Source organism: Cyprinodon tularosa, unplaced genomic scaffold, assembly GCF_016077235.1.
Source record: "Cyprinodon tularosa strain WSP-4 unplaced genomic scaffold, ASM1607723v1 ctg21, whole genome shotgun sequence".
Lineage (NCBI taxonomy): Eukaryota > Metazoa > Chordata > Actinopteri > Cyprinodontiformes > Cyprinodontidae > Cyprinodon > Cyprinodon tularosa.
In genome coordinates this window covers 2,099,193-2,243,371 of record NW_024038778.1, presented here as the reverse complement: position 1 = coordinate 2,243,371, position 144,179 = coordinate 2,099,193, and the positions used below count along the sequence as shown (strand labels likewise).

General features: G+C 37.5%; 4 protein-coding genes across 8 annotated transcripts; 2 read left to right on the top strand and 2 right to left on the bottom strand.

Moving 5' to 3' along the window:
• The first annotated feature begins 23,268 nt into the window (after window positions 1–23,268).
• On the top strand, window positions 23,269–30,762 carry LOC119783677 (microfibril-associated glycoprotein 4-like). Its single transcript, XM_038285304.1, has 5 exons — window positions 23,269–23,398; window positions 24,160–24,357; window positions 28,116–28,212; window positions 28,357–28,524; window positions 29,744–30,762. Exons 1-5 carry the CDS (start codon window positions 23,390–23,392, stop codon window positions 30,013–30,015), a joined length of 744 nt encoding a protein of 247 aa, XP_038141232.1. The 5' UTR covers window positions 23,269–23,389; the 3' UTR covers window positions 30,016–30,762.
• Window positions 30,763–35,257: 4,495 nt separating this feature from the next.
• LOC119783676 (proteoglycan 4-like) lies at window positions 35,258–39,652 on the bottom strand. Its single transcript, XM_038285303.1, has 11 exons — window positions 39,515–39,652; window positions 39,206–39,374; window positions 37,613–38,861; window positions 37,289–37,407; window positions 37,076–37,198; window positions 36,735–36,800; window positions 36,564–36,652; window positions 36,255–36,360; window positions 36,049–36,154; window positions 35,563–35,624; window positions 35,258–35,423 (listed from the first exon to the last, which is right to left on the bottom strand). The coding sequence occupies exons 1-11, from the start codon at window positions 39,532–39,534 to the stop codon at window positions 35,328–35,330; spliced, it is 2,205 nt and encodes a 734-aa protein (XP_038141231.1). The 5' UTR covers window positions 39,535–39,652; the 3' UTR covers window positions 35,258–35,327.
• A 33,095-nt stretch (window positions 39,653–72,747) lies between these two features.
• trip10b (thyroid hormone receptor interactor 10b) lies at window positions 72,748–102,009 on the top strand. Of its 2 annotated transcripts, XM_038285307.1 has the most exons (15): window positions 72,748–72,999; window positions 81,091–81,206; window positions 82,204–82,257; window positions 86,621–86,768; window positions 86,871–86,933; window positions 88,859–88,963; window positions 89,114–89,242; window positions 89,359–89,505; window positions 90,705–90,860; window positions 91,667–91,690; window positions 98,063–98,172; window positions 98,489–98,621; window positions 98,702–98,769; window positions 101,410–101,519; window positions 101,602–102,009. In XM_038285307.1, exons 1-15 carry the CDS (start codon window positions 72,976–72,978, stop codon window positions 101,745–101,747), a joined length of 1,533 nt encoding a protein of 510 aa, XP_038141235.1. In that variant the 5' UTR covers window positions 72,748–72,975; the 3' UTR covers window positions 101,748–102,009. The 2 variants fall into 2 exon arrangements, with proteins under 2 accessions (XP_038141235.1, XP_038141236.1); XM_038285308.1 differs by lacking the exon at window positions 91,667–91,690 and having other exon boundaries at window positions 72,976–72,999; window positions 101,602–101,747.
• A 4,016-nt stretch (window positions 102,010–106,025) lies between these two features.
• On the bottom strand, window positions 106,026–143,384 carry sh2d3a (SH2 domain containing 3A). 4 transcript variants are annotated; one of them, XM_038285337.1, is made up of 20 exons: window positions 143,184–143,384; window positions 142,875–142,966; window positions 142,629–142,746; window positions 136,803–136,832; window positions 136,663–136,721; window positions 135,070–135,203; window positions 123,338–123,377; window positions 123,118–123,234; window positions 120,024–120,161; window positions 117,282–117,568; window positions 116,494–116,579; window positions 113,010–113,129; window positions 112,777–112,934; window positions 112,502–112,702; window positions 110,612–110,773; window positions 109,977–110,092; window positions 109,504–109,675; window positions 109,305–109,416; window positions 107,217–107,402; window positions 106,026–106,359 (listed from the first exon to the last, which is right to left on the bottom strand). In XM_038285337.1, exons 2-20 carry the CDS (start codon window positions 142,962–142,964, stop codon window positions 106,181–106,183), a joined length of 2,505 nt encoding a protein of 834 aa, XP_038141265.1. In that variant the 5' UTR covers window positions 142,965–142,966; window positions 143,184–143,384; the 3' UTR covers window positions 106,026–106,180. The 4 variants fall into 4 exon arrangements, with proteins under 4 accessions (XP_038141265.1, XP_038141264.1, XP_038141267.1 ...); XM_038285336.1 differs by having other exon boundaries at window positions 106,026–106,362; window positions 143,184–143,381; XM_038285339.1 differs by lacking the exons at window positions 135,070–135,203; window positions 136,663–136,721; window positions 136,803–136,832; ... (1 more) ...; window positions 142,875–142,966; window positions 143,184–143,384 and adding exons at window positions 127,536–127,585; window positions 127,667–127,839 and having other exon boundaries at window positions 106,181–106,362.
• Window positions 143,385–144,179: the final 795 nt, after the last annotated feature.

The window sequence follows — 144,179 nt, the reverse complement described above, 5'->3', positions numbered from 1 at the left end:
CGGCTTAGGCTCTTTTGATTTTTTTTATAAGAAACTATCAGTGCCACCAACATGGCTGTATGTTGAAGCAGGTCCCAGTAAATCAGTGTTTTCAGTGAAATGAAAGGAAGCTAAATCTCCTTTCCATCTCTCTCACAGCTGTATCTGCTTCTTTCTTTTCCTAGTTAGTGTTTTCCCCAACCCCCTCTTCATTTCCCTCACCCAGAGGCAATGAGCGACTTGAAGGGCAGAGGGTGAAAACACACATTAGCCACAGAGAGCAACAGAGTGACAACTAAAGAGAGGAAAATGGGAAGATATGCCATGTAAAAGTGATGGGAGCAAAAGATTGTATTTGATATTGATCTGGTAATCCTGGCTGTGGTCTCTGGCAATTCTAATCTTCCTCCAGCATAAGATGAGGAGGCACAAGGAAAGAGCCAGAGATAGAGAGGCACTGCACAGAGGGAGGGAGAGCTTAAGGCAAGAGAGAGATTTGCTTGAGGAGGAGCAGTGCCATCCAGTGGTGCAAAGAAATGTAGCAACATTATGGGCTCACTCAATACTGAACATTTTCTATTTATATTTAAGAAACATTTTAGATGTTGGTCTGAAATAGCATTAAAAAAACATACAATTGTTGCAGATTTGTGTGTTATACAAAAGTGATGCATATTTTTTGTTCCACCATATTCCAAATATGTCAAAAAGGAATTAAATATGGTGGCTGTGGTGGCTGAAGAAGTACAGTAAAATCACTATGCATCTAAAACTTAAGCTTTGTAACACAGCAAATTATTCTGTAGGAGTTTACCTTCATAAAATAGGAACAATGTACTCATGGACGTGACTGAGGTGTACTAACTTCCACCAAGCACACAATCCCATTACTTTTTCACCCCCTTTTTCTTAACAAATCCATGATGTTTATGATAAATTCTGACCTTTTTAGTCAAAGCTGAAATGAAATCACACTGGCCAGATGGCATTTTTTTTTTTTTATCAGTTATTTTCTAGTTATGGGGAACTGATAGAAATAGTGGCGTTTGTTAGTGCTATTTTTAGCAGAGAGACCATTGTCTGTCAAATCTCCAGTTGCATTAGTCACTTTTTTGTTCAAGCAAATGCTATTCCCTGGATATTTTCTTTTTCACTCCGTTCATTTTAAATATCTGTGTTAGATCATCAGTTTCTAAAATGCTGTTAGATACATGTTTGGCAACAAAAAAAAATACAACAATAACTTAAATCTCTTTTCCTTACCAGTCTGAGTATTTTAAACTGTAAGTCAATCCAACCACAGTCATGTGATTAACAAAGTTTCTGTTTGGGTCACATGCAATCAAACTGTGCCTAATAAAGGGATCTGAAAGTCTAGATGTGATATTTATCATTAGTGTTTCTGCTTTGGAAACACAGTCAGCCCATTCAGAAAACCCTAATACGTCATTTGAGACATTTAGACTTTAGACTTTATTTTTCCCCAAGAGGAGATTCTTTTTCACATACACAGAGCTCGTTTACACAAAGACATAAGAAAGACACCACAGTCAACACCAGCAAAAGTAAAAGACATGGTACGAGACATGATACACTCAACGGGGCCTGTTGTTTTAAAAGGTGATGGCTGAAGGGATCAGGCTCCTACCAAAACGGGCCCTTCTACACCTGAGTGCCCTTTACCTCCGTCCAGAGGGCAGGGGAATGAGGTAGTCCTGTAGTGGGTGAGTGGGGTCCTATTCTATGGAGAGTGAAAAGCATCCAATGTCACCAGACTCTGGAAAAAAAAAGAAAGATAACAGTTCTAAATTGTAAACATAAATAGTTTCAGAGACAGATGACTACGCTATAAGATATAAGAACATGAATAAGTCTTAAATTGAAGATATTGTCAAGTTAATCTACAAAATACAAATATAGAAACAATCCCAGATCTTTCATACAAATACATGTGTCTGCGGCAAAATAATCAAACAACTTTTTATACAAATTTTTGTACACAAATTAAAGAATTACCAAAGAATAAAGCATAATAGGCAATGAAGTAATTGTTATCTCTTTCTCATGATCACCAGTAGTTTGTGTAATACATTATGCAGCAACTCAACTTTTTGTGCTTAAAGCTTGTGTGTTAGTAAAGATTTAAAAGTGACCAAGCTGTTGTGGGTAGCCGACTCAGTCAGTCAAAACTGCAGCTTTTGGGTTTTTTTTGTCTGCAGGGGTCACTATCTATCAGTCCAGGTAAAGGCCAACTAAGGTTTCTGATTAAACTGTGGAGCAAAGCAACTAAACAAGTGGCTGTAGCTCAGCTTGCTTACTATTAACAGTGATATAGAATATGTCAGAGTACACAGAGCATCACAGAAAAGTCTGGAAGAAAGCTTTGAAAGACTTTCATAAACACCTGAACAAAATCACAACTACTAAGTGAGAGAAGAGCTGTAAATTAACTTGATTTAAAAGAAGGTGGGAAGATAAACTGAGAATATACTCAAATAAGTGAAGCATTACTTTGTACAGTACTAAAGAAAAAGTAAAAAGTAGTCATTAAGTAAAAATTTTTTTTTTTTGTAAATATTTCTCATGCTACTAAATATGTGTTTGGGGATTAAATCAGACAATTTAATTTTATTTTTTCAGAAGAAAAACAGGTCAAAACAATTTTGTCAATAAAAATTATAATTTTAGGAAGAAAAAAAACGATGGCTTTGATATTTATAGATCACTTCTCATCCAGTCTAGTCTTTAAGCAATCCAAATGTTAGGGTAGAACAATATGTCAGTAAAGTGCAAAATGCTTTAACTAAAAATGTATACCATTAACTGAATATTTTTTTCATTTGACTTACAAAGGAAAGAATGTTTAGCAGATACTGTTTTACATCAATTCAAATCAGTTTATTTATATAGCACAACACATCATCTCAAGGCAGAGACAGTTTAACCAGATCATACAGTCAGATTGGTTCAAAGTTTTCTATCTAAGGAAAACCTGTTGATTGCATCGACTCAATGACTCAAAGGCAATCCCTCACACCAAGCATGCATGTAGCAACAGTGGAGAGGAAAACTCTCTTTTAACAGGAAGAAACCTCCAGTAGAACCAGGCTCAGTGTGAGCGGCCATCTGCCGAGGCAGACTGGGGTTCGAGGAGACAGAAGCAGACTTAGAAAAAGAAGCAAAGATATAACAGTTATTTTTCAACCAGCTCAACATGTGGTCCTGTCCAGGAAACACACAGCCAGGCAGACAAGCTCCGAGCCCGCTCCCATGTCAGAGGATAAAGAGAGCACATCCAGCCAGTCAGAGTCAGAAAAACAGGACTTGACTGAAAAACAGGCCATGCTACAACATCTTTAATCTTAGATCAGTATAGTAAAACTACTCTGCAAAGTAGACTTTTTCAAAGGTACTAGCAACGTTTCAATTTAAGCATTTTTAGGACTTCATTATATACAATGTAAAAAAAAAATACTTTGAAGAACCTTGGCCTTTCTAAAAAGGGAAGAGAGTAACTTTAGTGTCTTGCAGTGGTTAAATGGTATTTATTCTCACCAACAAGCACCAAAGTATAAGATTTTTCACTTCCTTTAACTAGAAAAGATACTGGAAATTGTGAAAGAGGAACCAACAATCCCACATTCAGAGGCTACAGTTAGGACTCCTGCAGTCAGTTTCCACAACATTCAAAACAACAGAAGAATGTTTGCTGTTTACATTTTGTCCTTCTATCACTCAGAAACATAAAACATTTTAGCGAAACATTTATATATATATATATATATATATATATATATATATATATATATATATATATATATATATATATATATATATATATATATATATATATATATATATATATAAAACATTTCTCATACTCGTACTTGTACCCGTCGTCTCCCCCTTTATCCAGAACCGGGTCGCGGGGGCAGCAGACTAAGCAGAGACTCCCAGACTTCCCTCTCCACTGACACCTCCTCCAGCTCTGTTGGGGAAAGCCCTAGGCGCTCCCAGGCCATTCGAGAGACATAGTCTCTCCAGCGTGTCCTGGGTTGTCCCCTGGGCCTCCTCCTGGTGGGACGTGCCTGGAACACCTCCCAAGGGAGGCGTCCAGGGGGCATCCGAAGAAGATGTCCTAGCCACCTCAACTGACTCCTCTCGATGTGGAGGAGAACCGGCTCTACACTGAGCCTATCCCGATGACCGAGCTCCTCACCCTATCTCTAAGGGAGAGCCCAGCCACCCTGCGGAGAAAGCTCATTGTATCCGGGATCTCGTTCTTTCGGTCATGATCCAGATTTCGTGACCATAGGTGAGGGTAGGAACGTAGACCGAATCTGGATCATGACCGAAATAACATTTCTCATACTTACTTCAAACACAGCTTGATTTTTATTAATTGCACAATATTTTATATTTCAAAGCAACGCAAAAAAGTGCATAGTGGTGTAATGCAAGAATGTAGATGCCTTTCCGAAGTGTGACATCATGACGATTCTACCTAAGACCACCATATTGAGTACTGAATGCTTAGCTTATTTTTGTAGGGCTCCCCATCTGACCTGAATGGATCATCCTCGTTTAATCCCTGTGAGCTTAAACAATACTCATTGAAAACCAGTGTTATTGGATTTGGATTTTCATAACATCTTTTTTTCAAATGACTATCATGAGTCAGAACAGAGGATCCAGTATTCAAGGCAGACAGACAGTGGGATAACTCAAAAAGCATTGATTTAAAACAGGTGGATCTGAGTAGCAGCGGCTAGGGAGTCTGAGGCTGGAAACTCTGCAGGAGAGAAACACAGGTTAGTGACCAAATCTAATGGAGAAAGATTATAAACGTGTGTCACTAACCTGTTTTACAAGTTCAGTCTGTGCCCGGAGAACAAAGTTGGATCTAGCCGGTGTGCTACCAACAAGATGTTGCTGGCGCCGCCCAGAGTGTCCCAGATGCTGCAGCCCCGGAGAACATGCAGGAGACCGAAGCCAGGTCAGGCAAACAGATCAGAACAGGAACATGCAGGCTCAGTGGTTGAGAGGCACAACAGGTCAGGATGAGGAAGTCAGAAACACCAAGGCACTTTCACCACTGGCAAGAGAGAGCAAGAATAAACTGGCCCTAATGACTAGATACAAGCATCTTAAATAGAGTGTGAAGTCAAATGAGAAAAGAGAAAAAAAAAAAAAAAGTGCACTGTTTCACACGGACCTATAAGAGGGACGGACAATGGAGGAAGGAGCAGAGGAGAAAGCCAGACAAAGAGGACAGAAGTTTGGGACTCTTATGATTAGAGATCCTGTTGGACTTGTGCAGATCTGGATGAACTTGTAGACGGGTGGAGAGGCAGCCGGTAAGAAAAGCTGTAATTTATGAGATTGGACTGCAAAGTTACCTATGTTCCTCCAGCCTGGCCTTCAGTTTGCCATTAACACCAATTAACAACTACACCTGAACTGAAGAGGTGGATTGTGGTGCTAAAGTTGTTTGATTTTATGCTTGAACTTATTGTAATTTTGTTAAATAGTAAATTTTGGTATTAAGTTTATCTATAAATTAACTATCAGATTAAGAAGAATAACAATATGAAACTATTTATAAAATAAAGTAGTATTTGTATATTTAAATAAATGTAATTGTACATATTTATTTGAAATGTATTTGAAAGTTAAGGAACTTAAGTTTAGTTACTTGTTCATTTAACTTTAATGACTTTGTGGGTTTGATTCACAGCGGTTTGTTTAGTGTTGTACAGTTTATCATTTTCTTTTGTAGTTTAAATGGAACTAATTTATGTAAGCTAACATACAAATCAGTATTTATTTTTCTTCTTTTGGGTTTGTTTAAAGGTTTTTACCTGCTTCTGGACCAATTGTAAATATATCCTGACACTCACAAATAAATGGAGGATAAAAGGAAGAAAACTGTGTGGTCCTTTGAGTAAAACCCTGTTCAACAAAGTCTGCATCAATTTATCCATCCCTTTTCAAGTGGGGAAGCTGCATAAGATTAGAAATAACTTGACAGTAAAAACCGGCGAACAGTAAAAACCGGCAAACAGTAAAAAACCGGCAAAAAACTGCTGAAGGAAAAAAGAAATAAGGTAATTGAAGGATCTTGTTAAAGAAGAGACAGTTGCTGACATCAATTGTTTCCCTCATATCTGTGAACAACTGAGACTGATTTTAAAGATGACAGAACTAGCTGATGGAAAGTCTGTTGAACAACGTAAGATGGAGAGAACGACAGCAAAGAGATTGTTAACTCGACTGATCAATAGCATAACTCGGATGCATGAGGACATGACTGAAGAAGAATTGAAAGACAGTTTCCACAGGCTCAACATAGAGGCTGGAAAGGTAATGGCAGCAAATGATGATCTTGAAGCAAGTCTCATTGCAGAAGTGGAATCCAAACTGAGTGAGGATGACGAAGCCACAGTAACTGAACAGCAAAGAGCTGACCTGGAAAAAACTGCAAAGGAATGCGAAGCAAAAGTAAGAGAAGTCAAATGCTTAATCCAGGAGACCCTGTGGAGAACCTTTGGAAGGACAGAACTGTTAATTGCACTTCAAGCAGCAGAATCAGAATGTGAACATGCTGCCACTATCAAACCAGGAGTGGAAAAGGAGGCATATGAATTCACTCTCAAGCACCTGAAGGAACTCTTAAAGGCTGCCAAAGAAGCTCATTGTCACTGGAAAAGATGGATCCCTCATGAAAAACGAGATGAAATCCAAGATCGGCTGGGAAGATTGGAACTTAGGGTCCCCAAGCTGGTTTCCAGGACAGCAGATTTCATTCATGCAAAATTAAAAGAGGTTGAAGGAAAAGAGGAGCTAAGTGTAACTTACCGAAATTATTCTTTACCAACCATCAAGCTGAAACCAACATCTCTCCCAAAGTATCTTGGAAACAAATGTGAGTTTTACAGATGGAGAAGAGACTGGGAAGCACTTCAAAAACAAGGAGAACCAACCGGGTCAAAGGAGGTGAAAAAAGCACAGCTGTTGGACAGTCTAGATGAGAAAATCATAAGAGACCTCCGCTTAATCTCCTACAGCACTCCAGAAGATATTTTTCAAGTCCTTGAGAATCGCTATGGAAATCAGACAGCTATTGCAATCGAAATTGTGGAGGAGCTACAGAGGATTCCTGCAGTAAGAGGTCACCATCCAAGAAGAATTGTTGAATTAATTCAATCTGTTGAAAAAGCTCTGAAGGATTTAAGTGACTCTTAACTTTCTGCTTCTGAATGCAGACAAAACAGAAGTTATAGTCTTTGGACCAGAGTCTCTGAAAAAGAAACTGATTAGCCAGTCACTTCATTTGGATGGGATTAAACTGATTTCAGATAATAAAGTAAAAAATCTTGGTGTTATTTTTGATCAGGACCTGTCATTTAAATCCCATATCAAAGAGGTTTCTAGAATTTCCTTCTTTCATCTGAGGAACATTGCAAAAATTAGAAATATCCTGTCCAGGGGTGATGCTGAGAAACTAGTCCATGCATTTGTTACTTCAAGGCTGGACTATTGTAATTCTTTACTATCAGGAAGTCCACAAACTGTAGTTAAAAGCCTTCAGCTGATCCAAAATGCTGCAGCCAGAGTTCTAATGAAAATGAAAAAGAGAGATCATATCTCGCCTATCCTGGCTTCTCTTCATTGGCTTCCTGTTAAATCAAGAATAGAATTTAAAATCCTCCTTCTCACATATAAAGCCTTAAATGGCCAAGCTCCATCTTATATCAGAGATCTGATTGTTCCTTATGTTCCTAACAGAGCACTTCGCTCTCAATCTGCAGGTTTACTAGTGGTTCCTAGAATTTCTAAAAGTAGAATGGGAGGCAGATCTTTTAGTTATCAGGCTCCTCTCCTGTGGAACCAACTACCAGTTTTAGTCCGTGAGGCAGACACCCTGTCTACTTTTAAGGCTAGGCTTAAAACTTTCATTTTTGATAAAGCTTATAGTTAGGGTGGCTCAGGTTATCCTGAGCTATCTCTATAGTTATGCTGCTATAGGCTTAGACTTTTGGAGGACATAGGGACCCCCATTTCATCATTCTGCTTCATTCTCTCTCTGTTCTCCTATTCTGCAGAATCTGTTAGTTCAATCTCTAACCTTCTGCTCTCTCTGCTTTTCCTCAGAGTAGCTTTGCCTCGTCTGTTCCTGTTTGGCTGTGACGTCATCCTGGAAAAAAACATCAGCTGTGCTGCTTCTATCAACACCCTTGTTAATAGATGTTGGAGATCGGCCTGTTTTCCAGTGTGGTCCTGTTTCTCTGACCGTGACTGAGTGGATGTGCTCTCTTCGTCCTCTGGCATGGGAGCTGCCTTGGAGCTCGTCTGCCTGGCTGTGTGTTTCCTGGACGGGGCCGCCTTTTACAGCTGCTTTTTGTATCTCTGCTTCTGTCTCCTTGAACCCCAGTCGGCCTCGGCAGATGGCCGCTCACACTGAGCCTGGTTCTGCTGGAGGTTTCTTCCTGTTAAAAGGGAGTTTTCCCTCTCCACTGTCGCTACAAGCATGCTTAGTGTGGGGGATTGTATTTGAGTCAATGAGTCAATGCAATCAACTGGTTTTCCTTAGATAGAAAACTTTGTATCAATTTGACTGTATGATCTGGTTGAACTGTAAAGTGCCTTGAGATGACATGTGTTGTGAATTTGGCGCTATATAAATAAACTGAATTGAATTGAATTGAATTGAATTGAAGTGACCTTGGAAATACTGGCGCCATTAAAAATCCTCTGGAGACAAAGTCCATTGAAACTAAGCTTCCTGAAGCTTTGAAGAAGGAGTGGCTCGTTTATGCAACTGATAAAAGGAATGCTGTTGTACCAGAGAATCGGTTTGATCATCTCCTTGAATTTCTGAAAGACCAAGAAAATATTTATGAGCAATTGGAGCAACTGAGAGAGGAAGAGCCAAGTAGACGAGAGACCCGAATGGAGCAAAAACACGCCAGAACCAGGTCTGTCAAAGCAGTTGATGACTTTGTGAGATGTGTTGTTTGCGACGATGGAAAACACAGAAAAAGACTCTACTTTTGCAAACAGTTCAGAACATTAACATTAACTGAGAAAAGAGCTGCTGTCAAGAAGGTAGGGGCATGCAGTAAGTGTTTGGAAATACATGATGATGAATCATACTGCAAACCAGGGTTTTTGTGCAAGAATCAAAGCTGCAGGAGTGGGGATGATCCACATCACTATTATCTATGCCCAAGTGCTGAAGCTAAGAAAAGCATCACACCCCAGAGGAGGAACCGAATGCGCCCAGAAGAAGACAAAAGTAGCAAAAAGTATACAGAAGATCAAGAAGAATTTCTTAAGAAATTATCACCTGATTTGGCCAAACATTGCAGAGATGTATTTTCAAATACTGCCTCTAGAATTTTTAAGACCACTCAGAATCAGTTAAATCTCCTGATGGATAGTGGCATGCAGGAACTGCCAGTTTTAATGATGCTTCTTGAAGTAACTGCAAATGCTGGACAAAAGATCGGCACATTAATTGATCTGGCGTCAGATACAAATTACATAACACACAAGGCTGCAAGCAGATTAAATCTCAAAAGTGAAGAGATCACGCTCATTGTCCATGGAGTTGGAGGGATGAAAGTTTGTGTGGAGACAAAACGTTACCTCTTGAAGATTCGTGTGAAAACCTCCAAAGGCACCCTTAAACCTTACCAGCTTGTTTGTTATGGACTCGACAGCATTGCAGACATTCATAAACATGTGAAGGCAAAGCAGCTACAGAGATTTTTTCCAGACGTACCACTGGATGAACTTGAAAGACCCAGAGAAATAAGCTTACTTATAAGCCACAGGGAAGGTCAGTTGACACCACAAAGAATTAGAGTTGTGGGGAACCTTGTATTGTGGGATGGGCCCTTAGGAAAAATGGTTGGAGGAACTCATCCAGAACTGTTTGAGGAACTGTCCATGAAGGCTCATAATACAAAAACACATTTTGGAAGGTCAATGAGGACAGCTGCTGTGAGATATGAAGAATTACTTCATGAGATCCCACAGCACCCGCCATTAAATCATCAGGTCTCCATCCAACTTAACACATCAAAGACTGCAACTACAACCCGAGATTTCTTGCAGTGGTGGAAATGGGACAGTATCGGCACGGCTTGTGAACCCAAGTGGGGAGGTTGTCGTTGTGGAAACTGTCAGCCAGGAGGAAAGGAGATGACGCTCGCTGAAGAAAGAGAGCTTGAGGTGGTGAAGGAAGGCCTCACTTACAATGAAGGAGACAGCCACACAGCCGAACCTCACTGGCATGCTAGGTACCCATGGTTAGAAGATCCAGCATCCCTGCCAGACAACAGAAATGCAGTCAAAGCTACATTCCTTAGAACAGAGAAGAAACTGGCTAAAGAGCCTGACTGGAAAGCTGCTTACACTGAACAAGTGCATGACATGCTTCAGCGTGGAGCTGCAATTAAACTGTCTGAGGAGGAAATCAACAAATGGAACGGCCCAGTGTGGTACATAAGCCACCTAATTGCTCCAAATCCACACTCTGTGACAACTCCTGTGAGACTTGTGTGGAATAGCAGTCAGAAATTTAAAGGGATAAGTATGAATGACCTACTGATGAAAGGCCCAGATGTCCTAAACCCGATCCGTGCTGTCCTATTAAGATTCCGAGAAGGAGCTTATGCTGCATTAGGAGATATAAAGAAAATGTATAACTCCGTTTGGCTGGAAGAAAGAGAAGTTCACCTGCACAGATTTATTTGGCGTGATTCTGAGGATGAGGAACTTGGAGATTATGCAATTACAAGAGTGAACATTGGAGATAAACCTGCAGGATGCATTGCACAGTTGGCGATGCGAGAAACTGCAAATTTGCCCCCATTTATTCATCTTGCAGAGGAGCGACAAGTTCTTCAGAATAACAGCTATGTTGATGACATTCTAACATCCCACAATGACCCAGTCAGGTTAAAGGAAATCACAGAAAATGTGGAGCGCATTCTCAAAGCTGGAAGTTTCAAACTAAAACCGTGGGTATTTTCTGGGCAAAGTGGGAGGAGCAACAAGCAGGATGAAGTGAAAGTAAAGACCATGGTTCTACCGAACCAAATGCGGGATGAGGACAACAAAGCACTTGGTCTGGGGTACATGGTGGAGGAGGATAAACTCCATGTCATGTTCAGCATAAATTTCTCAAAGAGAAAAAAGAAAATGCGACTTGGACAAGACCTCGAGTTGGACCAAATCAGAAGTCAAACACCAAACCCTTTGACAAGGCGAGAGCTCCTCAGTCAGGTGTCTGGTCTGTATGACCCAGTTGGCTTGGTAACATCTGCAAAACAGAAGGGTGCAATCCTGGTGCGGAAAGCTTTCCAAGAGGCCAAGAATGTGAGTAAAGAAGTAAAAGACACCTGGGATTTGGCACTTTCAAGTGACCTTAGAGAAGATGCAATCAAGCTCTTTGAAGAGTACACTCAGCTTAGTAAGATCCAGTTTGCTAGAGCATTAACTCCCTTTCATAACAGCGGTAACCCTTTAGCAATTACATTCTCAGATGGAAGTGAATGTTCTTATGGAGCAGTGTTGTATCTGAGATGGGGATCAGCTCCAGACCCATCCATTAGGCTGGTGGAATCCAAGGCTAAGCTTACCCCATTAGAACAAAAAGGTGAGGCTGTTAAAGCAGAGATGTGTGGAGCAGTATTCGCATCACGATTAAAGAAGTACTTTGAGATGCATAGCCAAATCAAAGTTCAGAGGTGGTATCACTTTGTTGATAGTCAAACCATTCTTGGAACAATTCAAAGAGAAAGCTACGGTTTCCAATCATTCTTTGCAAATAGGATTGGAGAGATTCAGAGCAACACAACAATCCAAGATTGGTGGTGGATTCCTGGGAATCAAAACTTTGCTGACATCATTACCCGAGGAGCCAGCCCTCAAGATCTTGGCATTGACTCTGAGTGGCAACAAGGCCCAGCATTTCTAAAGTCCCCAGTTGAAATGTGGCCAATTAAATCATCTAAACAACTTGCCATCGATGCAAAAGGAAGCATCACCAAGTTGCAAAAGAAAGCATTCATTGCTGTGACCACAAGAACTGGGATAAAGGAATCAGAGCTCAAACAAGAATTACATCAAAATCAAATGGAGGTCTTGGCAAAGAAGCAGCGGCCACCTATATCCATACAGAACCTGGTAGATGTTTGCCGCTTTAGCAGTTTAACACGACTGGTCAAAACAATTGTCTGGGTTTGGAGAGCAGCGAAAAGATTCATGAGGAAGAATCAAGCTCTAAATAAACCAAAGTGGGAGGCAGTCTCCTCAACAGGGGTAATCTCTGTGAGAGAACGAGAAGATGCTCTCAGGGACATTTTTCTTGCTGCTCAGATGGGTGCCAATTTTCCTGACACAACCATAAATAGGTTGGTGGTGTATCAAGAAAAAGAGTCTGGATTATTACTCTGTGGCGGCAGAGTACAGATCTTTAGAGAAGACAGAGCTGCAGTTCCCATCATACCCTATGATGCCTGGGTATCAACGTTGTTGGGCCGAGAAGCTCACAATGCTGCACATGATGGAATTGCAGGAACCCTACTGAGGATGAGGCAAAAAGCCTGGGTTGTAAAAGGACGGAGGATAGCCCAAAAGATTGTTGACAACTGTATGGTCTGCAGGAAAACTCGAGCTCTTAAGTGTCAGCAGTTGATGGGTGATTTGCCACCTGAGAGGGCTGAGCCTGCTCCTCCCTTTAAGTTCACTTCAGTCGACCTCTGCGGGCCCTATCATGTAAGAGATGACGTCAAGAAAAGGGTAACGATTAAGGTCTGGGGAGTCGTCTTTTGTTGCATGGCCAGTAGAGCTATTCACACTGAATTGGCAAGCTCGCTTTCGACTGAGAGCTTTCTGATGGCTTATCAGAGATTTACTGCAATCCGAGGTCATCCACAGAAGATCTGGTCTGATGCAGGCACCAACTTTGTTGGAGCAAACCAGTTTTGGAGGAGCTGTATAAGTATCTGGGCACCCAAAATATATCAGGTTTGGAAGAAACTGCAGCAAAGAACGGGACTGAGTGGGTGTGGAAAATCCTCCCCTCACAGAAATGGAGCTGCTGAAGCTGCTGTTGCCATTGTGAAAAGAGCTTTCCAGAGTCTTGGTCAAGAATTTGCACTAACATTCAGTGAATTTCACACAACTCTCTATAATGCTGCAAATCTTGCAAATGAGCGCTCAATTGATGCCAGAATACAGAGTCGAGAGGGTTATATTCAGTACATCACACCTAACAGTCTTTTGCTCGGACGGGCATCTCAGAGTGGCGATGTCAGACTGTTTGATTTTTCCAACTATTCATTTAAGCGACTTGGAGCTATGCAAAACGAGGTTACTAAGTTCTGGAAAAGTTGGAGGCAGCTGGCTGGTCCCAACCTTTTTGTGAGGAGCAAGTGGCACACTTCCCACAGGAATGTTGCTGTTGGGGACATTGTCTGGTTGTGTGACCAAAATGCCCTTAGAGGACAGTTTGTACTGGGCAAAGTTGTAAGTGCTAATCCCGACAAGAAAGGTGTTGTGAGGGATGTAAATGTCCGGGTTGTCCCAAGTTATTGCACTCCCATAACAAAACATGTCAAGCAAAAATCAGTTCATCCACCAAAGAAAGATAAAATGAGGACCACCATTCTTCACAGGGATGTTAGGAGGCTCATCGTCTTAATACCTGTAGAGGAACAAACGGAAAGTCAAGCTATAGAGGAATAAAACTCAGAGATACCAAATACGACAGTGGAAATGCGACCTTCGCATTGGTTCATGGAAAGATCGAGTGGGAGGTGTGAAGTCAAATGAGAAAAGAGAAAAAAAAAAAAAAAAAAGTGCACTGTTTCACACGGACCTATAAGAGGGACGGACAATGGAGGAAGGAGCAGAGGAGAAAGCCAGACAAAGAGGACAGAAGTTTGGGACTCTTATGATTAGAGATCCTGTTGGACTTGTGCAGATCTGGATGAACTTGTAGACGGGTGGAGAGGCAGCCGGTAAGAAAAGCTGTAATTTATGAGATTGGACTGCAAAGTTACCTATGTTCCTCCAGCCTGGCCTTCAGTTTGCCATTAACACCAATTAACAACTACACCTGAACTGAAGAGGTGGATTGTGGTGCTAAAGTTGTTTGATTTTATGCTTGAACTTATTGTAATTTTGTTAAATAGTAAATTTTGGTATTAAGTTTATCTATAAATTAACTATCAGATTAAGAAGAATAACAATATGAAACTATTTATAAAATAAAGTAGTATTTGTATATTTAAATAAATGTAATTGTACATATTTATTTGAAATGTATTTGAAAGTTAAGGAACTTAAGTTTAGTTACTTGTTCATTTAACTTTAATGACTTTGTGGGTTTGATTCACAGCGGTTTGTTTAGTGTTGTACAGTTTATCATTTTCTTTTGTAGTTTAAATGGAACTAATTTATGTAAGCTAACATACAAATCAGTATTTATTTTTCTTCTTTTGGGTTTGTTTAAAGGTTTTTACCTGCTTCTGGACCAATTGTAAATATATCCTGACACTCACAAATAAATGGAGGATAAAAGGAAGAAAACTGTGTGGTCCTTTGAGTAAAACCCTGTTCAACAAAGTCTGCATCAATTTATCCATCCCTTTTCAAGTGGGGAAGCTGCATAAGATTAGAAATAACTTGACATAGAGACAGGAGCAGGTGGATCAAATGAGCAGTGTTGAGAAACCATGCAGAGTCAGACAGGTGAATGGAACGAGTAATTAAGCCAGTCATCAGCACCAAGATCATGACACTGACAGACTTCCAGATTTTTTATTTCACGACTGATACATATTTGTTATACACAACTCGTATAGCATATACACGGGAGAAAGTCTAAAAGCTTTTAAAAGCAAACATGCTTATCGGCTTATCGTCATTTAATTTTCTAAAGTTTGCCTAAGTCCTATGTATTGCACTAAACAGGTTAGCAAAATATCTTTTTTTTTACACCTTAGCTTACATGGAAACAGAATATTTTTCTATCTTTGTTCCTCATTTATTCTTTCTGATTACCTCCAGAGATATTTATTCACAGAGATTTTATTTCATACAAACCTATTATAAAAATAAACAGTGAAAGCCTTTATTTTTTCATGTCTGATATGCACTTTATGTACCAATTCAGATAGAAGCTGGCAGGAAGGCTTGTCTAATGAAAACACAAGAAGAGAGATTCATCCTAAGTAGACAAGGAATTGCTTTTTAATTGACCTTTTCATCGTTTATTATTTAGGGGACCTGGAGTTTGATTTTCCGTCCCTGCTGTACATATGACATCAATAAATGTGCCAGTAATGTCAAGCCACTGCTGGCTTTTCTCCTCTGACAGGGAGATCAGAAAAGGTAGGAGAACAAGAGAGGCTAAGCAACTGTTCAGTAACACAGCTCTTCACACGTCTAATCCTATTGGTAGGTGCAGAACATCAATTTAATTGCTCACAGCATCGCACTGATTCTGTCTTGAGCTGCCCCTGCAGAGCCATCATTGACCTAATGACAAAGCATGCACTCAGACATATGCATGTCAGGAAACATAATAGGATCCTGGACTATTCAAATTACAAAATCAAACTGATCTTAACAGTAAATCTAACAAAATTTAACATTACTGTGTCTTCTGGGGTATGTGTACAGGTATTCATAAATGCAGATGTGTTTACAAAATAAATTTTAACCAATCTTTTAAAAAACAACAAAAAACAGTGATTGCATGAACCAAATAAAAAAGTGAGCTCAGTTTGGGTTGAAACATAAGAACAGGAAAAAGTTGCAACCACCTGATTACTTAATAATTCACCCCATTAAACCATTGTGTTAATCATTTTTTGAATTATTTATTTGATTAATTTATTTTTCACTTAGATTTTTTCCCAGTGTGGACTATTTTAGTTTTCAGCTATTCCATATAAGATGCCTCTCTACAACAGCCCAGAAGAGGCAGTTCTCATGAAAAACGCTCTTATGGAAAGACTTCAACACGAAGTGGATATGGGGAAGAACCACCCGATTCAAAGGATGCCTACCTTCAGCACAGAGGACTTTGACAAGCATCTACAGAAAATAGCTGTCATGGAGCTGCAGATCTGCCAAGTTGAAGTGAACTATGATGTAAACGCCACGTATGGAAGTGAAACAACGCTCCCTGTGATCCCGAACGGAAACCACCAACTCAGCAAACAAACAGTTCCTAGAGGAAAATGAGAATCCCTGGACCACTCTGGGTGCAGGACCAAAGGATCAAAGAACCCCCCACCTAGACAAAGAAAACTGGCTGAGACCACAGAGAGGTGTCCCAAGAAAAGTGAAACAAAAACTGGATGTTCTTACAACAAATGATAGGAGTTAACCTGCTGGAAATGTTGGAATTCGGTTACAAAACAGATTTGCTCCACTCCAAGATGAGACCCAGAAGGATCACGACAACAATCTTCACTCTAAGCTACCAGAGAGAAAACAGGCCACAGGGCCAAGGATCCTGATATTATGCAATGGATCTACAAGTGGGATTAAACATTTCTGTAACAAAAAAAACAACACAGAGGTGTTGATTTATAACTCTTTGAACTGTGGCCTGGTGTCTAATGTATCAGACATCCTTCCAAAGATCATGAAAAAATGCCCGACCTTGGAAAAACTCATCATACGAGCTGAAGCTTTGGGAGAAGCAGCCCTGAGAAAATCAGAAATATTGAAAGAGGATTACATTCGTCTGCTGAATTTAGTTGATGGTCTTAATGTCAAGGTGTTTCTCAGCGGCCCTCACATGCCCATTAATTGTGGCGATGAAATGTTTTCCAGATGGCTGGATACAACATACAAATAACATACAAATAAACAGCTGTAAAGTTCATAGACAACTTCAACATATTTGGGGAGAGGAGATATCTGTTCAACAGACCATGAACTCCTTTTATTGGTCCAATATGTCATTACAAAAAAACTCACAAGTAAGTTATATATATACAGTCATCCTAACAGCCCGAAATCCAAACAAAAAAAACCCCTCAAAAACTGAGAGTAAGCAATTCATTAATTACAGGACATAAAATACAAAAATACTGTATCTCTACTTCCCCAAATACAGATGAACTCTTTCAAGTCTGACACCATCTTATAAAAAGCAAACTCTGTCCTAATACGTGCAGCTACCAGCCCTCTGAACATCAGGTCAACATCTACAGAACCTTTCTCCTTCATTTTATTTCTCCTGCTGAGCCAAATGCTCATCTTTGCCTGACCAAACAAAAAATTAACCAGACAAATATTACGCCGTTGTGCTACTGAGTATCTGGGACCAAAAATAAACAGTTAATTATTAAAACTGAATCCTAATCCGCCCACCCACTGCTTTAGCAGTGAGAAGAGAGGAACCAGTCTGGAACATCCCAGCCAGAGATGCTGTAGCGTTTCCTCAGCCTGACAAAAGGCACACTGACTCCCTGATCTGTGATCAATACGCGCCACATGTCTGTTCGTGGCCACGGTCCCGTGTACTACCCTCCACTGCAGATCCGCACTGCGTTTCTCTATGGGAGCTTTGTACAGGGACCTCCAGCTACCCCTGGGAGATGAACCTGGCGCCAACACATCAGCCCACCTCGACTCTCTGACCCCGGACAACATCGCTCTGTTCAGGACCTTCACAGACACAGCATACAAACTCTTTTTTGATGCCTCAGAGAAGTTCCCCAACTCAGGTGTTTTGAAGGACAACAGAAATCCATGCGCTTCCTCCTGCTCCACCACTGCAGCACAGATGGACAGCTCAGGAAATCCTTCAGTATGGTGTTCTGCCTCTAATGCTCTCCTGAAAGAACCAGGAAGTCCATTCATCACCTCCTCCACCAGTTTGTCCATGAGGCGCAAAGACTTACTTCCAACATCTTGACACAGTCTGGCAGCACTTTTCCACTGACCCGCTGACCTCAGTCCTCCCAACTTCGTCAGCCCAGCAGCTGTAAGTATCCTCCGAACGCTGTCAGAGCCCAGAATCTTGCTCTGAATGGCCAGGTTATAAAACAAAGGTTCCTCCTCCACCGACCCATATAACTGAGAGAAATCTCTCTTACTTTTTAAAACTGTTCTCCAGTCATGTAGAACCGACTGGTAAAAACTAGTGTTGCGCCGATGCCATTTTTTGGCCCCGATTCCGATACCCGATACCTGGCTGTGCAGTATCGGCCGATACCGATACCATAATAATTTAAAATAATTGCCATCATGGCTTTGTCAAGCTGCTGCCTACCTTTGTGAAGCAAAGGTAACTTTTTTTTAATAAAAAGTTCTACTGGATAACAAAAATAAAAAAATTTTCTTGCCTACCAGGAGTGGGTGACAATAGTTGAATAAACTTATGGCTCTCAAAATGGTATCTGTGCCCTATTTGTTGGTACTTGCCGATACCGATACCACCATTTTAGGGCAGTATCGGGGCCCCGTCCGATACTGGTATCGGTATCGGTGCAACACTAGTAAAAACTGGAAGTCTGTGCTACCTCCATACCGTCCAGCTCCAAGAGAAAAAAATGCTTATCATAAGCCAGGTTCTTCACTCTACGCATCAACAAGGAAGCCGTTTCAGTCCAGAGCTGCTGTGTCCTGTAAAGAAACGCTGTGCCGTCTGAAGCCGAAACGCAGTTATGCGACTCCTCAGGTCAATCAGTCCCTGACCTCCTTCAGACACAGGTAAAAAAAATACTGCAGATTTAATCCAATGATATCCATTACAAAAAAAATCCACCAGTTTCTTCTGTATTTCTTTAATGACTTTGTCTGGAGGAACTACGACCATGGCACGGTGCCAGAGCATAGATGCAGCCAGACAGTTGGCGACCAAAGTCCTCCCCCTGTAGGACAACTGGGGCAGGACCCATTTCCATCTAGACATTCGGGCGCTTATTTTCTCAACTAGACCCTCCCAGTTTTTGGACTGAAAATGTTCATTTCCCAGAAACACACCTAAGACTTTCATTCCCTCTGTGCCCCACTGCAGCCCTGCTGGTAAGGTTGGCTGCTCTTTATTGCTCCACTCTCCCAGTAGAAGTCCCTCACACTTTGACCAATTGACCTTAGCAGAAGAAGCTTGTTCAGTCCACCTTGGAAGTGTGTTCAACAGAGATGGTTTCTCTCTAAATAGGTCAGGCACAAAACGGCTGATATCAAACATTTTCTATTCTGTGAACCATGCACCATCAGCTTTGTCCCAAAACAAAGCTCAACCAGTGCTTAAAACAAACGATAAGCCCAGTACAACCCGAACCAGCCAAGATAAAGATGGCCAGAAAGATGACACAGAAAGAGCCTATGTCAGAACTACAGGAGGATTCATCTCAGATCTCAGCAGGACAAAAAGAGGACTCCCCTTTAAATTCCAAAAAGAACCATAAACCTCCATCCCCTTGGACACCTGTCTGACTGCACCCACCCCCCCCCCTTCTCCACAAAGCCCAGATGTTCCTTTTCTGGAATTTTCTTATAACATTAACAAAGTTTTTAAGATTGGCCTACAGTTAACATCCTCTCCATATAGCCATTCTAAAAACCGCAGCTATTTGACAAAGCCAGCATCTTCTAAAAGCCGCAGAGCCCCAGATCCTCCTCTAAGTATGGAACATGCCTGTCCTCAGGACCTTCAGATAACTTTTCCGTGATATACACCGGGCCCTGGCAACAAGCTTATCAGACATAGTTTCCAGCATCAGCTTGGGCCTTTTACCGGAGATTATGGAATATCTGTGATGATACATTGCAGAAATAAGAAAAACAAAATGGGAACAAACAGGAACAGACACTTACGAGTCCTAAACTGTCAGATGCAGCCTGCCACAGAGACAACATCAACCACTAATTCATATAAACTGGCTTTATTAAACATTAGATCTCTGTCAGGAAAATCCCTTTTAATTAATGACTTCATTATTGACAATAATGTTGATGTTATGTTTTTTAACAGAAACATGGTTACATGGACTTAATGAAGCACATATTCTGTTGGAGTCGTCTCCTCCAAACCACAATTTTCTTTGTCAGAGCAGACAGCAGGGTGCAGGAGTGGCCACATTGTTTAATGATTCACTGAAGTGTAAAAAGGTGTTTTTGGGAAAATTTGACTCTTTTGAACATTTGGCTCTCCAGGTAAAGAGCCCGGTATGAACTATGTTTCTAAATGTTTACAGGCCTCCTAAGTCCACATCAAATTTTTTTAATGATTTTAGTGACCTCCTGTCTGTGATATGCCTTGATTATGACTGCTTAATTATTGTGGGAGACTTTAACTTTCACGTTGAAAACCCTGAAGACAGAACAGCAAAAGAGCTGTGTAACACGCTTAGAAATTTTGGTATAACTCAACATGTAAAACAACCAACGCACAAAAGGGACATATTTTAGACTTGATCATCACAAGGTCTGAGGATTTCTAAAGTCAGTGTTACTGATGTTGCCCTATCTGATCACTTTTCTGTTACCTTTTCAGTATTTTATGTTCTTGGACTTTGCTTCAGTTGCCTTTAGTAACCTGATTATATCTACAAAACTCACCTTGGCATTTTGGGTCCTCAAAAACCTCCACTCAACCATGACAGATGAAACCAGCCAACATGGATCCAGCAGAGCCACCAATTGGTAAGGCAAGTGATTTTTTTAAGGCTCTTAAGAGGCAAACTAGATAACTGTCCTACAATCAGTCCACCTTGGAAGTGTGTGAGTGCTGCTGAAGAAGTAATGAAGATACTACTGATGTATCCAGAACTCTTCTTTCTTCAGACAGGCTACATTGCTTTAGCTGAGTGGAACATACAGGACGCCTTCTCTTAGCTCCTGAAAAAATCTCCGCCACCCAAACCATCACTCATCTGTTTACCTGTTCCCCCTGCTGCTCTTCCCCCACTATCTCCTATGTGAAGGCACTGTCGCCTGCAGAAAAATCCTACGGCTTCTCCATCGGGTCAGTGTGACGGTGCCACTTCCTCTTCAGCGGGTGGGTCTGACAATGCCACTCATTCTCAAGCAGGTTGGTTTGACGCTCCCACTTCTATGGGTCAGCCTGCTGCCAACCTTTCATTGCCACCAAGCCAGGTATGTTTTCTTTGTGGTCTAAGCCGCCACATGACTCCCATGCTGTCTCTACCTCTTAGGACTTAAACACGTTCAATTGGCCCTAGACTGTCTCAAGTTTTAAGATCAGATCCCCCACAACTTAAAAATCAGAACTTTTTTTTTATTGGGAGAATGAGGATTTTTTTCCACCTCCATTAGCTCCAAACTTTCTGAGCCAGAGACCCTTAGTGGGCCAGTTTTCTTGCCAGAGCCACTTAGTGGGCCAGTTCCGGTACCAGAGCCACTTAGCGGGCCAGTCCCTGAGCTAAAGCCCTTTAGCGGGCCAGTCTCTCCAAGCTAGAGCTCCTTAGTGAGCCAGTCCTCCCTTTTCCTCAGTCAGCTCCTCTCAGTGTCATAGCCACTCAGTCAGCTCAACCCACTGTCCTAGCACCACAGTCAGTCCCTCTCAGTTCACCCTTTCAACAGTCAAACCCTGTTGACCCTGCTGGTGTGCCCCCTCCAGAGTCAGAAGCTGTTCGTGTTCTCACTCAGTCAGATTCTCTTAGCACTTCTCCTCACTCAGACCCTATTGGCATTTTGCCAGAGTCAGATCCTCTTTTTGAGCACGCTCTATGCCATCCAGAGCCCCCTGACCATGCTTTGTGCTGTTCAGAGACCCCTGAACCCAAAGGTGGATCGTGTTGTGAAACAGAGCACTGTGAGAGCTCCTAGGGGTGGGGGGTTGGGGTGGGCGGGGTCGGGGGTTGGGGTGGGTGGGGTCGGGGGTTCTGGCTGCAGGGGCACTGCTAGGAATTTGGGGCCCTGTGGAAAAGATTGGTATTCGGACCCCCCTAAATTAAAAAGAAATTATGCAAGCTTTAAAACTGGTTTAAAGATTTACCGAAGAGTATTATTTACATTTTCAAGGTAGTTTGTACAGTAAAATTTCTACAAAGAAAAATTATCCTAACACTAAAAAGTTTAATGTACTTTCATTTTAAACTTTACATTACAAATGATCCTCTCAAAATAATAAGCTTATTTAAAACAAAACACATAGATGTCTAGTTAAATATCTAACTGAACTATTTTAAGCTTTCTGGCTCAATTGTTTGGCCTCTGTGTTAGTTACAGACACACAATAGACTCAATAAATTCTGGGAAAATCCTGGATTAATTGTTACTGAAAAATGAAAACAAAACAAAATAATAATAAAAACTTGCAAATATTTTCCATTTAAGACGCACAGTACTTGGATCAGCATCATTAATGATGTGATTCCCCTCCGACCCTGAGGAAGAGTTGTATCCAGCAGATAGCTTGCTCATTTTACTCAACAGATCTATAATTTGAACTATTCAGGAAACAAAGCTTTCTTGAAAAATTGGGTCATGGTATTGAACGCCTTTCTGCTTTCTTTCTGTTCTTTTTTTAAAACCAGACTTTTGATTTTTTTGGGGTGCTGCATTTTTCAGCCGTGGATGGTTTTTCAACACTGCTGCTTATTTACTCATTTTATTGTTCATTAGTTTTATTTTATGTCTCTGTGTCAAATGATGTGCGTGTGGTACTAAAGCCTCTGTACCAGAAGACTGCTGCTGATAGACGGGGAGATCTGATGCGCCACGCAGGACCTGAAGACCAAACCTTTTATCATATTGTTTTATATCTGAAATGTATAGCGCTGCATATATTTTCTGCCTGACAACCATATCCCGCCCCATCGTAAAAGGCGCCCCTGCCTGGCTGAGTACTTTAATATAAATGCATATATTAAAATCTTATTAGAAGTTGTAGGTAATTATTAAGAATAGCTTACTAAAATATTTGACTTTTTAATGACTGTTCTAACTGCTCTAACTCTAGACACCCTCATTACCAATCTGGTCGATAAGTAATCTAGTGTTGCAACATACTTTGGTAAACATGTTTGTCAGGGTAAAGATCAGAAGATTGTTTGATTTCAGGATTCTTTAAAGTCTGTTTTGCCAATGATTTACTATATTTTAATGTAGTTTGTTTAGAGTGTTTATGTTGTAAAGAGAATCCTAAATAATCTGTTTTAAGAGATTAATAAACAAAGGCATATCAAGCGAACTCTGTTCCAGGAACAGTATGACCCAATTTAGTGAGTAAAGTTTCCCAGAAAAGCTGGGAGTGTAAAGTTTCCCAGTTTACTGATAAAGTTTCTCAGATTGCTCACTTCAGTAGACACACCCCCATACCTCTTTAAAAGCCCCATATTTCCCAGTACTATCCATTTCATTAGACAGACCTGGAGGTATACCTATCCACTCCATCAATATGATCTGGGTAAGTCCTTTGATAAAACAAGGTTCACATAAAATATTTTGTACATAACATTTATATGACAGACAAAAACCTAAGTAATCAGTATAAAATATATGCAATTATTGCGAAATATTAATATTTTAAGTAATAATACACTCTTGTTGGATGTCTTAATTAAAAAATGTTGCATCTCTTATGCCTTTAAATTCTTAATTCAAAATTCAATAATTTCCAGATTTTCACCATTAACTTTTTAAATTAGAAATAGGTGTAATGTTAAATTTACGATTTAAGTCATAGAATGCTTAACCTGAATATTCTAGCTTGTAATCATTTAGTTAGTTATCATGTATCATAAGCAATCAGACTGTGTTTTTTATTGTATCGCTGGTTGTTCTTTCTTACTTATTAACAGGAACTTAAGTGAACCACTTGATTTCAGACTGAAGGTCTTTGTAAACAAACAGCTGAGAGAGCAGATCAGCTATTAGTTTTGATATTTTATGCGTTTAGAATCAGAGCATTTCATTAAACAACTTTGTGTAATTGTTAGACTCCATAGATTGTTGTTGTAAAACAGCTTTTCCTCCAGGGAGACCTTAGGAGTTTTAATAACTGAGTGCCCCAAAGAATAGAATCACAGAGAATGTTTGTAATTTTACCATTTTTCTTTAGTTTGTGCATAGTTTTACTAAGTACTCAGGAAGAATTAGAAAATAAGTTGGGTTTGTGGACGAGTAGCAAAGGTTTATAAAAATAATATAAATACTTATCTTCTCCAGGTGGCATTACTTTTAGGTCAGCTGCTTCTTGCAGTCGCAGTTCAGTCAAACTCCAAGGCTTACCTGCCATTGGATTGTGATGACATTTATCGATGTGACAACAAGAGCAACAGTGGGGTGTACACAATCTACCCAGGAGGACCAACCACACCATTGCATGTCTACTGCGACATGAAAACTGATGGGGGGAGATGGACTGTAAGTATCATATACAGCTTAGAAATAAAAAAAAAAAAGCTACACAATTTTATACAATAACTTTAAAGCAAATAGATTTTGTAAAATTAAATGCTTGTGTAACTTTGTTAATTAATCATATAACTTTCACACTATTATTGTGTGAACACACACCCAACTGCCTGGGTGTAAGAAGAACAAATGAAAGTGGGATTTAAGCGCAATCAGGGTCAAACTGTTAACTTTACACAAATATGGAACAAATTCACAACAGCTAACTTTCACAATATGAGTTTATGAACAAAAATCCTATAACTCAAAGTCCAACATATTTATGTTAAAAATTCTTGACTCAACTTGTGTAACTCAACTAAACTAAGCTGCTATTTACACATGGCAAAGAAATTAAAATGGCTGAAAACCATTAATTATTCCACCCCAGTGCCTGGGCCCCGGAGGGGAAGACTACTACTTCTGCTGGGGCCTGAGTGCCAGCGAACTTATTCCTTTTATGTCATTATCTTCTTCCATGTCCTTGATCCCCAGTTAGCCTTGGCAGATGTTATCAATCCTAATTTATTACTGTGATTGGTAATCATTAATCATCTACCAAAACACAAAAAACCCTCTATATAATAAAGCAGTTAACTCAAAAGAGTAAGTTATCACTGGTCATATAGACAGCAGTTTACTTCAATAAAAGAACCACAGACAAATATTCTTTATCTATGCTGAAATTGATTCAACAAATTAGTTTCTATTATAAACAATTATTCTGTTCAGTATTATTATAAAAACTTATTACACTGGTGAAAGAAGAAACAAAAACAAAGGGAAGTAGGAAAAATGGTAAAACAGCCTGTGTTTGTCCACTGTAACACTTTCTTTCCTAGTCAGGAGAATTGACCAAAGTGCTTTACACTACATTCTGTCATCCAAACACACATCTGATGATGACAAGCTACATTGTAGCTACAGCAGCCCTGGGGCTCACTGAGAGAAACGGGGCCCTCTGACCACCATCGGTAGGCAACGTGCATAAGATGTCTTGCCCAAGGACACAACGACATTGAAAGACAGAGCTGAGGTTTAAACCACCAATACTTCAGTTGCAGAGCAAACACCTGCATCTGACACCACTGTCACCCATAGAATTCCTGCCAGCCACATTATAAATTTGTTTAGTTTTTAGACAGATAAACAATTGATTATGTTTTGGGTTAATTTCAACTTTAAATAATCAAACCAGCTGTCACACAATAAACACAATAAATATTCAACACAAAGTTCAACCAAACTTCTTCTGGAGTGCAGTACACTGCCTGGCCAAAAAATAGTCATGACCAAATAAAAAAAACAATGATTTTTAATTCTTCAGCTTGCATTTGATTTGGCATTTTTTCCATTAGCTTCTGCAATGTCACAAGATTTATTTCCACCCAATGTTGCATTAATGTTTCACCAAGATCTTGCACTATTAATAACTGAATTTCATTGATTTCACATTTGATAAATTTACCTCTGCATTTAACTCCCCTTTGGGCACAATGAGCTTCCAATGTGTGGCACCTGGGAGCAGTGTTGGATTAAGGGTCTTGCTAAGGGTTCCAGAGCACCGGCTGTGGGAACCAAGCTGGGTATTGGCAACCTTCTCAGAGCATAAACGCACTGCTCTAACCACTAGACCAACACTCCCCAAGGTCTTTACTGATGATACATTAGAATCTGATTTCTAAACAAAGTCTTCCAGCACATACCAAAAATTCTTAATGTCCTTAAGGTCTGGACACTGTGGTGGCTAATGCTCCCTGAACCACTCTTTCAAAATTCTGATGAGTCTTGGCAGTGTCATCTTGGAATATGTGCATGCAGTAAGGGGAAAAAGTTTGTCATTCAGTATATCCAGGTAGTAGGCTGAATCATTCTTTAAACTCAAACTATTGCTGAACCAATACCTGATCAACTGCAGGCTCTAGGCATGATGGGTGCATAATTTCACCTGCCTCTCTTCAAGACCATATAACCTACATTAGGCCAGAGTAGAATTTTTATGCTCCCAAACAAATGTAACTGTCATAAAAACGGAAGTAATGGACCTAGTATTCAAGGTGAGACAGTCAGTAGGAAAGTTCAAAACATTTAATATAAACAAATAAACTGAAACTAAAGTGGAGCTGCTAGGATCTGCGGCTTATGGATGCTGCAGGAGGGGGGCACCGTCTAACCTCTGACACTCTGTGGGAGAAACACAGGTAAGTGACCACGATAATCTGACAGAAGATGTTGATCTCAGTGAGTCACTTACCTGGTTCAACAGTCCAGTCCATCTTCCTCGAAAGGGGCGCAATCCAGTCGCTGGACTGAAGGCAGACGATGCGTCATTCTGAGTGTCCCTGGTGCAGCAGTCCAAGAGGACTTGCAGGAAGCCGATCCTGTACAGGGATTCAGAACAGGCAGGAACAGACAGGATCCAGACTTCCAGGCATTATGCGCTCCCAGGCAGGTTCAAAGTCCAGAAGCGTGACCAGGCGAACACCCGCACAGGAGCAGACAGGATCAGATGCAGACGGGCAGGCTCAGTGGAAGAAGGTAGCTCAGACAGGATGTGGAACCAGAACTTGAGCAGGACCTTTAAACTCGTCTCCACCTTGCAGCCATGCTTAGTGGAATAAAAACTGTACCTCCCCGCATAAAAAGCCAAAACCCCCTGAGGACTCAGCAGTGAAGGAACAGTGGATGAGCAGGAGAAAAGATAGACACAAAAACCCTCCTTCCACTGGCTGCCAGGATCCAGGACATGAACCTTGGTACAAACAGAATTCAACAGAAAACATCTAATGATCTGGCCAGGATAGCAGGAACTGAGCCCAATATAAAGGAAACTGGCAGGTGGAATAGATGAATGATAATTAGGAGCTGGAAAGAGTGAAGCAGGTGAAAGGCATGAGTAATGAAGGCCAGCTACGTACCACAGCAGATCATGACGGTAACTATTTTTTATCTAATTTGGTTCCCCACTATTCTTCTTTTCTTTACCAATGCTTTGGACAGTCCTTAACCCAATTTTGGGTCTCTGCTATCTCCTTAGATGTTTTCTCTGTTGGATGCATGGCAATGATTTGACACTTCTGAAACAGACTGACATCTTTTCCATAACAGCAGGATTTGTCATTTGATATGGTTGTTTGAAAAAGTAACCTTCACTGCACTAGTTTGATAACCTTTTGCTTTCTAAAATGTAATTGCATATGCAGTAATCATCCAATGGAAGGCTGATACCTATTTGCATAGGAAAAAGCAGGTGGCACATTTTGTTTGGTCAGTCAGTGTATAAACCTTCTTATTAGCTACATTGCCAGGCATAGTTAAAGCAGCAAAGAAAAAGAAAAGGAAGTTATCTTCAAGGTTAACCACGTGTTTCCAAACACATGGGGCTTAGCTGTGGTAGAAATATGTCCCTTTGGTGTAGCAGTGAGCTGCCCCACTTTGTATAGTATGGTGTGACATCGGAGCTGCAAACCATGCTCGAAGGTGTAGTTAAAGATTATTTGGTGTTATCACCAAACATTGTTCAAATCACACATGTACATCACATCAGCATTTAGCTCCATAACTTTAGCAATAGTTTTTTTCCTCTTAAATCTTTGGCTTAAGACATAACATAACATAAAACATTTGGTTAATTCCCCACTAATTCTATGAAGAGTTGTACTGATTTAGTAAAAACCCAAAAAAAAATGATGTTTGCATTCCAATAAACTTTGAACTCAATTCTTTAGGTGTTTCTCAGGAGGGTTGATGGGACAGAAAGCTTCTTTAGACCCTGGAAGCATTATAAGGCTGGCTTTGGGAATATAGCTGGAGAGTACTGGCTGGGTAAGAAGAAGAAAAATGTTACTTAATTATGGTGTGAAAATCCATGCTCTTTTAATTTAAGATTAATAGCACTTCAAATTCAAACTTACATGTTTTTAAAAATAGTTAATCAGATAAGATAATATTTTTTTGTTTTCTTTTTAGGCTTGGAAAACATATTGCTTTTGACAATGAGGAAGGAGAATGAGCTTCGTGTTGATATGGAGGACTGGGAGGGAGCAGATGCTTCTGCTCAGTATTCCACTTTTTCCATCGACTCTGAGAATAATGGATATCAACTTCACCTGGGCAGCTTCACTGGAGGAACAGCAGGTGATTGTCTTTGTGTGGGTCTTAATTTGTTGGAAGGATGAATGTCTCAGCCCTGATAAAGTTAGATTTACAGTTGAAGAATTCCGCCCATAGACTTACATTATAAAATTGAAAACCTGAAAAAATGTGAGTAAAGTTTGAATCCCAATTTTATAAAAACTCTAAAAGATATCACAAAGTTGAGCTATATCAGAATAGCTGAATCTTTAATGGACATTTTAAAAGTTGAATAATGTTTTTAGCTGAAAGTATGCTGAAGTAGTTAAAGTTCAAAGATGGTGAAGTTTTAGATGAATTTTGCTGAAATCTAAGAATTCTACATGCATTTCAATTGACAAAAAAAAATGCTGAAAAAGCTGAATATAGCCAAAAGACATAACAGAATTCTCCTGAACAAGCTGAACAAGCTGATCGGTTGAAAACTGCATGACTAGTTACAGTCCAAAAATTAAAAAGAGCAAAACAATAAAAAAAAATCTAAGACTTATAGACATGGCCAGATTTTAACAGCTATGCGGAGACATGGGATTAAGATAGACAACTGATAGCAGATTAATAAACCATCATAATCAACGACTTTAATTACAAAGCATTTTAACTCCAGCTACAGCTAATACAAAATATTGATCATCAAAAGCAATAAAACAAAATGGTATAAAATAGTACAAACTAAGCACACAATATTAAATTAATAACCTTACTACAAAAGATAATGAAAATGCAAAGAACAGATGAAAACAAAGCTTGTATTAATAAAGAAAAATTTTATTTCAATTATGATTAAGGTCAGTGAGTTAAAGTAAGTTAAAAAGTTAACATAGTAAAACAGCTAGATAAACAGAATAAGAAGTCACGAAGTTACTTGTAATGACTAGGCCACATTTAGAGTAGAAAATAAACAATATGTCTGATCAGGAAAACACCACATCAGTTTTGATGCCTTGCAACAATTTTCAGCCTGCTCAACTCTAGTGTTTAAAGGGAACTTATACTTGGTGCTTTAAGCTTCTTAAATAGAAAACGTTTTCAGGAATGTAAGAATTACTAGTCTCTGACAATTGGAAATAAATGAAATTGAATCATACAGCAGCGTAATTGTTTCCCTTCAAAGCTGTAAATGAACTGCAAATTTAACAAAGACAATTAGCAATTTTGAATAATCTGTCACTAAAATCTGCCTTTTGTCACCTCTGCCATTTGTTCTGCTTTCTTCTTTTAGGGGACAGTCTATCCCAGCACAAATCTATGAAGTTCACTACTTTTGACAAAGACCAAGACGCGTGGGACAAAAACTGCGGCCAGCACTTTCTGGGAGGATTCTGGTACAATGCCTGCCACCATACTAATCCTACTGGGATGTATGCACCTCATGGTGCCATCGGGCATGATAATGTTCAAGTGGTTTGGAATGCTTGGAAGGGCTGGAATTACTCCCTTAAAACTATTGCAATGAAGATCAGACCAGTAGTCAAATGTTCATGCACACTTTAGCTTGTTTAGTTTTAGATACACAAAATAATTTGAAAATTACCTGGGAGTTTGGATGTAGATATAGAATTTCCTGGATGCATTTTGTAAAAAATCCAAAATACAAGCAGCGCAGATAGCTTGATGGGAGGGAAGGACGGACAGAAACAGCTGACCGCAGTGGTTAAGCAAGCAATCCATTTACAGAGGCTTTGTTCTTTGATGTGGCCATCACAGATTGAAGTCTTGGCCTGGTGATCTCCATTGCATGTCCTCCCCCTTCTCCCAAGTTTCATTTCCTGTCTGCCTACCATCAAAAAATAAAGGTCATGATTACCTTTTAAAAAAATGTTTGGATCTCTCATGCTTTTGGTTCTGTTTAAGTTTTCTCTTTTAGTTTTCATTGGTTTTATTTCCATTTTATGTTATTCTAGGTATTTGTGATTTTATTTGAGTTATTACGTATTTCTTGTTTGCCCCTTTGTTGCCCTCCTGTGTTAGTCTCCTTAACCCTAGCCCCCTACTAGATCCCTCTGACCACACCTGCTCCCAATCTGCTGATTAGCCTGGTCTTTGTTTCTGTCTCCTATTTATACCCCCCTAGCTCAGTCGCTGTGCTGTTTCAGTCTTGTTCCTGATCATTGTTTATTTTGCCTTGTGTGTGTTTTCCCTGAAGTCATCGACCTCTTGTTTTTCTGAATTTGTTATTTTTGGATTTTTGCCTCAGTTGCCACTCTTTTTGGATAAATAAATCAGCAAGAAACCACTTAAGCTTCACTCTCTGCATTTGGGTTCTCTTCAACCCTCCACCCACCATGACAGACTGTACAGAGTAGGCTTGAACTACTCTAGAAGACCTGAGAGGTCTTGGAGGTTGATACATTGACAATAAATCCTTTATGTATTGAGGTACGGATCCATCCAGTCTATTCTCTGAGCTACAGGGAGCCAATTGAAGGACTTCAGAACCGGGACAATGTCCTCTACTTACTTAGTTCTGGTGAGAATAGGGGTAGCACATTTTCTTTAAATCATTAAGCCAACCAAGACCAGTGATGGGACTAACGGCGTTGAAACTAACGGCGTTACTAACGCCGTTACCTTGTTTTAGTAACGAGTAATCTAACTAATTACTTTGACTGTAACTATAACGCAGTTACCATTGCAGACACCCCGTTACTGCGCGTTACTCAGGTCGCACAATGAACCTTTTTTCATGATAGGACTCGTGCGCAGCTGCGTGAAGCTGACACCCCACCCACGTCAAAAAAACTCTGCAAATAGACTGAATGGTTAGTGCAACGTTAGTGCAGATTTGTGCAGAAAAAAATATTGTTTGTGCTACTTTTGTTTAAGAGATATTAAAGATTTATTTTAGGTCATCCAGAGGTGCGCGCCTTGTCATGAGAGAGGGGAGGATGAGAATCCGTCTGTCAGTTGAATAGGTTGGTGTTTCTGCTGGTGGGTGTTAACGTACAGCACACACAGAGAGATGGAGAGTGAGGATGACTCCAGCAGCAAAACAGCGTTTTCCACATGGAAATACCGGTGTTACGTAGAGCTGCGTTTCCCCATCACATAACGGTTTCCTCTGCATCTCCACACAGCGCAGGCGGTGTCGTGCCAAACGAGTTATCCCCGACAGAATTTGTATCCCCTGCGTCGGGAGCGCGCATTCAGCTCCGCCTCATTACCAACACATTAGGCGTGGAAATAAAGATATTTTTCACTTGTTAGTGCTATCGTAAGGGATTCAGCTTAAAACTAGACTAATCACTAAGTATAACACGTTCTGAGAAAGCAAACGGCTCTGTGGTATTCTCCAGATGTGTAACGAAAATATAAGGTTTATGTTATTCGATTGTCGCATGACTGTCGCATGTCTGTCTGTTGAAAATAAAAATCGACCTTTCTGAGTCCATCACAGCTGTCTACTTTTTCGTTGTTATTTTTGTGTGTGGATAGAACCGCATGAATGTATTATATAAAGCTAATTTCAAGTTTGAATAAATGAATAGTGAAGAAAGTTACTGCCAAAATGATCAGATCTAATGAGATTTTAATTCAGCCAAGAACCATATGAAGAACACAAGATGTGTCACTTAAAAAAATAACAATATATGAGGAGTTTTTAAAAAACTACTTTATTGCAATTTTATTAGAATAAGATGTTAAAAAATATTTGGACTTCACATTAAAAGTTTTATTGTTTTCAAGCACTGCAGCCCATTGTTATAAATGCTGACCAGATGGTGTGTCAAAAAGTTTCCTCTCTAAGGAAACCCAGCAGGTTTCAAGTCTCTCTAAGCAGCATTCTCTCCTCCTGAAAGATTGTAGAACCACATTGGATAGATGTCTGCATTTTTTATGTCTTAGCAGCAATCACTCATATTGAGCATGCATGAAGTGACAGTGGTTTCATATTCATAAGTTACACTGCTATCCTTAGGTTGGGAGAATTGATCTTTGCATATCTTACTGGGTTTTTGAGGCACTATTGGCTCATTTTTTTAAAGTAGGCTGACAGGAAAGGGGTTATGAGACGGAGGAAGAAATGCGGTAAAGGACCTTAGGCTGAGGACTAGGGCCTCTGTATGTAGCACCTGCTGAAAATTTGAAGCTGTTGGCTCTTTGAATGTAAAAGTTACGGGGGGATACAAAAAATATCAGTATCAGCCTGCCAAAATATGTATCCCCTTCTAAAATGGACTAAGAGTATCCCACATTCTAGATTTTTGGCACATAAACACATCTTATAATCACCAACAACTGTAGGAATTTTGAAGCTGTTGGCTCTTTCAATGTAAAAGTTACAGGGGGATACAAAAAATATCAGTATCAGCCTGCCAAAATATGTATCCCCTTCTAAAATGAACTGAGAGTATCCCACATTCTAGATTTTTGGCACATAAACACCTCTTATAATCACCAACAACTGTAGGAATTTTGAAGCTGTTGGCTCTTTCAATGTAAAAGTTACAGGGGGATACAAAAAATATCAGTATCAGCCTGCCAAAATATGTATCCCCTTCTAAAATGAACTGAGAGTATCCCACATTCTAGATTTTTGGCACATAAACACATCTTATAATCACCAACAACTGTAGGAATTTTGAAGCTGTTGGCTCTTTCAATGTAAAAGTTACGGGGGGATACAAAAAATATCAGTATCAGCCTGCCAAAATATGTATCCCCTTCTAAAATGAACTGAGAGTATCCCACATTCTAGATTTTTGGCACATAAACACATCTTATAATCACCAACAACTGTAGGAATTTTGAAGCTGTTGGCTCTTTCAATGTAAAAGTTACAGGGGGATACAAAAAATATCAGTATCAGCCTGCCAAAATATGTATCCCCTTCTAAAATGAACTGAGAGTATCCCACATTCTAGATTTTTGGCACATAAACACCTCTTATAATCACCAACAACTGTAGGAATTTTGAAGCTGTTGGCTCTTTCAATGTAAAAGTTACAGGGGGATACAAAAAATATCAGTATCAGCCTGCCAAAATATGTATCCCCTTCTAAAATGAACTGAGAGTATCCCACATTCTAGATTTTTGGCACATAAACACATCTTATAATCACCAACAACTGTAGGAATTTTGAAGCTGTTGGCTCTTTCAATGTAAAAGTTACGGGGGGATACAAAAAATATCAGTATCAGCCTGCCAAAATATGTATCCCCTTCTAAAATGAACTGAGAGTATCCCACATTCTAGATTTTTGGCACATAAACACCTCTTATAATCACCAACAACTGTAGGAATTTTGAAGCTGTTGGCTCTTTCAATGTAAAAGTTACAGGGGGATACAAAAAATATCAGTATCAGCCTGCCAAAATATGTATCCCCTTCTAAAATGAACTGAGAGTATCCCACATTCTAGATTTTTGGCACATAAACACCTCTTATAATCACCAACAACTGTAGGAATTTTGAAGCTGTTGGCTCTTTCAATGTAAAAGTTACAGGGGGATACAAAAAATATCAGTATCAGCCTGCCAAAATATGTATCCCCTTCTAAAATGAACTGAGAGTATCCCACATTCTAGATTTTTGGCACATAAACACATCTTATAATCACCAACAACTGTAGGAATTTTGAAGCTGTTGGCTCTTTCAATGTAAAAGTTACAGGGGGATACAAAAAATATCAGTATCAGCCTGCCAAAATATGTATCCCCTTCTAAAATGAACTGAGAGTATCCCACATTCTAGATTTTTGGCACATAAACACCTCTTATAATCACCAACAACTGTAGGAATTTTGAAGCTGTTGGCTCTTTCAATGTAAAAGTTACAGGGGGATACAAAAAATATCAGTATCAGCCTGCCAAAATATGTATCCCCTTCTAAAATGAACTGAGAGTATCCCACATTCTAGATTTTTGGCACATAAACACCTCTTATAATCACCAACAACTGTAGGAATTTTGAAGCTGTTGGCTCTTTCAATGTAAAAGTTACAGGGGGATACAAAAAATATCAGTATCAGCCTGCCAAAATATGTATCCCCTTCTAAAATGAACTGAGAGTATCCCACATTCTAGATTTTTGGCACATAAACACATCTTATAATCACCAACAACTGTAGGAATTTTGAAGCTGTTGGCTCTTTCAATGTAAAAGTTACAGGGGGATACAAAAAATATCAGTATCAGCCTGCCAAAATATGTATCCCCTTCTAAAATGAACTGAGAGTATCCCACATTGTAGATTTTTGGCACATAAACACCTCTTATAATCACCAACAACTGTAGGAATTTTGAAGCTGTTGGCTCTTTCAATGTAAAAGTTACAGGGGGATACAAAAAATATCAGTATCAGCCTGCCAAAATATGTATCCCCTTCTAAAATGAACTGAGAGTATCCCACATTCTAGATTTTTGGCACATAAACACCTCTTATAATCACCAACAACTGTAGGAATTTTGAAGCTGTTGGCTCTTTCAATGTAAAAGTTACAGGGGGATACAAAAAATATCAGTATCAGCCTGCCAAAATATGTATCCCCTTCTAAAATGAACTGAGAGTATCCCACATTCTAGATTTTTGGCACATAAACACCTCTTATAATCACCAACAACTGTAGGAATTTTGAAGCTGTTGGCTCTTTCAATGTAAAAGTTACGGGGGGATACAAAAAATATCAGTATCGGCCTGCCAAAAATGTGTCATCCTTTTACAGAGCACAGAGAGTGGTTAAACTGCATGTGTTTTTCAACTGCATCTATATGAAATGCCAAAAACCTTTCAAACTTTCAACAACTGTAATGTTTATTTATTCATATAAACTATATACAGAATAGTCAGAACTACTAAAAATTTTCTAACAAAAACAAGCAGGACAAACAAAGGCCTTCTCTGGTGATGGGTTATTCATGCAGATCTGGTGAAACCAGCGAAGACAAACATCGCACTGTATCTGGAAAAAAAAGGTACATGTAGAACACTTTCAACATCAGTGGTGCTTATACATATTAGGAAAATTCCTTAAAACATCATAACCACTGATGAAACTTTACCAAAAAATGTCCCAATTTTATATTAGTTTATGTTTTTACCCAGTTGAAATCGTTTTCGTGTTCCTCTTCCCCACAGTAACGACAAATGTTCGAAAGGTTATCTGTTAATCGTGAAAACAAAACAGATAATGGATAGTTAATCTATAGTTCTGTGATATCATATAACATAAGTTTTGGTGATTGGGAATATTTTGAAAAGTGGCATAACATTTCTTTTTCTTTTGAAAACGTATGCTGGATATAAACATGCAATGTTTAGTCTGTTGTGTTCCTACTGTTTGCAAATTTGTAGTTTTTATTTGTTGATAAGGCTTTAAGATTGCTCAACACTTTCTAGGTGTATACAGAAAAACATTTTTTGTTTGACATGTGCTACTAGAAATTATTTAAAGAATTCATAATTTTATGAGATCTGGTGTTTTACAACCTCCTGTAAAAGATCTGAAAACTATTGAATAACAAAGATGTCAAAAACATGAAAATATTATTTTAGTATCACACATTTCTTTGTAGCATATAAATTACCTGTCTGTAGAAGAAGTTTTACTGCAATTTCCCTTCTATGCTGAGTAATGGCCGTGGAGTTTGTTTGAAAAACCATTTCCTCTCTTCTGAGCAGTTTTTCTGCAAACTGACATTCCAAGATAAAGGTTACAAAGTTTAAAATGTTCAATATATACAACTGCAAAATAGCCAACACATATAATGATGATAAGGGAGAAAGCACATACTTTCAACACAAACACACCGCATGAGGTACTGTCTGTCTGTTTCGGATGCTGAACAGTGTCACATTTCCATCTGGAGACTTTGCATCCTTTGTTTCTCATGAAGGCCCTACAACAAGACAAAGGAAAACATTCTATCTGTCAGTAGATGGATGGATGGATGAATGGATGGATGAATGAATGAATGAATGAATGAATGAATGAATGAATGAATGAATGAATGAATGAATGAATGAATGAATGGATGGATGGATGGATGGATGGATGGATGGATGATGCATGCGTGCACAAGTGTGCGGTGGTCTTCCTTACCTTGTAGTTTCCAAACATTGTTTAATGTCTTGTTTGGACTCCCCCAGTGGATCCAAGAGCAGGGATCTCTTTTCATGAGAATAAATGACCTTGAAAAGCAAGTATGAATTATGATAAACAATACTATTTCAGGAATCAGTGTTGTTTCTTTTTGTCTAAAGTGTCATTTACGGCTAATTTCCAGTGATGATGGTCATTTATAACTCCAAGTAAAACTTCATGATCCATGGGTTTTATCTGAAAAACATAAAACATTTGAAAAACAACAACAAATGGTTTTACAAATTCAGCTGTCAAAAGAATAACACTAAAAATATGAAAATAAAGAAAACCCTTTAATTGAATAACAGTATTTCCTCAAGACAGTTTTTATTTACATTCTTATATGTGACAGGTTATTCGTTGCATTTCAAAAATTTAAATCATTAACTTAATATAGAAAGATCATGAATGAAATATTATTACTCTGCATTTGTAAGTATGTTGAAAATATATTTTTAGGTTATACAGACCTTAAGCCTTCCAAATTGTCCCTTCCAAATTGCAGTCATTGCAAAGGAGTCAATCAGAGCTGCTTTTCCTTTGTTGCTGCAATTGTGGTCACGGACCAATAGCCTCATATAGGCATTAATGGACTGTTAAGGAAATGGTCATAGATTTAGCAAAATGCACTTAGTTATGTGGCTAACTAAAGAACACTTAAAATTATGAGCAGTACTATGTACCTCACTTTCCAGTTCCATGTTGGGACCAATTTGTTTAATGTCCCAATAATAGATTTTGTATGGCCCGATTTTGGAAAGGAGAACATGTGAAACATTTCCTTCCCATGCTTCCTGGACATCTATTGAAAAATATAAAGAAACACAACTGTCAATAAAGGATGCAGCTGCTACTCAAGCAACAAACTGTTGTGCCATAGCACACACATTTCCCTGCAAAACAAAGGCATACTGAAATATGCATGATTTTGGTAGTTGATCAAAATTACATGTACAACATGATTAGATATAGGTGTTTTTATAAATCAGAGCCAAAAACATTCTTACATTTCTCAACAACAGCCGTTGTGTATGTTTCCTCAGAACAGGGCTTTGACGGCTGTGGTGGAGTCGCTGGAGTCGGTGTTACAGCTTCTACTGCTGGGTCAGAACAGGGCTTTGACGGCTGTGGTGGAGTCGCTGGAGTCGGTGTTACAGCTTCTGCTGCTGGGTCAGAACAGGGCTTTGACGGCTGTGGTGGAGTCGCTGGAGTCGGTGTTACAGCTTCTACTGCTGGGTCAGAACAGGGCTTTGACGGCTGTGGTGGAGTCGCTGGAGTCGGTGTTACAGCTTCTGCTGCTGGGTCAGAACAGGGCTTTGACGGCTGTGGTGGAGTCGCTGGAGTTGGTGTTACAGCTTCTACTGCTGGGTCAGAACAGGGCTTTGACGGCTGTGGTGGAGTCGCTGGAGTCGGTGTTACAGCTTCTGCTGCTGGGTCAGAACAGGGCTTTGACGGCTGTGGTGGAGTCGCTGGAGTCGGTGTTACAGCTTCTGCTGCTGGGTCAGAACAGGGCTTTGACGGCTGTGGTGGAGTCGCTGGAGTTGGTGTTACAGCTTCTACTGCTGGGTCAGAACAGGGCTTTGACGGCTGTGGTGGAGTCGCTGGAGTCGGTGTTACAGCTTCTGCTGCTGGGTCAGAACAGGGCTTTGACGGCTGTGGTGGAGTCGCTGGAGTTGGTGTTACAGCTTCTACTGCTGGGTCAGAACAGGGCTTTGACGGCTGTGGTGGAGTCGCTGGAGTCGGTGTTACAGCTTCTGCTGCTGGGTCAGAACAGGGCTTTGACGGCTGTGGTGGAGTCGCTGGAGTTGGTGTTACAGCTTCTACTGCTGGGTCAGAACAGGGCTTTGACGGCTGTGGTGGAGCTGCAGGGATAGTATTTCTTGGTTGCGGATGATTGTGGGGCACCCTGGGTGTGCTCTCAACAGCTAACTTGAGCTGATCAGTACTAATTTTGTTAAATACATTCCCTTTCTCATCTTGCAGATCAGCACATTTTCCTTTTATTGCTGTGATGACATATGGGCCAAAGTAGCATCTTTCCAGCTTCCCCCCTTTTCTTTGTTGGCTTCTGACATTTTGTCTCCATACTTTCTCCCCAACTTTGAAAACCACTTTGCTATCAGACTTATTTTTGCTTCTGGTTTTTTCATGTCCCTCATCAAGATTTTTTCTGACTTTCTCAAAGAGTAGTATCTGCTCCTCAATTCCCTGCGCTAAGTCCTCTGACGCCACTGCATCCTCGATGCTGCTGTCAATCTTGATAAAGTAACAGAAAGTTTAGATTAAGAAAGTGTGATTTTAATGTGTTACAATTGTCTGTTAATATTACATTTAGAAAGTTGAAGGAGCCAGCCTGCTCTTTCAGAACATTTCACACTGTTATGATACATATTAAAGGAAGTCCATAAAAAAATGTAACATCAATTTTATGATACATATTTTAACAGAGACATCAGTACACCTTTGGTTTTCTCTATGTAGCTAACTGTCTGACATGCACTTTGCATCATCTTGTTTCTTAAAAGTGTGATATGAACAAACTTGCTATCCGTGTGAATAAAAAACACTAAACACATAATCACTAAACATAATATCAATACCTCAACCTCCTGGGGAATTTCAGAGGGATATCGAGCCTCTCTCCCAAACATAATGTAGTAAGGGGAGTACTTTGTGGTCATCTGTTTTTTTGTCCGCAGACCAAACATGACTGGTTCCAGAAAGTCATCCCATTTTTCTGGATGACCTCCAGTAACTTTACTCAAGGCTCTAGGATTGAGGAGATTTTAATGATTTAGTATCAGAATCAGTTTCTCATATTCTAGAGCTTTTCACAAGTCAATCTGCACAAAATTGTAGTAGATAATTATTTGATGGTTTGGGAGCAGAAATGATAACAAATGACTCACCTCTGAATTGTCCCATTCATCCTTTCAACCAGCCCATTAGTTTGAGGGTGGTAAGGACAGCAGAGGCTCCTTTCAATCCCCAGGATGTCACACACTTTTTTGTTAATCTGGAGTGTTAAAGGAGTTTTTTAATACAATGTAACCACGTGGTATACAGTCCAAAATACATTTAAGGTGTCGATTTAAAAGTGTATAGATAGATAGATCTATATATATATCTATAGATAGATCTATATAAGAACAGCAAGAGTTCTTATGAAAATCAACAAGAGGGATCATATTTCTCCAACTTTAGCTTCCCTTCATTGGCTTCCTGTTAAATTAAGAATAGAATTTAAAATTCTTCTTGTAACGTATAAAGCCCTTAATAATCAAGCTCCATCATATATCAGAGCTCTGATTACCCCGTATGTTCCTAACAGAGCACTTCGCTCTCAGACTGCAGGTCTGCTGGTGGTTCCTAGAGTCTCTAAAAGTAGAATGGGAGGCAGATCCTTTAGCTATCAGGCTCCTCTCCTGTGGAACCAACTCCCAGTTTTGGTCCGTGAGGCAGACACACTGTCTACTTTTAAGACTAATCTTAAAACTTTCCTTTTTGACAAAGCTTATTTTTAGGAGGCTTATGTTACTCTGAGCTCCCTCTATAGTTATGCTGCTATAGGCTACTGGAGGACATCAGGGTCTAATTTTCTAAGTTTCTTACTCTACTGAGTTCTATTCTTTAATTTTTGTCTCGCTTGTCGTATTTTCTGTTTTTAACTTCTTTTGTTCTCTCTTTTCTTCATAGTAGGTACACCTGGTCTGGCGTTCTGATTAGCTGTGACATCATCCATGGAGGACAGATCACCCACTATAACCATCTAATGTAGAACAGATTACTGGATCAATGTGAGCTTCTGTGATTGTTTGTCTCTCTTGTTGTGTCTCTGCTCTGTCATCTGTAAACCCCAGTCGGTCGAGGCAGATGACCGTTCATACTGAGCCTGGTTCTGCTGGAGGTTTTTCCTTCTCGTTAATGGGGAGTTTTTCTTTCCACTGTCGCTTCATGCTTGCTCAGTATGAAGGATTGCTGCAAAGCCATGGACAATGCAGACGACTCTCCCTGTGGCTCTACGCTTCTTCAGGAGTGATGCTGCTTGTCAGGACTTTGATGCAATCAACTGGTTCCCTTATATAGGAAATTATTTGACCAATCTGTATGATCTGACCCAATTTGTATAATCTGATTGATTTTGATTTTGTAAAGTGCCTTGAGATGACATGTTTCATGAATTGGCGCTATATAAATTGAATTGAATTGAATTGAATTGAATTGAATAGATAGATAGATAGATAGATAGATAGATAGATAGATAGATAGATAGATAGATAGATAGATAGATAGATAGATAGATAGATAGATAGATAGATAGATAGATAGATAGATAGATAGATAGATAGATAGATAGATAGATAGATAGATAGATAGATAGATAGATAGATAGATAGATAGATAGATAGATAGATAGATAGATAGATAGGTACTTACAGAATTCACAAATTCGCTCCCCTGGTCAGTAAGGATCCTCTTGGGGGCTCCAAAACGATAAAAAAATTTGAGGATACACTCAGTGACCTCCTTGGCAGACTTGGTTTTTAACGGATAAGCCTCCGACCACTTAGTGAAGTAGTCCACCATAACACAGATATACTGGTTCCCTTTTGTTGTGGTTGTCAGTTTACCAATTAAGTCCATCCCGACCAGTTCAAGTGGCTGAGAAACCTGAAACAAGACAATATATTTTCAATATAAAAACACAAACCATCTCTTCCACACAGAGCTTCATTTGGGAAACTTTCAAAAGAGTTTATCTTTTAAATAAAATTAAGTCTCTTAAACTGTCCTTTATGTCTTTTTGGCATTAAGTTTGTACTCCTTCATGAAAACGGGCAATATTAATGGACAAACCTTTATTGGCGTAAACTCCGATGGTTTCTTGAGACATGGAGTGCTGGCTTGACAGTCTAAGCACTGGGAGACCTAAAGTACAGAATGTTATGTAATGAAGAACAAAACTCAAAGGTAAAAACAAGTGATGTATAATAAATGAAGAAATAACTGGAATCAAATGTCGAAGATTTATCAAATTTACTGAAAGTTCTATTTTGTGTATATAATGCTTACTGTAATGCTACAGCTCGCTGTGTTTGTTTTGGTTATGTGTTCTGTGTTACTCACTGCTCTGTTTTCCTTATTAGCTCCATGTAGCAATACCTGTTACCCCTAAATAGTGGTAGGGACTCTGGGGTGCTTCTCGGACTGCCTATTCACTGCTACACAGCTCACAAGCTAGTATGTGCAAAGCCTGTTGTTTGTACTTCCTCACATAAGCACCAAGCAAGTGCAACTCGTGGACCCATTGATTGTATGCAGCATCATCTACCGGGCGGATACTGACAATGTTAGTGGCTTTTATTCTGTGTTCACCACTTTCCACTGAGATGTCTGAAGCAGCTAACCTTATTCTCTCTTACAGGGGTTCCTGAGTGCGCTCCAGACAGTTTCCAGCCTGTCAACGCTTTTTGCTTAAAAAAAACTTTTAAGCCTATTTTGGTGTCATAGCTAAATTACCAGGTCCTCTACTTGTCTTGTTACAGCATACATACCCATTTGTTGATGTCGACTGACATGCCAGGCCAGTAGTATCTTTGAGAAATTGCTTCTCTTGTTTTAGTTTGGCCACAATGGGCCCCAGTAGAGCTGCAGTGAAAATCTTTGAAAATTTTGTCTGCATTTTCAGCACCGCAGACCACTTCTGTTTTGAGGCTTCTGTCGGTTCCTTTGTGACGCCAATAAAACAACTCTTCCCCTAAAAAAAGCAAATCATTAAAAATTAAATTAAGTTTAAGCAGAGTTTAAAAAAACTGTGCACATTTGAAGCTTTCAGAACATGTTGAGTATCTGCTGGTCAGAAGAAATAAAGGAACACTTTGAAAACAGAGGATTTATCTGGACAAATACTCCAGCTTGACATCCATGCTTATGTTAGAAACAGTGTTCTGTTTTATTTTATGAAAATTATCATCCCACTGAGGACTAAATATGATCAAGCGGCCCAATTTGCTGACATGTCATTTTAGCAATTAAAAAGGATGGTACTTAGTAGTTTGTTTGTCTGCTACAGCAGAGTATCCATGCCTGACAGCCTTGGAAAATCCTTGTGAAAAGATGGCACATGGTTTCCAGGGGTATCTGCTCCCAGATGATGACCTGGTCATCACTAAGCTCCTGGGCAATGTGAGGTACAACATTTGGGTGTCCTATAGGCCTAAAAAGGATGTGTGGGAGATTGTTTGCTGCATTTATTTGGGGAAATGTGGAGGCCATGCAGTGGTGTCACTTCCTCCTCCGGGAGTCACATGGAGACTCTTGCCATGTGATATAGTATATAATGGAGCAGGAGGAATTCAGGCCTTACTGCAGTAGCAAAGGGCCTAACAAAAGGTCAGAGAATTTCATCCTGACCTCTAATGACAGACAATATGCAAATGTTTATCTTGGATACATCTGAACATCTCTCCATGGAAATACCTCCCCAGACAGACATTGACCCAATAAGTCAATCATCATGAACATTGTAGCAGCAATGTCACATTCCATGCAAGTTCCACAGACCCTTTCATTTTTTTCACATGAGCTTACAATAAACCTGCTCTCAATCATGATAAGAGCAGGGGAGCATTCTCAAACTTCCTATTTTGGTGTTCACTCACAAATATTAGGAGGGATTCACTGTATCACTTGGGGAGCACAGGGCCAATAAAAGGATGCCAGATCCTCAGATCACGCTATGAATTCTGTTTATAAAGGTTTGATTAGACATTCACGCCAGTGGCCGACTGGAGGTGAATTTGAAGGGCTGTAGTACAACTTATCCTGCTTCTTCCACTGTATTCTGGTAATGGCATATATTGAGGTATCATCCTGGTTAAAATGGACTACCTCGGAGACCTCTGACCCAGGCAAGTTATCAAAAAGTTCCATTGTACAGTTTTTCTGTGCAGTTTTTAAAGTATGTAATTTGCACATACTTTTACAGTGTTCTTCTTTATGTCAAGCAACTGTCAGGCCTACAAATTAATAAGAGTTTCATAATTGACAGACAAATCCACTGTCGCTTCATGCTTGCTCAGTATGAGGGATTGTTGCAAAGCCATGGACAATGCAGTCGACTCTCCCTGTGGCTCTGCGCTTCTTCAGGAGTGATGCTGCTTGTCGGGACTTTGATGCAATCAACTGGTTCCCTTATATAAGAAATTTTTTGACCAATCTGTATGATCTGACCTAATCTGTATAATCTGATTGATTTTGATTTGGTAAAGTGCCTTGAGATGACATGTTTCATGAATTGGCGCTATATAAATAAAATTGAATTGAATTGAATTGAAATCCATGCATCATGTTTAATATGAATGTAGACACAAAAGCATATAAACTTCTGTAGATATAGTGACCAAAAACCTAATTTAATTATAGAGTCCTGCCTTATGTAAACTTTGGAAAGTTGTGATATGAAATCCTGACACTCCTCACAATGCAGAAAAATAAGTAAAATAATGTAAACGTTCTTTTTATGACTGAAATGTATAGTTTCTTTTTTTAAAATAAACTGCTCTCAAAAGACCAAAAGTAATTACTCTTTTTTCAGCATCAACGCTGTTATATTACGAAAAGATGTCTCTACCTTCAATGCTGTAAATTGCAGCTTTTCGTCGCAAAAGTAATTTTTCTCTCTTGTTTAAAAGAGCTGGGTAAACTCCATTGAGTTTATATGTCACAATTGTTGCATACTCTGCTGGATTCATTTTTGTCGATGTATAGATTTTTCAAGCCACTTCGAAAATGTGCACTGTCAGCTAGCGAAACATTCAGCTAATACGTCACCTAATTTGCATAATTAATAACTATGGCGAGAGACAAAGTCCTATAAGCGATCTTGGGATGGAGTATTTTAAGAATAGGTCAGAGCTATACTACAGTTTATGTGTATGTTTAATTGCACAATGTTTTTGCAAATTTGTAATGTGACGAGGATCATGTATTTCAGTGTCATGAGAACAATGTATGTTTTAAATCACCAACACACTGTTATTTTAGTCTTTTATTTTTGTGGGTGTAAATCACATTTGCAAAAGTTTTTTTCTTCTTATATTTCGTTAAGGAAAATAAAATATCTTTATTTCCACGCCTAATGTGTTGGTAATGAGGCGGAGCTGAATGCGCGCTCCCGACGCAGGGGATACAAATTCTGTCGGGGATAACTCGTTTGGCACGACAGCGGCAAGAGTCACCGCGCAAGCGACATGAAACGCGCATGCTCGCTAAAGGCGCGCAACAGTCGCTCTGTGCTCGCGCCACAGGAGAACTATGGAGAGCGTGAACGATCAAATGAACCTGACAACAGCCAGAAATGATAGCCTATATGGAGAAAGGGAGAAATCTGGATGGATGGATGGATGGATGGATGGATGGATGGATGGATGGATGGATGGATGGATGGATGGATGGATACTCTGCCTTCTCAACCTACTGTATTTTTTATTTTAAACATTATTTGATGGCCTTTGTGGCAGGGATGGAGATCCATATTTTATGTCACACACAGAGTATACATCTAGATAGATAGATGGATAGATAGATGTTGCAGTATCTATAACAACCCAAACACACAGGATTTCAGAATTAGACATCCCCAGTTATTAATTTCATATACTCACCGGATCTGAATGTCCTGTTATAAAACTTTACATCGCGTTCCCCCCTGATGTCATTTACGTTGAGTTGCAATAAATGCTTAACTCTCTGCAGGTTCTTGTCTTTGTCGTCCGCTCTATTCAGCTGGCTTTGGAAACACACGGTGAGAAGGTGGGGGCTGGGTGGTGAGGTTTACGGGGGCGAGAAACGCAAAAGTAACGCAATAGTTACTTTTACTAGTAACTAGTTACTTTTATTGTGGAGTAACTCAGTTAGTAACTCAGTTACTTTTTGGGAGAAGTAACTAGTAACTATAACTAATTACTTTTTCAAAGTAACGTGCCCAACACTGACCAAGACTTCGTCACCTAAATTTTACAATATTGATTTATGTACCTCCACGGTCACCATAAAAAGTCCTATCCAAATATTGCTGATAGTTTGACGGGGGCTAGGACAAGGAAGCAGTATGCAAAATATTGTGACCTCCTGATATGGTTGCCTAGAATCCTTTGACAGACTCTATAGGCACACCCCACTTTAGAGAGATAAATAAAAAAAACATTATTTCCTGACATGTTCTCTGTGACATATTCATGCTGATGCATCTTCCCCCCTGTAATCTACACTGGAATATGCACTAGAGATACTAGAGTCAGTTTTTTTAACCATGCAGCCAAGTTGGTTTGCCCTCATGTAAAGAATCAGTTTCTTATTAACATTTCCAGCATAGTTTTCCTTTGAGCTGGTCTGTTCTCATAGTTCACCAGGCAAGTGGGAATTCCATTTGGTGTAGCTTGTTTCTCTCAGCGAAGTGGTCCAGCTTCCTGTAGCTTTTAATTGGAGCTTGGACACATACTCAGATAATAAAAAGGCTCCTGCAACATCTTTACTGTAGCTTATTGTAACAGTGCAAAATGCACAATCATCCTCAAAATATCTGAACATTGTGTCAGATGTTAAGGCAACTTCTTCCTATATTTTTTTAAAACATCTTATTCCTGGAGCTTCCTCCTTTTAAGCATTACTTACAAGCTCATAAGCTGATGCATAGCTTGTTAATTTAGGGCACATCGTTCTTCTGTTCTAATGAGTTTACAAATTTTATAGTGCTTTATGCACAAAAAGCAAAACTGTTTGCCACTTTTTATTTTGCAGGAAATCTAAGCATAAATTGTGCTCATAATAGCAAAATGAGATTAAGTCATTTTAATGAAGAAATATTTACTAGAGAGATTTATTTACCATACTTCTTTAGCAGTGTGAACGGCCTTATGGCCAGATGCATTTTATCACTGACTGCTCCATTCTTGCAGCAACTGAACTAATGAAGAAAATATATTATTACAGAATTTACCTGTTTTTTTTTTTTTTTTTTACTGCACAAGTTAAGATAGGCTTAAAAAGTTAATTCTCCATTCCAGAAAGATAACACCATTACAATTTGATGTATATGATGATCATATATTTTTTAAGTTTTAAATGTTTTAAATGGTTTCATTTTTTATGATATTGTTTAAGTGTCTCTCTTTTTTATGTTTTCATGTTCATGCAAAAAATATTTGATCAATTTATTTAAGTAAATATCAGAACCTTTCTTCTAGAAGCCCTTTTTTATAAATAATAAAATTGTGTTGCTTTTATTTAAAAAAAACTGCATTACACTGTTTAATTTTTGTTTCACTTCAATATAAGCATCAGTTATTTATGTATGCACTTGTGACTGATCAAGAACAGCATGTGCAGTTTGCTTCGAGACAGGGAGCCTTCTGGGTAAATTCACTGGCACTCTTGAAATGTATGTGTTTGAGTTAAAGGACCCTGCTTTTAATTTAAACAAGCCTGTCTTAACGCTAGCTTCAGAGATTTTAAACCACTTACCTGTATCACAGGATGTCTGGAAAAAATAATTAAGGTATCTCTACATGTGTAGCATTTGACTACAAAAAAAGCAGTTTGTCACTTGTGGGAAGATGTTTCACTGGTAACTTCACAATCAGTGGATGTACTAACCCAGAAAATCCATATATACGCCTATGTATCCTAATGTATAGTATGTACCATAACATTAGTATGGCTATCTCGGACCGACCCGAAGACATTGACTGAGTTAACCATTGACATTGTGTCTAAAGATAGTAAACAGTAATAGTAAATAGAAAGTAATTCACTGTGTTAGTAAGTGGATGATTCTGTAATTTTTGTAGTGTTGGGTATATTTCTCATTTGAAAAAGTCATGTGCTGAAATATATTGCATGTTATATTGACAAAAAAAAAAAGCACCTCAAACATTTTTAAAGGCTTATGCACAGATACAGCATAAAATTATATGCCATCATTCAAGCATAATTTGCAAATAGGAAAATACTATAGCATTAACAGACATGTAGGCCTACTTGGAATTCAGTCTTGATGTAAAATTTTAAAATGATATGTAATATGTTATAACAACAATAATGTTATCAATACATGTATATTGCATGTGATCATCAATTTAGCAGTTTTGGCACATCTGTATTATTATGCTCCATTAACACATAAATCTTTTTAGTTTTCAACTAGAGATAATTATATATATATATATATATATATATATACACCACAGGCCACAAAGCAGAGCCCCCATGGAGAAGAAGGCTGGAAGCCAAGATCAAGGCAACACGAAGAGAGGTTAGTCAGCTCTCAGACCTGCAGAAAGGTGAAGGGAAGAGGTTACCTAAGTACAACAAGCTGTCGATTCCTGAGGCTCTGGAAACTGCCAAACAAAGACTCACCGCCCTGGCCACCCGCCTAAAGAGATACAAGGGAGAAGCAGAAGCCAGGAGAATAAACCAGGTGTTCTCCACCAACCCATCCAAAGTGTACTCACAGTGGCAGGGTAATTCAAGATCAGATCCACCCAGGGCTGAGACTGAACAGTACTGGAGAAACATATGGGAGAAGGAGGCATCCCACAACACCAATGCTCAGTGGCTGGAAGATCTAAGAACAGATCACAGCAATCTCCCAGAACAAGAACCAGTAACCATTACAACGGCAGATGTCCAAGAAAGAGCGGCAGGTATGAAGAGCTGGACAGCACCAGGCCCTGACATGATCCACACCTACTGGCTGAAAAAACTAACCGCACTTCATGCACGCCTCGCAGCACAAATGAACCAACTGCTGATGGATGGGACCCACCCAGAATGGCTAACCCAAGGACGGACAATCCTGATCATGAAGGATCCGCAGAAGGGAACAACCCCATCCAAATACCGGCCAATAACTTGCCTATGTACAACATGGAAGCTCCTGTCAGGCATCATAGCGGCTAAGATGAATAGGCACATGGCTCAATACATGCACCCTGCCCAGAAGGGAATAGGAAGCAACACCAGAGGAGCCAAGCACCAGCTACTAGTGGATAGTGCAGTCACCCGAGACTGTAAGACCAGGCAGACAAATCTGTGCACTGCCTGGATTGACTATAAGAAAGCCTATGACTCAATGCCACATACATGGATACTGGAATGCCTGGAAATGTACAAGATCAACAGGACTCTAATAGCCTTCATCAAGAACTCAATGAAGCTGTGGAAAACAAGTCTGGAAGCCAATGCAAAGCCAATAGCACAAGTCACCATCAAGTGCGGCATATACCAAGGCGATGCACTATCCCCGCTGCTGTTCTGCATAGGCCTTAACCCCCTCAGCCAGATCATCACAAAGACTGGCTACGGATACCAATTCCGAAGCGGAACAATCATCAGTCACCTCCTCTACATGGATGACATCAAGCTGTATGCCAGGAGTGAGCGAGACATCGACTCACTGATCCACGCTACCAGGATCTACAGCAACGACATTGGGATGTCATTCGGACTGGACAAGTGCGGTCGCATGGTCTCAAAGAGAGGGAAGATGATCAGAACCGAGGGGGTTGAACTACCAGAAGGCCACATAACAGATGTTCAGGACAGCTACAAATGCCTTGGGGTGCCACAGGCTAACGGAAACCACGAGGAGATGGCAAGAAAGACTGCCACAGCTAAATACCTACAAAGAGTAAGGCAGGTCCTGAAAAGTCAGTTGAATGGGAAAAACAAGATCCAAGCCATCAACACATATGCCCTACAAGTCATCAGATACCCCGCTGGTATAATAAACTGGCCAAAGGAGGAGATAGAGGCTACTGACATCAAGACGAGAAAGCTCCTCACAATGCATGGAGGGTTCCACCCCAAATCCAGCACTCTGAGACTGTACACCAAGCGTAGCGAGGGAGGCCGAGGGCTAGTGAGTGTCAAGACCACTGTCCAGGATGAAACAACTAAGATCCAGGAGTACATCAGAAAGATGGCCCCCAAAGACAAATGGCTTGGTGAGTACCTCAGGCAGGAGAAAACCGAAAGTGAGGACAAGAAAGAGGAAGGAGAACCATCATGGAGGGACAAGCCACTGCACGGCGTATACCACAGACAAATAGAAGAAGTGGCTGATATCAAAAAATCCTACCAGTGGCTGGAAAAGGCTGGACTGAAGGACAGCACAGAGGCACTAATCATGGCAGCACAAGAACAGGCACTCAGTACAAGATCAATAGAGGCCAGGGTCTACCACACCAGGCAGGACCCCCGATGCAGACTGTGCAAAGATGCCTCTGAAACAATACAGCACATAACAGCGGGGTGTAAGATGCAGGCAGGAAGTGCATACATGGAACGCCACAACCAGGTAGCTGTCATAGTATACAGGAACATCTGCCATGAGTATGGGCTGGAAGTCCCAAGGTCAAAATGGAAGACACCTCCTAAGGTAGTTGAGAATGACCGAGCTAAGATCCTATGGGACTTCAAGATCCAGACTGACAAACAGGTGATGGCTAACCAACCAGACATCGTGTTGATCGACAAACAGCAGAAGAAGGCAGTAGTGATAGATGTGGCAATCCCAAGCGACAGCAACATCAAGAAGAAAGAACACGAGAAGCTTGAGAAATACCAAGGACTGAAGGAGGAGCTAGAAAAGATGTGGAAAGTAAGAGCAGCAGTGGTGCCAGTGGTAATTGGAGCACTAGGGGCTGTGACCCCCAAACTGGGAGAGTGGTTACAGCAGATTCCAGGTAAAACATCAGAGGTCTCTGTCCAGAAGAGCGCAGTCCTAGGAACAGCTAAGATACTGCGCAGAACCCTCAAACTCCCAGGCCTCTGGTAGAGGACCCGAGCTTGAGGATGACACATACCACCCCACGAGGGGTGAGAAAACAGTTTTTTTTTTATGTATATATATATGTATATATATATATATATATACATACATATATATATATATATATATATATATATATATATATATATATATATATATATATATATATATATATATATATATATATATATATATATATATATATATATATATGTATATACACTATATTGCCAAAAGTATTTGCTCACCCATCCAAATTATTGGAATCAGGTGTTCCAATCACTTCCATGGCCACAGGTGTATAAATTCAAGCACCTAGGCATGCAGACTGTTTTTACAAACATTTGTGAAAGAATGGGTCGCTCTCAGGAGCTCAGTGAATTCCAGCGTGGAACTGTGATAGGATGCCACCTGTGCAACAAATCCAGTCGTGAAATTTCCTCGCTCCTAAATATTCCACAGTCAACTGTCAGCTGTATTATAAGAAAATGGAAGTGTTTGGGAACGACAGCAACTCAGCCACGAAGTGGTAGGCCACGTAAACTGACGGAGCAGGGTCAGCGGATGCTGACGCGCATAGTGCGAAGAGGTCGCCAACTTTCTGCAGAGTCAATCACTACAGACCTCCAAACTTCATGTGGCCTTCAGATTAGCTCAAGAACAGTGCGCAGAGAGCTTCATGGAAAGGGTTTCCATGGTCGAGCAGCTGCATCCAAGCCATACATCACCAAGTGCAATGCAAAGCGTCGGATGCGGTGGTGTAAAGCACGCCGCCACTGGACTCTAGAGCAGTGGAGACGCGTTCTCTGGAGTGACGAATCGCGCTTCTCCATCTGGCAATCTGATGGACGGGTCTGGGTTTGGCGGTTGCCAGGAGAACGGTACTTGTCTGACTGCATTGTGCCAAGTGTAAAGTTTGGTGGAGGGGGGATTATGGTGTGGGGTTGTTTTTCAGGAGCTGGGCTTGGCCCCTTAGTTCCAGTGAAAGGAACTCTGAATGCTTCAGCATACCAAGACATTTTGGACAATTCCATGCTCCCAACTTTGTGGGAACAGTTTGGAGCTGGCCCCTTCCTCTTCCAACATGACTGTGCACCAGTGCACAAAGCAAGGTCCATAAAGACATGGATGACAGAGTCTGGTGTGGATGAACTTGACTGGCCTGCACAGAGTCCTGACCTCAACCCGATAGAACACCTTTGGGATGAATTAGAGCGGAGACTGAGAGCCAGGCCTTCTCGTCCAACATCAGTGTGCGACCTCACAAATGCGCTTCTGGAAGAATGGTCAAAAATTCCCATAAACACACTCCTAAACCTTGTGGACAGCCTTCCCAGAAGAGTTGAAGCTGTTCTAGCTGCAAAGGGTGGACCGACGTCATATTGAACCCTATGGATTAGGAACGGGATGTCACTTAAGCTCATATGTGAGTCAAGGCAGGTGAGCAAATACTTTTGGCAATATAGTGTATATGTATATGTATATATATATGTATATATATATGTATATGTATATATATATGTATATGTATATATATATATATATATATATATATATATATATATATATATATATATATATATATATATATATATATATATATTAGGGGTTAACGGGAAATGTGAAAGCCACTTCGGGCAATTGACTTTCACATTTCATTTGCCCAGAAACAATTTTTACTTGCCCAGTATAATGTTTGATAAATATAGTTCCTAATATTCATTTTTGTATATATATCAATAAAACATGGTTGTTTTTTAAATGTTTTTTTTGTAATTCAGTAAGTTTATAGCTTCCTGGTGTGTATATGCATGCGTCAGATAATGAACTCAAGCCTACATTACCGTGTTAACATGCTTTTTAATCCTTCCTGCACATTCTTTTCAAACTAAACTTTGCTTTAAACTGTTGTGTGCTTGGAAAAATATTAATTGTAATGCTAAAAATGTAAAAAAAACTTGACAGGTTAAAAACTTACACTACTACTGTACTACTCACCAATTTAACATGTTTAGCTCTATAATATTTAAATGCACCATTCCAATGTCTAAGAGAAAAAAATTTAATGAACATTTTTTAATGTACAGAAGACTGCCATATGATAGAAATGTTTACACTGTGCGCATACAGTTATTATTATTTTCCTAATCCCTGACTGATCATTTTTAATCTAGCATGTATTATAGTATAAATTAATTCATCATCCAGCTGCTGCTCTGCAGAATTCTCTCCCCAAGAGATTAATCACGCCATCTAGCCGAAAATCACGCAGCTTTTTCAAATCACGCGAGAATGTGTACAAAACAACAAAGATGGCGTCGGCAACGCTTGTGGTCCTTTTCAGCGAATGTCAGTGATTTTAAAGTAATTTTGAGTCATAAATTATTTTTTTTTTGCAATCATTGCACTTGCCGGGGGGGCAAATGCAATGAAATTTGTACTCTCCAGACAATAAAAACTACTTGCCCCGGGCGATCGGGCAATGGTTAACATCGACATATATATATATATATTACAGATGGAGTAATGAAACGAAAATAATTTCCCCCTGGTATTCTGTTGTGAATGAAACGGTGCCCAGCTTGAAAGAGCTCCTGTGTGTCGCTGGATGTGTGCATTGATGACTGAAAGACATCTTTTGCCTCCATTTATCTGTTTACTACAGTGTGTTGAATTCAGGTTAATGTGTATTTAAAGACATTTTAATTAGTGGGATAAATTGCAGGAGGGAATATAAAAAAAGTTTAATCAATAAAAATTTATTGAACCTCACGCAGCATCTCCGTGGACCCCCTAGGGGTCGCGGACACCCTGTCTAAGACCTCTGATTTAGAGAGTTCGCTGACTTCATATTGACCATGCAATGTGATGTGCCTTTTTTTTGTTTTTTTATCACAAATTACAGTAATCTACTTGTGCTATAAAACAGCAAGTGTGCCAAAGTGATTAATTTAACTTTATTTTAAAAGTCTTGAACCCCCCGCGTTAAAATGAGAACATAATTGTATTGTTGTTCAATGCTGTGGCGCACAAAGTGTTTACATTGCGACTGGTCTAACTAGGGAGTACCAATATGGCAGCCTGTTGCTTCACTTCAACCCTGTACTACCAACGGACAATCAGCAATCCAGTGAATAAATACAGATCGGTGGTCTCCTACGATGAGGAAACCAAAGGGGGAAGATGGACAATTAGTTCATAACTATAAAGTGTACAGTGTCTTGAAAGGCTATCCATACACCTGAACTTCTCCAACTTTTGCAGAGTTACAGCTTGTCAGGGTTATGCACTCTGCTTCGGTTTGTTTTTTAGTTTCTTTGTGTTCTGTGACTTTGTAGTTGTTTTCTACCAATGCTGAGTCCTTTAGTTACTCTCTGTTGCCCCCTCGTGCTTTTTTCCTTTCCCCTTGGCTTCCTTCTAGTTGATCTTGCCCACACCTGGTTCCAATCTCTTGATTACTGTAGAAGTTAAACTGGTTTTTCACACGTTTTAACCCTCCTCACACCAGCCCTCTCCCTTTCCTCAACTCTCAAATAGCCTCCGACCCCCAGGCCATCAGAGACCTACCCTCCCCCTCACCACCACTCTCACCAACCTCTAACCCATTCACACCCTCTGCCATGCCTCCATCCCCCCTAACAGTCACTTCAATGCAGGTGAGAGGCCAGCTGTAGAGACTTAAACAGATGAAACCCTCTGGACCAGACAAGATTCCTCCAAGTCTGTCTGTCTGTCTGTCTGTCTGTCTGTCTGTCTGTCTGTCTGTCTGTCTGTCTGGGTTTTGTAGGAGAATCAATGGGACTGAAGCTTTGTTAAGCCACTATAAGGCTAGCTGTGGTAATATTGCTGGAGAACACTGTCTGGATAAATAAATCAGAAAACCTACATGGGTAGAAAAAATTCCTTTTTTTTTTAGAGGATCAACTAGAACCTGTAATTAATAAATTTAAATTATGATCTCAATTACCAAATCAAAGTTAGAAAACAACTCTTTGATAGAAGTTTTTAAGGTAAAAAAAAAAATGTTTTGTCAAAATGCGGTCTAAAAAGCATTTAGCGGCTAACAATAAGGAGCTTTGTGCCGAGACGAAGGACTGGGATGGAGCTCTGACAGGTATTTATTCTCCCTTGGCTTTTAGAACACTGGTTATCAGTTTCACTTGGGCAGCTTCACAGGAGGAACAGCAGGGGGATGTCACCATTTAGACATTCATTTTTTAGGAGGGTTAATGTCTCACCAACAATGGGGAGACTTTTTTTCATTATAGAATCTTCTGTAATATCCAATCTGTCGCTAAATCTTTTCCACTAAATTAAGTGTGTTTTATGCTATTGTTTGGTCACCTTGCTTTACTGGGAGCATAGCCAGGCTACCAAACAATAATACAAAACATTCAACATTTAAATGAGACTAGTAAAGACCTAGACAGAAAGTAAGTGAAAAACAATATGAACCACCTTTCATCAAACTCGAAACCACGCCCACATTCCAAAGTGACAGCCGGAAGTCCCGCCTTAATTAAACCGGAAGTCCCGCCTTAATTAAACCGGAAGTCCCGCCTTAATTAATATAAAATTAATATAAAATTAATATAAAATTGATATAAAATTAATATAAAATTGATATAAAATTGATATAAAATTGATATAAAATTAATATAAAATTAATATAAAATTAATAATTAAAAAATGTATAAAAATGCATATAAAAAATTAACTATGTTATTTTAATAACGGTTATGATGATTAAATGATTATTTTTAATTATTTGTATTGATTTCTTATATAATCACTGTAAGCACTCCGTTTCAGCCTCTGCCTGAGCAGCTGTGTGATGAGTGCAGTCACTCACACTCACACAATGCAGCCACCCCCCAACCCCCCTCGCTGCAGCTGCTGTAGCCCCCTCACTCTGCCCTGTGCCTATGTGGCCCTTTGCCTATGTGGCCCTCTGCCTCATAGGATTCTGCAAGACTATATATCTTTATACACGATAAATAATGATGTACATGTATATGTATCGGTCTATTAAAAGAAAAAAAAAATAAAATAAAATAAAAAAAAAACAAAAAAAAAAACTAATGTCTAATTTTGTCCATTCATACGGTTTAAGCGTCCCACATGCGCAGTAGAGACTTCAATAACGTCACAAGCCGTCTTGCTCCTTGTTTACTTCCGTAAAAATGGAGGGAAGGTTTAGATCGCATCTAGCTGTCTTTCCCAAACTTAAATACACAATCGTTTTTAAGATGGTTAGAAAAAAAAATAAATAAAATGCTCTCCCACCTTATCATCCAACATGGATGTGGTGTTTCTAGCCGCTTCTGTGCTCGCTCAGACGCAGGTTGCAGTGGAAAAGATCTGGATCACTTTAGGTTGCTGTGTGAACCCGTCCATGCTGGAGAAAGGTTGGGTGACTTACTGAGGCTGACTGAAGCATTCTATACAAAGACGATACTGCCCGTCCTAAGGGTCTCCTCATGTGAAAGGTCGCATCATGAGGAGCTCACACCACGCCACACTGTCCTTCCTAAGAGTCACCTGATGTGAATGGTTAATTAATCCATCAGGTGTTTGGACCTTGGGAGGGGGGTGAAAAATACACCACTTAGAAAAAAGAGGAGAGACTCTTTGTGAATCACTGTCCTTCCTAAGGGTCACATGATGTGATAGGTCTCACTATGAGGAGCTCACACCATGCCACACGGTTTAAGAGTCACCTGATGAAAAAAATTATAAAAAAAAAAAATGTATACAAATGCATATAAAAAATTAACTATGTTATTTTAATAACGGTTATGATGATTAAATGATTATTTTTAATTATTTGTATTGATTTCTTATATAATCACTGTTAGCACTCCGTTTCAGTCTCTGCCTGCAGCAGCTTGAGCATATTGGTTATTAATTCTCCAGTTTTATATTTTTAAAACACTTTACAGAATTGTATTGTTTATATTTTAACTCTTCCCTATTATGTTATTCTTATACATTTTTCTAAGGTCCACATTTGTGTGACCATTTTCAATAATCTTTCTGCTGCTGTAAATTTGCCCATTGTGGGACAATAAAGGGATTTTCTATTCTATTCTATAAAAGGGGTAGAGAGATATAAGTAAATCTAAACAATGTATCTACAAAATGTATCTGCAAAATCTCTAATATTCAACAACAACAAAAAATACTTATTTAAGCATATTGTGCAAAACAACAGTAAAAAAATTTAACTCCTATCAGATTTATAGTCCCCACCCTGCAGATTTCTTAGAATCTGTCCTTAAATTACAGCCAAACCCATTTACACAGTAACAGATAAAAACTTTAGATAAACCAAACATTACCGCCACATATCTGACTCTATAACCATTAAAACAACTAGTAACAAGTAACATTTCCTCTCATCACGGAGCAAATCCCGATGATGAGACATTTGTTCTTTCTATCAACCCCCCCATACTGTCCTTCCTCAGGGTCACATGATGTGATAGGTCTCACTATGAGGAGCTCACACCACGTCACACGGTTTACACTGCATGAAAAGTGAGATTTTCGTCCCCGTAAACCCCCGTAAACTCCCGCAGATCTGCCTGATTTTCGTCAGTTTCCGACAATTTGCAACCCGTGCTTGTCCGCGTTTGTCGTGCCACAAATTGTCGGCAACGGACAGTGACGTAGGTGGAGAGCGATCAGCTGTACTAATGGCCCTAATTAGCATATGAATGCAGCAAACCCGCGCGGCTGGCCAGGTCTGGCTTGAATAACCTTCTCAGTATTGGCTGAAACCACTATTCTCAAACAAATGAAATCGCTCGTGATTGGCAGCAAAACCACACGTGGCCACGCCAGGCTTTAATTTTCTTACTGAGTATTGGACGGAACCACTTCTTTTTAAACAAGTGAAGTCGCTCGTGATTGGTTGGCATATATATATATATTTACATATATATATTTATTCATATATATATATTTATTCATTCATATATATATATATATTCATATATTTATTCATTCATATGCTGTGTATTTATGTTATCCTACACTACTACACAATTATTATGCTACCATCAAGGACATGAATGAATTTATACAGGAAATGAACATTTGCCAGGAAGCTGTTTATGCAAAGAAAGAGCTTTATTAAAACACACACAACTATATACAACGCGTATCCAAACACATGCGTATCTAAAAATTACAACTCCGTGAACGGTCCGTTTGCTTCCTCGGGGTTGGAGGTAACAGGCAGCATTCCCTCCGAGGCAGGTCCGATGTGCAGACGCCTACTGTGCGTGGCCCTGTACTAAGGCATCGCTTCTAACCGGGACTGCAGCTTAACACAGAGTTCAGTGAGATCCGGCCTACGAAATGGCGGCGACCGTACAATCCATCCAGAGACACCGCCGACGACGCCATCTTCTTCGTCGGACTAGAGGTCGACGGTGGCGGACTTACAGAGTTCCACTTCCTCATCTGCCAGCACACTCTGCCTCGCCTTCAGCAGCTGAAAAAAAAAAACATGAATCAGCGCACTGCATATGGACACAACACATCTATCAATGCACCTGAAAAATAGTCACCAAATAAAGTCTTACCCTCTTTCGTCTGGCCCGACTCCGAGCAGATAGCCTGGCGGCCTCCGCACGCAGCGTGCTGGCTAGCAACGTGTATCTGAAGCTCCTGCATACCGTCTCATAATACGTCTTACAGGCAGCTGGAAAACAATTAAATGAGAGTGGTATGAATAAAAAAATCAAAAAAATCAAACGCAAGTCACAGTAACAAGGAAGGAGAAAACATTAAAACAAGTCACTTACACACAATGTCGTCTTTATCAACATCGTGCAAATCCGAGCAAATAGGAGGTCACCGCCTCATTGTGAGGCGACTGTAGTCTGTGAAAAAAAAAAAAAGTACAGCTATGGTCGGTATCCATCCGTATCCATGTCCTTTTACCGCAGAATGAAAGCATATTCTTTAAACCTTACCCCTGCCGGTTCATAGCGCCTGCAATTAGTCTCCGAGTTGTTAAGACGGCATAATGCTTCCTGTGAATCACAAAAAATACACTTTAGTAAAGCTTTAGGCTAGGCTGCTTTTAGCTTACCTAGCTAGGCTAGGTTGTCTTTAGCTTGCCTAGCTAAGCTAGGCTGCTTTTAGCATAGCTACCAGTAATCGAACATATTTACCGCTAGCGTGGCGTTGTGCACCCGTCTTCTCTTCCTCGAGTTCGTATATATCCCGCAAAGTTGCTCGACTGCAGATAGGGTGGCCAGATGTCCGGCTTTAGGGCGGACAGTCCGGATTTTCATTGCACTGTCCGGCGTCCGGCGCTGCACCCAGCCGGACGTGTATTTGTCCTCCTTTACCCCCAGATTCAACATACTCCGTCAGCGCTCCGCCCCGCTCACGTACGGAGTACTTGTCTGTCTTCTTCTTCTTCTTGTCGAGTTTTATGGCGGTTGGCAACAAACTGTTAGTAGCATTACCGCCACTTACTGGTATGGAGTGTGGTTCGTGATGGTTTAAATATTGATCCTGATACATTCTACCCTAACTTCTTCTAAACATACATTCACACATTCACACTTAAAAATATAAACATATTTGTGCACAGCTTTGTATATCATTCCTTCACTCACAAACACACTTACTATAATTAAATTCTATGGAATAATTTCGTTTTCTTTAGAAATCGAATAATTATTTGTATGTGTTTACTCCCTAAATTTTTCCTCAGTATATCTAATAAATTAACCTTCTCCTTAATGTCTTCAAACTCTCTTCTCATATATCTTCTCTCTTTTTCATATTTATGACATTCTAATATAACATGTTCTATGGTTTCATATTTATCACAGAAATCACATTTGCCCGTTTTATGTTTTTGTATTTTAAAAAGTGTATGATTAAGTCCTGTATGACCAAATGTTAACCTTGTTATCACTCTTTCATCCTTTCTATTTCTTCTTCCATTTCTTCTTTCTCCTACCATCTTCTGAATTTTATAAAACCATCTTCCTGTTTTATCTTCATCCCACCTTTTTTGCCAAATTTCCATAAGTTTCTCTTTAATAATACTCTTTCCTTCTGATTTACTTATTTTAACTATAAAACTAATAGAATGTTTAATTGCCCTTTTTGCCATTTTATCTGCCCTCTCGTTTCCTTCCGCCCCAATATGTGCTGGAACCCACACAAATGTAACTATCAGCCCCATGTTTCGTATTCTGAACAGTGTATGATTTATTTCTAATAAAATGTCCATCCTACTATCTGTATTACTTGTCTGTCATGTAAATCAATGAGAGCTGTTCCACATCCTCCGCTCGTCACCGCCCACGTACGTCTTCTCCGTCCTTCACCGTCAAAATACGGAGCTGAGCTATTTTTTGCTCCCCTCCGGTCCGTCCAGATCAAGACCCGCGATTGCAATCGCACCAAACAGAAAAAAGAATGTAGAGAAGACCCGGTTTGTCAAATTAAATTATAGTAAAAACAGATCGGTATCTAGAAATTAGAGCATAGTTTGTATATATTCCCAAAAACTAAAACAATAAATTTAGATTTTATTTCCTGGCAAAACATTCAATTCGGTTTATCCATTAAAGAAAAAAAAATTTGGAATTTTTAATCAATATTCTAATAATTGTAACAAAGTATTATATCCATAAATGTCGCTATGCAAAATGTTCCCTCCCAATCTCTGCTCTCAAAAATGAACTTTCCCTTTTCAAAAGATGTCTGAGAAAGATGCAGAATTTAAATGCAATTAAATTGTTTGAGTTAATTGAAGAATTTCAGTTGGTAGTCCCCACTGATTAATTTACTTTAACTACTATTATTATTTTATTTATTTTTATTTATTTTATTTTATTTTATACTTTGTTCCAGCCTGTGCATTTAATTTTATTTTTCAAAAGCAGGAGTTGTGATATTTCTTCTTGTATTGAAATATTTGTTATTGACTTGTTATTTGAGATTGTTATTGTTTTCTTATATATTCAATAACAAAAAAAAAAAAAAGTGGAAATCTAAAAAAAAAAATTAACCATTACAGCCAACTGATTCTGATTAAAACTAATTTTTGAAGTAAATTATTTTGTGTATTTTTTTTTACATAACATTTGCATACACAGTAATCTAGCGTACTTTAATTAAATAAATCAATTCAAGCTAAAATGTAAGAGTCTATAATTAGGCTATACTGAGCCTGATCTATTTCTACCATCTATTTGGGGGATATTTATTGCCACACTTTGGGCCACTTAAAACCAATTTAGCATGCTGACCTATGTCCTTATGACCACAGTGTACCAATCTTCTGATGGCTACTTCCAACAGGATAATGCGCCATGTTATAAAGTGAATCATCTCAGAATCATTTCTTGAAACTTTTCCACTTAAGTAATTGTGAATTGAGCATATTGACAGACAACATTTTATTTTTTATCTTAAATGCAAATAAAAAAAAAATAATTACTGCTCTAAATGTATTGCTCTGTCAGCTAAAGATCTGTTTTGGTCTCTATACTTTAATTAAATAAATCAATTCAAGCTAAAATGTAAGAGGCTATACCTGATCTCTTTGTATCAGAGATTTTCTTACCCAGGGTTGCAGGGGGGGGTAAAACCCCCCCTGCAACCCTGGTTTGCATTTGTATAGCTCACAGCATGTTCATTTACATGTTAAAGCCTCCCCTAGAATTCCATGGGGGGAACACTGCCTAAGAAATTCCACGTCAATTTCTGACAATTTACGGGAGTTTTCGTCGAAGCCTGCAAATTGCCGTATACTGCCGCTAACCTGAAGTTCCACGACAATCTACAGTGCCGTATATTGACGAAAATCCCACTTTTCATGCAGTGTTAAGCGTCACCTGTTGTGAACGGTTAGAAAAAAGAGGAGAGACTCTTTGTGAATCTCCTGACCGTGGTCTGAATCAGAGTTCTTTTCCCACGGAAGAGGATTTGGGAACAATGTGGCGTAGCATTATATAAATTCAAAAGTCGCGGTATCTGTCTTTGGTAACTCCTGATTCGATCAGCTGATAAGGTGGAGCCACAGCGTCACGATCTGAGCCACAAACCGTCTGAAACACAATATGTTTAAAGTTAGTTTTTGTTCACTCATTTCACTGCCTGGGTTTTTTAAATAGACAGAATCCTTTTTTTTTCTTTTCACTATTCAGTCATTGACGGAAATATCTATCGTACAAACCTGATAGATGACAGTCTATGGATTGCAAATGTTTTGTAGCGTTCTGCTGCCTGAGGAAAGATTTTCTGCTTTTCTCTGCTGTTCACAGAGAGCAACTTTGACACAGCGGTTTTTCAGCTCTACTAAAATTGTATCAATAACTGGATAGTGATATTCGTATCTAAAGGCTTATCTATCCATATGTTTGATTATATTCTTAATTTGAAACCAGCCATTTGGGAAAACTATAGCTTGTTAAAACAAACTGTCCTCTTTTTTTTTATAATTTTTTGTATTAATCTCTTAATTTTTTCAAACATTTATTTCTCTACTGAATCATTAATCTTTTTTATCTATCCTTAGATTTTTGATTTTTTTTTTTTTGTAATTCTAATAATAGATTTGATATAGTGGCAAACTGATAAATTGTTTAACCCTTTCCTGAACAGAAATCAGAGAAACGCTTTAGGTAATAGCACCTGCACCCTGTTAACGTAGATTTAACAGATATATCAGCTATATGGTAATTTCACTTTTATTACTGAAAGGTTTTCAAATAGCATAGATTAAGAAAAAGTAATTGCATACAGTATTCAGCCTATAATTTTTAGTCTGCCAAGACCAAGCAGTTTTTAACACATCTCAACCTTCAAATGTAGCTACTGTCTTCTTAGTAATTATGTGAAAAGAGCCTAGAAAAAATCTGAAAATTTCTATTCCTGTTTATTTTTATTTATTTATTTTTTTTAAGAAGCACCCTTGTCAGATGGCCAATTCTGTAAAACGGGAGGACATTTTAAGTGCAAATTTGATGGAGCCATCTAGCAATTAGAACTTTTGCTCTATCTAGCGTCATTGTTCTGAAGCAGGGGTTTGAGCTTCATGATACGTTTGTAAGTAAACCCTTTAAGTTTTTGCAAATACTCCTTGTGCAATTACTTGTTGGCCTCAGCCTTCTGGGACTTGTAGCAGTCATCTTTTTAGCAGACCGTCTGAGGAGCAGAACTTAAACTATTGAATATTTTCAACCCAGTTATCTGTTTTCTATACCCTACCAGCTTCTCCGTCAGTTTTGTTGTAGAGTGAGTTCCTGTCTTTATGTGTCATTACAAGAAATGCAGGCAGCAGAAAGTGCTAGTTGCTACTTCATTGCATTTTTTTAAAAACAAATCTGCAGTTTACAACCCTCAGTTTGCAGTAAGGTAATCTGTCTAAAACCTTTGCTTTATTTTGGAAAAAATATATTTATATTTCAGTCTTTACTAAAATCCCATTTAAGTAGAAATTTTAGGTTATTCACAGTACAAAAGTCAATAATATTGCCTCCTTATCCTCAAATATCCTTGTCCTATGTCTCCACCATACTCCTGTAACCAAACACAAGAACAATCAAATAAACGTTCTGGTATTAGTATCACACTTGGAGGAAAGTTTTTGCTTTGAAAAAAAAGTGAATTATAAACAAGCAAAAACTCACATTACAGACCGTTTCTCCTAGAACTTGTTTACAAATGCTTATGTAGGCAAAACCACATTATACGCTCATAACTGTAGCCGTATGACATGATGAATCAAGCATTTTGCAAGATCTTTCTATATACGAAATGACGGACTGTATTTAGCATTTTAGATAATCAGTATCTCTGTTTTCATCATTTGACCATGAAAAAAAATTATTATCTTTTTTTTTTATATCTTTTCCGGAGAACCTATTTTTCTACCACTTTTTATAAACAGCTACTTTTTTATTTCCCTAACTTTTCTCAATACAAACAAGCATAAAATAAAATTTTTAGATAAAGGCATTACTCTGTTGACTCATTCTATGGGAGACCTACTAGTATAACATGGAAATAAGAGTTACACAAGGGAAGGTAATAGGTTTTTCTTTTTTTTTAACTGATGCAAATCTAAAGGAGAAGCAATCGATTACAGAATTATCCAATGGTGTCAAACATCTGTTGACTGAACATGTAACAAAAACAAAGCATTACCCACTATTATTTAAGCTGTAAAAACTTACAAAAACATTTTAAGGAGCAGATTAGGGTGACATTCGCTGTATGGTTAAAATGTAAACTGCTCAGCTTATACTGCTGTTATTTTTTTCCTCATCAAAATTAGTTGTTTTAGATCTGCTACTTTATGTTTTTGCTTGTCTATCTTTTTTTTTCTTTTTGTCATGAATGCAACAAGATTCAAACCAACCTCTAAGTAGTCTTAAACATCTACGCTTTCAGTGATCATACCATCATTTCTTTGTATAACTAACTAGTATAGTCATGTGAATATAATGTTTTTGATTGAATTAGTTGGGCTATTTATTATTTACAATGAAACCATCATGTCTGTACTCTTTAATGCAAGTCTGTTTTCAACCCTGTAGGCATTTAACCCTTAAACATGATATAACCACTCTGCCTAACTCTTTAGTCAGAACTATATCGGTCTGCAGAAGATAAAACCATGTCAAAAAACCTACAGGATCAGAATTTCAGCTGTGTCGGATCAGTAAACATTCTAGATGATAAATTTTACAGTATTTTACAAAGAATGATATTACGCCCTTTAGGTAAAATTACATCTCACAATCAATAGTACTTTACTTTTTCTTTTTACTGAAAGGTACTATAGAAATAATTTGGGCTCACCTTAAACCTACCGGTCCTGAATCTGGGCTATTCAGCCATGGGCAGGAAAATCAGCTGTTCCACAAAGCCCTTTAGGTTGGACCAGCACCACAGAGCTATAAGGTGAACAGTTAGTTTCCTGGTAATGTGGCTGTTTTTCATGCTTAGAAGTGAACGAGCCTACGGTCATCTTGAGTTACTCAATCATAAAACCATATGCAAGTGTTTAGTCAAATACCTCTCTACTGCTTTAGTCTAAAAAAAAAAAAAACTCATACTTTTCATTTCTCCTATTACCCAAAAATGTTTGTCTAAAACCTAAGAAAATGTTTTGTGCTAACATTAGGCAAACCATAGTTATTACAACTAGAACTATAGATGAATCGGGACCAGTTTCAAATTCTAATTTTAGTCAAACTTTGTTGTCTTGTAAGACAAAAGATAGGAATAATTTAGAATTTGTTAAAGTGTATAACCAATGAAACACTTTGTTTGTTCTTTTGTTTAAATCTAACCGTTATTCCTTATCTCCCAAAAACATATTCTTACTCTTTCTACCGTAAAATCTTTACTGATGACTCAGAATTTAGGCACTGACTATTGATTTATTCTCAGTCATCGATCAACAACTAATTATTTTGTTTTGGTGGTCTATAAAATGTTTCACTAGTTGGTAGGATCTTTGCTTCAGAGCTTCGTTAAATTCTAATTAATAAAAACTAGGAAGGACCAGTGCTATGATACAAACATGGGGGGAAAGTCATGTTATCTCCTGACTTGTCTCCTGACTTGTCTCCTGACTTGTCTCTCTCTCTCAATAAGATTCAGCTCTATCCTCCCTGCCAAGCGGTCATAGGATAAATGTTTGTTTTATTAAGTTGTTGAAATAAAAAAGTTTACGCAAGCTCATAGGAACATGTTTTCAGTCCATACAATCTGAATGAGAGAGCAACAATTTGTTTTAGAAGCATTTTTTAACACGTTAAGAAAATTAACAAATTAATAAACAAGATGTTTGTCTTGCATTCTGATCTTTTTCTTTCTAAACAGGATCAACTCAGAAATCCATTCTTAGATGGATCTTCCCCTATCACACCACCTTTGTAAGAAGCACTTTTAGCAATGAGAAGTTTGGAATTAACCTTTGACTTTCATTTTTGGACACAGAAAGATTTTCACACCAATCTTACAGAAAGTAGGGCTGGATTCTAAATCAATCTTTGGATTTCATACATGTATTCAAAAAAAGATAAGTATTCTGCTTTCCTAACAGTGTAGGGTTTAAAATCATTACCAATCATGAAACAATAAAAGTTGCTTTCATTGCTTTACCAAAATTGTGTAAATAATGATCATATGTGTAATGACACTCTTTGTTGTTGTATCTAATTTCCCGGAGGATACTTTGGGAATGAGAAGTTTGGTATTATGCTCAGATTTCAGTGTTGCTCTTCTCACTGATTCTGCAGTTTAAAGATTCATACATCTTGCAAAGTTATAATCTTTTATATTCTCCGTATTGGTTCAGATTGAAGTTAAAACAAAACAACTGAACCATTTATTTACCTACAAAGCTGAATTAAGATCAGTTCCTTATGGAAATGTGAATCATTATTAAAAAAAAAGAAAGGACCTATTTAGAAAAAGGGGATGAAGATATATATATGTTTAAGCGTCAGAGTTGCTGTTCACAGATGCGTGCTGCTGATGCTCCTCTCCTTTTGAAAATGCGAATCAAAGCTTGGTTGTCCAGAATTTTTTTTTATAACACTCCATCTCAGTTAAGTTACCTGCACTCGAATTAACGGACCCGGGGGAAAACCACTGACGGTGTTTTTCAACAGGGAGCAGCAGAAGAATCATTCATCCAATATTTTGAGTGTTTTTCAATATTTCATTTTTCCAACCAGTGAATACTACAGGTTTACTAACTTGAACAAGTAGATAGAATTACAATTTTAAAAATGTGGTGAGATTTAAAATTATGAGGATCAATTGCAGATTTAAATATATTACATTTATATATTACATAGAGCGAATGTCACCCTAATCTGCTCCTTAAAATGTTTTTGTAAGTTTTTACAGCTTAAATAATAGTGGGTAATGCTTTGTTTTTGTTACATGTTCAGTCAACAGATGTTTGACACCATTGGATAATTCTGTAATCGATTGCTTCTCCTTTAGATTTGCATCAGTTAAAAAAAAGAAAAACCTATTACCTTCCCTTGTGTAACTCTTATTTCCATGTTATACTAGTAGGTCTCCCATAGAATGAGTCAACAGAGTAATGCCTTTATCTAAAAATTTTATTTTATGCTTGTTTGTATTGAGAAAAGTTAGGGAAATAAAAAAGTAGCTGTTTATAAAAAGTGGTAGAAAAATAGGTTCTCCGGAAAAGATAAAAAAAAAAAAAGATAATAATTTTTTTTCATGGTCAAATGATGAAAACAGAGATACTGATTATCTAAAATGCTAAATACAGTCCGTCATTTCGTATATAGAAAGATCTTGCAAAATGCTTGATTCATCATGTCATACGGCTACAGTTATGAGCGTATAATGTGGTTTTGCCTACATAAGCATTTGTAAACAAGTTCTAGGAGAAACGGTCTGTAATGTGAGTTTTTGCTTGTTTATAATTCACTTTTTTTTCAAAGCAAAAACTTTCCTCCAAGTGTGATACTAATACCAGAACGTTTATTTGATTGTTCTTGTGTTTGGTTACAGGAGTATGGTGGAGACATAGGACAAGGATATTTGAGGATAAGGAGGCAATATTATTGACTTTTGTACTGTGAATAACCTAAAATTTCTACTTAAATGGGATTTTAGTAAAGACTGAAATATAAATATATTTTTTCCAAAATAAAGCAAAGGTTTTAGACAGATTACCTTACTGCAAACTGAGGGTTGTAAACTGCAGATTTGTTTTTAAAAAAATGCAATGAAGTAGCAACTAGCACTTTCTGCTGCCTGCATTTCTTGTAATGACACATAAAGACAGGAACTCACTCTACAACAAAACTGACGGAGAAGCTGGTAGGGTATAGAAAACAGATAACTGGGTTGAAAATATTCAATAGTTTAAGTTCTGCTCCTCAGACGGTCTGCTAAAAAGATGACTGCTACAAGTCCCAGAAGGCTGAGGCCAACAAGTAATTGCACAAGGAGTATTTGCAAAAAACTTAAAGGGTTTACTTACAAACGTATCATGAAGCTCAAACCCCTGCTTCAGAACAATGACGCTAGATAGAGCAAAAGTTCTAATTGCTAGATGGCTCCATCAAATTTGCACTTAAAATGTCCTCCTGTTTTACAGAATTGGCCATCTGACAAGGGTGCTTCTTAAAAAAAAAAAATAAATAAAAATAAACAGGAATAGAAATTTTCTGATTTTTTCTAGGCTCTTTTCACATAATTACTAAGAAGACAGTAGCTACATTTGGAGGTTGAGATGTGTTAAAAACTGCTTGGTCTTGGCAGACTAAAAATTATAGGCTGAATACTGTATGCAATTACTTTTTCTTAATCTATGCTATTTGAAAACCTTTCAGTAATAAAAGTGAAATTACCATATAGCTGATATATCTGTTAAATCTACGTTAACAGGGTGCAGGTGCTATTACCTAAAGCGTTTCTCTGATTTCTGTTCAGGAAAGGGTTAAACAATTTATCAGTTTGCCACTATATCAAATCTATTATTAGAATTACAAAAAAAAAAAAATCAAAAATCTAAGGATAGATAAAAAAAGATTAATGATTCAGTAGAGAAATAAATGTTTGAAAAAATTAAGAGATTAACACAAAAAATTATATTAAAAAAAGAGGACAGTTTGTTTTAACAAGCTATAGTTTTCCCAATCGGTTGGTTTCAAATTAAGAATATAATCAAACATATGGATAGATAAGCCTTTAGATACGAATATCACTATCCTGTTATTGATACAATTTTAGTAGAGCTGAAAAACCGCTGTGTCAAAGTTGCTCTCTGTGAACAGCAGAGAAAAGCAGAAAATCTTTCCTCAGGCAGCAGAACGTTACAAAACATTTGCAATCCATAGACTGTCATCTATCAGGTTTGTACGATAGATATTTCCATCAATGACTGAATAGTGAAAAGGAAAAAAAAGGATTCTGTCTATTTAAAAAAAACCCAGGCAGTGAATTGAGTGAACAAAAAACTAACTTTAAACATATTGTGTTTCAGACGGTTTGTGGCTCAGATCGTGACGCTGTGGCTCCACCTTATCAGCTGATCGAATCAGGAGTTACCAAAGACAGATACCGCGACTTTTGAATTTATATAATGCTACGCCACATTGTTCCCAAATCCTCTTCCGTGGGAAAAGAACTCTGATTCAGACCACGGTCAGGAGATCCACAAAGAGTCTCTCCTCTTTTTTCTAACCGTTCACATCAGGTGACGCTTAAACCGTGTGACGTGGTGTGAGCTCCTCATAGTGAGACCTATCACATCATGTGACCCTGAGGAAGGACAGTATGGGGAGGGGTTGATAGAAAGAACAAATGTCTCATCATCGGGATTTGCTCCGTGATGAGAGGAAATGTTACTTGTTACTAGTTGTTTTAATGGTTATAGAGTCAGATATGTGGCGGTAATGTTTGGTTTATCTAAAGTTTTTATCTGTTACTGTGTAAATGGGTTTGGCTGTAATTTAAGGACAGATTCTAAGAAATCTGCAGGGTGGGGACTATAAATCTGATAGGAGTTAAATTTTTTTATTGTTGTTTTGCACAATATGCTTAAATAAGTATTTTTTGTTGTTGTTGAATATTAGAGATTTTGCAGATACATTTTGTAGATACATTGTTTAGATTTACTTATATCTCTCTACCCCTTTTATAGAATAGAATAGAAAATCCCTTTATTGTCCCACAATGGGCAAATTTACAGCAGCAGAAAGATTATTGAAAATGGTCACACAAATGTGGACCTTAGAAAAATGTATAAGAATAACATAATAGGGAAGAGTTAAAATATAAAAAATAAAATTCTGTAAAGTGTTTTAAAAATATAAAACTGGAGAATTAATAACCAATATGCTCAAGCTGCTGCAGGCAGAGATTGAAACGGAGTGCTAACAGTGATTATATAAGAAATCAATACAAATAATTAAAAATAATCATTTAATCATCATAACCGTTATTAAAATAACATAGTTAATTTTTTATATGCATTTGTATACATTTTTTTTTTTTATAATTTTTTTCATCAGGTGACTCTTAAACCGTGTGGCATGGTGTGAGCTCCTCATAGTGAGACCTATCACATCATGTGACCCTTAGGAAGGACAGTGATTCACAAAGAGTCTCTCCTCTTTTTTCTAAGTGGTGTATTTTTCACCCCCCTCCCAAGGTCCAAACACCTGATGGATTAATTAACCATTCACATCAGGTGACTCTTAGGAAGGACAGTGTGGCGTGGTGTGAGCTCCTCATGATGCGACCTTTCACATGAGGAGACCCTTAGGACGGGCAGTATCGTCTTTGTATAGAATGCTTCAGTCAGCCTCAGTAAGTCACCCAACCTTTCTCCAGCATGGACGGGTTCACACAGCAACCTAAAGTGATCCAGATCTTTTCCACTGCAACCTGCGTCTGAGCGAGCACAGAAGCGGCTAGAAACACCACATCCATGTTGGATGATAAGGTGGGAGAGCATTTTATTTATTTATTTTTTCTAACCATCTTAAAAACCATTGTGTATTTAAGTTTGGGAAAGACAGCTAGATGCGATCTAAACCTTCCCTCCATTTTTACGGAAGTAAACAAGGAGCAAGACGGCTTGTGACGTTATTGAAGTCTCTACTGCGCATGTGGGACGCTTAAACCGTATGAATGGACAAAATTAGACATTAGTTTTTTTTTTTGTTTTTTGTTTTTTTTTATTTTTTTTTATTTTATTTTTTCTTTTAATAGACTGATACATATACATGTACATCATTATTTATCGTGTATAAAGATATATAGTCTTGCAGAATCCTATGAGGCAGAGGGCCACATAGGCAAAGGGCCACATAGGCACAGGGCAGAGTGAGGGGGCTACAGCAGCTGCAGCGAGGGGGCTACAGCAGCTGCAGCGAGGGGGGTTGGGGGGTGGCTGCACTGTGTGAGTGTGAGTGACTGCACTCATCACACAGCTGCTCAGGCAGAGGCTAAAACGGCGTGCTTACAGTGATTATATAAGAAATCAATACAAATAATTAAAAATAATCATTTAATCATCATAACCGTTATTAAAATAACATAGTTAATTTTTTATATGCATTTTTATAAATTTTTTAATATTTTTTAATTATTAATTTTATATTAATTTTATATTAATTTTATGTCAATTTTATATCAATTTTATATCAATTTTATATTAATTTTATATCAATTTTATATTAATTTTATATTAATTTTATATTAATTTTATATTAATTTTATATTAATTTTATATTAATTAAGGCGGGACTTCCGGTTTAATTAAGGCGGGACTTCCGGTTTAATTAAGGCGGGACTTCCGGCTGTCACTTTGGAATGTGGGCGTGGTTTCGGTGTTTGATGAAAGGTGGTTCATATTGTTTTTTAAGTGGAAATGGCATAAATAAACAGCTCAGGGGGGAATAGAGTTGATAGCAATATAACAAATGAAGCATGGTACAGTAACTGAAAAAACAAATGCCATAAAACTGTCCAGAGCAATGAAATATCTTTGCTGTTGGAGCCTGCTGTTTGCAGATTGGTTTCAACCATTTATTAATTGATTAATTGATGACCGTACTGCTCCACTTGTGAAAGTAAAACCTTTTGGGCTCTTTTTGGCATCAAGAATGATAACACTGATTTTAAGTCAGAAAGTTTTAATACAAATAAAGTAAACCAAATTCTAGACATTAAAAAAAAAGCTGATTAGAGTTCATTTTGGTCTAATTTTTTGATGGGGCGTATTGTCACTGATACTGCTCATGGTGAACTTTACTCAATTGTTTGTCAAAGTATTCATTCACCCATAGCATTAGGTAAACTAGATTATCGCATCACCTGAATCACAGAGTTTGAATTTGAATGTAAAGAATTTTTGTTGTATTTTGAAAGTATGAATTTCAAAACTTAACCCAAGACCTTAGCTGCATGTTTACCTGACACATGGTGTCAGTGTTGTGCAAAAGAAATGGTAAAGCTTCACACACACCCTTTGCTTTTCTAAACTACACTACAGAGATTGAAAATCTTTGCTCCGCCCACACTTTTTTAAATCATTGACAGGAGGCGTCGACACTTCACTTCATCTGTAGCAAAGAGCTCTTCACTGGAAAGCTGATTTTATCTTCCCTATAGATAGTCCATGCATCAATAGAAAGAGCTGCATGCCAAAGGGAAAAATACTTGTTTTTTGAGAATGAGAGTTTTCTCATTCTGAAGGATTTCTGGCATTACGGTTCACCAAATGGATGTAGTGTTCAAGGAGATGAGAAGTAATAACACAAGATCAACTCTTAAACATTTATAAATAATCTTTTGAATTCTGGTGGTCAAGCAAGATCTTTCAAATATAGAAATCTACGCTATTCAGAAATTGAAGGAAATACAAAACTTAAGCTTTTATTATTATTATTATTTTTTGCTTTCTATTTTACTCCCGTACCAGAAGAAGGTTGTCCTACCCAAAGTGCGTAATAACATGTGATTTGGGATGGACATCTATGATTTCAGGTGTATCTGGGCCTCTGGGTAAGGCTGTTTATCAAAAGTGTATCCATGAAAGTAACATAAGAGGAAAACCCTTTGACATATTACAGATTTATTTAACATTTACAACTTTTGTGCTCAGCATTTTAAAATACACTATGTTGCAGTTGAATACTTCCTATGGTAATACTGCAAAGGATATCACTTCCTATTCAATCACTTTGTTATTTATCACAAATGTTTTTAGAAGAAACATTTTACAGGAGCATGGTGACATAGTATGGCCACAGGTTTCTACTCAGCAATCATATTCAAATCAATTAACTTTTAAGATAGGATTTCTTCCCAAAAGAAAAAATATGTTTTTTTTTATATACTTAACTATGATGAAGAATCTCTTTTATGAACTGAAATGCTTAAATAAGATGAAAGTGATTTCAGTCTGCATCTAAATGTGTTTTATGTCATGCTTGACAGTCACAAAGAGTCAAATGTTTTGCATTTAATCACAAAAAAGTCCTCCCTTCACTGGCTCGTCTCTGATTTGTTTTTTCCTCAGGTGTGATGAATGCTGACAGGACTGCCAGGCAATGTTTTTCTTTCTATATTACTTTAAAGATCTGCTTCTGGGCTGGGTTTGCATGAACAATAAAGAGGGAAAACAACCCCAAGCAGCTTCTGGAAGATAAAACAAACAGCTGGTAGGTTTACAGCCACCCCCCCTCTCCTCTATAGGAAGCTGTTTCAGGAAAACTTCCCCTAGGTATATTCTCTCTCTCTCGCTCTCTCTCTCTTTCTCTCTCGGCTGCTGGAGAAACAAGACAGGCGCTTTGGTGCCAAGGGGGAGAAGGCGTAGACTTCCTCTTAACATTTCCTACGCTTTCAAACAAAGTTTGGTGCAAGCTTTGCTCTCAAATTAGAATATTTTCCCGCTTTGTTTTGTGTTCCTTTTCTTTTACCTAACAGCAGTGGAGATTTTCTCATTTTTTCAAAGACATCTGAACTTGTGCAAACATGGACTGGGGAACAGATCTATGGGTGAGTTGACAGCTGACAACCTCTCTTTAATCTGTCTTAAGAGGAAAAAAACAGTTTTTAATATATATCCTAAGTTTATGTTACCCGATTTTGTTTGTGGAGACACAATATGTGAATGATCTGTAATATTGAGCAGAATAAGCCTTTGCTGGACTATCTGTTAAGGCTGCCGCAGATACAGAGATTTCGCAGCCTTTATGGCTCTTTCTGTTGCCAGGAAGGCTATGTACTTTATATTCTGCATACTGGCCTTATCTGGTCTCTCCTTTGGTGCTCTAAACCTGAGTTTTGCCTTTATGACAAGTGAATGATCAATAGAAATGCACTGTGTGATTGAAAGTAGCAGCCCACAAGTTAAAAAATCCTTAATAGACACAATTTATAAACAGCACTGAAACCTGTGGAGTTTGAAGCTGAGGACTCCTCTGATTACATTCTAAAAAACTTTTTGCCTATTTTCAGAATTCCTCTCTGTTTGCCTAACAATTATGTTTGAGATAAAACACAAAGATGACATCTGCAAATCTTGGTTTGTAATGATGGTTATATTTCAAATGATAGCAAATGAATCTAGTTGAACCGACTTAACGCTGTGTGAAAAAGTAAGCGTCCCCATTGTTAAATCATAAATTGATTGTGATTAAGTTTTTTCAAAGCTGAGTTTAGTTTCAGCAGCCACACCCATATCTGATTACTGCTCTAAGGGGAAACAAGTTATTAATGAAATAGAACCTGTCAGGCAACATGAAGTAGACTAAATAAATAAACAAAACAAAAAAAAAGTCAAACTGTCCCACAATATAGCTATTATTAAAGATTGCATGTTGAAATGGCTAAAGATAATTTTTAGGGCTGTGGGAAATCCATCAAACCATAGTGACAGCCCTTATTCTCAAATGCAGAAAACATAGTGATGAACTTATCCAGTATAGGTCACAAAAGAACATAGAGCTACATATTAAGTACTCACTTGCCATTTTTAGGGTCAGTGTTCAAGATTTATCAGTAAGAAAGACTCTGGGTGATTTAGTGTCCATGGGAGGTTTCCAAGGTCAAAACCATGGTTGAGCAAAAAAATACTTCGACCAAACATTTTGTAAGAAAACTAAGAGTTTGGAGAAAACATTCTCTGGACTAATGAGGCAAAAGTCAAACCCTTTAAGATATACATGTCCCAATAGACTGCAACAGATTGGCGACCCTTTCCAGGGTATAGCACCCCAACCCAGACGGATGAACCAGTAAAAGATGGATGGATGGATGGATGGATGGATGGATGGATGGATGGATGGATGGATGGATGGATGGATGGATGGATGGATGGATGGATGGATGGATCTACTATAAAACCAACATTGCCTTTCAGAATAGTTTGATACAGACAGCCTTTTCGGTGGAAGTGTGTCGATCTAGGAGTTCTTGTGTTTGGGTTATGCAGTTGGACAATATCCCCAAGAACACCCTCAAATATATCTCTGACTGACTTAACATAAAAGAAAAATGTAGAGTAGGAATGGCTCTATTCACAGTAGATATTTTGAGTTCATTGAGAGACTATGGTGTGACATTAAACTGTTCAATTATGCTCGAAACCCATCCAGTTTTGTTGGTTTTAAATAATTCAAAACAAGAAAGATGAGCTTAAATTGTTAGACAGCAATGTGAAAACTATTTGCCACTTGTGTCCAACGCCCAACAGCATTGTTTGAGGCCAAGGTTGACACAACCAGTTATTAGAATTATGCAGTGATACATTTTTTTTACATAGTGCAGGCAGCTTTTTTTATCTTAGCAAAGGAGCCAATTTGTCTCATCTTACTTTAGTGATGAAATTTGAAAATGAATGTTTGGTTGCCTGGATATCTTCAAAGGGTTTGCTAAGAATATTTACCACTTAATTGAGTGTGTTTATACAGTATTATTTTTTTGATCACCTTGCTTTACTGGGAGAATAGACAGGGTACCAATCAATGATATAAAACATTACTATAAGAATATTAAAAACCTTTAAAAAACATTAAGTGGAAAGTGCATAAATAAATGGCTTAATGGGGAATATAGTTGAAAGCAATGTAACAAACAAAACATGCCAGCTGAAAAAACAAATGCCATTAAACTCTGTCCAGAGCAATGAAATAGCCTTCCTATTGGAGCCTGCTGTTTTCAGATGGGCTTCGACCAGTTAGGAACTGATTACTTAAATCTAGTAAGGAGGATATCACAGAGCAGTTTAAGTCAACACATACCTACTTAGAATTGTTTCATAGTCTGGCCTATTTACTGTGAGACCCTTCAAACAGAAGGTTGCAAGGCTGAAAACTGAGCAGTTCAGTTCATACAAATACATTGGCAAAGCTGTTTCTAAGAATAAACACTACTATGTTAATAAACCATGTATGGTCTGCTCTTCCATTTAAGTATTTCAAAATAAAATGAGAAAAAAACTCAACAATTGCTGTTTATTTCTGTAATTTTCATTTTTATTTCAAAATTCATTTAGGAAAACATGAAAATTCTAAAAACAAACCAGAAACCCTTTTAAAACCCATTGAAACATTGTCTTACTTATATCTTCTTCAGTTCCCTTGCAGTTAAGCAAACATGTTGGAATGTTCCTTGCTCTACTTTACAGCTTTTCGACCTAAACTTAAAAGATTGAGATAGGAGAGGTCAAGTGTTGCCAGTCAATCCTATAGATTAGTTCACTCCACAGCAAACAGATATACTGTGTATAGAACGTGGCCCCCAGGAAAAGACCAAATGCAACAGTAATAGCTTAATAATGAACATTATTAAGCTCTTATCAGGCTGTCAGCTCCAGTCAGTCTGTCCCAAAACCTTAAATTTGAATAAAACACTATTTAAGATGCATTTAAATTGATTTATATACAATAAATATTATTTTCATAGCTTATCTTTCATTCACTAGGTATTATAGTTCCCTTATTACCATTGGCTTAAATAGATAATTGTGTTCCAGGTAGTGCATGTTACACTCATTCCAATGTGTTTTAATCAATCATGTTGTTTTGAAATTGGTGGATTGTTTTCTAGGCAGGTAATGTGAGGAATGGAAGATTTCAGCACTCATGTTAATTTCAAACACAGGCTGGGTTTAGCTGCTGATTTTGATGTGCCGATAATCAAAACAACATGCAGCATTTTACTTATGCACATTCTCTATCATCAGTAAATTATTTTTTGAGTAAAAAAATAAAGAAAAATAGAGAAGACTGATCATAGTTACCCCAAACCCATAAAAATTGTCAACATAGATAGAAAAAATCCTTTTACCACCATGAGTTGGGTTTTCACAATTGTGATTATCTTTTACCTAAATAAAAACCTGCATATAGAAATAAAGGGGTTAGAAGTACAGGCAAAACAATGCACCTTGTGAATAAGGTCATGTCCTTCATATATTCTATCAAATAATGTTTCAGAAAAACAGAAAAAATTAAACAGAAATAGTTAATGTTGGAGCTATGAAGTTTGTTGTGGATATTTAGATGGTGAAGTAAGAACATTGAAGACTTTATTTAAACTGAATTCAGAGCTAGTACATGAAGGTGAGCTGAACAACACCTGAACTGGAATGAAACTTGAATGCCAGAGAACTTTTGAAAACATTAAAATATATTAAAAGTTGCTAATCTGCCATGATCAGTAGCCTTTTCAATGCTATATATTTCCATTTTATGCTTTCACTTAAGCCGCCTAAGTAAAACCTGGCACAAAAGATGCTTCATAAATTTTTTTGCATTCAAGGTGCTTTAGGCTTAAGTTAAAAGCAGTAAATGTAATAAAGCTGTCACTGTGGTCTGTCACTACCCAATGTGTCCCATAAGCACAATCCATACCGTCAGCTCATTTCTGCATACGCAACCAGATACACATCCGGGTCGCCCTCGATTTTATTTTGTTAAAAACACCTAAATTACCTTTTTATCCTCCGCAAAAATAGTAAGCATACTTAACTAAATGTGTTAAAGTTTAATGATGTATATCCTGCGAAAATCAATGCCTTTATCTTTTCTGTTTTATCACTTGTCTGAGCCTGATCTGCATCCAAAATGAGATCCTACGCTACCTCCAGGAGCTAACTTTTTCAGCTTTGGATTTAAACATAAATCTAATCGTGTTATATTTTCTTTTCATGTTAACATTGTGGTATATAGTGCGTAACCTAAAGAAAAAAACAACTGCAGATAAACATGGTTTAATCATATTTTGCCAGGCTGCTCTGCGCATGTCCAATGATGACGTCAGATAAGCGGTTTAACGTAGAAAATATAAGAAGCACCAAAATTGTCTCACAAATGTCATAAAACATTTTTTAAAGATGTGTATTAGCTTTCTTTGGTGAGTAAAGGATAGAAATAGGTAAGTTTCATATCATAGTTACATTATTTATTAAAACCAGACATGATATATTTATTGTATATCTGGTTGAGCATGTGCAAATGAGCTGATGGTACGAATCATGCTTCTCGGACAGATCGGGTAGTGATATGGTCCATCAAACCGTTGGACTCAATCTCTTTAAAATGTAAAAATGACGGAAGGTTTTCTGCCTCTGTCATACATTTGCTGTCCTATTATTGATCTTTTCGGCTAGTTTAAGTACTTTTTCCGCACCATTTCTATAAAAAAATAAAAATTGCATCTTTAAACAGCAATCAGATCATATGTTGGTCACATGTTTTGAAGCTCTTCTCAGTCAGCTCATTTTAGTTTTAGTTTCAGTTTTTAAACAGATAAGAGATGGATAAGAAAAGCCATAACTACCAATTGTAATTTAGACCAAAGCAACTTCTGATAGACAAAATCAAAAAAATTTGCATTACTTCTAAAGTTTCTAAAGGACTTTTCTACACAAATTGGATTGTTTTTTCTTGTATGACCTTGCTGTATATATGATAACAGAGCTGTTCAGCATGTTTATAGTTAAGCATTAGTGACTTTTTATTTTTTTTGTAGAGATGATCAAAGTCAGCAGAGAGGATAAAGGGTCATATGCAAACTCATTATATCATGACTTACAATTTAACATTGTTCCTTAAGGATTAAAGGTCTACTTATTGCTTCTGGCATTAAGAAGTAAATATGTTTAACTAGCATTAAGAGCTTTGCATGTTGGAAGTCTTTTTTAAACAATATAGTTTGGGTAGCCTTTATTTTTAAATAATCACAGGTTAGGTTTGGAGCATTTTCTAAAACCGCTTTTTTTATTTGATCAGTTTATTTAAAACCTTTTTTTTTTTTTTTACTTTCATTGTGTGTGAATTAACCGTGCATTAAAAATACACACTTTAGAATTAAAAGGAAGGAAATAATATATTGATAATTTCTTTTGTTTGATATTCAGACAGTTTACCCATATTTAATAGTCTAGCTAGGTATGTTTTTAGTTTTGGCTCTTACACAGCTTATTCTTTAGGAAGAGTCTATTTAGTGCTTAGACCAGTTATGTTGGCACATTTTTATAGCATTTATTCTAATTTTATGCCAATTTCTTCTCCTTATCTGTTAGTTCTGTAAATTTCTCTTTCCCTGTTCATTTGTTATGAAGAGTATTGCTATTGAACTTCCTCATAAGGTATTATTAAAGACTTTCTAAGTAGTTGTGACCTTCATTCTCACTGGACTCAGTGTTTAGATTTCTAACAAGAGCTGTGAACAATGTCAAGCCAGTTTTTTTATTTTTTATTTTTGGAATGAGGGAGAAGATCCAAACTCTATGCTGAAATGCCCCGGGCCGGGAATCGAATCTGGAATCTTGTTCCTGCAAGGCAGCAGATCTACCCACTGCACCACTGTATAGCCCCAGCATGAGATCCACCTCTGCTAAAATAATATCTATAAAATCTATTAATACGTTTTCAAATGATCCTGCCAACAAACCAACAACGTTCCCTTTTGTTGTGTTTTTGTGTTCAGTAAAATACATTCCGACTTTATGAAAGTCTTGTGCTGAGGCTGTCAATTATCACTGCTGTCACCCTCTGGTTTAGCAGGGAATTGCTTCCACCAATCTTTCAATGTTAAACAACCTTCTAAAAAACTTGTGTGTCCATATTATGACCTGCTTCATCACCTAAATTAAATGGATTGCTGCCTAGAAAGGAGCAATCCACTTAAAATTCCGTTTACACACACAAAATTTCCATGATCTGATCAAAACCTTGGTGGATGAGAAATTCTAAATCTTAGTGTATAAATGTAACAAGCATTTGATAATGTTATATAATTTAAGCATGCACAGAATGGTCAGAATGGTCTGATTTTCCTGAAACGTAGTAAAAGAAGAAACTGTCTGTTTTGTAAACAACCCAGCTCTTAAGTGTGTCTGTCCCTCACATTTCTTGTGTCTGTTGATGTAGCTTTTCTATAATGGACCACCTTTGTATCCATACTTTTGTTTTTGGTCATTTTAGTTAAGGGTTCAGCGGAATTTTATGCTAATACTCCTTATCAATAAGGATAGAAGGCAGGATGACATGTTCATCCCCACATTATATGTAGAGCCACCTCCTCCAATAAGGAGAACCAGGAGCCCTCCCACATACAGTACCAATAACCCACTTCACCTGACAGGCTTAAATCCAAACAGTTTTTCATTTTTATAGAGTAAGGAAATATATTAGGAAATTATGAAAAGACCTAAAAACTTCTCATGATAAACGATCATGCAAACAAAGTTTAAATAATAATAATCAAATATACACTTCCTATTAAAATCACAAATTATTTTCTGATTTTACCAATAACTTCCAAATGCTCCTAAAATTCAAACCTGTTATTTGGTATACTTTGCTACATCTTTGGAACAACAAATCTAACTAATCAGATTGGTAAGAAGAAGAATTGTTTTTTTGTGATAATTATGTCTAGAGGGAGTTTTTCAATGTAAATGGTCCCACCTGTTTGAACAAATAACCACCAAGACAAAAGCTAAAAGAGACTAAGAAACTGTTTAACATCAAGCTGGTAGAACTAGTCTTGCCATTTTGAAGCTTTTATTATGATTAACATGAGGCACAATAAGCGAGAATCAGAAACTGCTCTGCTGCTGCCAGTATTGTGTGTCATAATCTGGGCTGGGACGAGCCAAACTGGTTCCAGAGCTTGAAGCAGCGCAAGAGACAGACACTCACAGGGTGGAGGTGGACTGAGCTAATGGTTATCTCATTCCTAAACTCCATGTCACAATCAGTATTTCCCTCTTTCACATCGGGATGCAGACATTTTAGAGTAAAGTTACAATGTGTTCCTTCAAAGGAGTGATATATCTCAGACATTTTTTCAGGGTTAATCTCTCCATCAACACAAGGCTTTGTTTTGCTTTTCTTCTTAGCAAACTGATTTCCCTGATTGCTTTCCTTCCTGGTGCAAACATGCTGCTCCATTGTCCATCTAGTCCTGTGCCTGCTTTTTTCCTTCACTGCCTTTTCCCTTTTAGACCACCACAATATTTGTGTACAGCTCCATTAAACTAAAAAACATGAGGTCTTTCTGGTCTGTCTTTTTTTTCACCCAGCAAAAACTCGGGAACCACCCTGAATCTGTTTGTGACTCTTTATGTGTGCAGACTGCTGAAGTTTTTGGAGTTTTGTATTCAGCAATCCATGCAGCTGGTGTTGTTATACAACACTACAGGGATAAGCCAAAGGGTGCACTGAGAACAAACGCTACCTGTCCAACAGGTTTCTGTGTTTTCAGTTGATGAATGTGTGTAAATAGACACAGCTGGAGGCAGCTAGAAGTGTACTGTATGCTTTTTTCTTCTTTGGTTCCTTACTATTACACCTTTTCCATGTTAGTTTGTTCGGCTCACAGAAAGTTAGTGTTATGTGTTTTGAAAACAGATAGGAAAACAAATGTCTGGCAATAAATATGCCCTGGTGTCTATAAAAGAAAGCATTCATTTGTCTTTAATGAGAATCTAACCAACTTTTCCTCTGAATCTTAAAGGTGTATTACCCTGTTAAACATCTTAATGACTTCCTTTTGCACCAGCTGTTTGTTACAAGTTAACCTAAAGTGTTTTTTCAGCCATGGTATGTAATTGCTTTGGGCTTTTTCTCTTAGGACCAGAATGACGTCATCGACAAGCACACTCAGTCTGGCCTTGACCTGCTGGAGCGTTACATTAAGTTTGTAAAGGAGCGGACAGAGATAGAACAAAACTACGCCAAGCAGCTCAGGTGTGATCTGTGTTTTTCTTTCTCATTGCTTATGTTTAGTGCATTGCCAAAGTATTCAGACCTGTTAAACATTGTTTAATTTTGTCCCATACTTTAAACTTCCATGTATTTAACTGTGATGTTGACATTACATGAAACAGGCCATAACAGTGACTTGAAGGAAATACTTGATGTGTTACGACTGTAAAAATTGATTTGCACCTAATCACCTTCAAAGGCTGCCTATTTAATAAGTATGTTTTTAGTGAGAGGAAAAAAAAGAAAAACATTAATGGAGATCAAGACAAATCGCCCTGGGCAGGTCAGGAATAAGACTTTCTAAAACATTATTCCAAGCTTAAAATGATCTTCCTGTACTGTTCAATTTATCATTGGATAACAGAGTATGGAGCCATTACAGTCCTTGCGAGATATGGCAGTCCACCTGAACTGACAGAGTGAGCTAGAGAATGTAAATCAGAGAAGCACTGATACTTATGGTGACTCTGGAGAAACTGCAGAGATCCAAAGGTCAGATAGGAGAGTCTGTTGACAGGACAACTATTAGTCATGCACTCCACAAATCTGGCCTTTAAAGAAGATTACAAAAAGAAAAGCTGCCTGTTCTATAAAGTACAGAAGCAGCAAATATTTGGAAGTTATTCTCAAAATCTAATCAATTAGCCTACATTCAAAACTCCATTAATGTCACAAAACAAGCTTAACAGGAACATATCGTGGAGCATTGTAACAGGAGAATCTAAAAATCAAAGTGGGAATCTGTGGCTAGAATTGAAAATGTCTTTTGGCTGTAGACTGAGCAAATATTTTCCCTCCAAGACTTTAAACCTCATCCTTTGCAGATTCACATTTGGATTTTGAGGCTGCAACTTCACAACGTTTTTAAAACGTTTAAATAGATGATAACTTTTGCAGAGATCTGTACCGTCGGTGAACAGGTACATTTGTATGGATTTTTTAAGGTCAAATTTCTTTTTTTTTCTTGTTTTGCAAACAGGAATCTGACAAAGAAGTACTCAAAACGAGGAAGCAAAGATGAGCAGGACTGCAAGTAAGAAAACCGGGACAATCAATCACTAAATTGAAATATTCATAGCTTTGGTTTTCTTTTCTTACACTTGACATCATATTGATTTAGAAACAACTCAACAGCATTTTTATTTCCTTTTTTTTACTACAGTGGTCAGCTGTTACTGGAACACTTCCATTTCTAGTAAAATTAGATACTTGTGACAAAGGATTGATAGTTAAATATCAGAAGACTGAAATAAAACCTCCACACCAATGAGCTTGTAATTCAAAGGGTTTTTGGTTTTAGGGAAAATGAAAAACTTTAGAAGATTTTGGTCCCCTTAGCTTTAAATATCCTCAGTTGATGTTTTTTTTATTTGTCTGGCATTAATCCAAATTAGTCCTACAGCATATTCAGCAAAGAAATATAATTTAATGGGAAAAATTAAGCTATTTTCAAGTCATATTTTATAGCTGTTTGTCAATTATTTAACCAAACCCTTACATAACAGAGCAAATGGTTGGGTGGCTACTGCAATTATAATATAATAAATATTGCGGGTTGGCTAATATCCATAAGTGCATAAAAAAGCATTCAAATAAGATTTGTTTATTTATTTATTTTTTGCAGAAGCAAAAGCAGAAAAAATACTACATTTAATCAAAAGGTATTTCTTTAATGGAAAAAGCCAAAATCAACTTATTTTAAATAAATGTAAAGAAAGGTATTTTTTAAATACTGTTGTAATTATGAGTTTTACAAAACATTTATAGGTATTTTTAGCTCCTTTCACACTGACAACCTACCCAGTAATTCACTGGTTCAGATTAATGTGTGAATAAAGCCTGAAATTATTTATTGGGTAAAACTGACCCAGTATTTAACCTGATCAGGTCTATATATGCTAAATTACTGGGAATGATCTAGTGTGAACAGAGCTGCAACTTTAGAGTACTCTTGATCCATGTTGTTAACATCTGCAACAACAGCATCAAGGATAACTGATCTGCAAACAGTTTATCAAGAGCATGCAGGTTTTTACTTTTTAATGATGGCTGGAAACAGTTTGGAACTTGAAGTCAAAGAACTCCTCTTTCTGAAGAGCTGCCGTCTGATTAATCAGCTATATCTTACCCTGATGTATGCCATTTCTTTTTCTGACCATAATTTAAATGTCATTTATCAAATAGTTTTCATAAAGTATCATTACCAACTTTGACTGTAAACAATAAAGATGGCTTATCTTGCCAGGTAGGGAAGAGGGAAATAAATCTCCAAAGATGGCTGACAAAAGAGCAATATTTTAGATCACCCTGCATTTATAACTTTTAATGATTATTTATACATTTTATACATTTTAACAAGTACAAGAGATCAGGTCACATAAAGCTCTCAGAAGAACTTGGATAAATGTTAAGACTGTTTAACAGTTATTGTACGTTTGACACTAGGTCCACTAGCAATCTGAAGGTATACAATCTGTTTTAAAAGTTACGCTTTGAAAAATCTTTAAAAGTTTAAGTAATTTCACCCCTATTGTCTATATTCCTTTTAATGAATCTACAGGGGAGGTTCTGAAATGAGGATAGAGTGGATTTGCTCCCTATTTTTTACTGGACCTCTTATGGCGAACCACTACTTCAAACCCTGTTGTTTTTCTAGTGTACAACAGAGGCAGCTAGCTCATTTAGTATTTAAAGGCTGGTAATAAAAGGATTTTTCCAGTTTTTGATTAAGGAAATATGCTTTTAGATACAGGGATGGTAGTGTACCCGGTACAAATCTACAGCATATATCTGTTCATCATAGTGCAAGCTGGTGAAACCCACCCTGGTTAATTAACAGGCCAATATTGGCTCTCAGCTTTAAACCATGATACCAGTTATGGTGTTCTGTGCATGATGCACCTTTATATAAAGCCTTCTGCAAAATTTAGTGTGAGTGGTTTAACAAATTTCATTATTTTAGTTTACATTTGTTTAACCAGAAAGTCGTACTGAGATGAGAAATCCCTGTTACATGCGATTTGCTGCTGTATAATTTTTTATAACTCTAAAGAACAAAGTGTTTTTAAGATGATACCACTTTTAACAGACACATGATGTTAAACAGGGCCAACAGTGGCACACATTGCATGTTTGTGTCCCTTCTCTGTCTGGCTCAGTGATTGAACACGATTCTATATTAACCCTACTGATAGTGGTCAGAGGTCCCAGCAGGGCTAGTGTAGCTCACCATGATCGATGTGTGAATGGGTGGTAGACCGAATGCAGTGTGAAGGACTTTGTAGTCTATAGCCCCCGGTTTTTGACAAGGAAATTTTGAAATATGTTTTGTTTTGGGGGGAAAAATGTATAGTGCTCTAAAATACATAAAACAGTCAGCTATCGACACTTTATTTTGTTATTGGCAACAGCATCACAGAAAATCTCCTACTTTTATCAGAAAAGAAAGAATCATTGTTTTATCAGCAGCATGGTAACAAACATTATTTTTTATTTTAAAATAAGTTATTTATTTCCATTCTAACATGAAGTCCTGGTATTTTTACTCAATGTAATGGTACTGTGGCACTAACAATACTGGCCCCTGTTTGAGACATTTCCCCTAAGCTATGGAAAATTACTGAGAGGGATGTAGCTTACTGAATATATCCAAGTTTCAGAATCAATCATTATCGACTGAAATGAGTCACTTATGCAGATGTTAGTACCTTTTTTCTTTTTTCCAGACACTTGCAGATTTAGTTTTATAAATGTAATCTGCTGTAATAGCAACTTTTTCTTTTTAACACAAAACCATAAAGTTTGAATGTCATTTATCTAACCTGGTATACACATGCCTTTACAGTATTCTTGAGGTGGAATGATGTCTTTTATAGTGTGTTTTCTGGCAGCACTGTAATTGTTATGGATCAGTTATACGTTCAGAGTTTTTTTTCCTGCATCTTAAAAGCAGATTTGACACATCTGTTTTTATTCTTTCAAAGTGGCTGTTCTTGGTGAGATATTTGTGTTCACTGCATTAAGCAGAAACACAGAAAAACGGTTTCTAAAAGCTAAGCAGCAGGGAACTCAGAATAGTTCACTGAATGTTGTCTATAAATGCACATGAAATGTACTCAAAATATTTTCAATGGGTGTAAATTAAAACTTATTCAAAAGGCTAAATAACAGTACAGATGCATTATGAAGGTAACTGACTACAAAATGTAATTCAAAGTTTAAAATACTCTAGCTAAAGATAAACCAGTGAAAAAAAACGTTATTCTTGATTTAATCTTATTCTTCAAAGACACAATGTAGTCACCTCCAAATGTTATGTATTAGGCTATTTTATTGATTATATTACATTCGATCATCAGTCCAGGGATTTTTCCTACTAAGTCCACACAGATATGTGTGGGTCTGTGTCAATTTTCTATTAATGTACTTCAGCATATTATAATACAGCACATTGTGGGAAGCTATATACTTTCTCTTTCTTCTTATGGAAGATGTCATGTGACTGCAGAGTCTGTATCCTCCCTAACCATTTTTATAACAAGGGGCCAAAGTAAGCTTTGACCCATGGTTTGGTAAGTTCTTAATTGGCTCATATTGTTTTCCTACACCCTGTATATACACCCTATATATAACTTATCTATATATAACCATCAGTTGCATCAGCAACACCTACAGAACTCTTTATTGAAACACAGACATGGATTAGATTAGCAGGTATTTTAAATGTTTGTCAATAAAAACTTAACCAACTCATACAGGCTTCACAATAGAAAGTACATGGAGAAAACTGCTCTATAATGTCATATTATATATTATAATTCATTTTCATTGTAATGTACTTAAATATTAAAAAATTCAAATGAAATAGAGAGAATATTCTGTTATCATTTAAATACAATGAAACATTTACATCCTTTTTGGATGGATGTTAATAAAGTAATTATAAATGAGAGATATATTCAAAGACTATCTCTATGGCTTTTCATCTGGTTCTTCATAAAAAAATAAACAGTAAGATGATGAAATATTTACTGTGGATATAATTTGGTGTTTGGAAAAAATGAAAGAAAGTTTTGCATCACAACCTAGACGCAGGAATAAATCAATTCCTGAATGTACAACAAAAGCATTTCTTCACATGGCAGGTGATGTTGTTTAGTCATATAGTTTATTAAGTTGCGAGGACAGAGACAGCCGAGCACATAGATGAGGCTGAGAGAGCAATTGGCTTTATCTCCTTCTTGAGACATTTTTTCTGGTTTTCTTTAGCTGTAAGACAAAATATTCACAAACTGCAAAAATCACTCTTTGCAATAATAATCCTGACTGATTCTGATTCTATATGTATCTACATATGTTGATAAATTCATCCTTTCCTAATGTGTCTTCTGTTGTAGATTCAGCAATCATGCATCCTTCCAGGAGATCCTAAACGAGCTAAATGATTACGCAGGACAACGAGAGCTAATTGCTGAGAATATGATGGCCAAAATCTGTGATAAACTAAACAAAGACCTGCAGGACCTCAAACAGGAACGAAAAACAGTAAGGGTGGAACGTGGAAATGTGACAGATTACAGATTGCAGAAGTATGCAATGTTATCATCCAAAGCTGCCCCAGATTCATTTCAACCTCTTTGTGTTCAGCACCTATCCGATGCCAAGAAGGCGCAGCAGAATCTAGAAAGCAGCTTTAAACACTTAGAGAGTGTAAGTTAAATGTTTATTATATCTCACTGGTCTTGGAATCTTAATTTCTTAATCATGCTATATTTTATTTAATATTACATTTTATGTTTTATCTGTTGTATTATTTTACTCTAAATTAATTTTATGGAAAAGTTCCACTAATAGGAAGAAATGCACAATACTTAAACTAGACTGCAGCCCCTGGAGTGTCAGCTTAATGAAACAAATTTATGTTTCAGACTTTAATATAAAATCAAACAAAGAGTGCATCTCTGATACACATTTACGGCAACTTAATCTAGACTTTACACAGAAATGTCTTACATAATACATGACCACAGACATGGATAAGAAAGCCTACACAAGCCTGCCCAAAGTTGGTCCTCAAGGACCACTGTCCTGCAGGTATAAGAGGTTTCCCTGCTGTCACACAGCCGATTTTCATTAACAGCTGATTAACAAGCATTTGCTTAACTATAATCATCAGAAACAGCTGTGCTAAAGCAGGGAAAAATAAAAAACTGCAGGACAGCAGCCACTGAGGACCCACTTTGGGAATGCCTGCCTGAATCCTTTTAATATAGTTCATGATAATTCAAGAGATTCAAAACAAACCTTTTGCTATTTTACCTTAGATTTAAGTTTGAATGCTTTGGGCCATTTCTTTTACCGGTATTAAAGTTAATAAAACTGAACAGATTTCTTGCAAGACACAGAATTATCAGGTTGTCTATTTAAGTTTAGAGGTATAAAAAATGAATACTTGCTAGTGTTATTGCAGTATTCAATACTAATGTGAATCAGAGTAATTTTTGGTAATTAAAATTGAAAAAGAAAAATCAAAGCCATCTAGACAAATTCGCTCCCTAGAACTTAAACTCTAGAACAGGCTTCGAGGCCCGCTGTCCTGTTTTAGAGGTTTCCCTGCTTTAGCACAGCTGATTATAATGATTGCAGTAGACCAAAAGCCTGTTAATCAGCTTCAAATTAAAATCAGCTGTGCTGGAGCAAGGAAACCTCTAAAACCTGCAGGACAGTGGGCCTCGAGGACCAAGGTTGGGGATGCCTGCTCTAGGACATTAACCTCCTCTCCCAGGCTGTGCAGTGTCCAGCAGGTTTATTTACAGCACTGCTGTGTACTTCTATCCATCTTGTTAAGCTCCAAGGAGCTTCCCTGTTTAAGAAAAGCATTCCCAAAGCATTATTCTGCTACCACTGTGTTTCACAGCAGGGATGGTGGATTGAGGGAATTTTCCAATGTCTTAAAAATCACATTCACACCATTGCACACAAATGTTTTACCTTTGGTCTCATTAGTTACACTCTTTGGTCTCAAGAGCAACAATAAGTCTGCATCAGTTTTAGGTCTGTGTTTTCGTTTGATGTCTCACCATGCGGTAAACTGCTTTCCTAAATTTACTATCTATCCCCTTCTGATGCTAGTTTTATCTTCCTTTCCTGCAAAGACAAAGGTTTACTTACCTTGTTTTTTTTATTTTGCTGACTCCGCCATTTAATTAAACTCGTCAACAAAAAAATGATGCTGTAATCACTTGTGGGCAGATCATGGTGAGATATTTAACCATTAAATTGGGCTGCTGTAAAGATGTTTTTCCGGAAAAAAAAAAAGAGAACAGAGGGATAAAAGTAGCGAAGGGGGTTTTCCTACCAGAGCCAGTAGGGGGAGATGGCAACCCGCTCAATCATCTCATAAGCACTTAGATTATTATCACAGGTACTTAAAAGAGAATTCATTGAGGTAAAAATGTTTGTGCATATTTAAAGCTCTTTATGGTGTTTTCTGTGGTAATAATTTAGCCTGTGACTAATTTGCCCTGAGGAAAGCAGGATTTCTTAATCTTTTGCCACGTTTCTTAAGTTAGACTTAATTCCCTTTTGCTTAATACTGTCGTTGCTGATATGTTTGTACATGTTCTTGCCTGCAGATAAAAAAGCGTTTTGCCAAGGAGTGGGCGGAGGCTGACAAAGCAACACAACAAGCAGAGAAAATAGAGAGCGAGGCGAATGTCACAAAATCTGATGTTGATAAAGTAAACACCGGTGCACACTGACAATTAAACACTCACAAAGTGACGTAGCTTTACATGTATCACTTCTTCCAGTTAATTCTTTGCATTTGGATCTGATTTCTTTAATCTTCCATATTTTTTTACCTTTGTTTTTTATATTTCTCTATAAAGGCCAAGAACAATGCCCTTGCTCGTACACGTGCAGCAGAGGATTGCAGAAACAACTATGCAGCAGAACTTCAGAAATACAACAAAGAACAGAACAACTTCTACTACACAGAGATACCATTGATCTTTAATGTGAGAGAATCATTCAAGGACAGTGATGATACTGTGCAAGAGGAAAAAATTATTAGATTTGATAATTTCTATTAAGTTGGAATAAAAAATTGTCTGTTGATGTTTGTTCTTACTAGAAACTCCAAGACATGGAGGAACGGAGGATCCGGCAGCTGGCAGAGGGTTACTGTCTGTTTTCAGATATTGAAAAGAATGTCCTATCCATCATTTCCAAGTGTCTGGAGGGAATTGCAGCAGCAGGGACGAAAATTGATGAGAAAAAGGCAAGTTTGTCACTCTATTCCTCTGACATGATCTGAGCCGTCGCTGATCTGATGGGCAGAGAACTTGGAGGGATCAAATCCCATCATCTAAGTAATAATTTACCAGCATGATTTTTATGAAGGGCTGAAATTTAGGAGCATGGAGGTAGAGTCTGCTCTGACCCTTCATGTAAAGACCATCATATAGTTTTTTTTTTTTTTACATTTTATTTTCCAGAAAAACACCAATGATCTAGAGGTAGTTCTACCCACACCCCCTCACAAAATATGGTCATTTCTCTGTACTATGAGTTATGGCCTCCTCATAACTCACACCTATTGCAGTTATTGCCATTTTTATTAAAACTAGTGGGATACTAGTGAAATGTCTGCAGTGTAAAGGTTAAACTGGATGGAAAAGTGCCAGCATTGTGGCCTTCAGTGCTCTTATACCCCAGCTGTGGTACCCTCCTCGGCGTCAGGCTGTCGTTGAATCTATATCTCAGTTATTCTCCTCTGTTATACTGTCAGCCTTGTTTCATAAGGCATATAGAGGTCCTCCAACCTAGTGGAGTTTAAGTAGTCCTTCAGAGCTGCTTCAGATTCCTCAGCAATCTCCTCAGCTTGTGTGTTAACACTGCATCTCTGTGGACACTTAGGAGATGTACCAGATTGTGATTTTAAATTATGTTGTCTTAAATAAAGTTTGCCTTTTAATACTAATACTAGCAGCCAGCTGGAGCTTTTTGAAAACCTTTTTGTAATCTATCAACAAATTAAGCAACCTAAACCAACTTTTTTGGTCACTGAAGCTTAGGTAAATATCTGTGTCCAAACTAGAGCTGAAAGTAATTATTATTTTACAAATTGATTAATCTGTTGATTATTTTTTCAATAAATAATCAGATAACCAAAGGTTCCTTAAAGAAGATTAGGTTAAACCAAATTAAACCAGGTGAAACTAAAACTCTTCCACTTTAGGAGTTCTGGATAGAGCATATTAAAAGACAAAAATGTTTATATAATTTTTTACATTTTTGATATAATTAATGCTCTAAGTGGGTTGCTCTTTCAGCTATATTTGATTTAACAATTAATCAGTTTCTAAAGTAGTTGATGATTATTTCCATTATCAATTAATCACAATTCATCTGATTAATTGTTAGCCCTAGTACAAACTTGTATGCCCTCATCCTATCTTTGACTCTGACTTCTTACAGGACTCAAAACTTTTAATAGAGCAACACAAGTCTGGCTTTGAAAGACCTGCAGATGTGGAGTTTGAAGACTACTCCCATGGCGTCAAACCATCAAACTCAGAATCTAGCCTCAACCCCCTGAAAGGACGAAAGCACAAGATCTTCAAGAAACACAAGGTGAACCTGACATTATTGGATATATATAATATATATACTGTATATAGGGGAGAATGAAACAGATATCAACATTGTTTTACCCACCTGCTTCCCATTTGGATAAGGATATATAAATATTAATTAGCTTATCTTTTTTCTGTAGTCAGATAGAGCTGTTGTCCTGTGAACATCTTAATACAGTGTACTCTTTTGAAAATTACATTTTTGATAACATGGCTTTTTTTCCTTATCTTTCCTCTGCTGGTTCCTTTAGGAGCCAGAAATAAGTAACACACTATCTTCTGTCACAATGCATTTAAAAACAAATGTACGCACACTTTTTAACACACTCATATCTTTCAACCAACAATTTTGCTCGGGGCAAATTCTTATTCCAGTTTGCTGCACAGACATGCTCCCGAAGCTTCCCTTTCATTTTTTCAAACTTTGAATTTTTTCTGCTTCAAATATTTCTTATATTTTCCACTGCAGCAATCCCTCTATATTGCCTTTATAAAATCTCTTCTTCAGTTTGCTGCTCAGTTTTTCTATCTTTTCCAAATTTCCCAGCGTTCTCTACTCTTTTCTCAAATATGCCATACTTCCCTCTTTCAGTCAGTCTGAGGGAGTTAAATCAAACTTCCAAGCGGGATTCTCTCTTTCATACAACTTGGTTGGTTAAAAAAAAAAAAGCCTATTTCTGATATTTTCAAGTCTAAGTTCCCACCTGGAGCACCTGGTAGTTAATTGCCTTGTTAAAACTGTTTATCATGAGCTTGATTTGTGTACCTCCATCTCATACCGAGTCATTATTTCTCCCTATCTAGATAACGCTTGCTGAAAAACACATGGTAATGCTCATCTTCAGAAGGATATAAAGGTGTTGGTTAACACTATCTGGTGCTGGATACCTTGGGTTGGGGATTTGAAAAGTAACTCCACAGTAAATGTTCTGCTCAGAAAATAAACAGATTCATCAAATTCCCCGGATGCATGCAAACCAAATCATTTGAGGCTGAAATTTTTAATAATTGCAAAAGTGAAAAAAGTCTTCTGAATGGCCACTTTACTTCAAAAAGGAATACTGTGTCTGCTGCAGATGTATAACAGCATAACATTGTAGTTGGTGGGATAAGAAGATTTTTTTTTTAATCCTGAAGCTAATGTGTTAAAAGCAGGAAAATTGGGTCAACATATCGATGCTGGAGGCATTCTAACACTTTTGGAATAGTTATGGCAGAGTTCATCCATCCAGGTATACGTCATTTACAACACCTTCTTAAGGAATGTTGCATAATTTCTTTACAGTAGTTCCTGATAGCTTGGACTGTCAAGAACCGAGGACAGATGGACCCAGTATTCAGGAGAGACAGTCAGTAGGAAAGTTAAAAAGGTTTATTAAAATAAAACAAAACAAAGTGGAGCTGTGGCTCGCGGACACTGCAGGCGGGGGGACGGGGCACCGCCCAATCTCAGACACTCTAGGGGAGGAAACACAGGTAAGTGACCACGATAAACTGATATATGATTATCTGGGTTGGTCACTTACCTGGTTTAACAGTCCAGACCACGAGTGTCCCCAGTGCTGCAGTCCCAGGGGTGATGCTGGAAGCTGATCCTGGTGAGGGATCCAGAACAGACAGGAACAGGCAGGGTCCAGATCAGGCAGGAACAGAGACAGGTGGCAGGATCCAGACTTCCAGACATGCACAGGCTTCCAGAAGGGTTCAAAGTCAGACTGGGACCAGAAGCATGACCAGGTGGTCACGCACAGGAGCAGACAGGATCAGGTGCAGACAGGCAGGCACAGTGGAAGAGGGTAGCCGAGACAGGACGTAGGAACCGGAACTTGAAGCAGACTTTAAACTGGTCTCCACCCAGGAGCCAGGCTTACTTAGATAAAAACTGAACCCCCCCCCCCCCATAATGAGCCAAAAACCCAGAGGACTCCGCAGGGGAGGAACAGTGGACGATCAGGAGACGAGACAAACACTAAAACCCTCTTTCCACTGGCAGCTAGGATCCAGGACATGAACCAAATAAAAACTGAACAGAAAGACTGACAGAAAGACAAGCAATGATCTGGCACTGAATGCTCAGGCTGACTGAATATAAACCAGAGGATACAGGTGAGGGGAATAAATTATAATTGAGGGCAGGGAAGGAAGAGGGCAGGTGAGAGGAATTACTAATTAGGGAGGAGCAAACAGGCCAGATCATGACATGGACTTATTTAAATAGGACAATGTTCTCTGCAATAAAATAAAACCCAAAATCTTATTCAACTGAATGTTTGTGGGATAAACTAGACAGAGCAGCACCATCCACAGAGGCTCCACCTCGTAATGTAAAGAACTTTTGGTCGGCTTCTAAAATTTTGGCAGAGATACAACAGCGCACCTTTAGGGGCTGAGTGAAGTCCAGGCCTCTGATAGGTCAGGGCTGTTTTTGCACCAAAAGGGATATAAGACAGTACCATGAAGTTGATCCTAATGTTAAATCTAATTAGTATTTGTTACAAAGTCAAAGCATAAATTATATCAGTTTGACTATCTCAGTCTTTTTCTATAAGAGTTAACCTAACAGCCTGTTTGAGATGGACAAGTTGAAAGGTCGATTTATGCCACTTTTATTTAGCTCCAGCCTGAAACCTTTCATATTTTTTCAAATGCATTTGTCCTACTTTAGCTTCTTTTGGCTTCTTGTCTTGAATTCTGGGTATTTGCTCTAAAAGATATGGTCATCCTTTAGCTTCTACAAACTTTGTCACATGGAAAACCCGAGTATTTTGCCAAACAGAACATCTTAAGCATAGTTTCTTATACATAGTTTTTGCTGAAGGTAAAATAATGACTGCTGACAATATCTCCACAAAACCAAAATTCAAAAGTTAAAGCTAATTAGTAGCTAAAGCTAAAACCATTGAACCCATTTAAACACCCTTTATAATTGTTATCTGAAGAAAAGTATCGCAATGTCATCATGATGTGTGAGCAAAGGATTATCCATTTAGGTGGAGTTACTATTTAATTCACCCTGCCATAGTGAGTTTACTTTTAAAATTGGATGTCTGATTTTGTTTGTGATCATGCTTTTACCTGTGATGCCATAAAAATGTCTTAATCTGTTTTAGTTTTGATATCAAATTCAAATTGGTGTTTCTGACAAACATAAGGTAGTCTGAGAGTAAAACATTACTTGTAAATTCTAATTTCATTTAGGCTTTTATGGTTAAAAATTGAAATGACAGTGTTTGTTATAACTTGAAACTTATAATAATAGCTTTCTTTATTTTCCACTTCTCATGGTTTTGACACTGGTCTACTTAAAGCTTTCTGCATGTTTTAATGCAAGACATCCCTCTGTGATTGTGACACTACCCTGAAATCTCAGTCCTCATTCTAACTAATGCACAACTCTGTATAGCACCACTTTACAATTACTCCCACTTAAAAGGACGTTTCAATCCAAAATATAAAAGATGCATCTTTCCAGTCAAACAGAATTTAATTTGGCACAAAATTCAGTTCAATTAATCTAATTTGTTCATACAATTGAAGCTTATAGTAGGATTCAGATCCATTAAATTAAATCATCTTAAGTCTGTACAGTTAAACAGTACAGCCATTTAAGATTAACTTATTATGCAGATTTGTAGAAGAACTTCTGTCTTATTTTGCAGCCATTTTCATCAAATTCTTCAAAATAAAACTAAGGCCTTAATTGGTATTAAAATGTCTTAAATCAGTCTTTCGTAGGTCTTAATTTTTAAAACATCATAAATAGAATTATTTTTATTACGATTTATTTTTGTAATCTTAATAATTCAATAAAATTTGAATTTTTTTTATTTATTTAAAAAAAAATAACGGCTCGCCCTTATTGGTTCCGTCCCGATAGCGGAACCAATAAAAGCATTGTTGCGGCCAGGACATTTGGGAGATGCGCCATTAACTTTTTGTCTGGAAAATATGAGCAAGTGTAAATGTAACCAAAATTGGCTCCAGCCGAGAGTTTTCTCCATGGCTAAAACCAGGGAACATACATGAGGCACAGTGTATTTTGTCTAAGAAGTCATTCAAGCTCGGAACGATGGGAATTAAGGCAGTGGAGTCGCACATGCGAAGCACGAAACACAAAGCGTCAAAATCAAGTTACCAAAATCAAGTTACTAAGAAACAGTTCTTAGTTTTGTTCATCCCTTGTCTCTGCAACGCCTCCACTTATCACCAAATCAAACATACTAAGAAAACGATACAAAGAAAAATAGCTTAAAAAATGACTTAGCACTGGTTATGTTGTGGCTTTAAAACTGATTTGTTTTGTTCCCTGCTAAAACAAAGTTTGTGAATTCAGTTAACTAATTGTTAAAATATATCTGTCATTTGTGTGTTTTTAGCTTTCTTCCTGTATGGGAAGCTTTTTAAAATTTGAAACATTAGTGCAGTGGTTTATATTAAAATAAACCTTTGGGTAAAGTTGTCGCAAGAGGGTTTTTCTTGTGTTTCTTGTGAATTTGGTCTTACATTTTTATTTCAAGTGGCATTAAAAAGTCTTAAAAAGTCTTGAATTTAACTTGCCTTATGCTGTAGGAACCCTGTTAAACTCATGCTCTGCTATTCAAGATAGTCATAGAGATCTTTATAAAATGTTCAGTAAACCCTTTGATTTTAACGGTCAGTCCAAACTAAAAGCATGTACTATTATCTTAGTTAATCATAAGGATTTAAATATAAATAAATATGTGGAAAAAGGTATAATTGTTACTCAGATGTTGGAAAGTAACAGTGAAGAAATTTTAACAGTTGCAAATTTAGACATAAAAAATAAGAATTAATAAAATAGGGCGTTAAATGATTGTGGTAAAGATGGGAGATAAAGAAATAACACAGAGGGATACTAAATAGACATTTTCAGAAAGAAAGATCATAAATATTGCTTTGTCAGAGTTTGAATGTTGCCCAAGGGCTCATAGAAAAAAAAAACCTTATTATTTTCTTTTATCCTTTTTTGTATATTTGTATGACATCACAGGTGGGACAGATGTCCTTGTTGGTTTAGTCTGAGTTTTATTTCCTCCATAAACCAGACCAAATCATCAATGTTTTGTTTGTTTGTTTTTTGTTGTTGTTTTGTTTCTCTGGGTTAATCACAATAAATTATATGAGGGGATGTACGGTAATTCTCACTTAATCTTTATGATTCTGTTTCAGTGTTTTCCTCTTTTTGGAGCTTTAACTTAGATGTTTTTCCAGACATGAATGAGATGGGCATCTTTTTTCCCTTCCTTGTCCTAAGAGCCCATGCCTCTAAAACTTTTACATGTTTTGCTAAAATGCTACACTGGTGTCAGTGTATTTTTCTTTAATTTCATGTACTAGGGCAACACAAAGTAGTTTGCATTTCTGAAGAGGAAACAAAAAGATACAGGCTGCTTTAATTCTCTACAACCAGACAGATGATAACATAGTTTAGTATTTAGTATGAGCTGCTTTGTAAATGCCAGTAGTGGGCGCTATATCGGAACGTTGTGGTAAAGGGAGAGCTGAGCCAAAAGGCAAAGCTCTCGATTTATTGGTAGATCTACGTTCCTACCCTCATCTACAGTCATGAGCTTTTGGTCATGACCCAAAGATTGAGATCCCGGATATAAGCGGCCGAAATTAGATTTCTCCATATTGTGTCTGGCCTCTCCCTTATCCCCAGATTCCACATCCTCCGTCAGCGCTCCGCCCCGCTCTCGTACGTTGTGCGGAGTACTTGTGCAGTCATGTTCATCACATCCACGACTACTCCTCTGCACCCAGCATTCATTACAGCATGTTTTGCTCCTATGAATTGAATAATAATGTAGCGCACGCTCTCCTCGAGCTTCAATGAAGCCGGAGCGCAGCAAGACGGGCAGGACTGTGGAGGCTGTAGGCTTTGCTTTGCGCAGATGGTCTAGAGCGGAGTAGGGTGGTAACGGAGGATGTGGGTTTTCGGGGTTAGAGATAGGATGAGGAGCTCAGTCATCCGGGGAGGACTCAGAGTAGAGCCGCTGCTCCTCCTCGTTGAGAGGAGCCAGTTGAGGTGGCTTGAGCATCTGGTTAGGATGCCTCCTGGACGTCTCCCAGGTGAGATGTTCTGGGCATGTCCCACCGGGAGGAGACCCAGAGGGAGATCCAGAGCATGCTGGAAGGACTATGTTTCTTGGCTGGCGTGGGAATGCCTTGGGAATCCCACAGAGGAGCTGGCCAGAGTGGCTGGGGAGAGGGGCATCTGCTCCTCCCTACCAAAGCCGCAACCCCCGTGACCCGACCCCGGATACGTAGAAGAAGATGGATGGATGGATGTAAAGGACTCAGGTGTTTGCTACAGAACATTGAGTAAAAACAGGATCTAGTAAGACAGCAGATGAGCCAGGGACAAAGTTGTGAAGAGTTTTTAAAGCAGGGTTTGATTGTGAAATAAAAAATCAAAGTTTTGAATATCTCACAAATAACTGTTTAATAAACCACAATTTACCTACACAGGGGAGCAAGGAGAGTAAAACAAGCCAACATTTTGACCAACATGCATAATGCTGTTTGTAGCAAGAGATTTACATGTACATCCCTCTGAACGCAGCATCCCAAAATTGGGACGTAATAATGTCAGCATACTGTAGTCATGCTTTAGTTCAGCATTGCGAGAGCGTTGGTCAAGTTGATAGGGAGATAGAGCCCAAGGAAAAGCAGATTAAAGCATTTCCATGTTTTAGAATGATCCGGTCAAATACCAGACCTAAATCCAACTATGAATCTCTTACAAGACTTGGAACCTTATGATCAAAGACAATTATCAATTAATCTCACAGAGGTTGAAGGATTGTAAAGAAAAGAGTTGGCAAAAATGTCAGTCTATAAAGACATATGTTCAAATATATGATAACTGCAGTGAAAGGATGCTCCCCTAAATTCAGCCTACTCAGTTGGCTGAATGTGAATGCCAGCTACATTTTTAAGTTTGTTTCCAAAAATTATGGAAACCTCATTACATTTCCCATCCGCTTTGTAGTTATGACCTACCTTGTGCTGACCTACTACATGAAATACCATTACAAAAAAAATTTAAACTGGTTTTTGGAAAATGACTAGCTGTGGAAAAGTTTTAGGAGCATGAACACTTCTACAGGGGACTTTTCATTGTGTTTTGGACACGTCACATTCATTTGCGTTGTTGCATTGCCTCTGTATGTGTAGCCTCCTCCTGCGGAGGACTTCTCCCACCTTCCTCCAGAGCAGAGGAAGAAGAAGCTGCAGGCGAAGATCGAAGATATCACCAAAGAACTGACAAAGGAACAGGACCAGAGGTGAAAACAGCGTGATATTATTACAGCAGTCTGTGATAACAGATTGTAGTATTAAAATAACAGAATAGATTACTGAAGGTAAAATAATCAGTTGAAACCAAAGTGGGAGTGTAAGCAGGCTCTTAGAAGTGGACAGAAAAACTATTTTGTCTTAGATAAACCTAAAGATATACGACCGTAGTAATGCAATACAGTCATCCATTATGTCCTCTGAACGCATCATTCCTACGTGTAAGTCCACTGTCAAATGACGCTTTCCTCATTGACACAGAAATGTCCTCCAAAATAACCCATCTCACTGTCTGTTTGATTTCAGCGAGGCTCTGGACAAGATGAGGGGCGTGTACGAGCAAAATCCACAGATGGGTGACGCCCAAAGTTTGGAGCCCCAAATCACGCAAACAAATCAAAATATTGGCCGTCTGAGGGGGGAGCTCGCTAAATATGAGGTTCTTACACAAACCACACATGTGCATATGGGCAAAATGCTGTGTGATTTAATCAAATCTGACCTGTTGATTTCTCACAGACATGGTTATCAGAGGCAGTGGGAGTAGAGGACTCTTTACACACCACCAACAATAACTCTCAGTTTGGGTAAGATCTTCATTTTAAAGATTTGTTTCGATTTTTACTTCCATGGAGCCTGAATTTCTAGTAATCTTGTAAAGTAGTTGGTGTGACTTTCACATGCATTTCAAATTATACGATTTTTTTTACTTAGTCAGCTTTTTGCCTATTTCTGATCAGGTTATGCACCTCTGTGTTATAATGTGCAATGTTAGGTTAAAAGTTGGATGGAGGAGGAGACGTTAGACTAAAAACAAAAACAACTACCAAAGATGAATTGTAACTTAAAACTAGGTCTTTAGGAAATCGGTAAAAATCCATGAAAGATAGAGCACAGTTTATTTTTTTCCAAGTTTTGAGCCAATAGCTATTTGGTTATCACCTTATTGGTAATAAGTTATGATTTTTTTTTTTTTTTTTGTATATTGAACTTTGATATTTGGTATTTTTTCATAGGTTAAACTTGAGAAATAATCAACTCAGTCCATGTGACAGACTGCTGCGACTTAAAAGGGCCCTGATTTCAAACCTGCAGGATGTGCAGTTTAGGTCTTTCTTTCCACTTTGACTTCTTTTACCATCCAAAACCATACATGTTTAGTATATTTCCCTAAGATAGCAGCATGTGTGTCTCTGTTGTGGGCTATTGACCCGTAAAGGTTATGTACCAACTCATCCAGTCTTATAGCATCCCTAGCCCTGGCTAAGTGGATATAGAAAATTGATTGATGGTTTACTAATTAAAATCAGATTAAAAGATAACAGTGACAAAGCAGGCTTATATTGGCAGACAGAGGTATTTGCTTTTGTTTTTTTTAAGATGTTTCAACATTTCTTCAGCAGTCTGTGTCAATTCTGTTGGCTTGGGACAACTCATATAATTTATTTGAAATGAGTTCCATAAAAGTGATTTTAAAACAATTACATAAGCACTCCTATCATGATTCAAAAGACCAACCACATAGCCCATGCCCAACAAAATGCTCCATCTGTCCAGAAGAAGGAGTGGTTATTTGATTTATGTCTGACTTGGAATGTTTGCATGAGGTTGGATGTTCATGCTGTTAAATACATCAGCACTCTAACCACAGATTGCTCTGGTGAGAGCCCACAGAACTGACCAAGACCCCTGGATAGGTGTCGATACGTCTTCAAAAAAATGTCTTTAAAGTTCAGTTGCCTCCAATTTACGTCTGTTTTATGGTGGCCATGATATGTCAGATGACTTAGGATTTACACAGGCATAAAGTCAACAACATAGTCTGAAATAAAAACTGTAAAGACAGAGTTTTGTGTAGTAAGCCTACAATAACCCACTGTACAATATTTTGATCATATTTGCTAGTATCTGGTTAAACAGGGATAAAAGAAGGGATAAAAGATGAGGATGAAACAGAGCAGTATAGGGTTATGAAAAGGATCACATAGAAGTCCTGCATAATCTGTATTTACATGTAGTGTACACAGGGAGTGTACATGACTAATAGATTATTCTCCTTTCCCTGCCATGGAATCCTTTTTTTTTTAACTATAGACTTTGTCTATAATGCTTCATATGAAGGAAATATGAAGAAAATGGTTCCTTTTTTACTGCATCGGCTCATTACATTTAGATGTCTCTTAATCTCTTGAATATTTTGGATCTTTAATAAACTGCCTCTGGCATGAAGCCTCTTCCATTTTTCATTTATATTAAACATGAATTATTTAGACCCATTATTCACAGATATAATTTAAATGCTGGTATGTAATACAAAATAGTTGTTATTAATATTTATTGTGCATCATAGGAACTCTCCATCCAGCTTCTGTTGGCTTGATTTTATTTGTGTTTTGCTCATTGATCTCCTCCTATTTAACACCACTGATGGCTGGATGTTAAATAGGAGTAGTTCAAGATTGCCCCCATAGTTAGAGTATATATAAATATAGGTAAATATATATATATATATATATATATATATATATATATATATATATATATATATATATATATATATATATATATATATATATATATATATATATAATCAGGGGACACAGGCATAAAAAAAGTACCAAAATCATTCCAAATTCTGTATAATTTGATGATCATTTGTTTGATGAACTTGAAATATTAAAGTTTGAAAAAGCAAAAGCATGAGATTTATGATTCAAAATACAATAAATTGATTAATTTGGCTGTAGCTTTATGTCATCTTTATATTTCCAGAGGCAAAGGGAAATTTGATTAATATTTAGAAACACATTAGATGTTCATGGCAAAGATAATACTGAACTTTTAAGAGACCCTGAAACTCAGGGATAAAAAAGGCACATATGGGTTGGTGTGCGGTTGAGAGGTAGACTATGTGTCCCACATTAAGTGACTATTATTTGTCAGAGCAGTCATCTGGGGTTCCATTCTTGATCTTGGGAACTTCTTTGCATGCCTCTTCTCTTTTCCCAATCCCCAGTTTGATTACATGAAATAAATTCTGCTTGCACTACCGGTTTTCTTTACATTTTTTTGTGAACTTTGATGTTTACCCTGTCTAATTCAACAAGCTAAATAATCTACAACAAATATTTATTTTAATACTTTTATTTCCAAGGTCAATGTTATGAATTTGCAGCCATTAAATGAATAGGAATTCATTTTGTGAACATTGTTTTGTTCTCTTTCAGTGGAACAGCTACCCAGAACTCATTAGGAAACGTCTACACAGAGTTTGATGACGAGTTTGAAGACGTTGAAAGCCCAGTTGGCCAATGCACTGCGCTCTACACCTTCAAAGGTACACCTGTGATTCACTAGTTGTTTTTCTACATGAATAAATCTGCTTATATTAAATATATATTTTACATCTTTGGCTGTAGGCAACAGTGCGGGGACCATTTCTATTAATGAAGGAGAGCAGCTGAGTGTCATGGAGCAGGATAAAGGAGACGGATGGATGAGAGTCCTCAGAGCTAATGGAGAGGAGGGCTATATACCTACATCCTATGTCAGAGTCACACCTTAACCTCCTTCAGAGAGTTTGTTAAGGACAGTTAAAGAGCCAGAGTTCAACACAAAGTCACGGAAGAAGATAGTAGCTGCTGTCGACTTGTGTTTTATCTCAGCCAGAGATGATAACAGTGAGATGAATGTGAAGGTATTAAGGCTGATTACAATATCTCCGCTCTCTGTGGCATGGAATGCTGTCTCAATATGCATATCAGTCTGGTGTGATACTTATCCATTTTCCTGCATTTAAAAAATAGGACAGATCTTCAGAATGTTGCCTTAAAGCTACAGTGTGTAATTTTCAGCGACATCTAGCGGTCAGACTACAGACCGCAGCAACATGAACATCCCCCCCCCACCGCTTCTCCCCCCCAATAGTACGGCGAGCGTTACGGGACAAAATTTCTTCTACGACGTCCACATCACCTACCCTTTCAAGTGATGAGGTTTGTTTACATAGATAATTTTACAGATAGTATTTCATTAGTCTGTGTAGGGTATAGATTTCATGTAGACTTAAGATAATAAATATACCCGTTATTTTTTCTACATCGTTGTGACGTCTTGGTGAGCTGCTTTGCATGGTGATATAAACAGACGAAGTAATTGTAGTCATTAGTTTAACAGCGAGATTGTGTTCGCTGGAAGAATATATATCCCCCGTTTACAGAGTCCAAGTCATTTTGGTGGCACGGGGGTTACAACGCGAGGGAGAGGGAGAGGAGGAGGGCGAAGGCAGGGAGGCCGTGCAGCTAGGGCCAGGCGAGAGAGGGGAGCCAGCGGGGTGAGAGCAGAGGAGGAAAGGCTTGAAGATCTCCAAAGGAGCCGGAGAGAAGTAACCGAGGTATATATCCAGAAAATTATTTTACAGAAAATTACTGAATCATTACCTGTGAAACGTCAGGGACGTTGCTGAATAAGTATACTGGAGAGTAACAGCATCATCACGCAGCATGTTATTGTTTTAGACAGGTCTGAGCATCCTGTACTCCAAAAACTGCAGTGATATTAGACAATTGTGTGTGTAGGATTAATTACCTGTCCAAGAGAAAACTGGCAACTTGAGCGTCACTTTGAAAACCTTTTTCCTCCATCAGTGACTTCCATCGTGTAAATGCCGTGCCAATGTTGATCCGTGTTTTTTGCCGTTTCTTGTCACGCTTGCGTTTATTCTCGTCGTGTTTCCGCTTCTTAGATGACGGGGGTTCGGTGTCCGCCGCTTTTCGTTGTGATACAGAGTAGGCATGATCCTCCATTCGTCTGATGTTTGGCCACACAGTGCCAAACAGTTTGCAAAGTCACTCACGCCTGCCGCCTTGTTCACCTTTCTTGTTACTGAGGCGCAGTATACCTGCTTCTTCTTCTTCTTTGGTTTCAGGCAGACTAAACGCTTCTCAGGCATAATACTGCCATCTACTGTTCAGTACCGTCTCAGTTAATCTCTCTCAACTTGCCGTAGTTATTTTTGAGCGTCATGGGAGATCTCGCAATCGCTAGTTTGTTGCCTCTGCGCTTGCCGTAGCGCAAAGATGTCAGCCTCCATGGCTGCGAGACCCGCTCCTATGTAATTATAAATAACGAATTCTAAGGCAACGCAAATATTATGGTTAAAAGGCTGAGCTCATAGGTGATGATAAATAACATAGTTATGTATAATATATTAAATTTCTGACTTTATATGCCTGTAATTATTACACACTGTAGCTTTAACTTTGTGTCACATTGATGACATTAGAGCTGTTATATAGTGGCTTGTTAAAGTATTCAAACCCCTTCAATTTTTCAATACTTTTATCATGTTAAAACCATAAACTTCTCCCATTTTAATGATTTGATGCTTTTGGGCTCTAGTGGCCTTTATTTTTAAAAGTAGCCCGACAGGAAATGGGAGTAGAGAAAGAAAAGACATGCAGCAAAGATCACTAATCATGGACTCCAACCTGTGATGTCACATACATGAGTCGTACGCTTAATCCATGGACCACCACCTTGCTACAATGTTTAACTGTTAAAAACAAACTCCATTATTCTGACGTGAAAGAACAATATTAGAAAGCTTTTATTTCTTCCTTAACAAATCCAAATTTGAAGTGTGGTCTGTATTTGTAAATTACCAGATCTTTTGTAAAGACGTCAGAATGATTTGAGAATTAGTTATGCTTGAACATCTGATGGAGCACTGGTCATTTCATGATCTTAAACTGGAACGAGCACTACAGTTAACCTATTAAGCCATCCTGAAAACTGTTGCTCACAGACTGTTCCATCCACGCTGACAGACTTGCAGACGTTTACCATCTGTTTACAGACTCTGGATTTGCTTTGGGTGAAAATACACGCCTGTTATTCCACTTCTTTGAGCACAACTTTTACACAAAAAGTAGAGAAGTTAAAGGGGTATGGATATTTTTAATGTTGCTTGTGGTAAGCATTATAATATTTTATTTGTTTATAGTTCATATATATATATATATATATATATATATATATATATACACAATATATATTTCTATGTGACTGTAACTTTTTTTTTGTTCTAATACCCTGCTGAACTTTATTTTGTAGCTTTCTGCTTAAACAATTTTCCTGATGCTATAATGTGAGACTCATTCCTTAAATGTGCCTTTATGTCTTTTAACTGGATAAAACCACTAAACTGGAAGGAGTGAATACAAATAAATGCTATTGGCAGTTATGAGGGTTTGAATATTTTTTTTGTCACGTGTCTTTATAATGGATAAGAATATGTTTTAAGAAGTGTCCTTATTTTCACAAATCTAAGATACTTTCCTAATGTGATCCAGGAAGTAATTAAACTCTGTTTAAAGTTAGATTTAAATAAAGGTCAGACATTAGAATCTATAAATAAATGCAAATGATAACATTTTGATGTTTTTGACACAGATACACTTTTGAATTTGAATCTCTGCACAGAGATACTTTGTGAGATATAACAAAGAGCTGTTCTGGATAAACATGCTTTAATTTTTATAAGGTGTCAAAGTTTTTTTTCAACTAGTATTATTCTTTATCCATCAGTATTCTTAGAGAGGCATTTAGGGGGATTTAGATCACCTACATAAAGTCCTGTCCTGTTCTTCATTTGCTGTTCAAGGAGCCCCTTACTTATTTTTGTAAAAATATAATTTAGAAAATATTTTAAAAGTTGATTTATTTGCTAATGGTACCTGACTACTTTATTATAGAATTGTTTTTCATTTGCTGAACCGGTTTAATTAATTCTGACTTAAGCATTTTAGCTTTGCAAGATTAATTTTAGATAGAATTTTCCGTTTTATTTGTATCTGAGGTCCATTTTAACAACATGCTTTTTGAAAAATAGAATATCTAAATGTTTAAGGTAAAATAATAATAATAAAAAAAAAGAATTTAGCTGCAATGAACTAATTGTTAATTAGAAAACAAGCTGAAAACATATTCTACAAGAATAAAGTTCTTAAATGTTGTTTTGTTCATGAATAAGATTGAACACAATTTTATTTTGTAATTTAACAATATGTTGAAAATCAATCACAGTTTAGGTTTCCCTTGACATCTATCGAGTGCCTACCATGCAGAACCTCAATGAAAAGTATTTGGCTGACAGACGATTAATACAAGGCAGTGTAGCTGACAGATAAAAAGAGTAATTTCTTTATTTCATAATTTAAACTTTTGTCAAAACTTTAAAAAGAGTGACCTTTTGCTATATTAGAAAGGAAGGTAATATTAAAGCTAACATGCTGAATTTAAACGATGAAGCTGCTCACCAGGACAAAAAAAAACTTAGATTTCTTTGTTTCTCTTCCTGTTTTGTGTTGATACGCTCAAAGCCTCTGCACAAAGCTTTTCTTTAATAAAGGATGCAAACCACCAACATACCCTAACTGGAAATCCAGATGGTCAACACAGCCCAGTGTGGAATACATAAGTTGCAACTGGAAGCAAGACATTCCCAACAGAGGAAATGAAGGATTTAAGATTCATCTCCTGTCTGGAACTTCTCCTTCTCTCTAAGCCGCATCAGGTTAAATCCTCTTCCTTCTCTCACAGTTACCCCAGTTGATATTATTTTCTGTACATGACATTTAGCAAATGTTACTCAGAAACCTTTAAAATTATGAAGTGAGACATCATCTATCTTTTGTGTTTCTTTATTGCAACTCTAACCTCAAAATAAAAAAAGATATTATTTACAATGAAGTTCCAAAGAGCAAAATCTCAGCTAGAAAACATTCAAGTTGCACAAATAAAATCTCAAGTAATAAAACAGCAAAAGTCTGGTCACATTAGTAGTCACGTGAAAAACCTTACAAAGAGTCTCTCATCTCATAAAGTTAAGATCTTATAACACAGATATTTGTTTCTGAAGAAATCAAGGCTCAGTTAAAACAATGTCTGTCCTTTTTCTGCTAAGGAGGAGGTTTGTCTGCCAGCTACCTCTTGGAGTTATGACTGTTGTGGAGTGACCTCAACAGGTTCCAGTTTATCCGAGAGAACACAAAGGATCTTGTCGAACTTCTCATATCGCTCCTTTTTGTCCGCCCCCGCTCCATGTTGACCCCAGAACAACCGCAAGGCGAACTCTGTACGGAAAGCCTCCAGCAGCTCAGGGACCGGCTGCCAGCCTTCTGGTGGAAAGGGGAAAAAGACATTGGATCAGAAAACTTCACAATCCTAAATGCTTAAGGCAACTGGGCTTCTACTTACAGCATGGTCAGAAAGTACACCATTATAAAGCTTCAAGTACTCTACGTTGCAAAAACTTGATATCTAATTAAATATTATTTTCTTAAATTAATTTTTTTCTTGAATTGAGCAGGTAATTTGGACAATTTGACAATGGAATAAGACAATTCACCCTTTAAATAAGTCATACTTATGCGGTCTCTTAACTCAAGCGAATAACATACAATTATCTTGTTTTAAGGGTACAAATACTCCCTTTATTGGCAGATCATCTTATTTTCCTACTTAAATTTAGGTTCAATACACTTATTTGAAGACATTTTTATTCATTTAAAAAACAATATTCGCAGTGTAAACTGCACTTTGGCATATGTAACTCTTTAAACTCTGCTTTTTTTAATTTTACTTACTAATTTATATATTTATTGACTTAATATACATGAGTTCTATACAAGAACCACATGCATAAATATTAGTGTGTAGCATCTGTCAGAAAACTCTTTTGTAAGGACTAAATATTGAGCAGGTCTTCATTTAAATTAATTTAAATCCCCTGTAGAAAGGTAGTTTTTACACAATTAGTCCGTGTAAGGGACTTTTTGAACAAATGCTGACTAAGACATTACCTGACCAACAGCTTTAGATGCATTATACTGTTCTCCTCAAGTCTCCTTGATTCCCTCCCAGTTACATTTCTTGAAAAGAATCCTCCACCCAAACCATGTTCATAAATGTCCTCTTAACTTATAATCCAAAGAATGTCATGTTAATGTCATGTGGAGTCGTTTTTGCAAACCTGTCAGTAGGGACTGTGCGTGTTTTTGGTAATATTGGGAGTGTAAGGCGGCACTGCGAGCTGACTGAAGGACGTCGTACAATGCCTGACAGCCCCTCTCACTGTTTTCCACTGGGTCCTCACCCTCCATCACCATGAGAAGAGGAACCAGGTGTGGCACAGCAATGGGACCCTCGACTACAGAATCTGCAGAGGAACATGAACCCCACCAGTTACTACCAAAGTAAAATGTACAACATCTGACACCATTTCTGAGCTTGACAGCACATCATTTGATATCTGAAGATGTAACAGTTATTCACAACAAATGTATGGCGTCCAACCTAGATGGGCATTGAATATAAATTCACAACAGAAGCTAAAAAAATAAAAAAAGAAAGAAAAAAAAACAGTTTCTGTCTGTTCTCATTTTGTTGCTAATGCAATTGGCAGCTGTTTGGATTTTCAAAGAGGTTTAATTTTTTGGGTAATTTTGGTCAAACGACCTTTTAAAACAGAGAGAAATGACAAATTAAATGCAGTTTGTCGAAGCATTAAATTCATAAAAGAACCCTTTTCAGTTAAGTCAAAATATTTTTTTTACCATGTTTGTATTTAGGCAAACAAAGAGACTGACTTTTCATTTGGTCTTATTAAAGTGTTTTTCCCACCATGCAGAATGTTCTTAATTAAAGTAATTGAAGGAGCAAACATTTAACTGAAAACACAGAAAACAGAATGCTCTCAATATATTTACACTTTTGACAAAAACATATGGAGAGACAGTCAGTATAGCTACCACAATATAAATGCCACCTCATGGTTTAGTAAAGCAACCTTGTGATTTAACTTTTTTTTTTTTTTTTTAAGTATTTAGTTATTGCATCTATTGGCCTGCAGTTCCTAACCTTGTAAATAAAACCTGATCTCAATTTTACACGGAACCTCGCTCCATTCTACTTATCTTTGAATTATGAACCAAGCACACATCTATTCTAATAAATTACTCAATTTACACATCCTCTACACATTGCAGGGAAGCACCAAGTGGACAAACAGTTGGCTTGATTCTATCCTTTTGGGAAGCAATGCAGACGTGAGTTTGTAGAATACTCACCTACTGTAGAATATAACTATGAAAATATATGATATTACTAAAGAATGAAAATTGCGGCAGGTAACTGTTTTAAAACCTAGAGAATCAGTTGGTTTTGGTCTGAATTTCACATTAATTACAGGCTTTTATTCTGAAATCTGTACATGCTCCTTGGAGCTCTTCTGGACTCTGGAGTGAAGCTTACAAAGTGTAAAGTTGGGTTTTCTGTTTGAACTATGTAATAGAAATAGAAATTGTCACATAGCAACCACAAACTTGTATGTGTTTTAGTAGAATTTTATGTTACGGACTAACACGGCAGAACATAATTGTTAAGGGGAAAAAAGGCGATGAATCCAGTATTTTTAAAAAATACAAAAAAAAACTGCTATGCATTGTTACACTACTCTTACTACCCTTTACTATACTATGCTAACTAATATGTTGTATTTTAGAAACCACCTAATAAATAAAAATAATCCCAGAATGTGCAACACCCTAAAGACACAATCACAATGTGAAACATGGAGGAGACAGTGTTATGCTGTGGGGAGACTTTTCTTCAGCAGGGTAGGGGGGCCTGCCAAGAGGGAAAAAAAGGTTTACCTTCCAGCTGGTACATACCCTCTAGCATTCAACCAAAACTAGAGTGAAATGGTTTAGCTCACTGATGTCGAATGTGTGGCTCAAGGGCCAAATAGTGTGAGACAAATTAAAATCTTAAATTAAAAATGTTTCCATAATTTAAAGAATTTGTTACTAAATCAGACAATATGAAGTAAGCATTTGAAGGAGAAACCTGCATCCTGTTCATGTTCCTGAAAATACAAATTGTCCTAGTTTAAAAACACAAACCCCCAAAGAATAAGAAAACTTTTAAACTTTTTGTTTGATTATACATCCATACGAAAAACAATAATTAAACATGTTTCCACAGTTCTTGTTGGCAGTTTTACTATTATTTAATAAACAAATAAAAGTTTTTTCTTTTTTCTGTTACTGGAAACACTCACCATCTCCCTCATTCAAGGACTTCATGAAGGGTTTGAGTTTCTTCTCATACAAAACTGCACTCTCTGTATGGCTCCTCCTCAGTGCTCGCCACGTCATCTCCAGCCGCACAATCTAAACATGTGCAGAGTGACAGAAAACATGAATACCTCTTAGGGTTTTTAGCATCCTCCCAAGCAAATGGGTATACAACCACAATACCTGAGACATCTCCAGAGCCTTCATAACGGCTGAGAAGGAGAAGAGGTTGTGCACATTTTCTTTCAGAGCCTGAGCCAACATGATAACTTTGTGTAAAACAGTTGCTCTCTGGTTAACTGTACCCGTGCAACCCAGTATGTCTACTGCCACACCAAGGGTTATCAGATGATGCCTATAGAAAACAATAGAAATAAAACACACATATTTACAGAAAGTTAGTACTAAGAAAGGAAACCATGTTTATATAGTAAGAATGCATACAAATGTATAACAAATTTAACATAAGATGTTTTAAGAGATAGGACAGATGATTTAAACTGTAAAATAAAAAGGATATCATAACCCATCTTCTCTGCATAATTCTCATAATCATTATGAGGAATATTCAGGTCAGCTTTGGATGAATTTCTCATAATGGCCTAATGTATTTATCTTCCCTGTTTTAGAGCAAAAAGAGAATCAGTGACAATTACCTTTCCAACAAATCCTGTCGTAATTGATGTCCATGTGGCAGAGTAACAAGCTCCAGTCCTGAATTTACTCCCATAATCTTTTTCTGCTCATCAGTCACACCAACAATGCGTGCAACCTGCAAAAAGTCATCTCAATGGGCTATGCTTTCTAAATATTGTTCAAATGATTGATTTCAAACTATTTTTAAACACATTTTATAGGTATCTGTGCCCTGTTTCAGTGTGGAGTTCTCAGTCAATTACAGTTTATATGTGATGATGTTTTTTCTGGATGGATGGATGGATGGATGGATGGATGGATGGATGGATGGATGGATGGATGGATGGATGGATGGATGGATGGATGGATGGATGGATGGATGGATGGATGGATGGATGGAATAACTATGAACAACACTTTTTGATAATCAATTTAACTGATAACACCTTTTTCCTACTGTTGCAGGAGAGGAATTTTAATACATTATTAAACTTGGTAAGATCTCAGAGTTTTAACTGTGTTTCTGATTTTATTTAAGTTGCTGAACAATAATGTAATAATCAGAGTAACATTAAATTTGAAAACACGTTCTCATTACATAAAAAACAATAAAAAAAAAGAGTTTTGAAATGTTTGTGCCAATGCCAATTCCTACCTGACAGTCAACACTTAGCATATGAAGAGCGAGAGTTTTGGCATCTGAACCACTAAAGAGCTCTTTGACTGTGAGGAGAATGTTCGACTCCAGAGGTCTGTTGTGGTCGGGCAAGAGCAGCGACTTGAACTGGTCCAACTGGAAACAGGACGATGTTTCTATCTGCAATAGAGTCAACAAGTCCATAGCTTTAATAGCAAAGTTGTCATTTTTAGAAAATAAATCGAATCTGATTTAGTGAACGGCTTTAAATTTCTAAATATAACCATATTACGTTAAGATATTGTAATAATTATTGTATTCATTTAAAGTGGTTTTGCAGGCTAATTCAAATGTTTAATGATAATAATAATAATAATAATAATAATAATAATAATAATAATAATAATAATAATAATAATAATAATAATAATAATAATAATAATAATAATAATAATAATAATAATAATAATAATAATATGTTGTTCATAAAAATTAAGAGACCAGCTTTTTAAATCTAAAGTTATTCACCCCAAAACGCATTTTACTGTAGAAAGAATGAGGCATTCCAGCTCTATTTGGAAAAATAAAGTTTTAACCTTCAAGCGATACATTTTAACTGGAATAAATTGACTACACATGAACTACAATGAAATATGTTCTGGTGTGAATTACAAAGTTAAAACCATGCGTTGGAAAGTTGGAGCAATAGTATTATGACCTTTAAAGTCATGATGTGCACTACTTACATCAATATTAGGAAAACATTCTAACTTTGACTGTTTATACTTACAGCCTTTCAGTTTTTAAAATGCACTTCAAAAGTATAAAGTACTGCATAAAACATTAAATTTACTTTTAGTCTTTCTGACTTTTCAGTTTTGAGTTCTGAGGTAAATGCAAAAAAAATCCATTCTATTGAAATCATATTACTGGTAGATGCATAGAAAATTGATGGCTACTGATGCCCTTTCTAAAATATGTCAGCATTAAAACTACATTAATGTTAATGAACTCCTTATATAAATTACAGAGTGTTAAGATAAAAAAAAAAGTTGTATTTTTTGATACTATACTCAAACTGAACTGATGAGAATTTGATTTAACTAGTAATTCTTGAGATGTTACTGAACATGGTATAATATGTATAATATTTTGCAGTAAAACACACTTGGCCTTCTAATGTTTCACAGCAAACAATGCATGTTGAGCAGAAACCAAGCTATTCAATCATGATAATTCTCTGCAGACCTTCATGGTAGAACTAAAACCTAGAAATCTACAGAATTCAAATGTATTCTGTCAGCATAAAGCATCCCGAGAACCACTGATATCCATTATCTGACATTGGAAGAAGCATTAAATCCAACAGGATTATCCCAACTCTTGCAGAGAAAGAACCACCAAAAGGTCCATTTAGGCAAAGCATTTATGTTATAACAGCTACAGAAGCCAACTCTTGAAAAATTCTGCTTGCATGACTTTATGATTTTTTTCAATCTTAAATATTGGTTGTTGAATATAAATTTCATTCTCTGGTCAGATGTGATAATAATAGAAAGTTATTTGTATAGATCCAATGTTAAGATTAAAGAAACACTATTCTAAACACTATTCATCACAACTGCTAAAATCATTCTTACTGTAAAGCAGTGGAAGGGTTGTCCTGCAGGCATTATTTATTTGGTAGAAACTAGAATGTCTTTCCTTGTCACTACTGTCTTGTCTTCATCTTTAAGTAATAAAAGGCTGGTCTATTTGACAATGAAGGGGTGTGAAAAGGCAAGTCAGTTCCATAAGAACATACAACAGGTGTGGAAAAATAATTTCTGGTGTGGCTCATGACTGCATGTATTCGAATCAGATGGAAGTAGGACTTCTAATTCTGAAGTGAATGTTATTTATACACACCTGAGGCCTTTCGAAATGCCAGTCTCTTTCTTCCTCTGCTGCTTTCCTCAGAAGCTCTTTCTCAAACTGCAGCTGTGAGGATTCTTCCTTGTTCTCTTCCTCCAAAAATCCAAAGGAAGTTTCTGTAATGCGAGCACGGCTCTGCCACTTCTCCTCTGCACGCAGCCGGTCCACATGGCCTTTCTTCTGAGACTGAGGGATCTGAAAACATCAATAAGATAAATACTCCTTTTAGAGGATTTACTTCTAAATCCTCTAAAAAGAGGATTTTTTACCTGTATATTGAGCTCGCTGTAGCATGATGAGGGGTCTTCATCTAGGTCTTTAGGAGGAGGAGGAGTTGCACTTGCAAAAACAGTTGAGACTCTGAGGGGTTTAGGAGGAGCTCTTGGATGCAGCTGCCCGTCTGAACCTCGCAAAGTAGCACCGCCACCTGCAGGCAGCAAAAGATTTGGTTTATGTGGATGCAATATTTCCCTAAGTGATGGAAAGCCCAATAGTTTATTACCTGGATGGAAAGGAAGTGTTTTATGTGGTCTGGGGCTCAGCAGGGGTTCACTGCCTGTGCGAAACACAGGAGAAATTTGATCTGGGGCTGTGTCTTCTGGCTGGGTGGTCTCTGGAGGCCCTGAATGAAAACAGGAACAGAAGCAGTTCAAACCAGATGTTGACAAAGCAAAACATTTTCCTCCAAAACAGCAAAAGCAGATTAAAGTTGGTAAGTACTTTCATGTTTAAAGACCCTGTCTTTAAAAATGTATTCTGTGATCAGACTAAACATCTAAATATGGTCCTGGTGCTGTAATCCAGATTGTAAAGTAGTGTTGCACCGATACCGACACCAGTATCGGGCGGGGCCCCAATCCAGCACAAAAATGGTGGTATTGGTATCGGCAAGTACTAACAAATAGGGCACCGATACCATTTTGAGAGCCAATTTTATTTAACTATTGTCACCCATGCCAGGTAAGCAATATAAGGTTCTACTGGATTCACTTTGTATTAGCCTTTTTCCTGCTTCACAAAGGTAGGCAGCAGCTTGACAAAGCCATGATGGCAATTATTTTACATCCAAGTAATATGCAGTTCTTTATATATATACACATAGCCTAGTAAACTAGCCCCACCCGCCAGCGGCCAAATATAATTTTTGCCTGCGAGCGGTCTATCCTTGATCAATGCCCCAGGCCATAGAACTGTCTGGCCGACCACAACGCAGAGATGTGTTTTGAATTTCTGGATGCAAAGCAGGCGAGGTTTTGAGGGCTTGACGACAAAGCTGCGCGACGCTGGAGAAAGCGCAACAAGGAAGATGGCAACAACTATTGAAAAGTTCCTGTTTGACTCAGCTTTGGAATCAGTTTTGGAAGGATTAGATTTGGGGTTTACATTGAAACGTAAGCAGGAAGAGGCTCTAGGCTCATAAATTTTTAAGAAGGACGTATTCGCCGTTTTACTGACAGGCTGTTTGTTTACACTCCCCCACCAGCTTTCTGTCACACTTACAGTCAGTTGCGCTCATTGGTCAGAGCGTTGACCAATAGGCACAGACATGATTTGAAAGACAACGGGCTGTTCTCATCAACAATCTTCCGATGTCTCATTCATCAGGGCCAGACTAAATAACACATTTAATCCTACATTTAGTCTGGCTTATCAGGCTAATACACACGCACAAACATCAATTTCAAACAGATGGTATCGGTATCCGCCGATACTGCACAGCCATATATCGGGTATCAGGGCCGATAAAATGGCATCAGCGCAACACTATTGTAAAGTAGTACTTTTTTAACCTACTATTTGTCATAGTAAAGGTTTCAACAGCCTTTTGATTGTCTGTGCTTTGATCTGCTCTGAATATTACATTAGGATGTCCATAGAAACCCTATTGTTAGTAATATTAAGAATGTTTTACAACATTAATACTACCAAATTCAAGTCCTAGGTTTCTTGGGGAGGAAATCATTTCTTTCAGCTTTGTCCACAAAGAATTTTCTGTCACAGCATTGGACATGTTACAAGCTGAATAATCAACAAGTCGGTCATAAAGGAGAAAACCTGTTATAATTATCCTAGCAAAGCAAAACTACTAGAAAATAAATGACAAAGCTTCATGAACGCAACTAAACACACGTTGGAGTAGATTATAAGGTTGGCAGGCAAAACTCTGCAATTTATCATTAGAACCCACCGAACACCACTGGAGAGTGAGCTGAAATATAAATAAAAATAATATAAAAAAAATTTTAGTTTTCATTTTAATTCCCATTGAAGCTTTGATGCGAAAATCTGTTTATTCACTTAAAAGTAAACATTAGAGAAGAACTCAGTGTCAGCCATAGCCTTTCTTCTCTGACTCACTTTTTTAGGGATCTCATTTAACTTGAGCTTTAATATTTTAGGTAAAAATCATCAGGTACAACAATGAGCATTTCATGAATGTTTGCAGAGATATAAAATTGTGAAAATATGTTGCAGCAAGGCAAACTTTTGCAATAAAAAAATGTAATTATAATGCACAAAACTAATGCACAGTACACTAATTTTAACTACATTCAGTTTTATTTAACTCAAGAAGCACCCAACCTGGTCTTTCCTGAGTTTGAGCTTTTATGAGTTAAACCTTAATGAATAAACTGATTTACATTGAGCTATAAAATAATGATGTCACTTCCCCCACAATAAAGGAAAAAAACTTCATTTGTAAATATTCTTCTGTTTTCAACCAAACAAATGTGGGTCATTGAGGAACATAAATCTATACACTTTAATTCTACCTGAAAATATTGGTGGCAGATAAATAAATTATTTCCAAACAAAATTAAAATATTATATAAACTGTGCCTGAAACTACATAAAATTACAGATTAAAGCAAGAAGCCAATATTTTAAATGCCATCAGAGCTATGATTGTACTCATACAGCTATAAGAGGACCATCTGTAAATCCATTTGCTTTTGTAAATCGAGCACATTTTAATGAATCTGTTTGAGATGCGCAAATCTGTCACAGAACACACACATCAAGCGGCCACAGTGGATGATGGCTGCAGGTTGCTTTTTTTTTTTTGTAACATCCTCGTTTGTTTTTAACCTATATTGCACCTCTCATGATTTTGTGTGGCAACATGTTCCTAATAGATGTGTGAGGTTAATACATTAACAGGACTACTCTACAACAAACTCAATTATGCAGATAGACAGTATCATTTGGACTTGATACAGTGAAAAACAGACGTTTATATTTTTAGCCACTTTTTCTATGAGTCAGTCACACACAATAGGTTTTTGGTTGACGGTAAAAAATGTCCCTGAGGTGTGCAAACAAAGTCCCTTTGGCCTGACAGCACTGTTGCCATGGTTATTTGGTGGATGTCTTCTGGGTATTTATTTATATTTCTACTGATTGTCATGTGTATTTAGGGAAATCAATTGTCAATTCCATCCAAATTGGGTTAGCTGGCTACTACATTTACAAGAAAATTGGTTGTTTCAAAGGTCAAGTCATATAAAACAAACAGAGGAGAGGCCATCACCCCTAATGAGAATGTACTCAGTATCTGCTCAGCAGCTGGCTGTTGATGGGGACCTGGAGCAGCCAGGCTGACAAATAAAAAGGGCTCATAACAGCTTTTAGAACTCCCAGCTTTACTTTAAACTAATGTTATAATAAAAGCATAATATTTTTCCCTAAAAGTGCATATTAAAGAAAGAAAAAAGCTATAAAAAATGTATTTTGGGGGTAAACAATTTTTTTGACTGTTCAGTTCACCTTTAGCATTTCTTCTACGTTTATTTTACCAGAGGACGTGACTCAGACATAAATTATCTGATTTATATATGGCAGCAATGTAGAAAGAAAGCAGAAAACTAAATGAAATATCCAGCTGTGGGGTGTAAAGCACTAAAATAATAGTTTATTATAGTCATTTATTGGATATCAAAACCTGAGAAAAACAGGAATGTGCTGAACCAATGTTGTTAATGTACCTGTCCGTAGATTGCTGTCAGACTGTGCAGACTGAAGTGAAGGCCTCCGTCCAACATTCTCCAGGTTAGCAGGCTGACTTCCACTCCTGTCACACATACAAGATACACTAATATGTTATCTGTTATGTCCAGGGTATTTTATTTAGTTTTATTTTTTTCAAGAAGCCAAACTGTCTCTTAATATTGAAAATCATTATCAACCACCAGTTTCTAATTATTTTTTGAAGGTCTTTTACAGGGAGTTTTTACGGAAGAGGGTTAGGGCCACTGGGAAAAAAACAGTTAAGTGATTTTATTTCAGTTTACTATGGGAAAATAGTCAGAATTCCAACTTTTTTCCCAGAATTCCAACTTTTTTCTCAGAATTCTGACTTTTTTCTCAGAATTCTGACAATAAAAAAAAGTCAGAATTCTGAGATTAAAGTCAGAATTCTGAGATTAAAGTCAGAATTCTGAGAAAAAAGTCGTAATTCTGACTTTTTCCCCATACTAAACTGAAATAAAATTTAAAAATCAGTTAACTTTTTTTTTTTTTTTAGTGGCCCTAATCCTCTTCCGTAGAGTTTTTGATTTTAGATAAAAAAAAAAAATAAAATAAAAAATCAAGGAAAGGGAAATAATTAAGATAACAAATTTTACAGGGATTGGCTCTTAATTCAGAAACAATGTATAAAGACAGAAGGTCTGCATCATAACTTTTTCATGCTATACTATTGCTATTCATACTATTAGTATTCATACTATACTATTTGTATAATTAACACACACTTATAGATCTCTGCTCAAACCTTAGTAGGGGATTGATGAGCAGCAGCATGTCCTTATGGGAGGAGCTCAGGCTGCGTCTTTTGTTGCTCCCAGACCGATTTTCTCTTCTGCTTATAGCGCTGTTGTTTTTCAGCTCCAAGTTGCGTTCACTGATGACACGCAAAGGAAGACTTCGATTGATCGGGTGGAAGATGATGGCCCCCGAAGCCTGAGAGATGGGCCGACGCCCGCCCACATAAATCCTGATCAGGGCAGGAATATTGGGGAATCGTTCTTCCTCAAACTGGAACAACTCCCGGGGGTTACCCTGTCGCAAGGATACATCATTTATTAAGCAGATACTTTAAGCACAAAGAGCTCAAACAGCAGCAGTTTAGATACACGGCAGTTGTGATGAATTTGAAATCACTGTCAAACAATGGCAGCATAATGGTTTGTTATAACTGGCTGGAGGAGAAATTACTGACAAGTAGTGAAAGGAGTGATTAACTGGGTTTAACTTAACAGGTTTCAGGGTGTTTTAATTATTTTTTTCTGTAACACCAATTATAAAAATATTTAATTTTAACAAAATACAGGTTAAGTGTTTGTTTGTTAACATGGATAATGACATAAAATTCTACAATTATATAAGGAAATCCTGATAAAGAAACAAAACCATCTTCATTGTCTCTTATTGGGGACTTAATTGGTTCCATAACTGCATTATTTTAAAAACGTGACTCCCGTTATCTCAATTTTTTCACTAACATAGAATTCATTTTTTTAAATGTTGGACCATGACGTCTATTTAATTATTTGCAAATAAATCTAAGCGTATTATCACAAATACATTGTTATCCAGACTTTACTTAAACACCCACCAAATTTTGCATACCCAAAGAGAAAACCATATTACTAAGGAACTGTAAGCCCAAGTTGCATGTGTGATACATCATTTTAAAGATAACATCTTGAAGTGTCTGAAAATATAAATGAAAATACAGCATAAACTGCATCAGTTCAAACATGACTGAACGTTGTTTTTTTTCTTCTAAAAAATAATAGGTATTTTTTGAATAGCAGTAACAAAGACATGCTTAATAATAGGCGTGTAATTGTTTGACATTTATTCTGCATTATGTCAACCACAACTGCAGATCATTTCAGACCTCTAAGTATAACAGTTCCAGACCTATGTGACCTATGTGTCTTGGTTTTGTTATGTTTATTTAAAGTATTCAGTTTTACTTTGCTCCTTGTTTTAGTGTTTAATTATTATTTTGTTGTTTTCTTGTTAGTTCCTGTCTTCCAGGTTTTCCATTTGTTGTCCTCTGCTGCCCTCTTGTGTCCTCTATCCCTAGCTCTGTTTTCTGCTCTGTTCCTCACCTGTTTTCAGTCCTCTCGTTAGCCCTCTCTTTGTCTCTGTCCCCTTTAAAAGCCCTTCCTCTTCAGTTCCTGTTTGCTGGATTCTCGTCTAACGTCTGTCTGCTTACCTCGTCTCTCCCTTGCTCCTAGTGTTTGGTTTCCCCTGATGTCTCCTTGGTTCTGGTTTGTTTGTTATTTTTGTTGGATTTTTTTATTCCTGCCTCTGTACCTGTGAACCTCATTAAACCCACCTAAATTCACCTCTGCCTACTTGCCCCTGCTTTTGGGTCCTCAATCCAACACCAAATCGTGACACTATGGGACTTTTAACTTCTGGTGTCACCAGCATCTCCAAACCTCTCCAAATGTGCCAAATTATTCCAAATAGTGATTATTGCTTTTACACAACAATTTTACCCCAAAAATCACATTTTCATTTGATGATTGACATGTGAGTATCTTTCACTGTTGTGCAAGCCGATAATACGACTCTACTTTATTTAAATTAGCCATGTTTATCCTTGTTTGACATCTCATTTCATTGGCTACAAAGCCAAACAGGGCACATTTTATTAACCAATAATAGCAGGACTCTATCAGGTGTAATATAGCTCTGCTCGGTATGTCATTGGCTGACAGGAACAGCCCTTGAAGTATCACGAGCGCTTCTTGATTGAGTCAAATCAAATCATACATTGATGCCGTACACTTTTTTTTGTAGGCAGGAAGGTGATAAAAACAAACATAACAAACATCAGCAAGATGCTGAGCATTAGCTACGACCAGCAAACTTTTCTGATGTCAAAAAACAGACTTTATGGGGCCGTTTTCTTATCATGGAATATTTGTATTATAAAAACGCTGAATTACTTTAAATCTGTGGACCCTTATGGACGAGTGGAGTAATAATCAATGAAAGATTGGATTATAATATGGCTTCTGTATGCCTTCAAAAATATATTGTTGCAGCTGCTTTTTCATATTTATGTTTTCCCATGCTGCTATAACTGTGTTAATTATGCTTTGTTGCTCATTGTGTCCATAAAATGAAGTTGATGGTTGTATTCTGGAGAATCTAAGCTTTCTAACGATATCTAACATGTCTATATTGGTAAAAGTTTAAACCTTATTACTCTAATGCATTCGGAGATGTCAGGACAAAATATATCAAAAGAGTCGCCGGCGAACTGGTGGAAGTTAAACGGTTAAAATTCTTCACAGTATATTACAAAATTATATACAAATACAAAAATTATATACAAATTCCCCTTTAATAAAGAGAAGAGCAATTATTTGAACCATCATTAAGACAGCAACACCGTAAGCTTACCTTTTTCCTTCTTGTTGTACTGGTTACTCAAAAAAAAAAAAAAAAAAATGAAAAGTGAGGCATAAATCATGCTGTGTATACCCACCTTTCGAAGAACAACTTTTATGATCTTGAAGTGCTGTGGACTATTCTTCCACAAGCAGCTTAGGACATAGTCTCCAGGAGAGGAGCTTGAGTCTCTGACCAGGAAGTCTCCATCCCTCTCAAACAGGGATTCTGAAGCCTTGAGGAAACAGTTCAGGTTAATTTAGGCAGCTATTCATACAGGCTTACATTTTTACTTATGCCTGAAACATGATTTCAACAATTTCTTAAGAAACCATAAGACTCGGAAAAAATTATAGTAATTTAACATTTTAGCTGCATTCATGGTTAACACTAGCATATCAACACTGCAATAGTTCAGTGTCAAACAGAATTTCTGTACTTCGTCAGTTTTCAATTATCTTAGAAAAAATATATTTAAAAAAAAACACACTGGATAATAACATATTCTTAAAAAGAAGAATTTGTGCTTCAGTCAACAGACTATTAGACATATGTGGTATTATTAAAACTATTTAAATAATTGTAACTTCATGTGACAGCTTCTCTGAGACATATGTGTAATAAACGTCATTGTTTAGTGTTTTAATTGGAACTCTGAGTAATCTACCTGCTTTCAATTTCAACACTTCGATGTTCCTTAAACCCACATAATGCAACCTGAGAAAAACCCCATAGAGATGTATTGTTCTGCAGGTGGTTACTAAATACCAAGAACACTCAGCCACAGTAAACCAAATGAAAATGTAAGTCTGAGGAAACAAGGAGAATACTTTATACTCTAGTTTTTCTAGAAGACAAGAGTGAAAAGGTGTGTTTTTCAGAAGCAATGATTTGGGTCAAAGATTATTTGTGTGTTATGGTGGCCCAGTCATAGTTCAGCCGTACAGTAAAAATCTACCTTATATTTGATTGGGAATCCGTAGCAAAAATTAAGCCCAGAGAAGTGATGGGCAATTAACATACCCTTTACTATTATTACGTTTGTTTTTTATGTCATCAGACTTTTGATCACAAGAATAAAAACTACATGATGCCCAATGTTAAAAAACAGGAGCACTGTTGGCAATGTTAAGTCCCCCTGATGTGTTGCAGGCTAAGTCCGCTTTTATGATACAAGGAAACCAAGTTCAAATCCTCAACATGGAGGGAAGGAAATCCATTGTAAAATTCTCTGCCAAATCTGGGTGATGACTAGTTTTTTTCTTTTTTTTTTCAAAGCAGCCTTTGTGATTGTGGGGCTGTAATTGCAGTCACAGCTACATAATCTATAGCTAAAAATCTGATGATTTCAAAATAATTTTTATCATCTATTTCAACCTCAATGTATAATAAATGCAAAACAATGCTGATAAACTTTCTCTCCCCATCCCATCTGATTGAGACTGAAATATGTTCTATATCTTCTATAATTCTTTTTTTTTTAATTGCTGAAATTCAGAAAGGCCCCAATTTCTTTCTTTGATTCTGAAAAAAAAATATCCAGCTGAAATATTACTTTATAAGATGACTTTCTTATTTTTTATGAGTGCATCGTTATGGATTGCAAAGCTGAGCTTCTCGCAACTAATGTCATTAAGATGTGACTTGTCCCATTATCGCACATAAACTGTACTAAGGGTTGCCATTTTGTTACACACTATTTAATATATAAGTCATGTTAGAGCTGCCCTTGCAGGGTTGAACTGTGGCTGTAGCAGGTGCAGTTTTTGTATTTTTTTAAAACTGTATATGCTGTCATCATTACAGCTCTATGTTCAGGTACAAAACCAACTCAGACAAGTAATCTTCTTCTCCACTGCCAAAGCAGTGCTGGCTTCGGACATTGCTGAGTCAGCACCTTGAGCCATCGGCTGTGGTTAAAGGGTAAAAAGAAAAAAAAAATCCTCCACCACTGTAGTTTTAGATAGCTGCCACTTTCGCTAATCCCTACCACACCCCAATAGACCCCCACTCTTCATCTCCACATTCAGCCTTGCTTCTAAGACGTTCAGACCGCACGCAGCAAGTGCTACTTTATTTTTTATGCTTTTACAAGTTTAGTTCTGAAGTGTGGCTGAAGCATCTTTGCTGCTCTAACTGCACGGTCGAAAAGTGGGTCTGACGGGCAGAGCTACCCTATCCTTTCTTTGCCTGTAACAATGGCAGAAGATATTTAGAGAGTCGCTTGGCTTATTTTAATGAATAATGCTACTTTCAGACTGCAAGCACTAGAAGCAGCAAAAAAGTTTCTGCTGCATTATTTTTTATGCTTGTCAACATTAAGGTCAGACGTCCTGTAAAGTGTGTCCAGATGCATCAGATTCTTCTGCTGCTCCTGTATTCAGTGGCGGAGTGCTCTATTTGCTGTTCTAAGTGGGTAAAACATTGTTTTATTATGTTTTTGTAAGAAAGTACTCCAGAAAACTTCATCTGTGCAGTTGGTTCATCAAGATTACCATCCTGCTTTCAAATATTATTTAGCTGCTGGAGCTCTGTCCCTAGAAATCCCGTTCAACAGCAGTCTCTGGCCCGGTTGCCTCTTTGCAGTTTTCAGCTACTGATCACGGCAGCTGGAAGGCATTTTTAACGTACGTAACCCAAACTGCAGGCACCAGAATAATAAAAGTGAACACATTTTGCCGGCAGCTTTCGACATTTTAAGTTAATTTAGGCATAAATAAACTGTTTCAGAGGAGTGATCATAGCGATCTGCATCAGCAGTGCTGTGTCTGTCTCCCTGCCAGCTCCCAGATCAGCTTCTCTGATTGGTTGATGTGGCACATCAAGCAGCAAAAGTTTAATTTTTCCAGCTCCAGCAGCTGCTGCTTCTGAAGTCGTACTCGCTGGATGCTCAGAAGCTCGTAAGGCACTCCTACAGCTGCTCAGATGTGCTGCTGCAGCTGCTCAAAATGCGCTGGAGGACCTTTTGCTGCGCCTTAAAGTGCATCAACCATAGACTTTGCATGTAATCTAGCTGCTTCTGCTGCTTCTGCAGCGTGCGGTCTGAATGTAGCATTAGGGCCTCATGTGCCCTGCCCACATTGATGGCAGTTTACTAAATTTGTATTGGGGAGGGTTTTTTTTTACATCTTTAAGCAGAAAACAACAGCATGTTATTAGTATTGGTGGTATATGTATTGTGGTATGTGCACCTCGCGGGTCAGCGGTCCATGGTACCATGCATGACTCCTCACATCCTCACTGCTCAGCTTTAACTCCTCTTCTAGCTCCTTTTTCAGGAGATCCATCTCCTTTCTACCACCGAACATCTGTAACATACACAACAACAGAAGATAAAAAGTTTTGAAACTCTGTCTACCTACATCTCTTTAGCATATGAAAAGCAAAAAGGATTTTTGGACATCATTTTACCTTTAGATGGCTGAAGTAGGCACTGATACTCTTCCTCTTGCTGTAAAACAAAAACAGAGAGGATTTAGCCAAGGATTATTTTGCTGGGTTTTCCTGTTGGACAAGGACAGAAGACCAAGGTCTGGGTCTGTCATTAGCACAATAAAAACCAACAGACTTTTAATAGCAGGCCTTACTTTCTTCCTTCCTTCCTCCCTTGCGCTTCCACTTTCCTGCCTCTGTAAACACATTGGCCTCAACCGTATATCAGGCCTGAACTGTGCAACAACAACATCCCATTAACCACAAACTAAAAATGGAAACCTGAAAATGTCCCTCAAAAACACAAAATTCACACTGTGAATGGAAATAATGTTTATTGAAGAGTTGCAAGTATTTTAGGATAGCATGATTTAGTTCGTTCTTGACCCTGGATATTTTAGGTACTTTTACTGTAATTATCTCAGTTAAAGTCATTAAGCCACAATGAGAGCTGGGGCAAAAATGACATCATGACAGACGCTTGATCAAAAATACATTACAAATATAAAAATGAAATATATTCAATGAAATGTTCCTTAAATTCACTGAACTGCGATTCTGAACCACACGGCATTCTGGGGAATGTAGGCAGAGTAAAGTATTTGGTCTCTCAGTCTCTCACAGACTAGCCAAGATAGGTTGGTGGTGGAGCTGGTCTCTTTTTTTTATTTTTAATGTTAAAATAGTTATAGTTACAATTTGAATTGGGATTTTGTCCCAGTCCTAAATTGAAATAGGTAAAATAAAAAGTTAATCAACCTTGACTGACATGGGAGGCTGATATTTTGATTCATTTTCAGCCATATTGAACCATTGTTGTCAAACTGATTTGTCAACCACAATAGATGTTTGCTTTAATAACTACTTGTATAGATGATGAAAAAAAAGGTCATAATAATTATGCATAATGTACTTAGTGATGATTTAAATAAAATTTGTCAGATCTTTTTTTAGCTGTAAATTAATGTAGGATTTATTGCAGCTATTTTAATACCAAAAAAAAGAAGTTTAAAGGTAAGCCAATATCCCAGTGACAAGATTCCTTTGTAAAGTTGCATTTTTTTTACTTTAGAAGTCAGATGTCAGATAGTATCACACCCAGTCTAACCATGTTTCTGTTTTAAGCCGTAAAACCAGTAGAACTTGATGATTGTTGTCCTGAATTGATAATGCAGAAAACCATTAGCAAGGCAACCCGATAGTATTTCTCAGTGTTTTGCTGCAGTGTGTTCACAGACAGGCCTTGTACTGCTATGTCCCTCTGACTTAATGCAATCAAAACCATCAGAAGTACGAACAAACTTGTTATTGCTGTAGCCTTCAGATGTATTTTATTTTTCCAGGAAATAATACATTTAATATTCTGAGCTTGAAAAGTCAATTCTAACTTTGGAAAATGTGAGGTTTTCTTTCAAACTTCAAACAAAAAAAAACATTGTGAAAGGTCAATAATGAACAATGCATTTGCTCCACAAATTATTTCTATTTCATTAATTCAGGCACAGTGTAAATCAATTTAAATGAACTGCATGGAAATGCAAAAAAAAAAAAAATGTTTAACAACTTATTTTCATCATCCTTCATTCGTGTAAAAAAGGAATAAGGAACAGCAAACTCAGATAAACAGCAGGAAAGTGTGTGAAAATAAAAGGCACATCTAAAAATGTAAATAAAGAACTATATAACAACTATGAAATCAACTAGAGATTGTTTTTGTTACCTTCTAAATACATTACATGAAATAATTTTCTTGATTTTCATAGCATAACTCTGTACTTCAATATTCAGTTGCTGTGGTGCTGAAAAGAAGGAACTTAGAATTCATTGCATAGGTATGCATTACTCTTTTAATTTTCCACTTCTTTCCAATCTACTGTCAGATTTTATATATTACACTTGAAAAAGACAAGCCGCAGTGCAGCAAGGCAGCAACATGTTCTGGAAATATTTTTTCTCAACACAGACAGGTACAATGATCAGATCTGATGAGAAAGTGGATGGATATTTCACGCTGCAAAACACTTGCGACTAATTGAAAGGTTTTTCCTTCTAAATAAATATCCTTAACACTCAAGAACATCAAAAAAATGTATTAAAGTATGTTCATCATAATTTTGTTGTTTGTTGTTTAATGTTGTTGCGGCCACTTCACATACAATTCAAATTTGTTGTTTCATTTTTTTTTTATATTCCACTATTTATTTATGATAACCACATGCTTTCTTGTCTATGTGTAGCATCTATTTACACAACAAAGTCCTCATATGTATAAAAACACTACTCAGCAATAAATAATTTCCGATTCTGATATGTACAATGTTGAAGTCAACATTCAGACCTAAATTTAATCAAGGGTCTGTGACGACATTTGGAACAAACCTCCCACTTGTGACATTTTTGTCTAAAAAAGATAATTATTATCCTAGTATTTCATAATTGTGATCTAGTTTGTATAAGTCTATTTGAGGAACCCTCAATAAAACACAATGAAGTTGTGTGAAAAAAAGTAATCACAAAATGCAAAGAAAGTTTAATGGCTGTCGATACTTTTTCAATGCACTTTAAACAACAATGAATTGTTCTATATCCTCCAGAAGACCATAAAAAAGCTAAAAAAAAAAAAAAAAAAAAAAACATAAACACTTACTGGATTCATCTTTTTTTTTTCTTTATATTAGCTAGCTTAAAAACATGTTACTACCAGAATTCAATATAAAAATAGTAAAACGAATTTCAGATGGATTATCAGTATACACAGGGGAAATGTTTGCAATATAATTAGCTTTACAATGGAAGACATAAAACCATTAAAAACAGTAATTTGTTCAGATTCAAGCTCTGCATTAAGTTTAAAATAATCAGTCAGATAGTAGGATGGACATTCTATTAGAAAACTTTTCATATATTATTCAGAATAAAAAATATGGGTTTGATTGTTGTATTTGTGTGGGTTCCAGCACATATTGGAGTAGAAGGAAACGAGAGGGCAAATAAAATGGCAAAGAGGGCAATTCAAAGTCCTATTAGTTTTACAGTTAAAACAAGTAAATCGGAGGGAAAGAGCATTATTAAAGAAAAACTGATGGAAAAATGGCAAAAAAGGTGGGATGAAGAAAAAACAGGAAGGTGGTTTTATAAAATTCTGAAGATGATAGGAAAAAGAAGAAATGGAAAGGAGGAGAGACTGATAACAAGATTAAGATTTGGGCAAACAGGACATAATTATAGACTTTTCAAAATTCAAAAGCATACTACTGGCAAATGTGATTACTGTGGAAAATATGAAACAGTAGAACATGTTATACTGGAATGTCATAAATATGAAAGTGAGTGAAGATATATGAGGAGAGAGTTTGAATGTATTAAGGAAAAGAATAACTTAGTAGATATTTTGAGGAGGAATTGGGGGAGTAAACATATACAAATAATTATTCGATTTTTAAATTAAACTAAATAATTTTATAGAATTTGATTATAGTGAAGGTGAATGTGTGTATGATATAGACGGGTAGAATACAAAGTTATGCATAAGTATGTCAGGTTTTTTTTGGATTGTTTTTGTTTTCCTTTTTTTTCATTCGAAATTATATATATATATATATGTTTATTAGTAAATAGTCCATCACGAACCACACTCTATACCAGTAAGTGGCGGTAATGCTACTAAATGTTTGTTGCCAACCGACAATAAATCCAACAAGAAGAAGATATCCAAAGTCCACATAGAAGTTTTACTGTTTTTTATGGAGTAACAACTCCACATCCTGTTTTTAGGGGAGTTGGCCCCAGGAGAACAACTATCTCTCACACACCTGTAAATGTGCTGCTGAGGGGCCACTAGGAAATTTAACATGACAACACATATTGCAACACCTATAATAACCCACTAGTGTAGGTCTGTAAAACAGCCGTCTCTAATGCTTCAAATGCGTTTACAAAATAAAAGCCTGCCAGTGGAATTGCGCAACAGGTGAGCTATTTATTGGAAAAACCTGGGAAGATACAGGAAGCATGCAGGCATACTACATTTTGTTGTATTTTTTTCTACATAGCAACAGCAAATTCAAACAGTTTGGTTCGTGAAACTATATGTCCCTCAGCCTATCTAAGTACCAGATCAAATATAAAAAAATATATATAGCGCGTCATGAAGTGGGACCATAGCGGCTGTTCCTACCTGTAGGAGCGCCTCACAGCTCTCTCCTCCCGGGCATGTTTTACTCCACGCTGACGACAACAACACCAATCAAACTACTTCATAAGTTCATACTGCCGTGGTTCGAAATAATTTTCTGTCTTTTACCCTACCCTGGTCCCTCCCTGCACCCCCGATACTATCCTTCCTGCCTTGGCGAGTTCCCACAAGTTCTGCCAAGCGCTCCTTCCTCTCTCCACCTCCTGTCTCCTCCTGTGCTGAAACACGGCAGCAGCCTGTGTCAGGCATTCCTGGGATACCGACACATCACCTGGCCGCAGTCAGCAGGACTACCTTGCCTTCCTGTTAGGTTGTAGGTAGGCAGCTTTGCGAGATGTTTTAATCTGCCCCAAGCTTAACTCTGACCTACTTTTATCAGCACAGACACACAATGTTTCAGCGTCCAAAAAAAAAAAAACAGCTCAGAAGCTTTTAAAGCACTTGATATCAGTATTTATACATAAAATTTACATATGTATATACTGAAATACTTGGACGCACAGTCCACCAATTTATTTTCCTAATTCTTTTGTTTTACCTGCCTACCAACATATCAAATATTAGAGCAAATGACTTGCATAGCATACTTTTTTTTAAAAGCATTGATTTTTTTTTTACTTTACTTGAGGTCCAGTTAAGTTAATTGTTGCCTGCTGACTTCAAGGCTATGGAGGACCAACTCTGCTATATTTAAAAAGAAATACAAAAAATAAATACTTAATAAATAAATAAGAATACAATTAATTGTCCCCCAAAATACAATAAACAAATAAATGTAGGTAGAAATTAAATTATACAGTGAGACATAAATGTATATATCTCTTTTTAATTATTTTCTTTGTTTATTCGCCTTGGTGATAATTACCGTACTTATTTATTGTCCATCATAATCTTCAACTTTATTTATTTATTACTTTTTTTTTAGCATCTATTTATGTGTATGATATAATATTTTTGTCTGTTTTATTCTTCCTTTGTATTTTTTTACCCCCTTTATTTTAAACACTATTTATTTCTGCCTGTCTTTTTTACATTTCTGTATGCATTTCTGCCTCATTATGGAAATGAGAAGGGCTGTGTCTAAGAGAGTCAACATCTGCTCATTGGTTGGCAGCTCATCTTCTTAACTCACTTTTTTTGTTGGTTTTTTTTTTTTACTTTTTCGGAATAACTCACAGAGGTCAGAGTATTAAGTTAAAATGTCACTTTCCTGTTGCTGTTGTTCAATAAAATTACATTTTAAGATCATTTGAGGCAAGAACATTATACTTTTAAGCGTCACAATATGGCCCATTTACCAATTTTATGCGTAATTAAAAAAAAAAAATGTTCAGAAGTTGAGAGGAGCAACCAGCGGAGCTCCGAGGCTAATGGCAGCCAGGGCTAACCTCAGCCCGCGTGTGAAGTACCACTGGCTATGATGCTGATTTTTTGTTTTATTTGGCAAAATGTTCATTTGATTTGTGTTTATCTGACTGTGTTAATTATTATTCCCCCACTAAATGAAAAAAAGTCCTGATTCATTATTTTCTATTAATAACAGGAGGAGAAAAACAGCTTCAGATGAGCCGAGGATGTGGCGAAATCATCACTACGCTTCTGTTCCAATTGGCCCAGATTTATACTGCGTGCTCCCGTTCTCCCCGAGTCCAGACTTTCCTGGGTTTTTCTCAAGAACATAATTTGCGAGGAATCCATACTGGCGTTCTAATGAATTGAGAAATGGCCACTGACTTCAGACTCGACTTCAGACTCTCCTCTCCTCCTGTAGATTCAACATATGCAGTAAAACGCTGATGAACCAATGGGCAGAAGTTGACCCTCTAAGACACACCCCTCCCCATTGGCATAATGATGTAGAAATGCATACAGAAATGTAAAAAACAACAGTCATAAATAAATAAAGTTTAAAGGGGGTAAAAAATACAAAGGAAGAATAAAACTGAGAAAAATATTATATCATACACATAAATAAATACTTAAAAAAATAAGTAATAAATAAATAAAGTTGAAGATTATAACAGACAATAAATAAATAAGGTACTTATTATAAAGGCGAATAAATAAAGAAGCCAATTAAAAGAGATATATACATTTATGTCTCACTGTATAATTAAAATTCTACCTACTTTTATTTGTTTATTGTATTTTTGTGGGCAATTAATTGAATGCTTATTTATTTATTGAGCATTTATTAATTTCTCTATATATTTTTATATATGGCAGAGTTAGTCCTCCAAACAAGTCAACAGTCTAGTGCACAAATAAAATAAAATAACTCAGTCTGCTTACTTTCACTAACCATAGCATCAATGATTTCTAGCTATCACTCTTTACTAACGGCACTGACTGTCATACTTAATATGTCATATCTTGTCTTGATAACTGTAATATCCCTTTATATGGTTTACCTTATGAAGCATTTCATAAATTGCAGCTAAACCCATCCAGAGCTCCCTCTATGCATCACATCAGCCCTTTTCTTGGACAGCTCCAGTGGCTCTTTATCATATTGTAGACTATTGATTTAAAGATCTTACTCCAAACACTTTCAAACACTCACGGCAACCATCACTCTTCCATAGCTCTCCAAACTTCCTCAAATACACACACTCCTTCATGCTTTGGATCCCATTAGTCCACTGCAGCACTAATACACTTTCACTACACTCTGAAGATTTGTACATCGTCTCTGTCAACACTGTTTGACTAAATAAAAGTTATCCAAACCTGGACTACATTCTAGTAAAAAACATTGCATGTCAAAAATCGTATATAGTCTTAAATAATCAGAATAAAAAATCTTTATTTACATTACAACAATCAAACTCTTCTTACAACTGCTGACCAGCTTTTTGCTGATCACCAGTACATTTTGACCAAAGCTTGGAAGGCTTTCTCACCCTAAACTTTTGAGGACTCTGGCTGTGCTACTCCAAAAGCTACAGGTGCTGGTCATAAAATTAGAATATCATGAAAAAGTAGATTGATTTCAGTAATTCCATTTAAAAAGTGAAACTTGTATATTATATTCATACATTACATACAAACTCATATATTTCAGATGTTTATTTTGTTTAATTTTGATGATTACAAATGACAACAAATGAAAATCTCAAATTCATATCAGAAAATTTGAATATTACTGAAGACCAATAAAAACAAAGGATTTATAGAAATGTTGGCCAACTGAAAAGTATGAACATGAAAAGTATGAGCATGTACATCACTCAGTATTTAGTTGGGCCTCCTTTGGCCTGTATTACTGCAGCAATGCGGCGTGGCATGGAGTCGATCAGTCTGTGGCACTGCTCAGGTGTTATGATAGCCCAGGTTGCTCTAATAGTGGCTTTTAGCTCTTCTGAATTGTTGGGTCTGGTGTATTGCATCTTCTTCTTCACAATACCCCATAGATTTTCTATGGGGTTAAGGTCAGGAGAGTTTGCTGGCCAATTAAGAACAGGGATACCATGGTCCTTCAACCAGGTACTGGTAGCTTTGGCACTGTGTGCAGGTGCCAAGTCCTGTTGGAAAATGAAATCTGCATCTCCAAAAAGTTGGTCAGCTGCAGGAAGCATGAAGTGCTCTAAAACTTCCTGGTATGTGGCTGCGTTGACCCTGGACCTCAGAAAACACAATGGACCAACACCAGCAGATGACATGGCACCCCAAACCATCACTGACTGTGGAAACTTTACACTGGACTTCAAGCAACGTGGATGAAGTGCCTCTCTTCTTTTCCTCCAGACTCTGGGACCTTGATTTCCAAAGGAAATGCAAAATTTACTTTCATCAGAGAACATGACTTTGGACCACTCACCAGCAGTCCAGTCCTGTTTCTCTTTAGCCCAGGCAAGACGCTTCTGACGCTGTCTGTGGTTCAAGAGTGGCTTGACACAAGGAATGCGACAGCAGAAACCCATGTCTTTCATACGTCTGTGTGTGGTGGTTCTTGAAGCACTCACTCCAGCTGCAGTCCACTCTTTGTGAATCTCCCCCACATTTTTGAAGGGGTTTTGTTTCACAATCCTCTCCAGGGTGCGGTTATCTCTCTTGCTTGTACACTTTTTTCGACCACATCTTTTCCTTCCCTTCGCCTCTCTATTAATGTGCTTGGACACTGAGCTCTGTGAACAGCCAGCCTCTTTAGCGATGACCTTTTGTGTCTTGCCCTCCTTGTGCAAGGTGTCGATGGTCGTCTTTTGGACAACTGTCAAGTCAGCAGTCTTCCCCATGATTGTGTAGCCTATAGAACTAGACTGAAAGACCATTTAAAGGCTTTTGCAGGTGGTTTGAGTTAATTAGCTGATTAGAGTGTGGCACCAGGGGCCATCAATTTTGAACCTTTTCACAATATTCTAATTTTCTGATATGATGAATTTGAGATTTTCATTTGTTGTCATTTGTAATCATCAAAATTAAACAAAATAAACATCTGAAATATATGAGTTTGTATGTAATGTATGAATATAATATAGAGGTTTCACTTTTTAAATGGAATTACTGAAATCAATCTACTTTTTCATGATATTCTAATTTTATGACCAGCACCTGTAAATATTAATTAAAAGTGTTAATTAAAAATATTTGACAAGTATATAGAGTATATATCTACCTTGAATTGGAATAATTTGGGGCTTTACTAAAGTTTATTTTTATCCCATGTAGTTTGTAATTTAAAAACTATCATATTAATCGCGTCAGGTCACTTCAAGATCCTAAAAAGGCTCTTTTGATAACATGTTTTGTTAGTGTTAGTAATATTGTTGAATGGCTTTATCCTGCCGCTCCTAATGTTTGTACTCAATGGCATTTACTCAAACAAACAATGACTCATTTAAATAAGCTCCTTGGGTATCTAGCTACATCTTGTGTTGAACCATTTATTTCTCCATTACTCAAGGCTTATTACTAAATACAGGATGTGGTTACAAGATTTCATAGAGTTCATCCCAAAGAACCAGTGTTTTGATTTAATGGAAGTATGGTATTATTGGATTACGTGTTGAATTTACTTTACACTCATACTGAATTGGTGTTATAATACAAATCCGTTAGTGAAATCTGTACCGGGCATGACAGTCTACATTCTGACTTAGGTTAGTTATTGTCTCTTTAAAAGGACAGGATTTTCTATTTAGGATTTCCTCGACCTTTCGCTCTAGGAATGGAATTCCATTTACTATTGAAAGCAAAAGAATGTGTTGAAAAAAGTAAACTGTGAAAATATATTCTTTAAACTCTATAAGGAAGAAATTCAAGATTATCTCTTAGATTATCTTGCTTGCTTCTTTTGGTTCCTTTTTCCTGCAATTCAATTCAAAGTATTTCTGAGTGACAAAAGTTGCATTTAAAGAAACCTTCTTACTGGATAGTATGTCAAAGAAGGACTACTAAGAGTTTTATGAGGTGAAAAGAAAACATCACATGCAGTTGCCTTCTCAAATATCAGAGGTCAATTCAGGGATGTGCAAAACTCTGGAGTCATTCCTTATATTATGATTCCAGTGAGCCATTGTTTCTCTCAAACCTTTAAAATGGTCTGTTCCATAGTTCTCAAATTTTAATTTCTCTAATTCTAGCTGATGCTTTAATCTGAAAATGAAACTGATACCAAAATTCTTATAAAATAGTCCCAAGTAAAAAAAACACTAGGACTTGCCATTTGCTTTCTTCACTGACCAAGATAAATACTATGACCTTGAAGAAACGTTGTGTAATTTTTTTACTGAAGTATATCTTTACAATAGCCTTTTTTTTCTCGACCCTTTATGACTAAAACACCGTATGATGAGCAGACAGACTCCTCAGTTGTTCAGCGCTGATGCATCTAAACGCCTGTAGCCTATTTTCCTGAATTTATCTTTGGTTCAGAATTTCCGACGCTGTTTGGTGTCTGTGACGTCTGTGACGTCGAAGAATGTCCATGTTGAATGGGTCTGACCTAGCAAACAATCGAAGCGTTATATTCAAGATGTATTTTGTAGATACCAGACACCACTGGCATCTCCATGTTGTGAAAAAGTAAAAAAACAACAACAAATATTTCAAGTACAAGCACATGCTACAAGACCAAGCATAGCAGTGCTGCAGTTCTGTGTTTTGGACATAGGTGGCAGTATCATTAGATAAGCCTGTAAGTCCTCTTTAAGCAAATATTAATTATAGATTCTTTAGAATGCTTTTCTAACAAACGCTATAGTATCATCTTTACTAAGATGTACTCTGTCTACAGATTTCATTAAACGTAATTTTTCAGAAGGGAGTGACAGTCGCAAAATATGCATGCAAGGCAGCCATATTGGTCTTTTGCTGTCACTGCTGGTGTTAAACATCTGACTTTGACACCTACAATTCAAACTTCCTGAGACTCCTATATTTTTTTTTTAAATAAGTACTTTAAAACTTCAGCTTTTAAGCAAAAATAGAACAGCATTAAAACAATTAAACAACATCTAACAGCTAAGAGAATGTGTGTTGTTGATGTTTCAATGTCTATAACGATAGTTGATCAAGTTTCCAGAAGCTGTTTTCCATTGACTGTTTTTGCTAAAGCAGTGCTGTAAATAATTAACTAGCAACTTAGTAAATAACCAATTTAAAATTTTAGAAAATTATTTTGAGCTATATGTACTGAGTTTAGCTGAATCACTCTCCTTGATAGAGTTGTTTCTTTAGATACTGCAAACATTATTTTCGGTCTTCTTTCCTAATGATGGATCATTCAAAACAGGTCCTTGCTCAATTCTTTGTTATTTCATATAGAAATTACTTTTATCTAATGTTTGTATGATGAAGATGATTTATATTAAAGGCTTTATGCTTATGTCACAATAGGTTTTTTGTGAAAAGGGTTGAGAACTGGACAAAAAAATAGCATCCAAAGTCAAAAGTGGACATTCTTTCATCAGGACCACAACAAAATTTTCACAGAAGCTTTTTCAGTTTAAAGAACTTAAAAATGTTTTCATTTATCTAATGTGACCCATTGCTTTGGACATTTTTTATAGTAAAGGGGTTTCATCCTATCATTCAGAAAAATTGTCCAATAACTTTGTAGATTCAGTAAAGATTCTTATTTTAAGTAGATGTCTGTTTTTGCTGCTTTGTCTTTTTCTTTCAATTTTCCCTAAGCTGCTCTTATATATGAGTTTAAACCCTAGTTTGAATGGGAATGATGAATTCAACCACTTCAGTGTCTTTAATCTGAGCCTGAACTTTAGTGTGAGCAACAGAAACACACTTGATACACGATAGTAAATTTAGTGAGCTACTTATGAAAATGTTTTTATGAGTGTTTTATCTCTTTGTTGAAGTACCAGTTAATGTTTTACAAACCAAATCACTCTTCATGTGGAGGCTTTTCAGATTTTCCATGAATAGCTATCTTCAGCTTACAAAGTCTCCCAACTTTTATGAGAGACTTGTTACTTATTAGCCAGATGTGCAGATTCAAAAGAGAAAGTCAGGGTATACCCTATAACCACAGGCATTTCTACACTGGGCTTGAACTTACCTGTGTTTGCCCTCGTGACTGAGAGTGTTGTCCTCGTCCAGAGGGCGAAGCTGTGAGCAGGAAGAGGACAACCGGTGTTTCTTGTCGGCGCGTTGGAGACGAGGGAGAACGCTCTGACGGAACAGATCCTTTGGCTTGCCCATAAAAAAAGGGTTACAAGATTAACATTTTAGAGTTTTATTTCTTAAAATAACATCACAGTTTCTTTGTTAGCTTGAAGATTTTTGAATGGGTCATTGTCAAAAAAATTCAGCCAGATGTTAACAATTATGCAAATGCAAACCACAATCAAAGTATATATATTAGTCCATGAAGGAAGTTATGTTTAATGAAGTGAAATGGTGCAGGGAATAAGAGGTGAGCTACAGTTACTTGCTTATGTGACATTCTGACCTTTCTTCCACACAAACTCTCTTTAGATTTTGAGAGTTCAAGGGCCCTTTCTATGCACTCTAAACTTCAAAGATTTCCATTAATTTTAACTATTTTACCCGGCTACATTCAAATAATCAAAAAAACAAAAAAAAACAAAAAAACAAATTGAAGCTGTTGTTCTTTAAACCTTTGAAAGGGTCTATCCTTTCATATAAAACAGTTGTAATGACAGACAGTAGCATCATTAACCTGATGCTACCTAATTCTGGCAGTATGAAGCTGCAAATTTGGAAACACCACATGTGTTAACTAAATGTGATGTGACAGATATGACAGTTAATTTGGATGAAAGTCAGCTGACTGACTGGGTAATTCTTCCAGTTTTACTTTATTTTATCTGGAACCAAACAATAGTTTTCTTTGCTACTTGTGTGGGACAATTGTCTTGGTCTCATCTGGCAGATTGTATTCTCCAACAAATGTACTGACTTGTTGAAATTATCTCCATAAATCTTACAATATGCTTCTGTGTACTTATTGTTTATGGTCAAGTCTTTTGCATTGAATCTGGGTCATTCCTACAATTTATTGCCAATTGTAATAAAGAACTTTTTAAACTGTAAGATAATTATATCGGCCAAGTGTATCATATCATGTTGTACTGTTTTTTTTTAAATCTAATTATCTACACAAAACCAGAATTGAATATCCTTATATAGGACATGCGTATGGGTGATGGTTAGTGTTTTGAATGTACACTTATTTACAGTATTGAACTTTTGCAGAGCCAATTTGTCCCTAAGTTTCACTTTAGAAAACGCATTTTTTAAAACAGTATTCCTAAACTAAAAATATGGAAAAGAGACCCTGTGCTCTTAACAGATGGTTTCTTGGCCTTCTATGCTTTCCCCCCCTACATCCTTTCCTAGTTATTCATTAATCTCTGTGTCATTTTTATAATTTCCCCCATCTTAAATTGTAGATTTTGCTTAATTTTCTCTTTTTTTTTTTTTTTTTTTGGTGCATGTAGATTTCTAGAGGTTTTTCCGACATTTGTCTGAGATTGATTTCAGTGGACCGATTAGAAATGGCAACTGTTTAATGTAAATGTATGAACAGCTGATGCATAATTTTTTTTTAGATGAATTACATTTTAAAAACAATATATTGTATGACTTTTGTGACAGCATCTGAGATTAAAATAAATTTTAACCTTACCGCATCAGATGATCCCAGGGAATATTTTCGACTGACTCTGCGCTTCACAACCTGATAATCTGACAAGGAGAAAAGTCATTAGGTAGGTTTGAGACTCTGGGCTCGGCCAATATATTTCTTTCAGAAGGAAGCATACATACCACTCTCATATCTGTCTGGCAAACAGGAAGCTGTAACAGAAGAGAAAGAAACAGCTTGTTTGTTACCGTCTTTTTGAACTGAGCTGGTCTGAATGTTATATTTACTTTTCACTTACAAATTCACAGTGGAAGAAGGAAATGTATTTCTAAATGTAAACTGTCATTTGTATTTAAGGCATTTGACCTCCTTTAAAACCAACAGCTAATAAAGACCTAACGAAATGGCTTGATAAACATGTTTATCGTGCTCTGCAGAAATGATCTCAGTAAAATGTTGCTTTTAAGAATAATTCAATCATTTAAAATCTTGAAAAAACAAGCCCTTTGAAAGAGATATTTAAGTAAAACTGAAATTAAAGCAAGCAGACATAAAACCTGTTAATTAAACTGTGTTGATGACATAATATTCACATTTTATAGTTTTTTTTGTTCTCATAGCCAATAGAATTCTATGCTTTTATCAATAATTGTGTTTACAATCATGTAATTTACAACACCTACTTTTTGGGGATTTCAGTAAAAGACAGGAAATATTTATTAAACATTAACTAAAGCTGATTTAAAAAATTTTCGTAGTGGGCAGTGCATTAAGAATACCATAGTATGAAAACATGATAAGCTAATTGATTATTTGGGCTAATAGCCTTTAGCTTACTAATTTTTGTTGGAAACAACTTCATGTACGTTAAGGTAGGTATTCATTAGCTTTCACAAAATCCCAGTGTGCACATTTTCCTACTGTGAATAATTCTTAATAACCCAGGGACTCGTTCAGTTGAAGCATTGGATGCAAGTGGAGGGATTGCTGCAAAGTCAGTAACTTGATGAAACTGCGTTTCATTAGCATTATTTTGGCAATTTATATTATAAATGATAGCATTTTTCAATAAAAAAAATATTGGATTAGACATTAAGATGACTTTAATTTTACAGGCAATTTGTACTGTAGAATTAATTTTTTTCTTGTGTGGATAAAGTGGCTTTAAGATCATACAGTGCTGCTATATCTATGAACTGAAACCAAAATATTTCTTATTCTAGTAAATGAGGAAAGCTTGTGAAAAACTTCTCTCTCCATGATGACCTGCAGTAGATTGTTACAGGTTGGTCAGAGGCAAGGAAAACTCAGTTTAATTTTCCGTTTTAAGGGCTCTAAATCATAGGAAATTTACAATGAAAAGTTTAATAAGTTTGAAACTATTTCCTTGGAGACTTAGGCATAACTTCTAATCAAATCCTTTATTGTCTTGTTCACTACAATCTTGTCTATAATTTCCCATACGGCTTTATGGCAGCCTAGTGGTTAGGGCATAGGGCTTTCAATCCTGAGATTGTGAGTTCAATCCCCCACTCCCACAGACTGCCACTCTGGGTCCCCGAGCAAGACCCTTAACCGCTCACTGCATCCCCAAGGGGATGGGTTAAATGCAGAGAAGTAATTTCCCTCTGGGATTATTAGAGTATATCAAAAAAAAAATAACATATTCTATCACCTTATGACCCTTTAAACTAGAGTTTTTAAATGAGTTGCTGTATGGGCCAGTAGGTGAATCATATGCTAAGTTTGGAAGTCCTAAACACAGCTGTCGTGAGTTTGGCTACTGGCACAAACCAATTGCTGCATGTCTTCCCCTCGCCCATCTGCTTGGTTTCCAGTTTTTTGATTATAAATAAAATACAGAGGTTGCTTGTTTTAGTGAGCACATTGAAGATACATTTTCATGGGAAAGTCATATCTGATGTTATTGTGCTTCAGTATTTGAAATTAATTTCAGAAAAAGTTACAAACAGTACAAAGAATTGATGCATATCATCTGGAAGCTATCAAGGATTAAAGAGTTGTTGGACCCTTCTGTTGCTGTACAGTCAGGAATAAAGAACACGGGGTGTTGAAGACAGCTGGAGTTGACAGAGATAAAAGTTTAAGAAATAATAAAAGCTCCAAACTTCTCCTGTTTTAAAAATACATGTATGTGTCCCAACAGTCTATTAAAAGTAGGAACAAGTCACGTTAAAAATCTATTGGCTAATATCATCTGTTAACATGAGTCAGAATATCACCAGTGAGTCATTGTGTGCTGCTTCTCCAGGCAACACTAAACCAGTTTACAGCTCAACCTGCTCTAGGCTTTTATAAAATGAGGAATAGCTGAAACAAATATTGATTTTGAAAGGGGTGCAGTTTCAGCGAGAGTTAAAAAGCAGACTGCAGATACTTCAGATGGCCATTAAATCTTGACAAATCTTCTCTACAAACCTCTACATCTGCTTTTCCTCCATCTGGTCAGTCTGCCTGTAAACTTGCTGAGCAATGCTGTGTGTGTCAGATATGATGAATCTCGCTCATTGCTCTGTGCTCTATGATTCTCCCTTAAAAAGCTGATCATGACCCATAAAACAGGCACTTAATTACTTACAGAACATTTTGTCCATATAGAATCACAAGCATTAATGTACCTTCTTTATGATTTCATGTGATGAAGCAACACAAAGTAATGCTTAAAATGGAAGGATTCAGTTTCATAGCTTCTTTCATATTAAATATAAAACAAACAGTACAAACATTTGCCCTTTATTCCCCCCAAGTCCATGTGTTTGTACAACCATTTGCTAAGATGGTAGCTGCAAATCTTTTGACAAAGGCCTTGAACTGATTTTCTCTCCTAGAGTCATGAATGCTTGGACAAACTTCTTTAACAACTCACTTAAAATCACAGATTTAATTTAGAACATCTGCGAACAGCAGTTCTAATGTCTCATACAAGATATTCAATTAGATGTATATCTGACTGTTGGCTTCTTTCTTCTGTCTAGTCTACAACTGTCATTGATTTGCCATACTCTTTACAGCTAGTTTGACTAGACAATGTTCTGTAGGTTGTTTAAAATGTGGGATTATCTATTTTAAACCCAGATGTTCTTTGTAATTTTCCTTGGAGAGGTTCACTGTGTTATTTTCCTGGTCCTCTTGAGACTTTTTTCTAACAGACTCTTAAGACCCTCATAGATCACCTGGATTTATACTGACATTAAATTAGACAGACAGTTTCTAGATTAGGCAATCAGGGAAAGCTGTTTGCAGTATGTTTTATTTAGGGATCCTAGAGAAACTGTTTTCCAATATTTCTGTAAAATAATTCAATTCATCCATCCATCCATCCATCTTTCTCCGCTTATCCGGGGCCGGTTTGCAGGGGCAGCAGCTTAAGAAGGGAGGCCAGACTTCCCTTTCCCTAGCCACTTCTTCTAGCCCCTCAGGAGGAACCCCAAGGCGTTCCCAGGCCAGCCGAGAAACATAGTCTCTCCAGCGTGTCCTGGGTCTTCCCTCCTACTCACCAGGGAGGCGTCCAGGAGGCATCCTAACCAGATGCCCAAGCCACCTCAACTGGCTCCTCTCGACGTGGAGGAGCAGCAGCTCTACTCCGAGTCCCTCCTGGTTGACCGGGCTTCTCACCCTATCTCTAAGGGAGAGCCCTGCCACCCTACGGAGGAAACCCATTTCGGCCGCTTGTATCCGCACTCTCGTTCTTTCTGTCATGACCCAGAGTTCATGACCATAGGTGAAGGTAGGAACGTAGATCGACCGGTAAATCGAGAGCTTTGTTTTTTCACTCAGCTCTCTCTTCACCATGACGGACCGGTACAGCGCCCGCTTCATGGCAGATGCTGCACCAATCCACCTGTCGATCTCCCGCTCCCTTCTTCCCTCATTCGTGAACAAGATCCCGAGATACTTAAACTCCTCCACTTGGGGCAGGACACCCCCCCTGACCCGGGGAAGGCACTCTACCCTTTTCTGGCTCAAGACCATGGCCTCGGATTTGGAGGCACTGATCCCCATCCCGGCCGTTTCACACTCGGCTGCGAACCGATCCAGCGAGAGCTGCAGATCACGACCCGATGAAGCCAATAGGACCACATCATCTGCAAAAAGCAGAGACGCAATCCTAAGGCCACCAAAACGGATCCCCTCAACACCTTGGCTGTGCCTAGAAATTCTGTCCATGAAGGTAATGAACAGAATCGGTGACAAAGAGCAGCCCTGGGGGAGTCCAACTCTCACCAGAAACGAGCCCGACTTACTGCCGGCAATGCGGATCAGACTCTGACACCGGTCATACAGGGATTCAATTCAATTCAGTTTATTTATATAGTGCCAATTCACAACACATGTTATCTCAAGGCACTTTACAAGTCATTCAAATATGACTCTTTAACTTCTCAAAAATGTTTTTGGCATTGACATTCATGTTTTTAATGTGAAAACATTTGGAAATGTTAAAAGGGTTATAATATGTCCACAAAACATCTAAGTATTACCCTCTTCTCCATCTATATGCTCCCCCTAGGTCACATAATCAATAAACACAAGGTCTCCTTTCACTGCTATGCTGATGATACACAACTGTATATGAGAATGGACTCCACTTCTCCTACAGTTCTTCCGTCTTCACTTCAGCTTTGCTTAGAGGAGATAAAGGCATGGATGACTGCCAACTCTCTTCAACTTAACAGTAATAAAACGGATGTCATCCTTCTTGGCACCCCTCATCAAACTCAGTCCTCTAATCTCAGTAGTATTTCAATATTTGGTCTTAACATTCCCTTTTCCACCACCGTCACAAACCTTGGAGTTAGGATTGACTCTAACCTCACTTTCAACTCCCACATCCCTCATCTTTCTAAAGTCTCCTTCCTCCATCTCAAAAACATTGCCAGACTCCGCCCCTCCCTCTCTCAACCGGATGCTGAGAGGTTGATCCATGCCTTTATCTCATCAAGGTTGGACTACTGTAATGCCCTCCTCTTTGGGACCTCTGGTAAAAAACCTGCAAAAGCTCCAGCACATTCAGAACTGTGCTGCCCGGGTCCTGATGAGGAGGCACAAATACGACCATATCACTTCTGTTCTTAATTCACTTCATTGGCTACCGATCAAACATAGAATACATTATAAACTCTGTCTGCTTACCTATCAATGCATCCATGGAGTTGCTCCTGCCTATCTCAGTGAACTGCTCTCATCGCACGCTACTTCTCGTAGGCTTCGTTCCTCCACCTCCTTTTACTGCCTGCATCAACCTAAGACCAAACTTGCCACTATGGGGGATAGGGCTTTTCAGGCAGTAGCTCCACGGCTCTGGAATGCCCTTCCAGAGTCCCTGAGAGCCCCACAAGGTGTGGAGGCCTTTCAAAAAGGTCTTAAGACTCACCATTTTAAACAGGCCTTTTAGAACTGTAAGTTTTGTTTTAAATTGTGGTTTTAATTGTTGGTTTCAATTGTTGGTTTTGGTACCACTTGGTGCGAGACGTGTTGCTGTGGGCCCTACAATTTATTCTTTATTTTTTATTATTACTATTATTATTATTTTTATCTTTATTTTTTTTATTTTTTTATTTTAATCTCTGTAGCACTTTGAGATTAATTTGTAGTTTTAATTGTTGGTTTCACTTGTTGGTTTTTGGTGCCGCTCGGTGTAGGATGTATTGCTGTAAGCCCTACAGTTTGTTCTTTGTTTTTATTATTACTATTGTTATTATTTTTGTCTTTGTTTTTTTTTTTCTTCTTCTTTTGGTCTCTGTAGCACTTTGAGATTTCTTTGAAATGTAAGGTGCGTTACAAATAAAATCTATTATTATTATTATTATTATCTTGGTAATAGTGGACAGATTCCTTATTTTAAGCAAAAGTTAGATTTTTTTTATATATCTGTATATTTTGGGGGTGCCATTTTTTTTATGATTTTAGGTTAAAAAAAAATACAAAAACCTTTTAAGCAAAACTCGTTTTCACGAATTAGTTTGTGTGTGTCCTTAGTGCCTGACCAGAAAGCGGGTCCAGTTTGTGTCGATCCTTTGAAAGCTGAGCGAGGATTGTTTCTCTGTGTGCTGCATCTTCTATCCCAGCATCCTTCAGCTCTCCATCCGTAACATACAGCAAACCCTGAAGAGAGACAACAATAAGAGCCAGCAGAGGAATTACACCGGATTGAAGTGAGGATTCCATCTCAGCAGAAAAAAAAATGTACATCCCAGCAAGCAGTAACAGATACCTTTTGAACCTTTACATACCTCTAGACCATAATATTCACTCTCTAGAGTCTTGGTATACTGTGGCAGTTCAATCTGTCTCAGCCACCAGGCGATAGAGCGATTATTCATGTCTGAACAAACAGAAGAGAAAGGAAACTGATTACATACCAATACAAATGCTAACACACACACATGCTTTGACATGTTTCCACGCAAAAGAGTCTCTGAGAAAGACAAACGAAGGATTAGACTGACATCATCTTACTTTTAGAAAACATTCAATCAGACACTTAAGGAAGAGGTCTCTGTACTTTTTGGCTTTCAGGAGTAACATAATGTAACACCTACCTGTTTAAACCGTCCACTGTTGGGTGTTTCAATCAAAATATAAAATCTCTCTATGAGCTCCCTGCAAATATTTTTACTTCTTCTCCTATTTTCTTCCTGTTTTCTTTTTAACTGCTCCCATCTGACTTATCCCTGTCATACATACAGCATTACTTTCTCTTTGTGGTTACAGTGGAGGCCTGCTCCCCCCTCAAACCGGCAGGGTCACCCAAAGGCCAATCAGATTGAACAGTGGGCACCCAGCACCCCAAAGAGATCAGCAAATCACCATGCAAGGATTAGAATAAGCTCCTTGGAGGTGGAGAGAGCAGGTATAGACATGTCAGCAGGGGGAGAAAAACAGGAGGAAGGCTTTTAAATGTTAGACTTGTCAGCATGTCAGGTCAGAGACAGGTATGCATCCACACTGGTGTGCCCTCCAAGCTGTCTATTTTTAAGGCAGTAGAAAATGACAGGGGAATGCGGTAAAGCTGCAGGAAAAACTGTGCTGTGTAAGAGGGACATCTAGTGTCATTGCTAACCATTGCACAGACCATTTATCTCATATTAAGCAAGAGGCTCAATATGCCCTGGACAAGATAGTAGGACAGACGTTGTGAATACTCTCAGACCTAAGGGCAATTTCAATAACCCACCTGCTTCTTTTTAGAATAGTGGAGGAAGCTAAGAAACCTTAAAGGTATATTGGAGAATTTTCACAAATTTTTGAAAAGACCCTCGCTCTCCACTTAAAAAAAAGTGCATTTTTAGCCTCAACCATTTGAAGCTGCAAAAGGCACACTAGGTACTTATTAACTGTATAAGTGAAAAGGATGTAGGAAAACTAGGTGAGGTTTTTACTTTAAGGACCTGGATTATCCACCTTTGTGTGTAAAACGTTTAATGAGCTAAATAATATGGAGAAGTGCAGATTAACTGCAGTTATTATTACCCGTTTATGCAAGCAGATTTGGCATTTTAAAGATGCTTTTGACTTACCAACATGGGATTCTGTGT

Excerpts from the sequence above, each read along its gene's own strand:
- LOC119783676 (XM_038285303.1), bottom strand. The coding sequence starts at position 39,534 with ATGAATGGGACAATTCAGAG. Across the intron at positions 39,375-39,514 it reads ATGAATGGGACAATTCAGAG|AGCCTTGAGTAAAGTTACTG; the intron begins GTGAGTCATTTG and ends CCTCAATCCTAG. Across the intron at positions 36,653-36,734 it reads ATCATCACTGGAAATTAGCC|GTCATTTATTCTCATGAAAA; the intron begins GTAAATGACACT and ends TTGCTTTTCAAG.
- LOC119783677 (XM_038285304.1), top strand. Across the intron at positions 24,358-28,115 it reads CTGATGGGGGGAGATGGACT|GTGTTTCTCAGGAGGGTTGA; the intron begins GTAAGTATCATA and ends TCAATTCTTTAG. Across the intron at positions 28,213-28,356 it reads AGCTGGAGAGTACTGGCTGG|GCTTGGAAAACATATTGCTT; the intron begins GTAAGAAGAAGA and ends TTTTCTTTTTAG.
- trip10b (XM_038285307.1), top strand. The coding sequence starts at position 72,976 with ATGGACTGGGGAACAGATCTATGG. Across the intron at positions 82,258-86,620 it reads AAAGATGAGCAGGACTGCAA|ATTCAGCAATCATGCATCCT; the intron begins GTAAGAAAACCG and ends CTTCTGTTGTAG. Across the intron at positions 91,691-98,062 it reads CGCTTGCTGAAAAACACATG|CCTCCTCCTGCGGAGGACTT; the intron begins GTAATGCTCATC and ends CTGTATGTGTAG.
- sh2d3a (XM_038285336.1), bottom strand. The coding sequence starts at position 142,964 with ATGAATAATCGCTCTATCGCCTGGTGGCTGAGACAGATTGAACTGCCA. Across the intron at positions 112,935-113,009 it reads AACACTTCCTTTCCATCCAG|GTGGCGGTGCTACTTTGCGA; the intron begins GTAATAAACTAT and ends TGCTGCCTGCAG. Across the intron at positions 107,403-109,304 it reads GTCCTTGAATGAGGGAGATG|ATTCTGTAGTCGAGGGTCCC; the intron begins GTGAGTGTTTCC and ends GTTCCTCTGCAG.